Consider the following 144179-nt stretch of genomic DNA (forward strand, 5'->3'; position numbering starts at 1 on the left):
ATGGATGGAGGAGTTCAAGGTCCTCCTATGTCCATGACAAAAAAAAAAATAAAAGAGACTGTAAGCGTGAAAATGGTTAAACGATAGCACGTCATTGGGAAATTGTTATTAGTTATTAATAAGCATTCGAATGGGGTTGTCTATAGATGTTAAGCATGTGTACATATTTTTGATACTGACATTCTAGCCATAGCTTAGTAGATCCAGTTACCTGTATCCTACAGTACGAGAGTTTGTTGGTCTTTACGAACAGCACTTTCACAGCAAATCCCACATCCGATGCTGAGGTAGAGGATGATGTTTACATACAAAGTTATTCTGTATTTATTTGAACTGGAGCAGATGGAGGCAGAACACTGAAGATGAGATATGGAAATTACACTGTAACTCTCCTGGTGTTTGAGTCGCCCGAGAAGACGGGTAACTGACAGTGCATGTAAAAAAAAAAAAAAATTACCTTTATAGACATAAAATGTATTTAGTGCCAAGAGGGACTGCATTAGAAAGAACCAGCAAATAAAGCAAAGTCTTACCTGCAGCTCAATTCATGACAACACAGATGTTTTCTGACATGTTTTTCCTGCCAATGAAATTCTCCAGTTCTGTTTGGAGTGAAATGCTCGCTGCTAGTACAATAGTACTGTGTTTATGTGTCTCTGTAACGCATTAGAAGCTCTATTCTAACCCTGTGTGGAAGTTGATAAAAATCTGCAGGTCACCCCTTCGTCATTTGTATCTAGCATGTTGTAGACAGCATAATGTCAATGCTTTATGTTGGCTTTCTTACCAGTTCCACGTGCTCTCATTCGCATGTTCAGAAGGCGAAAATAAGCCATCACTATGGCACGGAGTCATAAAAAATATGCCCAGATTTACAGTCGCTGATTATTTATCAGGTCTTAGCATAAATAGTTCAACTGGAGGTGAATGTTATGGAACTGCATTATTGATAAATGTGTGTAAAATACATATATGTGTATATAATGCGTCTTTATAGGTCACATATACATTAGAGCACACTGAAATTGATTTCTTCACATACCCCAGCATGTCAGGAAGTTGGGGTCAGAGCACAGGGTCAGCTATGATACAGCACCCATGGAGCAGAGAGGGTTAAGGGCCTAACAGTGGAAGCTTGGCAGTGCTGGGGCTTGAACCTCCAACCTTCTGATCAGTAACCCAGAGCCTTAACTGTGAAGCCACTGACATCTGGTCAACTATCAACCAGAACTTTAGTTGACTTTTAAACAGGGAAACACTGATTAGCTTTTTTTTCAGTTAATTTAGGATAGTGAAATACAAAAGGAAGAAGATTTATGCTACAGTAGTGTGTGTATACCATGTCCAATGCAGTCAACATGCTAGCGGTTTATGACTGAGTTCGAATATTAATCCAAACACTTGTACCTGTACTAGCTTGGAAAGAAATACATTTTCATTCATTCATAAGCAAAAGTCAAAATTAGGCATCTTATAGTGGCGTGTTTGTGGTAAGTGTGAGAGTTAGTGGTTAGCACGTTCGCCTCACACCTCCAGGGCTGTGGGTTCGATTCCCACCGTGGCCCTGTGTGTGCGGAGTTTGCATGTTCTCATGTGGGGGTTTCCTCCGGGTACTCCGGTTTTGTTTCCCAGTCCAAAGACATGCATGGTAGACTGATTGGCATGTCCAAAGTGTCCGGAATGTGTATGTGATGGTGCCCTGTCCAGGGTGTACCCCGCCTTGTGCCCGATGCTTCCTGGGATAGGATCCAGGATTCCCACGTGACCCTGAAAAGGATAAAGCGGTATAGAAGATGGATGGATGGAAATAAATAAATAACGAGCGGAAGTGCATTTCGACATGTTATACCCTGATGAAATTGCACATGCATTTTCATGTGAATAATGTGTCATAAATAAAACCAGTGATCCCATATGTGGTTGTGAAAATTAAAAGTATGAGAGGGTCTTGTTGAAATAAAATGAATCATGGGTAAGAAATCAGATATAAATGGAAATAAATGAATCGTGTGTGTGTGTGGGGAAAACATCACGTGTAAATACGAATGAGTCGAGTGAAAACGAAAAAATGTGAAAATCAATCATCATGGGTTCATCATCAAAATATGTGAAATTAATGTGTAAAATTCACATGAAAATAATGCGGGGGAAATATGAAAAGAAATCAATTGTTGGTTTAAAAAAAAAAAAAAGAAGTGTAAATAAATGAATCGTAAAATTCACATGTGGAAAAAAAAACACACAAGCACTACGTGTGACACATAAAGTGCCTGAACTTGATTGTGAATCATTTGATTATTCAGATGTGAAGGTCGTGTAACTTTTCTGTAAGAACAAGGACCAGATTTGCACAGTAGGCACACGGAGGTAATAAACATCGGGTAGTAGAGTTAGTAAAGCTCTGTGTGCTTTAGATGCGCCCAGTGTGTTAAAGTGAGGACATGTGTGAGAAACCTGAGATGGACACTAAACAGGACCATAAGAAACAGACAACTGCTGGACATTTTGGCTAAGGGTGTTTTCACATATAGTTCATTTTAAAAGAACCAAACCCAGGCCACTTAAAGTGAACCAGAATGGGAACCAGCCGATAGTGAAATCAGTCCTTTTGGTGTGGACTCAAAAGAGAACCCGTTTTTTATTGGGGGTTTTTTTGGTCCTCTTCAGCAATGAAGTGATCTCACACCCTTTCTTGCTCACATCACAACTTCATAAGAACTCAGACCCCAGCTTGCACCCCAAATTTCATCCAAGTCTTCATAGAAGGGACAGGAATCCTTCATTTCAGTGGACTCACCACTTCGAAGCGTTTTGTCACAGGAGCTCATATACTTCTGTCGTAGTGGTTTTTTTTTTTTTTTTTTAACTTTTACCCGGCATTGTAGCACTGTCCTGTTATAGCCTCTTAGCTTCATTTTTTGAGAAAACAAAAGAAACACTTTTATGTTCTTTTACAGCTTTCCTCCTGAGACCACACGACCCCATGACCTGACATGCTGAAAAGATTTGTGTTGTTTTCAGCAGTGACGGAACACGGCTGCAGGTATGGGAAGCCTCCAGGTACACATGTCGAAACGAAATGCAAAGCGGACCCTGACCTCATCGCTTTCACATATCATGGAGAGTTCGAACCACAAACTCACCCACAAACCACCTCCAGAGGTGGTCTGAGTACAGTTCGCTTTTGAGTCCCTATAGGGGGGGTCTGAGATCACTTGGGTTGTTCACATAGACACGCTGAACTGCTCCGAGGGCTCAAACGAACTTGGTGTGAAAACACCCTAAAACACTCGAGGAAGGATTGGATTACTGGGATTACTGTAGTAAGTGTTAGGAAAATGTACTTCTTCTTTGGCTGTGTGATGTATGTAAGAAGAACAGGTTGGGTGGGAGAGTATGAAGACCACACATTTATCACTCAGTTATGCCCAATTAGCACAGAATACCGAACAGCTGAGTAAAGACTGCAAGTTAGGAGTGTATTCTGATTTACAGAGGTGGTAGGAGTCAGCTGGGGGAAGAAAGCAGGAATGTGAGTTATGAAGGATGTTTCTGACTCGAGGCATGGAACAGCTGTCATGTTAGATCAACACACACACACACACACACGATGTGAAAACACATTGTATCATTGCATTGCATTATTGCAGTATCATATTAAATAACCGCCTGCTTCAGATACACTGAGAAGAGCATATGCATCAACTTCACATTTATACACATAGCGCACAATCTTTTTACTTTGTTCTTGTAAACATGAACCAAAAAAAGAGTATGTATTTATAAGCTTTAGATATGTCTTTAAAAAACTGATCGGCTGAAATGCATTCAGACACTATAAATAATTCAAGTTCTGGATATAAACGCTGCTGGGGGAAAAAATTGCACCTGGTGTTGTTATGAAAGACATTGGCGTTTGGTTTTCAGAACAGTTTCAGAGAACTACATCATTAAACGACAATGAAACGGATAAAGCTGCAGAGACGTAGCAAATAAATTCAGCAAATCTCAAAACAGAGAGAAGTCAGGAAACTCATCATCCCTGGACAGGTGCGCCACACAAGGTTTTACAAAACGCTCTCAAACTAATGATAAAGAAGGAAAGATAGAACCCTGAAGTCACTTGAAAAGGGTTGCAGGAAGACCTGAAAGCAGCAGGAACAGCAGCTACACAAAGAACATTGAGCAACGAACTGCACTACAATCGTCAAACTCACATAAAGGGCTTCTGCTAAAAGAAAATAAGCACAGAGATGCACATATGATCCCAAGAACACCATACACACAGTGAAGTATAGACAGAGGTGAGAGCACCATATGGGGCTGCTTCTCTGCAAATAGTCCTTGGCATCCTTCCGTCTTCGGGAGACGATGGTGTAGCATCCGTTTCGGGTGAATTTATTTGCACCTTCTCGAGTGGCTGTACAAGCCAACCCGTGACTGGCAGTCCCGGTTGCAGTTGCCGCAGACAAATCGAGTCACACGCTGTGGCCGAAATTGCCGCGCCTTCGTCCTCTCTCTCTTCACAGCAAGGTGTTTAAACCCGTCCTTCTCCGCTTTCCGAGTGCCCCGTCTAACGGCAAAACGCCAGGCTGTACGGTCTTCAGCGCTGGATTCCCACGAACTAGGGTTGATGCCGCATAATCTCATGTCCTTCTTGCAGACATCTTTGTATCGCAGTCGGGGGTCTCCCGTTAGCCGTGAACCCTCAGCCAGCTCACCATGCAGAAGATCTTTGGGATTGCGACCTGGATCCATTCTTCTAACGTGGCCAGGCCAACGGAGACGCTTCTCACAGAAGATGGCAAACACGCTGCTCGTATTGGCGTTGGACGTGTTGGCCAACACCACTATCTGCAAATAGTACTGAGGAATTATACACCATTGAAGGAAATATGAAGAGCAATGTGCCAGGACATTTTAGAGGAGAATTTAATCTTAGCGACTGAAGAAACTAAATCTAGGGAGAAGATCGTTTCAAGTCAACAATTCCAAATATACGGCCAAAATACACTAAAATATCATCTCGCTTGAATCCCATTGAGAATGTATGAAGGATTTTAAAAATCGTGAGTCCATCAGAAGGGGCCCTCATAACCTTGGGGAATTGAAGATGATTTGCCAAAGAGGTATGGGCCAAAATCGAGCCACAATTTCCAAACCACAACCACAATTTGCACTGTAAACATATCTGTTAGTGCTTATGAATACATACTTTTCAGAAGTCAAAATATATCACCATCTACATGAAGATTTTTCTGAACATCGCGGTGCCGCAAGCGAGACCCTCATAAAAACATTATTTACGAATACGTGTAAACATGTCAAAATGTCACCCTTTGAAGGCTGCACTTGGAAATATTCTGAATGTGCAGTAGAAGTACGCCAAGGCAACTGGACTTGCTATATGATTTTCGAAAACATTTCACAACTCACCCAAGAGACTTCATCGGTTTTATTGAGTGGTGGAAAATTCTTCAGCATTTAAGTCTCTTTCTCTCTCTTACACACACCCAAAACACAGAAGATACACAGACATAAACATTTAAAAGACCAGACAAGGTAACACAAACACCCTACGAACAAAAATACACCAAATTACTCCATTGGTGGAGAAAAAAAACAACAAAAAACAAAAAGATTTATTTACGAGAAACCCTCTTTAGTCTACTATTTCAGATCAAGACAATACATGTAAGGACAAGGGGCACTTGTTTGAGGACAGATTTTAAACAGACAAAACACTTTATCTGAAAGAGGTGAAGTAAGCCACCCCTCAAGACCTGCCACACCAAAAAATCAGCTATGACAGTCATCTGAACTATTTTTACCAGTTCACCCCTCAAAATGAATGATTAATCATATGTGACCTGCTGAAAAAAAAAACAATAGAAACTATTATAGAAATTTTAATGGTTTCTGCTACTAATACCATTACAAACCATCAGCTAACCATAAAAAAACCATTACAGTTACCATTATTGGTTCTTAATGGTACCCATTAGACATAGCATGTAACCAAGAGAAGGCAACAAATTACCATTAGAGACCCATAGGGAGCATTACAGTTTCCACTAAAATCAATTCAATTCCCATTATTACCATTAAAACCATTACAAATTCTATGAGGGTTTCTATTGTTTGGTTTTTTTTTTCAGCAGGGAAGTTACATGACACTATACATACAGGGTCCATTGTCCATAGTCTGTATATACTGTAGTCCATGATGGACGGTTACTTTAGGATAGCTTACATCTGCTCACATCCTTAATGTTAAGCTCGACTATGTTAAGTATATAACATCTAACAGCTCCTTTATGACTGACTGAAACACAAACACTTGCCAGCTACTTTAATAGGAACACCAGTACCCATGCTTATTCGTGCGCTTGTCATCCAATCATGCAGCACCAGTGCAATGCATGAAATTATGAAGATACAGGTCAAGAACTTAAGTTAATGTTCACATAAACATCAGGTCAAACATCAGATTAGCGAAAACTGTTAGCACGGTGATTCTAACATTGGCATGGTTGTTGGTCCCAGTTGGTTCGAGTATTTCAGAAACTGTTGATCTCTTGGTATTTTCATGCATACATGACTCGGATGCACAGAACAGTGTGAAGAAAAAACAACAACCACCACCAGTCCTAGATGAAGAAATGCCTTGTTGATGAGAGATGTCAGAAGAGAACGGACAGATTGGTTGGAGTTCATGGGAAGTAACTCAAATAATCAGTCTTTACAGCTGTGGTGAGCACAGTTGAGGCGGATGAGCTACAACAGCACAACTGGGTTCCACTATATCAGCCATCCCAGCTGACAAAAAAAGGTCCCGTGGAGATCCCCTAAATGGCCTCTACGAACGTCCCACGTGTAGGGTCCCCTTGACGTCCTATGGACGTTCAAGGAGACGTTCAGCCATTCGTGACGCCTAGGGGACTTTCGCCGAAATGAACACATTCAGTCGTTATGAGTTGCGACGTCCTTGGAACGTCCGCCAGCGAAAGTCATAAACCGGACCAAATGCGGACCTAAGTGGACGTCCGTAACGTCCGGGGGACGTCCCCTGTTTGCTGGGATGAACCTGAATCGGAGGCTTCAGTGCGCACAGACTCATAGAAACTCGACAGTTGCAGATCCCAAACGAGAACACTTTAAGGAGGCTTTGTAAGTATACAAAGAACCTCTTAAAGAACCCTTGAAGAACCCTTTCCTAAGAGTATCAATAATGACCTGACTTCCCACTGATCTTATTATAATTTTTTTTAATAAAATATACTGTCAGTAAAGGAGAAAAGCAATGGCTTAATAGCCCAGCTAATATTTCCAGCATATTTATTTTCGTTTGGAAAACTAGCAGCAGATTTCAGACCATAGTGGTGAACTAAAGTCTGCAACAACATTTCTGGTTATTACATATAAGTTGGGGTGTAATGAGCAGGAGCACTTCACATTTAAGTACTCTCCATCTTGATCTTCGGGGACTCATCACAGCAAACAGTATTTTACCATGTGTCAAAATTACTTAACTGCTGGAGCCTACAAAAACAGAAGGCAAGCTGGTTCATCTGAGTGCAATGATTCAGCAATAGGTGCAGTAAATTCACACAAACGGTCACTGGATAGCAATTTAGAGCTTTATTAACTATGCCGTAACTGGTATATTCTTCTCAAGTGGAAAATGTGCTGGAAAAACATAAGGTGTGAAGATACTTTTGGGAAGTTTGGAAAAAGCCAAGCAATGCCAAGATTCCAAAACAAATAACCATTGTAAAATCAGATGGGTCAAATTACCTCGTTTGGAAGAACAAGTTTATCTGCTCTCTAGTATCCATGGCAGATCTTCAAACAAAGATTCAGTGATCTACACTTTATTTCTCTGAAATAACAGTATCAAACTGTACTTTTCTTTGTCCGTGGTATATCTTTTGTAACTTTAGTACAGTACAGTGGTGCAGCAGGTAGCGTTGCTTCCTCACAACTCCAGGGTCTTTGGTTGGATCCTGACCTAGGGTTACGCTCTGTGTCGAGTTTCTTCACATGTTCTCCCCATGCCTGCATGGGTTTCCTCTGGGTTCTCTGGTTTCCTCCCAAAAACATGCCAGGTGGTGAATTGGCTAAGATAAATTGCCCCTAGTCGTGTATGAATGTGTGTGCGAATGGTGATGGACTGGCTTGCCATCCAGGGTGTATTCCCACCTCATACCCAGTGTTCCAGGGATAGACTCCGGATTCACTGGGACTCTGAAAAAGCACGCACTGAATGTGAGTGAACGAGTATGCACCTTTCACCTTTAAGGTACCTGTAAGGAATACTCATGTACCTTTAAAGCCTTAATCTAAGAGCCAATTAAAAGGTACGCCACATGCACCTTCCCAAATTAAATATATATATACCAAAGATGCAAAAGATCTCAAGAATTTAATGATAAATGATGAAAATAACTGCCCAGCTGGAAAAGCTGATCAACCAGCTTGACCAGATCAGTCTGTATTTTGGAAGCTGGAAGCTAGCCAAATAAATCTGGAACTACCTGTCTCACACAAACCTTGGTAGGCATCCGAGTCCCTCTGCCCGTCCTGAAGGATGTGCCCTAAACAGATACCCACTTCAAAACAGTGTGTTCTAATTGGTTTACTTCCAAGTTCAAAAGAAGGATGGTGGTTTTCTTTTCATTCTAGGTATGAGAGGGTTGAAACAGTTTTTCTCCCTATGTTAAGGATGTCAGAGGCAGTAGAAGTACAGGTCTGGCTCACATCAGTAGCTCTGTGCCATTCTTATTTTCATGTCCCATCACCCCAGAAGAAAGATGCTTTTTAATGTTTGTCTTCCAAGGATAGGAATTCCAATTCCAGTTGCTCCCCTTCGTTCCCTCGCTAGTGTCACAGGTGTTTTGGCCTATTCTCCGTTGATGGCCAGTGACCTGAAGATACTGGCGTACGTGGACAACTACCTTCTATGTGTGCCATCAGGGACAAAAGACACTGTAGTGAGCTACATTACAGCCTCATGGGAATGTCAGAAAAGACCTTCCTAACATCCAAACAGGCCACACAATTTACTGCGTCTGATTTCCTAACTGGTGCAGCTTGATTGAGGACTGGTCTGTGTGCTGGTTGGACAAATAAGGAGGCATGGTTGGACTGACCAGTGTAGGGCTGTATAGGCCGCAGAATTTTGTATGCTCCGTGTATGCTGCTGTATGCTTTACATGGTCCAAACTCAGTACACCACATAGGTATCTCTCTGTGAACTCATAGGCTTATTATGGCCTTCCTGGAAGGGGCAAGGCACCTCCGTTTGCCATAATTCCCTAAGTAATATGAAACTAACCCATGTCTAGACTCACTTCTAGACTTACTCTGGCTGTTGTGTGCATGTAAAGAAGCTACTGAACTGATTAATGCAAAGTCATCAGTTAACTACACTTGTCATGCTCTGGGGTGACATGGTGGGGCAATGCGTAGTGATCTTGAACTCAGGTTACAGTCTTTGCAGAGTTTCTGTGCATGTTTTCCCAGTGCCCATGTGGGTTTCCTCCAGGTTGTCTGGTTATATCCAACCTCCCCAAATATTGGGTGAATTGGCTATACTAAATTTCCCCAGGGTGAAAATGAATGAATGTATGTGTGTGTGTCATGCGATGGCCTGGGGTCCCACTCGGGGTGTGTTCCTGGAACACCGTGTTCTTGAGGCGGACTCCGCATCCACCACCACCACCCTGACAAGGATAAAGTGGTTACTGATGAATGAATGATCATGTTTAAACACCACCGTTAAATAAAACAGTTTGTAAGCAGTCTAAATCTTTAAAAAAAAAAAAAAACTTAGAAGAAATAAAAGAAATATGTAACTTATTGCATATCTAGTCAGTCTCTTGCAGCAAGCCTACACAGTGAATTAAAACTTTCCTCTGAATGGTATTTGTACAAACTCAGTATGAGTCATACTTGTAGTTTGGGGTTCAGTTCTGAAAGGCCCAGGCAAATCACTCATGAATCATAGTAACAGAACCCTGAAGAAAGTGTGAGAGTTAGTGAGGATATATAGCAATAAAACGATGGCCAGTAATCCCTGGGGAAATGAATGACCTTTCAGTCCATAAACACTGAGTAAAATGAACCGAAGAAGGATCGAGTTATACTGCTCTAGTGATGTGTCATCGGTATTGCTTCCATGTCTCGCTGTTATACAGCCCTAAAACAACAGGGGTCCGGTCAGTGCGAACATTTGCGATTAGGTGTAAAACATATCAAGCTGTGTGCAAATCTTCGAGAATGTGATTAAGCAATCTTTTGGGCATATTTACATCTGCTTTAAGATTTTTACCATAAAGGTTCACAGACCTGTGACATGGACATGCATTATTTATAGATAACATTACTCTGGTAAGGGGCCAGATTTGTGGCTGTGTAGATGAGTCATTTCAGCTTCCTAACATTATTGCTACTGATGCAAGCATTACAATGCCAGCAGTGTCAAGCCGCGTCGCTCATCAAAACGATCAGCCAATGTTCTTTTGGAGAATGCGGAGTTGATTGCAGCTCGTGCAGTGATTGTTGATTAAATACTGGAGTATTGAGCTGCTGCCACCTTTATTTTACCCTGCATCAATGGAGTTCCAACTCAGATACACAGTGGGGAGACACAGTGGGTTGAACAAATATTCATCCCCCTGAAATATACACAGGTTTCTGTGTTACAACCTGGAACTCAAACGGATGTAATTGTAAATGTAAATCTACATTAAATAACAATCATATTGAAGCGTGTGCGCAAAATTAATTTTTTTGTTTGCAAAATTATTTACTAAAAATTGTTTTGTTTTTTTAAAAGAAGGGGTGATTGCATAAGTATTCAAGTATTGTTGCCTATAAGTGGTGAATTCGTATCCTCTAGACTAGAGGGTCAATGTGGACACAAAAGATGTAGGGGTGAAATGACTAAACTTGACAGACTTCAGGACTTAAAGTGTGCTGTAACACGGAAATGGATTCTAAACAAGAGCAATCAAACTTGGAAACGGGACCTAATCATGGAACAAAAGATCAATGTGTGAGAGCCAACGATTCGCTTCTCAGTGACATGTAAGTTCCAGGAAATGAAAGCCCGAACACTCATGCACACCTCCTAGCAGTTTGCATACTCTTTACTAACTTGGCACCTCCAGTGCTCCAGTAGTTTTCTCCATTCTAACTTTCCCACCTCGTCTCGTCCCCCCCCCCTCCCCCTCCCCTCCATGGAACCTTCCATGTTTTCCTTGGTAGTAGTGCTTGGATTGCTAATCCTAACTTTGCTAGTCGTTACCAAAATCCTTCAGGAGTGTGTGATTAAAAATATTTACTACCATAATAAATATTCTAAAAAATAAAAATCTAGAACTTTGACTTCCCAATAGAGAAAGCTCAGAAGCACTAAAAAGGTCTATAGAGACTTCCTTGTTTTCCTCCGACGAAGGTTCACGACCATTGATTCGTTTCAGTGTTAGCCCATGTTAGCAGTTAATTGCAGTAATTATGTGATGGAGTTTCACTTTGTTAAACTTGGCCGGGTTGTGTGGACTCACGCCATCCACGACTCTCGAGAACAGAACTGCATTCATCGAACTCTCAGTGGTCGCCCCCTGGTGAGCCGTTCAGAAACAAACACTTCAGTCTTCTTGTTACGGTTTGTCATAAGCTGAAAATTGCCAGCGATTTCGTTCCTCTTTTGCAGCACATCCTCAACCTTTTTAATCCTTGTAACTTTCGGCTAAAACTGAATTTTAAACCATACCGGCACCCTACCCCTAATGAGATAACAACATGTTGTCATGAGCTAGTAACCATATTAACCTTCGAATAAGCACAGAATAGCAGGAAAGCTGGCAGCAATACAAGCAAAAGGTTGTAAATAGAAGCAGGTTTGGCGGGTGTCCCCTGCCTCATAGAGAGGTATTTCTCAAGAGCAATCTAAGCAAGCACAGAAAACGTCTGCTAGAGTTTGTCCTGTAATTAAACTTTACCCCATGTGGCCTAACCATATGTTAACAACTTGACAGCTACTTGTGATTTTCACAGCTTATAAAGCACAGGAATAATTAGCAATAAGGAAGTTTATAATCCATTTTATTGAAGTAAAATATCGGTCCCGGTATGTGTTGAACCATACATTTCTTTCTTTTTTTTTTTTTCTTTCTTCCCTTCTCCAGGGTTACTGTGTAACAATGGAAACGCGATAAGATCTCAGACCGGTTTACAGATATATATTGCCGATAAGGTATGCATGAGAAAGACAATGAACCATGTTAAAATAGAAAGCATAAGATTACACTTGCAAGCACTACTGTATTGAGACAAAGCAAAAGGTCACTGGGAAATTTTGAGAATTTGATTTGAATACACCAATTCTGTATGATTCCATATTTACATCCAGGGAAGTTCATATTCTGTTTCTTGGATCAATCATTATTTCCTTAAACATTAAATGATTTTAGAAAATACTCAACATAAATTCAGTGTAATCAGCACTTTATCAAATATTTTGGCTTACTTTTCTCTATAGCTTGGACAGAACAATGGATTTCGTAAATAATTAAATAAACCGCTCCAAAATGACTACGTGGCTACATTAAACATATTCTTAAACTCAAAGCTGTTTAACCGTGGAATGCTTTTTGACATTATACACCATATCCTCTGCATAAATATCACGTTAACACATAATATAACCGTTATGTTACATGACACGCAAGCGACACTAAATGGACCAAATAGGACAGACTGAATCCCAAACAAATGTCCAAGTCTCCCAGTACAACCTGTACACAGCATAAACACAGGATATCTTGAGCCTCTGGACAGATGTTGGAGTGATGATGTTCGAGAACATGATTTGCTTTTTAAAAAAATAAAATAAAATAAAAAAAATTAATCGGTAAACAAAAGGGAGCAGGACGTCATGCATCGTTTACTCAAATTCCACCTGTGTGTGTGTGCGCGCCGAGTTACTCAGAGTAAATGCACGCACACACCTGCAGGAGTATTTTTATATTTTCTTTTTTTACTTCACAAAATGATTCATGATTTTAGACACATAGTTATTACACAGCGTTTAGTTATTACCATCTAGGGCTGTTTAGTTATAGCATTACAGCTCTGAAGTGAGAGGTCCCCTGCTCTTGATGTTCCTCATGACGGACTGTACCACCTCCGAGGTAGTGCCCTGCCCCCCGATGTCTGCGGTATGCAACTACAACACAGCAGGCAACACACACACACAGAAGAAAAAAAAACCCTTAACATTCTGTTAAGCGCCATCCCATTTCTCAAATACATATGCACAATATTGTACACTCTCCAGCCACTGTAACATCTGAATTGTTCCTATAACTGCTCATCCGTGCAATTATCCAATCAGCAGTGCCTAAAATCATGCAGATACAAGTCAAGAGCTTCAGTTCAATTTCACATCAAACTGGACCAAAATTAGACAGCTAACTACAGTACAAGTATGGAAAAAGACCAGGCAGCGTTTATCTAAATCCAATACGGTATACAAGATGCTTCAAAGATCATTTATTTGCTGCCTTGTAACTGTTTTCCCTATTTATTGTTGTCCATGTACTATGTTTTATTTATTCTACACCAATATCACCCTTATGTTACTTATACACGAGACATAAATATATACTTAAGTATTTCTTTAAATAGATGAACGCATACATATATGCACATTCACATAGTCACGCACATGCATACAGAGGCGTCTCAAAAAGTCCGAATATCGTGGAAAAGTTCATTTATTTTCCGTAATTGAATTGCATTATAAATTCTTTATTCTAATATTTTGAGATACTGGAGTTTTGCTTTCCGTGAGCTGTAAGCCATAATCATCGAGATTTTAAAAAAAAAAGGTTTGAAATATTTAATTTTATGTGTAATGAATCTAGAGTATATGAAACTTGAGAGAAAATCCCAGATCATCGGATTCTGAAATACTCAAACCCAACCATGCCGCTGTCAAAAATCAGCGAGATCACATTCCCCCCCATTCTAAAGTTTGATATAAACACTAACTCTATCTGCATGATTAAATGCACTACACTGCTGGCACATGATTGGCCAATTGGATAATTGCATAAATGACCAGGGAACAAGTGGCTGGTGAGCGTATATAGAGATGCATTCATTTGTATATTGTACCCGGGGTAAGGTTCTTAAGCCTCAACCGCTCAGCTTTATGCTTGGGCTGGATTTTGCCTCATTTGTAAGTCAATTTGCATAAAAATAAATTAATGTACACGTACAAATCGGTGAGATCTGAATGTGACCAAAAACTTAGCCAATATCTAAACAAACAGGTTTGTGTTCATGTTAAAGCAAAACTGAAAAGAGATGATCAGCATTCGTTTACACCCTTAAAACACAAGCATACTGTACAATAACTTGCTCATGGTCCTTTCAAACTTGATTCCTGACCCAGACAATTGTTTAGATTCGAATAGGGCATCATTTATCAAGCTGAATATGAACGTAAATCATTTGCAGGAGCATTTCCACAAAAAAATAAATAAATAAATAAATAAAAATTGGGGTATACATGAAAATAAATGAATAATTAGTTCAAAATAGTTATTTCCTTCAATCACACAGATTTCGTGAAAATGTGAAACTCAGTCACTTCATATTAATAAACTGAAAGGAAGTAATAATAATAATAATAAAAAAAAAAGTAAGACAAATAAGACCAGCCATTATATTAGGGCAAAAGAAACGGCGACCTATACAAGGAGGACGATTTAGAGTCTGGGGGAACGAGCTGCACTGGCTGAGCTGCATTACTGTTCACATTTACATTGTTCACCATGTAGTCATCGTTTTGAGGTTTTCAGCTCTCTGTGCGCTAAGCCTGTTATGGAGCTTTGTCACTGACACACCTGGTAATTTACAGGCGATTGGTATTAATCGGAAAGTGCATGTGAATACACACGTGAGCTGGTAAAATTGTACACAGCTTTATTTTAAAAAGGTGAACATCGTTAATCTTAATCGCTGTCTAAGGAGATAATGAGGGAGTTGAGCTACTGCAGTACAACAGTAATGAATTCCAAATGTGGTTAGAGAGGAATGCTGCACTTGGGCAGGTACCAGAGAGTTTCTTTCACAAGCTTCCACTGTAACGTATACAAGCCTGTCAAGCAACTACAGTACATATCTACCTGAAACTTGTTAAACAAATTGAGTCATCAAACAAAGCAATTAGGTGGAGCATTATCTCTGGGATCTGTTTCATAAGAATACAAGCTCATGAGATGAGCTGTCGGATTAATTGACCTTACCTGGGTTTCGTTCATAATGGTGAAAATAGCAGTACGGATCATGCTGGCATACTCGTGAAGTCTAAGGAAGAAAAGCGGAGAAAAGATTACACAGGTTAACATCGTTTATATTTTGTGGTAAGTAACAAAATTACTTCATTTTTAAGTGGAACAGATGAGGGGTAAGGGCCCAGAAATGATTTTACAAGTGCAGTCTAAACAAGTCAATTCTTGAGTGAAAAACAGACACAGACAGCATGGTTAAATTCAAAATTAGGCTTAATGTGTAGCTGTGTCTATGTAACCAGACCTTAATGTTATGAAATGATTTAATCATTAAAAAAAAACAAAAAAAAACAAGGGAAATAAATAAACAAATCAATAAGCAAAAAAAGACACAGTAGTATGAGTCAGGCCCCAAAATGTCTGGATCCAGCTTGTCCAGTGATTATAAGTGTTGAGAGAAATGACTAACGTCTCAAAAAGAACATTATGTCAAATCATCGAGTGTGTGATGACAGCTGAAAATAACAGACGGGGTCGGTGTGGCCGACTTGCTGGATTTACTTGAGGTGATCCAGCATAAGACAGCTGGCCAGTAGCATTGCAGTGGGATTGGCGATGTTCCGGCCGGCGATGCTCTTCCCAGTGTTCCGAGTGGCCTGTCAGTACAAAGAATCCACAAATCAATTCAACACATCAGCATTAAATGAATTATATAGCGCTTTTAACGGTGGACATTGACTACGTTTACATGGACAGCAGTAATGTAATTATTGAGCTTACTCTGAGTAAGATAATAATGTGATTAAGGTGTTTACACGAGTCGCTTTTAGAATACTCCTGTCGTGTTCATGTTTTACATGTTCAAGAACATAATTAGATTAACGGCACACGTCATTACGTCACCGCGCCACGCCACCCCGTCCCTCCAGTATTTCAGGTATCGACAGACAGTTGGTCTTCGTTATGGTTCCGTATACAGTTTTGGGTGTTTTTATTTTTTAAATTTTACGAACGCTTTAAGTGTAGTTAATTATCTGTCATGCTGTACGTGCTAATAGACGACTGATCGAAGCCGTGGGCTGCGTCTCAAACCGCGTACTTACCGTCTATATAGTAGCCGAGATGCATGTATTTCTCCTACTACAGGCCTATAGTAGGAAAGTACGCGGTTTGGGACGCAGCCGTGCTCTCTTGTTCGCCGTAAAATGTTGAGCACTGCCGTGTGTGATCGTGTCCTGTCGCAAAATGCGGTGAAAACTCTCACACGACGTTCATAATGTGATTAAGGTGTGTACATGTCTGTAATATTCCTCCATAATGCGACTAAAACAGGAGTACTCCACCTGTCTTAATTCGATTAGAGCTTACTTCGAGGATGACCTTAATCAGATTAAGGTAATTAAAAATTGCTGTTTAAATGGTAGTTTCTTAATCAAAGTCTCGTCTTAATCGGGTTAAGAGTGGATAATTGTTGTCCATGTAAACGCACTGAGTCTCGAAGCAGCTTTCCAGAAACATATAAACACAGGATAGAGATTTTAAGCGTGTGGATTTATCCCTATTGAGCGAGACGGTGGTGAGGAAAAAACTCCCTAAGATGATACGAGGAAGAAACCTCGAGAGGAACCGGACTCAGAAGGGAACCCGTCCTCACAGTGTGGATAGTGTGAAAGTAAAAGAAACTTCATTATGGTTTTTACATGAAGTCTGTTTGTTGAACTAGTCCACTGGATCAATAATATCAACCAAACCTATGTATGGAGTGACTGTTTATTTCCGCACCTTAACCCCCGACCCAAATCTCCACCCCTAACCCCCACACCCCACGCTTCCCAACCCGCCACAGGTAAACAAATGATTTTAAGCTTTTCATTAAAAAAATTAATATACCGTCTTCTCGACTAACGCGTACTCACTGTTTCAAAAACGGCATAATCATTCCCGTAGTTGGCTCCAGGCACCAGCCCGGGTCCGCCCACTAGCCCCGCACATACGTTGCTGACCACGTTACCATACAGATTAGGCATCAGCATGACATCAAACTGTTGGGGCTTGGAAACAAGCTGAGACAAAATACAATGCAAAAACAAAAACACAAAAATGAGACGGCAACACCAATGAGGCCAAGCATAAGTTCCATTTTTACCACTGTCTTTGTATCAGTATACTATAGATATATTATTTAAATATGCCACATAGCTTGAAAACACAGACAGGACATATAGATTTGTGAATTTTTTGAATTAGGACCTATTAGAATTATGCTCACCTGCATAGTGGTGTTGTCTACAATCATGCTGTCGAAGGCAATATCAGGGTATCCAGAGGCCACCTCCTTACAGCACTGGAGAAAGAGGCCATCGCCCAGTTTCCTGGTGAGACAAAAAGAGAGGGGGAAAGACAGACAGACAGACAGACAGTGAGGGAGAAAGAAAGAGAGCGAGAGAGCGATAGACCCAGGGAGAGAGAGAGAGAGAGACAAACAGATTCAGAAATCTGCTTACGGCGCATGTGTCAACGTAGCTTCATATCGATTCAGAAGACTAGCTATACTGTATAATGACTCCCAGCTGGACAATCAAAGCAACAGGAACATTTGTGCAGTTACTACTTTAAAAAAACAAACAAACAAAAAAAATCTTTCATTTTATCTTAATTTCTGAAACAATTTAGCATGAGATATACACAAAAACAGAAGAAATCTGGAAAAGACTTTTTCACAGCACTGTATAAACACGCAGAACAACTCACATGATGTTGGCCTTGTGCACGGCTGTGACCCTGCGTCGCCCTTTCTCTCGGGCCAACTTGAAGGCATACTCAGCAATACGCAGAGAGTTGTTCCGTGTGATGATCTTTAGGGATTCCACCACACCGGGTACACTCTAACACACACACACACACACACAGAGACGACCAGACGCTCTGATCACCTTTCTAATATAATGTGGACTAATTGTAGACAGGAAGGTGGCACAATGAAGAAGCCTGGCTTGTGTAGAATGAACAGGAAGGGATCAAAACTGCAGTTGAAACCAGTCGGGCGCTATTATTAAATGAAAAAGCTAAAGAAAGTGAAGGCACTGATGAATGGAGGGATAGCTAGTGTTTACCTCATGCTCCAGGCTGCTGTACTCGCCCTCAGTGTTCTCTCTAATGATGATGATGTCAATGTTCTTGTGACGGGTCTGGACCCCTGGCAAGGACTGGCAGTGCATCACATTAGCATACAGGTCCAGACTGGTGCTGAGAGAGACGTAAGGAAGGATGAATAGAAAAACACACACACACACACACACACACACACACACACAGAGAGTGAGAGAGAGAGAATTTAAACCAGACAACCGTGGAAGAGACCCAAATACCAAGTTAAAACATGCTGTTGATAATGAAGATCAGCTAACAAACAAAATCTGACAGTCTACTGCAGAGAGGGGAAAAAAAAATAAAAAAATCTCCTGTCCTTTTGGAAATGATGTACAGAAATACAGAAGCCTTACCGGAGAAGATTGTTCCTCGACTTGTGTGAAGGTGGCAGCGTGTGGTTTGTCTCAATGTTTCCTACAAAAAATAATAATAATAATAAAAAAAGAACTTATCAAAAGCACAAAACAGCATCAGTTCGCAGCATGCTTAAAGCTTCAGACTACATATTAACAAGATGAATTGCTTTCCCTCTTAGCACAACTATTCACAGGTATAATGCGGCGGCGTGATGGATTTGTAAACAAGGCAGTAGCATTTCATCAACTCCATTGACATTATTTTTTTTCTATAATGGAAATTTGAGCATTAGTGCGCTACATTAAACCTGCAAAAGATGATAGTTTTGATAATCGATGAATAGTATTTACGATTGATCAATCTGTTGGGTTGTATTTGAACATGATTTGGCACAGGGGCTTAGTGGTTAAGACGTTTGCCTCACACCTCCGGTGCTTTAAGGGTTTTCTCTGGGTACTCCAGTTTCCTCCCCCAGTCCCCATGGAATGTGTGTGTGATTGTACCCTGCGGTGGGTTGGCACACAGTCCAGATTGCCCCCTGCCTCCTGTGTTCCCTGGGATAGGCTCCCTGTGACCCTGTGTAGGATAAGCAGTTTGGATGGAGGGATGTTTGCATCAGGTGAATAATTTTCAGTGTGTGGAATCGACTTTAAAGCATTGGGGTTTACTCGCCTGGATTCAGTGAGTCAACTCCCTAGACTGACTTTAGGATCAACTCCCAGAACCACTGATGTGAACCCAACGCAGGATGGTGAACTGATACACAGCATACAGTGCTGTGAAAAAGTTTTTGCCCCTATCCTGATTTCTTCTGTTTGCGTGTGTTTGTGGCAAAATTCAGGTGAGCCTCAATGTTGTTCTGGGTTAGCAGTGGTTTTCACCTTATGATTCTTCCATGGACGCCATTTTTGCCCAGTGTCTTTCTGATAGTGGAGACATGAACAATGATTTTATTGATGCAAGAGAAGCCTGTAGGTCCTCTGATGTTGTCGCTGTGCTCTTGGAGGAATTGTGGAAGATCGGACACTTCTGCGAAGGTTCACTACTGTGCTGAGTTTTTCCATGTGGAGATAACGGCTCTCACTGTGGTTCTTTGGAGTCCCAGAGCCTTTAAAATAGCTTTGTAACCCTTCCCAGACTGATGTATTTCAATCACCTTCTTCCTCATCATTTCTGGAATTTCTTTCAACTTTGCCATAGTGTGTTACTGGGTAAGATCTTTTAACCACCTCCATGCTGTTGATAAAGTTCTATTTAAGTGTTGATGTGATTGAACAGGGTTTGTGATCAGATCTGGTTGTGTCTAGTCCAGCTGAACCCCTGCATTATTAATGCAGTTCCATAGATTTGGGGAATTAGTAACTACGGGGCAAATACATTTTCACACAGACCCAGTTGGTATTGGATAACTTGTTTGCTTCAATAAATAACATTATCATTTAAAAACTGTATTTTCTGTTTATTCAGGTTGCTTTTGTTTTATCTTAGATTTCGTTTGAAGATCTAAAACTACTTACAGTGAGGGAAAAAAGTATTCGATCCCCTGCTGATTTTGTACGTTTGCCCACTGACAAAGAAATGATCAGTCTATAATTTTAATGGTAGTTGTATTTGAACAATGAGAGACAGAATAACAACAAAAAAATCCAGAAAAACGCATGTCAAAAATTTTATAAATTAATTTGCATTTTAATGAGGGAAAAAAAAGTATTTGACCCCCTCTCAATCAGAAAGATTTCTGGCTCCCAGGTGTCTTTTATACAGGTAACGAGCTGAGATTAGGAACACACTCTTAAAGGGAGTGCTCCTGATATCAGTTTGTTACCTGTATAAAAGACACCTGTCCACAGAAGCAATCAATCAATCAGATTCCAAACTCTCCACCATGGCCAAGACCAAAGAGCTCTCCAAGGATGTCAGGGACAAGACTGTAGACCTACACAAGTCTGGAATGGGCTACAAGACCATTGCCAAGCAGCTTGGTGAGAAGGTGACAAAAGTTGGTGCGATTATTCGCAAATGGAAGAAACACAAATGAACTGTCGATCTCCCTCGGCCTGGGGCTCCATGCAAGATCTCACCTCCTGGAGTTGCATTGATCATGAGAACAGTGAGGAATCAGTCCAGAACTACACAGGAGGATCTTGTCAATGATCTCAAGGCAGCTGGGACCATAGTCACCAAGAAAACAATTGGTAACACACTACGCCGTGAAGGACTGAAATCCTGCAGCGCCCACAAGGTCCGCTGCTCAAGAAAGCACATATACATGCCCGTCTGAAGTTTGCCAATGAACATCTGAATGATTCAGAGGACAACTGGGTGAAAGTGTTGAGGTCAGATGAGACCAAAATGGAGCTCTTTGGCATCAACTCAACTCGCCGTGTTTGGAGGAGGAGGAATGCTGCCTATGACCCCTGGAACACCATCCCCACCGTCAAACATGGAGGTGGAAACATTATGCATAGGGGGTGTTTTTCTGCTAAGGGGACAGGACAACTTCACCGCATCAAAGGGACGATGGACGGGGCCATGTACCGTCAAATCTTGGGTGAAAACCTCCTTCCCTCAGCCAGCGCATTGAAAATGGGTCGTGGATGGATAGTCCAGCATGACAATGACCCAAAACACACGGCCAAGGCAACAAAGGAGTGGCTCAAGAAGAAGCTCATTAAGGTCCTGGAGTGGCCTAGCCAGTCTCCAGACTTTAATCCCATAGAAAATCTGTGGAGGGAGCTGAAGGTTCGAGTTGCCAAACGTCAGCCTCGAAACCGTAATGACTTGGAGAAGATCTGCAAAGAGGAGTGGGACAAAACCCCTCCTGAGATGTGTGCAAACCTGGTGGCCAACTACAAGAAACGTCTGACCTCTGTGATTGCCAACAAGGGTTTTTAAACCGAGTACTAAGTCATGTTTTGCAGAGGGGTCAAATACTTATTTCCCTCATTAAAATGCAAATCAATTTATAACATTTTTGACATGCGTTTTTCTGGATTTTTTTTGTTGTTATTCTGTCTCTCACTGTTCAAATAAATCTACCATTAAAGTTATAGACGGATCATTTCTTTGTCAGCGGGCAAATGTACAAAATCAACAGGGGATCAAATACTTTTTTCCCCTCACTGTAGTATATGAGACGTACACAAAAACAGACAAAATCAGGATGGGGTAAAAAAATAAATAAATAAAAAATAAAAAAACTTTCACCCTTGTAACACAACATTGCATTTCTACATGAACCATTAATTATCGCCTCAAGCCTGGTGTAATTTATACACAGGTATGTAGGTATGTAGGTATGTAGTCTTAGTACTGGTTCTGTATTTTGCAATCAATTGGCTAGGAAATAGAACCTCCTACTTCTGTAAAACACGTTCAAAATGAAAGAAAAGTTCAGTAAATACAGCGAATCTCTGATTCTGAAAATGCTAAGAATAAAAAAAAAATTACAATAAATTTGAAGACAACAACCGACCAGACAAAGTTTAAATGACATGAAATATTAAGAGGTAAAAAAAAAAAAAAGTGTGCAGAATAAATATAGTGCACTACAAATTTTAAAACCCTTAGATTAATCCTCACAAAAACATCTAATAGAACCAATGGCACAGCACTAACCCTTAAGAGCAACTCCATTACGGCGTACAGCCATGATGGCGTTGCTGATGTCGTCCTCGTTAGTTAGGGAAGAGTTGACATTGACCACCTCAAAGTCCACGGGAACGCAGCTGAACCTACAATGCGATAAAACACTTTTCGACTGCATATATATACACACACAATGATACCACAGCACTCCTTTAGAGGTCTTGTGGAGTCCATGGCTCGATGGGTCATAGCTGTTTTAGTGGCACAAGTAGGATAGACTACACAATTTTACACAGGACAGGTGGTTTGGCTGATCAGTGTACAGTCGGCTTCAGAATTTGTGGATGGGTTTTTTTTTTGTTTTTTTATAAAACCTCTGTGGTGGAACACTGAAAATATGAGAGAGTGTACTTGACTATGGAGATGCATACTGACATTATACTCCTCAGTGCCATTAACAGTGGAAGCCATTGTACATGTTACATTATGTCATATTATACTGACTGGGAAAAAAAGCACTCTCAAGACTGACCTGAAGAGTTCTCGCACGTGGTTCAGCAGCTCTGGGCCGATCCCGTCTCCTGGGATCAGTGCGACCGTGTGTCTGCCGCCATATCTGGCAGGGGGAGGCTGAGGACACCAACACATCGCTCAGACTTGCGCGTTTGTCATGATACGGCACTTACGAGTGTTCGAAAACAAAGTCGCATGATACTTACTATGCATTTTCCCTTAGAGGTGAAAACCGATGAGAGGAGAAAAGAGGAGGTTAGAAACAAATTGAAATCAGTACATGTCTATAACGGTTCTGGTCAGTACGATTATTCGGTGCTCAGCTTATTGAATGGAATGCGAGTCTGTCTTGGCAACTCCTTACTCTAGGAAAATCCACCCTGAACAACCTGCATATTAATCTTTAGAATTAACATGAATCTTTGTGTTTCTTTCTTTCTTCACCATGTTGGTCTACATTCACATTACCCACAATGCCTTTTGGCTACCTGCTGCACCAGTGTAAATTCATCTCTACATAAGGAGAGCGATGCAGCAGCACTTTAGTCCTTTAGTCTGTCTAGCTCTCAGTACACTCAAATACAATCACTGGAAAACAATGTCCTCCTGAGTCATCAGCCAACAAAATGAATACTCACTGTGTATGTAGATTTCTCCCTTTGGTTGAAGGGTGCTGTTCCAGATACCTAAAGGGAAAACAGTTAGGTACACAGTTAATTAAAGCCAGCACGATGAACATCAGGACAGTAAGTTTGGTAAATGTGGCATGTCATTGGGTTCACAGACATATAAATACATGTATGAGATGCCGGGTTAAACTAGTGTGCACATTTTCTTATCTTTCCTACCGGTTTTCCGACAAACCCCACCTCCGCTACTCTAATTGGCCGATAGTGTCCCATATGCCGTGCTCTGATTGGCCAGTTGCTTATACAGACAAGCGATGAGCTAATCCTAACGTGAGGTTTTAGATTTCTATGAGGAAATACAGGTACCAGCTAGTTTGCATGGCTAATGTTATAACTCACTGTAGCGCAACTGTTTTCTCTTATTTCCACAAGAACATCCGAATTTATTCTCTGTTTTTCCACAGGAGTTCATACGTCTCATTTCAGGATGTCTATGCCAAACATGCTAGGTCATTTATAAGCTAGCCGCACATTTTCTTGGCAAACTGCCATGCTGTAAAAATAAAAATAATAATAATACAATAATATATGTCATAACACTAGTTTGCCCAATAAATGTATAAATAAAAATAATAACTAATACATTACCTTAACCGTATTCCCCAGCCGTATTGGGTTTAAGGCTTTGGAGAAAGACAGCACTGCTCTGGAGGCCGCCATTTTAGAATTCAAGTTACTAAAGCCCGGTTGAATACCATATTCCTCTATGCCCCCTATACAAGTGCACTACATAGGGTTTACAATAGTGTTGTTTACACCCACTGTAGTGCCCTATGTTTTAATTAAAAAGCCATTTGGGATTTAACCAACTTTGTGTCGTGTTTCTGCATTTACTGGGACACAGATTGAAAACATTTTACAAATAAACTTTGTACTTTGAATTTATTCATTTATATTAGATGTAACTATGAACAATTAAAAACAGTTATGTCATTAATTATAGAATAAAAAAAATTGTTGGCTGTGGTATAAGAGGACATACAAACTCTATTCAAAATACTACATTTTAACCTATTAATTAAAGTGAGAAAACTATAAGAATCATTTTAGGGGAAAATATTATATATATATATATATATATATATATATATATATATATATATATATATATATATATATGTGTGTGTGTGTGTGTGTGTGTGTGTGTGTGTGTGTGTGTGTTTGGTTGTTGTTGTTTTTTTTGTTTTTTTTGTTTTTTACAATAACCTGGTTGCATAAGTGTGCACACCCTTTTATAATTGGGAATGTGGTAGTGTTCAGAATCAGCCAATCACATTCAAACTCATGTTAAATATTAATTAGTATACACATCCATCAGTGAAGTGATTACCCACAAATAAAGTGTAGCTGTCCCTATAAGATTTTCCTGACATCTTGGTAATATCTAACTGGAAAAAAAATCATGGGCCACAAAGAGCTTACAAAGCAGGCACTGGATCTCAGTGTTGGAAAATATAAATCAGGAGAGGATTAAAAAAAATTCAAGGTATTGGATATACCATGTAACATTGTAAAGACAATAATTAACAAGTGGAGAAAATATATGGCACAAGAGTTACATTACTAAGTACAGGACGTCCCTCTAAAATTGATGGGAAGCTCAAGAGAAAACTGGTTTGGCAGGCTGCAAAGAGGCCTACAGCTACATTAAAAGAATTGCAGCAATTTCTGGCAAGTACTGCACGTACCGCCACTTGGATATGGGGTAGGGTGGCAAGACAGAAGCCTTTTTAACGAGAAAAGAAATGAAAAATACATACAATCTCCAAAAACTACGTGGAATAATGTGTTATGGTCTGAAGAGATCAAAGTTGAACTTTTTTGGCCATAATACCAGAAGATGTGTTTGGCACAAAAGAAAACATAGCACATCACCAAAAGAACACCATCCCCACAGGGAAGCATGGTAGTGGTAGCATCATACTTTGGGACTTTTTTTCATCAGCTGGAACTGGGGCTTTAATCAGAGTGGGGGGAATAATGAATAACTCCAAATACTGTTCAATTTTGGTGCAAAACATGAGGGCTTCTGCTAAAACACTTCAAATGAAGAGGAATTTCATCTTTCAGCATGACAATGGGCCAAAGCAAACTTCCAGATCAACAAAGGCACGGCTTCGCCGAAACAACACCAGAGTCCAGGCCTAAATCCAATCGAAAATCTGTTGGGTGACTTGGAGATGACTGTGCAAAGGAAATGCCAAGCCAATTTGACAGAGTTGGAGTGCTTTTGTAAGGGAGAATCGCTAAATATTGCAAAGTCAAGATGTGCCAAACTGATTGTCTCTTGCCCCCCAAAAATTGAATGCTGTGATAAGTATATGCAACATGAAGTTGGTTAAAAGTTCTTACCCAGTAACACACTATGCCAAAGTTGAAAGAAATTCCAGAAATGATGAGGAAGAAGGTGATTGAAATACATCAGTCTGGGAAGGGTTACAACACTATTTCAAAGGCTCTGGGACTCCAAAGAACCACAATGAGAGCCATTGTCTCCAAGTGTAGTAGCAGAAGTGAACCTTCCCACAAGTGGCCGACCTTGCAAAATGCCTCCAAGAGCACAGCAATGACTCATCCAGGAAGTCACAAAAGAGCCAAGGACAACATCAAAGGAACTACAGGCCTCTCTTGCATCAAAATAAAGATCACCGTACATGAAATGGCATCCATGGAAGAATCACAAGTCGAAAATCAGTGCTAATCCAGAAAAACATTAATGCTTGCCTGAATTTTGCCGAAACACACCTTGATGATCCTGAAATCTTTTGGGAGAATGTTGTGATGATTCATGAATCGAAAGTGGAACTGTTTGGAAGACTGTTTGGAAGATGTCTGGTTTACATCTGGTGTGAAACCAGACACAGAATCCCACAAAAAGAACATCATACCTACGGTCAAGCGTAGTGGTGGCAGTGTGATGGTGTGGGGATGACTTCCTGCATCAGGGCCTGGGTAACTTGCAATAACTGAGGGAAACAGGAATTCTGCTCTTTATCAGAAAATCCTATATAATAATAAAAATATATCCGGTCTTCAGTCCGTACGTTGAAACTCAAGTGCAACTGGATTGTGGAGCAAGACAATGATCCAAAGCCTATGAGTAAGTTCACATATGAATGACTCAAAAATAGCTAAATTAAAGTTTTTGAGTGGCCCAGTCAAAGTCCTGACTTGACCCTGCTGTGGCAGGACCTTAAATGGGCAGTTAAAAAAAAAAAAAACTTCCTTGTGGCTGAACAAAATCAGTTCTGTAAAGAAGAGTGACCTAAAATTTTCACAGTGATGGGAAGGACTGATCTTCAGTTACCAGAAGTATTTGGTTGCAGTTATTACTGCTAAAGGTGGCACAACTGGATTATAACTTTAAGGGCGCAATTAGTTTTTCACATGGGTGACAGGTGTTGGATAACTTTTTTTGCTTCAATAAAAATAATAATAATAAAAACTGTAGTGTGTGTTTACTCAGGTTGCCTTTGTTTTATGTTGTATTTTGTTTGAAGATCTAAATATCTATTTAGCATGAGACACACAAAAACAGAAAAATTCAGGGTGGGGAAAATACTTTTCACAGCGCTGTGGGTGTGTGTGGGTGTGTGTGGGTGTGTATAGATACAATACTACATATCTGTGACATTCCTTTTTTTGAGGTCCTCAGAACACTCCTTCGCTCATGCCACAATACACTTCCACAAACATGTGTTGTGAAGATCAGGCTTTGATAGATCCCTATTCTTTAAATATAACAGGACGCTCACTCACACCTGATCTTGTGGTGAAACCCACTTTCATCACAGTGAGGCACTGTGTTTCGTCTTTGCCCTGCAGCGAGAATTTCGAAATACTTTTTCCTGTCAGGAACTGATGAAAGCTTTTCAATCATCTCTCACAAATAAAACAAATTAAACTAAACTTTTAGGGCTTGTGTGAAAATATGATCATGTTTTAGGTCATATTTATGCAGATATATAGAAGATTCACTCTGTGTGTGTGTGTGTGAGACAGAGAGAGAGAGAGAGAGAGAGAGAGAGAGAGAGAGAGACTTCCTTATGACATTTGTTAACACTAATAATCATAATACATTTTATTTGTTGGTGCCTTTCATTAACACTCAAGGACACCTTACAGTACCACAATAGTAACAGTACATAATCTGATGAAGATGCCAAAAATGAAACCTTATTTAGGTCTTTTTATGCTTGAAACACGTGGGGTTTTAGCCCCATTTTAGCCATTTATATAGCCTTTATATTTATATAGCCACTGATAAAAGGCTAGATCATACCGCTGCAATACAGCCACTATTAACCTTATCTACAAAGTATACTTATCTCTCTCTCTCTCTCGCTTACACTCTCTCTCTCTCTCACTCACACACACACACACACACACACACACACACACACACACACACACACACACACAAAATATCTGGGGGCGGGTAAATCAAAACAGGTATTTATGGGGCAGGCTTGTCACGTGTCTGTGACGTAATCCTCTAGCAACATAAACCGGAAAAAGACGCGCTTGCTCAGATTCGCTGGAGTATTTGCGTGGTTCTGTTTGCCCCCACTTTCGCGAGCTTATTTTAAACATTTTAGCGTTGGCTCGCAGTTCAGGAGGTTTGCTCTGTGGAGGGTTTAGGACATGTTTTGATGATGTCCGCTGCGGTGCGCGTTCGGCGCAGAGGAATCAGTCACGCGCGCATTTCTCTCTGTCATTGCTGCTTTCTGGAAACTTCCTGACTGAAAAAAAAACAACGAAGAAACTAACACATCGACGGTAACTCAACTTTCCTTGTTATTCAGCCAGTGACCTCTAGCTGATGGTTAGATAGGTTAGCTAGCAGGGAACCTGGCTATCTATATGGCGTTAGAAACGCGTGCACGTTCTAATTTGCGTCTCTATAAACCATCTCATCCCGGAAGTCATAGGTGTTTATGGTATATTGATCGCTGCAGGTACGTCGCTCGGATGCGTCTCTAGAGGCCGGGTGTTGTCTTACATCCTTTTCAGCGACCTGTATCTCAAATCGTGTGTTCCGTTGCTTGCATTTCTGTACTGGAAACGCATATTGTGTCCTAAACGTGGCTCTATTTCATTCAGGTTTGTGTTTGTGTTTTTTTTTTTTGTGTGTATGTGTATATATAATCATGTGTATTCTGTACCATCCAAAATGGAACCTTTTTATACACAAACCTGTTGCAGTGCATTGTGGGATTTTGATAGTCTTATGGACTGGGAGGGAGTGCTCCATCCATCCATCCATCCATCCATCCATCCATTTATTTATTTATTTATTTATTTATTTATTTATTTATTTATTTATGGAGATGACTACAAATCTCAAACCAGACTAAATTATGCACTAACTATGTAAAAAGCATGTTATTTCTAAACTTTCTGGTTTCCCAAACTGCGTCTCATATCTCCACACCTTAACTATGTGTTCAATGATCTTCATGGCTTGTGAGATAAGGAGGGGAAGGGACGGTACCCAGGACCCGTTTGGGGAAACGCCAGTGGATCAGAAAATCAGTCTGAGTAATGCTTTTCTTTCTCACAAACAGGAGGCTTCTATATCTTCTGCACTGTTCAGGATCTGCAGTCTGGATACCATGAGGTTGGCAGGTGCGTATACTTCTTGCTTGTGTGCTTGTATTTATAGAGTTCGGATACACCGCTTTGGGACGGAGAACACAACGACGTATATCTTTGTTGTGTATATGTAAGCTGGATTAGAAGTTGAAGTGAGGCAGCATAAGCATTGAGCCATTAAGTACTGTACTGTAGCTCCAAAGACAAACCAGCTGACCAGAATCAAGTTTACTCAAACTTTTTAGGCAAATGACCTCAAATGGACATTATGAATTTTCTGTCACCTCTAGAATTGACCATTCTTCCCCCCGACCCAAAGCCCCCCCGCCACCTCCCCCCGGGTTTATAATATAGGACTCCAGAAGATTTACAGGCAGTACACATTGGATAGATTTTCAGAGCCCAAACAAGTCTGTCAAGTTTTCATGCTGAACTGTAAAAGGTTTAGGTATTCTATAGGGATGTTAAACACAATGGCGAGTTCCCCCTCTCTCAAAACGTTCCGTTGGTGTCTGGATTATTGTCATGGTCTTCATCTCAAATCAAAAACCTTACATTCAAACATATTTACTAATCCAGAAGGCTGATGCACAAAACAGACCATTCGGTAGGTTTGAAGACGACACGAGGGGGACTTTAAAATCCAAACAGGAACTGTAATAATTAAAAAAAAAAAAAAAACGGTTAGGGTTAGTACTCAGTAACGGTCTAGAAACATACTTAAGTGTGTGATATTCATAGTCTTCGCAATTTTACATTGAGATTTGCAAACCATTTCATTCTGTTTTTATTTACATTTTACACCGCGTCCCAACGTTGTTGGAATGGGGGTTGCAATACTTCGTTTTAATACGTTACAAAAGCGACTTGTGTGGGTGAAGCTACAGGTAATATAAGACTAATGCTAGTATAATTAATAAGGGATTCAAATATTTATTTAAGGAGGTAAAATGTGTAACTGTAAATACGGTGAAGCTTTCTGTAAGGAGATGTTTGTTTAAAAGAGCAAAGGTGTGCGAGAGCGACTGTTCATCGTTGATAAATATACATAACATGTACTTACTTGTATTATTGACACACCAGGAAATGAAGATGAAAATCTATGATGTAATATAATTTAAAATTGCAGTAGAAGGCAAATTGCAGTGGTATAAGAGGAGTTAAGTTGGGGAGTCGGGGAACGAATCACATCACCCTGTAGTTGATTATTTTCCTATAACAGGATACCCCGTCATGTTTTATTCCTTACAATAGCATGACTATACTGCTCTGTAAAGAAATCTGCGTTGCAATATCATGATCCCTTGGCCTGAAAAGTTCAAATGAAAACTGTTGAAAGCTGCTGGAGAGTTCAAGGAACAGGTTATTAAAATAAATCAACACACTGTGGTGCAACAGAAGAGAACACACCTAGACAGACATGTTCAAAGTTCAATTGTTCTAGGAATGCTCTAGTCCTTTCTTGACTGTTGCGGTTTTATATAAACGAGTGTTCAAATAATAGTCACTGAACGTAGCTCAAGTGCATTATCCTGGTCAGTGTTGAGGTGGATCCGGAACCTATCCCAGGCTCAATAAACGAGGCTGGAATACTACCAGAATGGGATGCCAGACCACCACGCACACACATTCACACCTTCATTTACATCTAGGTGCAATTTAAAGCCAGACCAATCCAATCCACCAGCATGTTTTTTTGGGAGGTCGGAGGAAACTAAGCAAACTGAGCTCAGGGTTGCTGGAACTTTGAACTTTTTTAAAAGTTAAAAAAAAAAAAAAACTGTAAAGACAGATTTTTTTTCCTCCTTTTCAATACAAATTGCGCACTAAATACAGTTCCTGAAACTATTGGAATGGCGAGGCCAATTTATTTGTTTGTGCTATACACCAAGGCCAATTCATTTGGTCTGGTCCTTGACGTGGCCAGTCTAGATAAGCATTGTCTAGCTGCATGATAAAATTCCTCCCAATTAATTTGGATGCATTTCTCTGTAAACTGGTAGATAAAATGTTCCTGTAGACTTCTAAATTCATTCTCCTGGTACCATCATGAGTTCAATCATCAATAAAGTTTAAGAAGCAGAAGCAGCCACGCAAGCCCAAGAAACACCTGTGGGTCACGTGTTTTTTTTTTTTTTTATTCACATACATATTGGGTGGTCTGATACAAAATGTGCCGTGTTCTATGTTTGACACATCTACATATAAATACCAGGTAGTGAAATCTAGAATTCTGAACTCTCTTCTCATATTCAACTTTTGATCTCAAACCCAAATGTCTTCAGTCTACAGCAAAAACAAATGAATTGGCCTTGCCGTACCAATAGTTTTGGAGTCAGCCAACCAAATTGATGCGTTTTCAAAATGGGAAGACTAGAGCATGATGTGTCCATTTAATCTACTAATCGGCATTAATCTAATGGCCTCGGGCTCCATGATGTTTGCATGTCAGCATTTTCTGTAGTGTTTATGCAAACCTTCGACTAATTAAAACCTGCTGTTCTGTTGTGCCGAGGTTTGCAGAATTGCAGCAACCAGCACCACTACTCAAAACGACCCAAGTTCTCCAGGCTTCATTCCTTAGTTACATGATAATTTTTCCATATCAGTCACATTAGTCATCTTTTTTATGCATACAACATGACTACAGGAATGCAGCAATCCTGCTTGTTCTGGCTGCTTGTTTGGAAGCTCGCACAGATATCATTTCTGAGATGGAAATGAGTGTTAGGCTTCCATGCAAAAGAGATGCGACTCGTGTACCAAAACCTCATGCCTGATGCTTATTGTGTTCATTCTTAAATGTTGACTTTATCCCTCTGTATCTCACAGGACCACTGCGTGCAGTCGCCATCGTATTCCTTGTAGGCTTGACTTGGCTTCTGGCAAGTTCCATACTAGGAGGAGATGGAAGTTCGGTCATGAAAATGTTCTTTACTGGTGAGCAGAAGAAAAAATATAACTAGTTTTTATTCATTTGTCAACAACGTTGTCTCTCCGGCTCGTTGCCAATCACACTGCAGGACAGGACATGTACTTTGTTATTGCAGAAAAGCTCAAATCTAACCCTTAATGGTTTAACCCTGGGGCTGGTTGGGTTTTACTACTACTGCTGCTAATAATAATAATAATAATATTAATAATAATAATTCTTCTTCTACTACTTCTACTACTACTACTAATAATAATAATAATACTTATAATACTACTACTAATAATAATTTATCCTGGGCCACGTCCAGCAGTCCTTGAGGTCACCGTCTGAAGAGGAGTTCAAAGGGGGGTAAAGCCTGTGGAGACCTGGGGGTACTCCCGGACGGCGAAAAGCACGTAGGGCAGGAGGAGGTCCCAGTTTCTCCCTTCTTCATTCACCACCCTCTGTAGCATCTGCTTCAAGGTTTGATTGAACGTTTCAAAGAGCCCGTCGGTTTGGAGGTGGTAGACGGGCGCTTTTAGGTGTTTTACCTGCAACAGCCGACACAGATCAGACATTAGTTTGAAGACAAAAGGCGTACCTTGGTCGGTTCACATGTCCTTTTGGTATCCCCACACTGTTGAAGAGGAGCATCAGCTCTTTCGCAATATTATGGGAGGTGGCTTTGCAGAGGGGCACCGCCTCAGGGTATCGGGGGGGCGTAATCCAGGATGACGAGTATGGGCATTGTGAGCCCGGGCAGACTTGGGGAGTGGCCCCACGAGGTCCATGCCAACCTGCTCGAAGGGGACGCGTATGATGGGCAGAGGGATAAGGGGGGTCGGTGGGGGCCTCTGTGGGGCGGTGCGCTGGCACTAGGGGCATTGTCGGCAGAAGCCCCGGACTTCTGCGTCCATCCCCGGCTAGACAAAGCGATCCTTCAGCTTTTCCAGGGTGTTTCACGCTCCCAAGTGGCCACCGAGCGGATGGGTGTGGGCCAGGTGCATCAGTGTCTGGGTTTTGGTCTTGGGGACTACCAGGAGGTCCACCTGCTCCTCTCGGCGGCAGGCTCGTTGGTAAAGGAGACCACCCCGAACGAGGAAGTAGGACGAGGGGAGCCTTCGGTCAGGGTCGTGGTTGATCCCTTCTATCAGTCGCACCTGGATCCAGCAGTGCTTCAGGCAGTCGTCCTCCTTCTGCTCCCGCCCAAAATTTCCCTGCCGGTTCACCTGGTGAAACCCAGACGATATCGGGTTAGTGTGTGTATGCGGCTTACCTTCTGCTGTGGCACCCCCCTCGTCTTGCAACAAGTAGGCCTGCCGGGCTCGGGTCTCCTTCGTGCGCTGAGGCGACCTGCCAGATTTTGGAGCTGGGCTGGTCGGGAACTCTGGCCAGTCTCTTCCGAGGAGCAGGGGCACCGGGGGATTGGGGATAATGCCACCTAGGAGTGGCCAGGTGCCAGCTTTACCCCGGATCTGGACCTCGGTCGCTGGGACTTCCCTGGTATCCCCATGGACGCAGGTTACTGTGATGGTCCCACTCCGGCCGAGTTCAGTTATAATAATAATAATTATAATAATAATAATAATTATTATTATTATTATTATTATTATTATTATTTAACCCTGGTCAAACCATGATGGTGGTTGGATTCTCATAGTTATACTAGCCAATGCTGGGTTTCTATGCGGAAGATGGCGTGTATAGCTTTTCTCCGTGATGCAGCAGTCCGATAATGGTAGCTAAATAATATAATGACCCCGCAAGGACAGATTGAATAGCCCACGGGGCCAAGGGGGGAAAACTGTAAGGCTGGTGACAAGATGTCTGAATCTAGAGAGAACTACTCCTGATAAAATTGCTATCAAACATGGTAGTAAAAAAAAAAAGCCCTAAAAAAGTGTATTTTTGATAGTTTAGGCCGTTATTGTTCGACTGTAAATAACTTCATTCGTGTGCATATCTGCTTCCTTGTTCTACATGCGTGAATACCTTTTTTATGTGCTTGTAATTCACAGCATACTGCTCTCATTTTGTACGCACTCAGGTCGGCCGTGCTCAGGGCCTCGTCATTTCAGTTGTCTAAATGTTTTACCTTTTTTTACTATATTTATAATGAGATGTCCTCTTTCAGATTTTTATACAATTCTACTACTTTTACACTTATTGCATTTTGCAGTAGTTTTTATCACTGATCATTTGTGACTTATTTCTGATCCACAGGTGCACAAGACGAATCCACTACAGGTACAAACATTACTATTCGGGACCACTGCATTATATATTTGGTGTTAAAGTTTGGTTTAACAATGCTGTCTGTGTCTCTTCTCTTAGAACCATCACCACACAAGTACAAGTGTGGCCTCTCCGCCCCATGTCCTCCTAAACACCTTGCGTTCCGTTTGATTTCTGGAGCTGCGAATGTTATCGGACCGAAAATCTGTCTGGAAGATAAGATGTAAATATTTACTGTATCTGTATATATCTGTTTGCTTTTCCATCTTTCCATGCTCAGAGTGTGTTGTCTCTCACTTCCATCATTACTGGCTTCATAACTCCATTAGGTTCCAGTGCATGTCACTGTCTTAGCCTCCTTCCTACTACTTTATAACTATTAAAACGAGTGTAAGACTTGGCATGTATCCAATGAGTATGAGTTCGTGCTAGATTTCATTTTAACGGTCAAGGTAAGAGAGAAAACACTACAGGGCATGCTGCTGTAGGAGTTTAATCAACAGTGAGGTGGTGTGAATCTGCGTTCCTGTGGTTAAGTTCCCATAAATTCCTACCTTTAATCCGTTTATAGTTACATTTAATGTTACGGAACACTCACAACATTAAAAAAGTAAGCAATCACTAACATTGTAGCAGATAGAAACAGTCTTTTGTCCTGTCAGAAGACAAAATTTAGCTTGTGTTACCGAGAAACAGGAAATGGGGAAAATCTACTTGAAGGTAGAAAAGCTTTGCATCTGCTCTGACACTGGAGACTCCTTCCATAAGCGTTAACGTCTCCTTGCAGAAAACCTGTTGATTGATTGATTTATTTATTTTTTTTCCATACCCTTTTATATATTCTACAATTCCCTGTGAGCGAGCTGTTATTATAGAATTGACAACGTGTTAGAACTAGCGTTAATATAAACCTGCAGTTTGCCTTGCAGGAAATGTGATTTAAAACTGTTATTTGAGTATGTTTCTTATTTTAACTACAGCCATGGCAGGACCTTGATTTTGTGGTCAGTAAACCATTTTTGTGTTGATTTTGATGATGTTTCGGATCATTGTCCTGCTGGAAGATCCAACCACGGCCCATTTTAAGCTTTCTGGCAGAGGCAGTCAGGTTTTCATTTAATATCTGTTGATATTTGATCGAGTCCATGATGCCATGTATCCTAACAAAATGTGCAGGTCCTCTGGCAGAAAAACATCCCAAAACATTAAAGATCCACCTCCATATTTAACCGTGGGCATGAGGGACTTTTCCATACGGCTTCCTCTCTGTGTGCCAAAACCACCTCTGGTGTTTATTACCAAAAAGCTCTATGTTGTTTTCATCTGACCATAGAACCCGATCCCATTTGAAGTTCCAGTAGTGTCGGCACACTGAAGACGCTCGAGTTTGTTTTTGGATGAGAGTAGAGGCTTTTTTCTTGAAACCCTTCCAAACAACTTGTGGTGATGTAGGAGACTTCGGATTGTAGTTTTGGAGACTTTCTGACCCCAAGACTCAACTAACTTCTGCAGTTCTCCAGCTGTGATCCTTGCAGATTTTTCGTCCACTCGAACCGTCCTCTTCACAGTGTGTTGAGACGATATAGACACACGTCCAATTCCAGGTTGATTCATAACCTTTCCAGTCGACTGGAACGTCTTAATTATTGCCCTGATGGTGGAAATCTTCTTCTTGACACGTCCCATTTTGTGAAGCTCAACAACCTTTTGCCGCACATCACAGCTATATTCCTTGCTCTTACCCATTGTTATGAATGACTAAGGGAATTTGGCCTATGTGTTATCTCATATTTATACCCCTGTGAAACATGAAGTCATGGTTGAACAAGTTCCTGTTCCTAGTCACCCAGGTGTAATATAAAATATCAGTGGGAATATACTTCAAAAATATTTTTCCTCATATGAATTCATAGGGGTGCCAATAATTCTCACGCACTTACTTTACAAAGATTTTCTTTTTTTTTTTTTTTTTTTTTTTAAATAAACCTGTGTTGTGTTTGATATCCAAAAGAGCGGAGTATTTTTGTGAAATTTTTGAACAAAAGGTTAAACAATAATACAAATTTTCACAACCTTCTTTTCCTCATATTTACCAAGGGTGCCAATATTAGTTGTTTACACAACTAATATTATTATAAACAATATTAGTAGTTTACACAAAGCGAATGTGCCCGACTTCTAAGCCCTGAGCTCTCGCTCAGTTTAATCTCTGGTTGTAGACAATGCGACTGTTTTCTTTTCCGTACACAATCGGTTACTGCCCGCTTGAAGACGTTTCTCAGACAGACGTGTGCCTGCAATACGCTATGGCGCAAACACAATCTGATGACCTTCTCTGTTCTTTCAGTCTTATCAGCAGTGTGAAGAACAATGTTGGCAGAGGACTCAACGTCGCCTTGGTAAACGGTAAGCTAGCTGTAGCTGTACATATATAATAATGATGGAGAATATTCCGTCATATACTGTACATGGTGACGTTTTATGTCTAGAGAGTCATACATAACAATTGGACTATTCAAGCCTGCGGATGCTGCATTGCTCTAGAGCTAAACAAATGATCTGGTTTTGCCCATTTGCCTCAAGTACAAGACAAGCCACATCTATGTGCATGAACTTGTAAATGAGATGCGATCTTTTTTTTTATTTTTATTTTTTTATTTTTTATTCCAGCATCTAGAAAAGGATGCGCGTTAAAAGCCTTCTAGAGCAAATATAGTAATGGGACTCACTGCCTCTTAATGGCATTTCCATTTTAGTCCATATTAATGTCATATAAACTAAAGAAGGAATAAAACACAACAGGGTATGCTGTTAAAGGAAACTAATCTGTGACAAAGTGGAGTAATGCAATCCAATGACTGGTTAGTTCCTTCTTGCTTGAAGTTCATGAGAGGAAAAATGTAGTTTTTCATGTTCCCAGACCTGAGGGCACAAACGTTCTCTGTCCTGATGAATTTCCCTTGTCGGAAATTTTGGTTACAGCTTTACCTCCGACTGTTACAAAGCACTGACACCGGAGACGCCTCCTTATGAAAAGAAAAATGGCTCCCTACAGAAAACGTTACCATATTGACAATTGCACACTTTGTTGGGGGGATTGTTTTTGTTCATGTGAGCATCCACCGTACAAATTAGCGCAGCAATTAATTTATATTAATTTATATATATATATATATATATATATATATATATATATATATATATAAGGCACCACAACACTTTTACAGCATGATGATGATATTAATATTAATGCTTTGTTCGTTTTGTCAGGGGTCACCGGAGATCTGTTGGAAACCAACTCATTTGACATGTGGGAAGGAGGTTGGTTTCTTCAAGTCATAGCTGTTTTGTTTTCATCACAGTCTGAATGCTGGCATAACCGTCCTTCTTGTTTTCCACAGATGTGTCCAAGTTGCTGAAGTTTCTGCGCCCTCTCCATGAAGGAACCCTAGTGTTTGTGGCATCCTTTGACGATCCAGCCACCAAGTAAGAACGTGCACACCGTATCTCCTGCACACATCGTAAATCGTCACTCCCTCTCGTGACGACCGAATCGATAACAAAACCCGAGGCTACTCCAGAATCTCATAAACCCATCGCTATCATATCCCCATCTGGCTTTTAATAAGCACGTAATATCTCTGTGTTTCTCTGATGTCCTGGAGTTAGTGGTTAACTCATCTGCGGCTTTCAGGTTGAATGATGAGGCACGGCGGCTGTTCGAGGAGCTGGGCAGCACAGCAATAAAGGAGCTAGCATTCAGGGACAGCTGGGTGTTTGTGGGAGCCAAAGGAATACAAAACAAAAGCCCATTTGAGCAGGTAGGACCAACATTATAGTTAACAAAGAACAAAACAAAAATTGTTTTTGAATAGCATACAATTAAAGTACAGTACAACCAATAAAATAAAATACATAGAAACTGAAATAAATGATTTAAATTAAATTCCAAGACACATTTCTGATAAGTTTGTTTTGTTGAACTATACCATGAATATATTCATTCATTCATTCAGTTTTTGTAGTCCATTAATTACAAAAATGCTTGAATCTGATCAGTCAGAAACCTAGGTGTTGATTAGTTCCCTATAACAGCAGCTCTGATCGCATTTCCATCTGCAAAGCAAACCCCAGGTTTATAATTAACGCACTCGTTCTAATACGGTATCGTTTCTGTGGTAACGGAGGTTTGTAGGGTGGACACGCGCCGTAAATAGATCGAAAACGTTTGTACGTGTTGTTGAGCTGATGTTTATTTAACGTCGTTGAAGGAGTCTCCAGTGTCAGTAATTTCGTACCAGGTGTAAAGCTGTAACTAACATGAAGAGATGGGCGGGGGATGACCCCAAGCAGTGCAGCCTGGAGATCGCGGAGGATGGTGTCGCTTGAAGTAGCATGGAAATGGTTTTGGACTTCAATTCCACATGGACGTTCTCGCTGTGGTCGCTGGGACTACGGTCGCTGCGACGGCCTTGAGACTGCAATTACAACGTGCAGTTCTGCACTCAAGTCTCCTTCAGTGGACCAGTTCAACAAAACAGACCTCATAAAAAAATAAAAAACAACATAATGGACTTTCTTTTACTTTCACACTATCCGTCGTTACCCAGATGAGGACGGGTTCCCTTCTGAGTCTGGTTCCTCTCAACGTTTCTTCCTCTTAACATCTTGGGGAGTTTTTTCCTCACCACCGTCACCACCGTCTCGCTCAATAGGGATAAATTCACATGCTTAAAATCTCTATCCTGTGTTTTATATGTTTCTGGAAAGCTGCTTCGAGACGACGTCCGTTATTAAAAGCGCCGTATGGATTGAATTGAATTAAAGTGACCCCGTTTATGTTGAATCTGTATGACAAAACCCCCTCTCTCTTTTTCTTTTCTCAGCGATTGAAGAACAGCAAAAGTAGTAATAAATACGAGGGCTGGCCGGAGTCTTTGGAGATGGATGGCTGCATTCCTTTACGTGCCCCCTTAGAGAGCTAATCTCTCATTCGGACAAGCATCAAAGAAGGAAGTGCACTATACACCACCACTGACTACACCGGTTCAGACAGGGTGAACTCTTGGATCACACTACCTAAACGCTTTCTTACTGGTGGAAGGGGGAAAAAAAAAATTAAATAACAAATCCAGTTGGTAACAAAGTCTTTATTGTAAAAGTCAGCCTCAACACTTTTAGGACAGTACAAGATTTAAAATATGTTATGACTGTACCTATCTGTTGTATACTAGCCATAAGCACTCGCATTTTTATATGTAAAGCGTTAACTTAACATTATTAATCCATGCCTCCGTTGACCAAAAGTATGTTGTGCTTCATGGATAAACCTATAACTTCTAATATTTAGAAACATTCCTAGTAAATGGTGTTGGGGAGTTGGTAGTGTTACGCAATAAGGAATGTCTGTCTTTGTGTTTAAAAAATTTTTTAATACACTTTTGCCATAATTTAAATGAAATGTGACCCATAGTTGCTGTGAACGTCATGCCATCATTTTATAGTAAAAAAAAAAAAGTGTGCACTATATTTTAAGTAGAATTGATCAAATAAAATATTAATGTGATATTACATGGACTCGGCATGCTAATAATTTATTATTATTATTTTTTTGAACAGCATAGCTGGTGGAGTTAACAGACCGTGGCCACTAGAGGGTGACATAGATTCAAGAATTGTGTAAGAACCGTAACTATGCTGAGCAATGACGAGAAACTATAAACAGTATACAGGTGACCGAACTTATTTTATACACCTTCATTAGAAAACAATGGAGTGTGCAAGGTTTCCAGAGAATCAGGATGCTTCGGACAAGCCCATCATGTAGAGTTTTGGGCTGTGTGGTCCTTTGTGTTGTGTCTCTACAAGCATTGCACACCTGCATTTGGGCAGTTTCTCTCATTTTTTTTTCCTGGCAGATACTCTCAAGCTCAGGTAGGCTGGATGGGGAATATTTGTAAGTCTTTAGGTGTCTACACAGATGCTCTATGGGGCTCTGGGTTTTGACTGAGACATGCAAGGGGGTGAAAGCCATACTAGTATTGTCTTGGTTGTATGCTTTGGATCAGTGTAATGCTGAAAGCTGAAACTTCATCCTAGTATGAGGCGGTGTGTACTCTGGATCATGTTTTCTTCAAAGAATCATGTATTTGGCTGCATTTATACTAGTCTGCCCATCCCTGCCTCTTAGAAGCCATAGCATGATGCTGCCACCATAAGGATGGTATTGTATTATCAGTTCATGAGCAATGATTGGTTTTCACTAGACATAGTGCTTAGAGTTCAGCCCAAAAAGTGGAAGAAAAAAAAAAAGCCTCATCAGACCAGTCGACCATAAACGCCTGATTTTGATATTTCTGGGATGGTTGTCCATCCAGCAGGTTCTCCTGTCTCTGCAGTGGACATCTGAACCACTGTTTGAGTGGCCATTAGGTTCTTGGTCACCTCAATGATCAAGTCCCTTTTAGCCCAGTTACTAAGTTTGGCTGGATGGCCAGCTCTATGAATCCTGGTGGTTCCAAACTCCTTCCATTTCACAATGGTGGAGCCCGCCATGCTCTTTGGAACATTCAAAGCTTTAGAAATGTTTCTATACCCTTGCCTAGATCTATATCCCGACACAATTTAATCCTAGAGGTCTGTGGAGAATTCCGCCATCGCTTGGTTTTTGGTCTGGCTGGCGTGACCAGCCTTTCTAAATCATATCGTCAATTGAATTTGCCCCAGGTGGACTCCAGTCAAGTTCTAGAGACATCAAGATCATCAAAGCAAACATAAAATTTGGAGTGCTTTCGATTTCAGTTTTTGTTCAATTGCTAAAATCATGCTTTCACTTTGTCTTTATGGATTGTCTGTAGATGAATAGCCAAAATGTGAATTTAATTAATTTAAAATGAAATATAATACAATAAAGTGCAAGAAGTGAAGGGTTCTGTAATTGTCAAAGAATAATGATTTTATAATCCTATGATCTCATGTCACCAAGAAAAGGATGGGTTCCCCTTCAAGTCTGGTGCCTCTCAAGGTTTCCTCGTCATGTCCTCCTCCTCAGTTGAGGTCTCCCTCACCACTGTTGCCTCTGCTTTGCTCGTTATGGATAAGAAATGGATCATCTTAAAACCTAATTGAAACCATTTTTTTCATCATCTAGATTACAGGTCATGAGCTACTCTTTTAATGCTGTGGTTTTAATCCACTGACATAATTGTAAGGTTTTTCCTACGTATGGGATATACTACAACTCATGCTGTGCTCAAGAGGACTTTTAAAGAACGCAACGCAAGAAGAACCATTCCAACCACAAGACACGTTCCTAGTGATTTAGAACTGACAGCTATAGAGTGACCTGTGTGATCCAAAGGCCTTCGATTTATACTAAAGGGTCTATACCCAATGAATTCATTGATTTTAAGACCGTAAATTATTTTTTCATTTGAGGCTTCATGGTCACTTTATGTAATGAGAATGGCTAAAATACACGATCTAGACTTCCTCAATACAGACCTTGTAAATAAAACTCCACTAAATCAAACTGGACACCTTCAACGGGAGATATTCAAGCACTGGATTTATATACGTTTTTAGATTTATATAAAGAAAAATGGCACACGGTGGCTTAGTGGTTAGTACGTTCGCCTCACGCCTCCAGGGTTGGGTTTCGATTCCCACCGTGGCCCTGTGTGGGTGGAGTTTGCATGTTCTCCCCGTGCTGCGGGGGTTTCCTCCGGGTACTCCGGTTTCCTCCCCCAGTCCAAACACATGCATGGTAGGCTGATTGGCGTGTCTAAAGTGTCCGTAGTGTATGAATGTGAGTGTGTATGTGATTGTGCCCTGCGATGGATTGGCACCCTGTCCAGGGTGTACCCCGCCTCGTGCCCCATGCTTCCTGGGATAGGCTCCAACTTCCCCCGTGACCCTGAAGGAAGGATAAGCGGTATAGAAGATGGATGGATAAAGAAGAATGAGCAAAGTAAAGTAAGAAAAAAAAAAACATAAGCTGTAATCTACCAAGGCAGGAATCTGCAGCGCTGAAAGACAGCTGATGGAAGATGGAGCAGTTGTTGACTGGAGAAAAGCCATCTACATTAAAGAAGCAGAGAGAAAACTTTCTGATACCAGCTTTTATAGGCATATTGACAACCCTACCTCTCGGTACACGAATGCTCCATCCAGTTTACTATTACTAATGCTATTTCAGCAGGGCATCTGCTCACAGATCCTAATTGTAGCTCATCCTCAATATACATACACAAAACTGTCCTGGACATCTCAGCCTGCAATGTTAAGTCGAGTCGCAAGTCTTCTTTAATTTGATCAAAGTCGAGTCGCAAGTCTTCTTTAATGATGTCAAAGCCGAGGTGCAAGTCTTTAATTATGTCAAAGCCGAGGTGCAAGTCAGCAAATGTGTGACTCCAGTCCAAGTCATGTGACTCGGGTCCACAACACTGCATGAGCACGCGTGCCTTTGTATAAGCAGTCTGTAATTACCGCCATAAAGAGATCTTACTACATCCAGTCCGTGCACGCGTCTAATTATTATGCACGTGCAGTCCGTTAAACGTGTTACTTATTCGTACTGCTCTCTGCATAAACGATACCGCTGACCTGTCGCGAGCTTGTTTCCAGTGCGCGTTCCCGAGCAGGTGGCTAGACGCAGGAGCGCGCACCTTAAACCCTTCCCATCGCATCTCCCTCCTTTCTGTGCTGCTAGAAGAGACATCAACCACTTCAGGAGACTATCGAACTTCAGGGTGGTGACTTTGCAACCCTGCCCTGGATTGTTTTCCTATTACAGCACACCCCCCCGGTTGTGTTTTTTCATAGCTTCTCCACGCAAGCTACAAGTGAAATCACACAATGTGAAGTGAAACCCTTTCTACAGAACACTTCTGCTGCTTATACGCTCGCGCGCGTTCCCGAGACACACGAGCGCGCACATTCAGCCCTCCCCGTGCCGTCTATCTAAAGACTGAACAGACCGAGACATGAGGAGAGACGCGGTCCGTGACAGCACTGCTGACACACAGACACCACCACCGCTTTGTGAATGATGTAAAGAAAAAGAAAAAAGAAAAGAAATGATGGAATTATAAACATGTAGGCTTTATACACCTCGGCGTGAGAATCTCTCTCTGTGTGCGCGCGCGCGCGCTCGCTCGCTCGCTCGCGTGCGTTTACTGGCGCTCAAACAGGAGACGTAAAACGTTTATAGCCATGGAATACCCACCAATGATTCTGGGAGAATGTCTTTAATCCTTGCTTTCTGAATACGTCCTGGAAATGTTTCCGAAATCACGGAGCTGTTCCGTGTTGAGGAATAAACAGTAAGCAGCCCTGCTTTTGTTCCCAGCCGGCTGAATATAAACACACCACGGCGGAAGATGCTTCGTACCGGTGAGTCGCAAAGAACAGCGATTTCTGCAAGAAAACACCAATAAACATCAACTAGAGGACATGTCCGCTGTCAATGTATTGAACAGGACAAACACACAGCAGTGCCGAGCGTCGCACACGAATCTTTAACCGTGTAAATAATGTTAACGCGTTAAGGCTAACCGCTAATACTGACAAGGTGCGTTTTAAATGTGTTTTCAGCCGTTCTTCAGTGCTTTCTGGACGTGCTGGAACACACACACACACACACACACACACACACACGCATCTTTAAGGTTGGTGTAGTAACAGGTAGGTGCCATCTGTATTGACTAGTATCCCTGCTGCATCCTCAGGCTCATGTGTTAATGTTTAGGACCACTGGCGAAAAAAACAACAACAATAACAACAACAAAACCCTGTAACGTTATAGCGACGGTGTAAAACACCGAGGCGAAAACTTGTGATATGTTAAAACTAAAATATGTAGAACATGATGAACAAAAAATAGTTCTAAACAGTGACCTCGGGACAAAAGTATCAGGTGGCTGAGGAAACCTATTTGGGAAAACTAAGTTCCGGGCCGGAAGCCTTGTTTGTGTTTGGACACTCTACTCTAAGAGAAAAGGGGCGGGGCTTTGTGGACATGGTCGTGAAGTGGGAGGGGTCACTCAAAAGTAAAAAATTAACTCGCCTAATCTTGAAAAGGAAAAAACAAACAAACCCAAAACGCACTAATCTTACCTAATGCACCTTTTAACATGCAGTTGCGAGCACAACACAACACTCGGTGCGTTTACATGGACCGCAGTAATCTAATTATTGACCTTTTATTGTGTGCGCATATAAACGTCATAATCGGAATATAGACCTTGAATGAAATTTGATGTGCATGTAGATAAAGTCACTTGGTCTCTGATCTATCGAAGGTGGTATTGTGGCATATTCAAATAATGCACATAAGTGATAGGTGTTTAATTTCGTGATGGAGTTTTACTGATGGACAAGTCCTACGTTCGTTAGTCCAAGTACACGCTGAAACGTGCTGCCCGGGCCGACGTTTCAAATTTATGCAATAACGTACGCCAGGTTAACTAGTTAAGTTCAAGAACACAGACTGAGTAAGGAATGAGGATAGGAGTATTATTCTCTTTTAAGAAAGTTTTTGGCGGTGAGCCGTGGTGTTCTGTCTTTGCATTGTCCGGCGAAAGTCATTATTTTCTCTCGATATATTGGGATAGGATGCACGAGTCGTGCGAGTTATACGGCGACGTCGCGTCGAACTTTACATTGCTCGGTTTCTTCGGAATTTCACATACAAACAGGTCACGCCTCAGCCGGTGTCTTTAGTGCAGCGGGGGGGGGGGGGGGGGGGGGGGGGGTCGCTACAGCACTGAGGTGCATCTCGGTATTCACTGTCGCTATCCTATCTGCACGCACTGCGAACTGGCGGCGGATGTGGATCGAGTAGCAACATGCTGCCTGATCTGTACCAGGCATGCGTTAATGTTTTATGACTTGATTTCAATCAGTCATGTATGCATAAACATCACATGGTATCCAACTCACTTCAGTATCCATTAATATTCCGGTGTGGAAAAAAACAACCCTGCAATATGAGCTTGTGTTATAACATGAAACGCATAATGTTATTTTTAAAAAATAATAAAATAGATGGAAAGTGTGTTATGAATCTTATTGAGTAAATTTGATTAGTGTAGACAGACAAACTGCATCAGCAAGATTGGTGTTAACAATCTATTTTCCAAGAGGAAATATGAATAATAACTATTTTAACAACAAAGTTTTGTTGTTGTTGTTGTTGTTGTTTAAAACCCCAGTTCATTCACTTGCTGTTTGCTCTATCCCAGCTCGTCTGACTCCTCTGGGTACAGCAAAAATGTTTTTTTCATGACATGTTAAAATATTCTTGCCCCAGTGTCCTGACCCAACGAGATCAAAATCGACTGAAGCTTATTTTCTTTATCTTTTGTAATGCTGGGTTTTTTTTTTTTTTTTTTTTATGAATTCATCGATTGGACGACTAAGAAGTAACAGAATAAAATAATCTGAATGTCTTTTTCTGAGATTGGCATGGGAGTGCTAGCGAAGTAATAAAATATGTCCGAGTCGGAGTAGCTGTTTGATTTTTCAAACGAAAGTGGAATAAAATTTAGCGTTGACCAGCATTTATACTCGCAAAGACGAAAAAAAAACAACATTCTTAACATGTACTTAAATGCAGAAATGAAGCATTTCCTTTCCTCGTTGCCGTACACTCCTGGATCGTGAGTCATCATGCAAATGGAGACAAACTAGCGAATAACCTTTAGCATCATTTCAACTTGAGTATAAAAAGTTTTTAAGAAGTTGAGGGATAGTTTGACGGCTTGTGATCAAGACCTGCAGGCCGAGAGTTTGTCCTGATGATAAAGTTTTTTTTAGTAGCGCTGACAGGCCACTGTGAATAAGCATGTACTTGTCTTTGGAGCCTGGGTCATTGGTTCTCCAACCTTTTTGTACCCAGAGACCTCTTTAACTGTAAAATAAATTCCATGGAGACCCTCAGATTTTTTTTTTTAATGAGCATTTATTCAAACGTTTCAAATAATATATATTTTAATGTTAAGCCATAGAGATCTCTCTTTCTGACCTTTCCACCGATAGAGCACGTTAGACCTGAACTGACTTTGGTGCCTGGACATATCGTTGATAATGTGTGTAGTGATTTCCCCCACTGTAAGAAATTAAATAAACATGCCCTGGACCCCCTGGCTGTGCTGCACTTTGAAAGCCACTGAGCTGGGCTACTGATCTGTCCGTCCGTGTTCAGCACCGTCGATGAGAGTCCATCGCGTAGTTAAATGAATTGCTTTGGAAAGTCATTTAAAACGAATCGGGTTAGAAAATCATCTGTAAAATCCCGACGTGTTTAACCGTGTCATCGTAACGTGCCGCGTGGGATATAAAAAGCTGCTCGACGTGCTCCGTGTGAGGGTGTAAGACACCCCACTCTTGTGTTAAAGCATGACTTCCTTTTACTTTTCACAGATTGACTAATGTTGCTTTATTTAAATAGTACATTATGACACATGTAGGATGCGAATCCTGTCAGACATCTCTACAGAACCAAGTTGTAAATTGTTGTCTATATATAATATAATATTTATATATATTTTCTTTTCCTATTTTAATCTGCAGCCCTAAAAGGTCCGTGAAGTAATTTGGCCTATTACTAGTGTAGGTTTTCTGATTTTGAAGCGAGTCAGTGATAAAGGGAAAGGGAGTTTCTTGATGCTATGAGTAAATAAAAACAACACAGGTTATTAATAATTTCAGCTTCATGTCATATCCATGCTAACCTTCTTTGCTTTGCTTTCAGTATGTCCCAGTTGCGCCCCCCCATCTCTCTCTCCACCCATCGTCCCGTCTCGTCCCCTTTTTCATGAAGCTGCATCGTGTCTCACACCCCTCTCCTACCTCTCTTCCACCCTCCTGAAACACACACACATACACACCGTGTCCCCTCGCTGCCCCTTTTGTCTGCCTCAGTAAAACAGCAGAGCCTGCTCAGGCCCGGGGGATTAACGTGTGTATACCCGTGAAGTGAGCGATGATTTGGGGGGGGCGGGCGGAAGCAGTGAGGGCTCATCAATGCGCAGCTCCTATTGTGTTTGGTTTTTCAGAGCTCTGTGGGAGCGGGCGACTCCGGGTGTGAGAGAGATGATACGAACCACGCTGAGCACTCTGCTGTGCCAGGGAACATCACGAGCTGAGGAACGCCTCACCCGATGAACCGGCGCTCCAGAGACACCTGTGAGAGCCTCGTCTCTTGTAAAACCGAGTTAGGAAGCGTGTCAATCATGCCATACGGTTCTGGCTTGTATGAACCCATCCATTCCATTGTACTCTATTAATACAGAAGGGTTAGGGAGGGATGTGAATGTCATACTGATCATGTCCTGTAAGCAAGTCATGCATGTATGCACTTACAGGAGTGTTAAAAAAAAACACAACAAATTACATAAATCTCAGCGTTTTGATTGCAAATGTAAGAACCTGAACAAGTTTACCTTTATGATGAAGAGAGGGATTGATTTCGCAGATGTTTTTTTTTCTTTTCACTCATGTATAATTAAACAAATTCATGTTCAATTGTATTCCCAGCGAAGAACTTGAAACAGTCCCCACTCGTTCAGCTCATATTAAGATATTTGATGTGTTTTATACGTAGGCAAGGTTATGGAAGTGCGCATCAGACTGAAGGCGAGAGCCTCGATGTTCTGTACGAACGCTTTTCCGGTGGCTTTTAAGAAAACTCCTTGCCATTAAACAAATCGGCTCCTTTTTAAACACGAACCCCCACGGTCACGTGTCGTCGTTTGCCTCTTGCTCGTTTACATGCCGACACACGTGCTCCTTTCTAGCCTTTCATTTTCGCCCAGTATGTCCGATAGGGTTGTCAGAAAGGGATGGATATATAACTGGGTCGGATAGATTTATTATGAACTGTAATATCCCGAATCTGAGCGTCGCATCCATAATTATGTGCCTTTTTAATATTGCATAAAAGCAGCGGTAATGGCGTTGAACAGTACGTTCTCAAAGTTGACGTGTACAACTTTTACAAAGTAAACGGGCACGAGTGAAGATCTGTGCGACTTTGACGAGGGCCAGATTGTGACGGTTAGACGACTGGGTCCGAGCATCTCTAAAACAGCAGTTCTTGTGGGGTGTTCCCAGTATGCAGTGGTTAGTACCTACCAAACGTGGTCCAAGGAAAGACAACCGGTGGACCGTCGACTGGGTCATGGTCGCTCAAGGCTCATTGATCACTGTAGCATCCCGAGCCTCGAGTTACTGTCTATATAGAGTGTGTGCATGGGCTTCTTCTAGGTTTTCTGGTTTCATCCCACCTCCCAAAAGCATGCCAGTAGGTAGTTAGCCTCCAGGTGTAAATACGTGTGTGACCGTGTATGCGTAGTGTGCTGCCATGGACTGGGATCCCATTCAGAGTGTCTCTGCTCCTTTATTCCTTGATGTTCTCCGGACCGACCGCAACCCTGACCGTGATGAACTATAAGGCGAAAGAGGCAGTGCTATTTTTATTGATGTAATACTCCTTGGTACACATTAAATACGCATTAAAGTATTTCCCTGTGACACGTGCAGTAGTCAGTGGGAGTCTCACACTGCGCAAAAGAAAAAAAAAAAAAAAAAACTTTTACAGGCTAAATCAGGAAGGAAAGCCAACGTAGGGTTCGAATGCAAGCCAGAATAAATTACAGGTTGACAACTAGGTTACAAGAAACTTGAAGGGAAATATGAAACTGATTGGAAGGCAGTAAAGACTTGAGGAATTCTGTTTTGCTCAAGCCTGGTGTGAACAGCCGAGTACTGTTGGTTTCGGACATTTCACTCGAGCTGTAATTTAGTGTCCTTAATTACAGTCGGCGAAGAGCAGTTTGGGAACCGCTGGGCTATGGGTTTTGATTTCTCTCTATCTTCGGGTGCCTCTCGATCAGCTCTCTAGTTCAGTATTCAGGGCTAAATCAGGGAGTCGGCAATTTTAAATTCTTCCAGTGCACTGGAACGTTCTCTCCCTAAAAAAAAAGAAAAGAAAAAAAATCGCACAATGCACTGCGAAAAACCAGGGAGCATCGATGCGCACTTTGTTCCCTGACTGGAAATGACATCATAAATGAAATTCTAGCCTCTCAGGTAAAAAAAAAAAAAAAAATGGCAGACGAACTCCCTGCTAATTTCGTCTGCAAATGTAAGCTCGTTATCCTCGTCGTAGTTCTCAAATGATTACTTTTGTCAGCAAATTTGTACCTTTATTTGATGTTCTATATGTAGTTTGTTTGAGTCTAATGATTTTTAAAAGAACCGCTAGCTAGCCTACGATCCTGCTTGACGTGCCATGACCGAAACGCACGTGATTAAGCTGATAAGTTTATATGACTTAAATCTGAAATATTTGATATGTTTGGGTTTTAGAGTGAGTGATGGGGACGTTAGAAGGTTCACTGGAAACTGAGTCATCAGCGTCCCAATGTGTAGTGAGCCAGGGTCCTTACGAGTGCCCAAACTTGTGTACCTAGGGAGCCGATCGAGAAGAAACTATTTGGGATTTCGGTTATGACCCGACTTCAACATCGGAGTGCCATCTGCTCTGTAGGTGATGTCTGGATAAACCAGGGCTTAATGACTATTAGTAGAACCTGACTTGCCACATGTCCTTAAGGAACATGAAGGTCCAGAACAGTGAGAGTCGTGCTTGAGGAAGAGATAACATTGGGCCCTTGATGTCTGGTGTTTGCACAATAGAACACAATAGTAGTGAAAAAGAAGCTTTCGCATTGTGGTGAGTTTTTAATAAACAAACCCCAGACAGGCAGCATACAGCCCAGACTGGCTATAATCGTCTAATCATCGTCTAATCATCGTCCAATTGGAAACAGCATCTCGTTCAGGACGATGTCTCGGAAGATTCTTCTTTATTTGCTTCAGCTGTGGAATTTAGTCAAACGGATTAAACAGTTATGTACAGCGATGTGTCTTCTGCTTAATGTTAACATTTTAAACATCCATAGCTGTTAAGCTTGTCTGCGTTTTTATTTATTTCTTTTAAATATTGAATTGCCGGCACGTTCTTACTCTTAATGAGTTTTTTTCAGACCAAATGCCCCCATGATCCTCAGCCCACATCCTCATCATCTCATCACCATTGCCCTCCAGTCAAGCTCCTCCCCACTCAAAGTCACCTGATCATTTGCAACGCTCACCTGTTTGCAAAGACGTTACTCACTTCGAATAACCTGGGCGTCCTGTATTACCAGTGTTTGAACACAGTCTGCTTTACTGGTTTTGCCCAACTGCCTGTCTATTTGACTATCACTCATTTCCTGAGGATTGTCTGGCCCATTGGACTGTTTGCTGTAGCGGTGTTAATAAAACCATGAACCACTTGCCTGTAGACACGAGCAATGTTTCTCCCAGTGACGTCTTAGAAACCGTTCATGGTCAGGATTTGTTCTTGATAAAATCACTCCGAGTGCATTATTCAGTTCAGAGTGAAACCCCAAACACGTTTATTTATTCATCCATTTCCTGCATTTAGTTGTTTGCTCGGTAATAGAAAATTGAACACTGAGTACATACTATTAAATATTTGTTTACCTGGACTAGACAAATCAGTTTATTCCTTTTTCACTGCAAGTGGGCGTTTGGTTCATTTCACATATTAGAGTTAGGAGATTATTTCTCTCCTTTTCCTTCTGTAGATGGGCAACATGCCCGAGGTGCATAGTTGAGGTCACGTGTCCGTGGTTACTGATCCTATGGAAGCATGAGGGCCACTCGTGGCTCTGCGTTTATATTTTGCTAGCTGAATTGACTCTTTCAGTCAGATCGCGCCGAGCACCGAATCGAGATCACGAAAAAGTCATTTTTCGCCTACTACGAGCTGTGCTCGGTGGGGAAATTCCAACCTTTCAGGCGTGAAGGAGAGCGAGACCGGCGGAGTAGAAAACCGCAAGCTGTGTGAAAAGCTTTTTAATCAATAGCTTTTGTTTGTCACATTTTAATAATAATATGAAGTCAAATTGACCGGTTGCCCTGACCAAATGCCACTCGTATTATGCGCATTCCTGTATTTTTATTTATTTATTTATTTATTTTTACGGAGAAAACGCGAGCAGAACTCGTGCGCTGTGGAAACCCTGCGTATGTCACGATATCTCGTTATGGCGAAATCGCATCATCTTTAAAAGTTATAGGTTAAGATACGGCATAACGCACCGTTTTCGGATTTTACGAATCGGTAATGATGCTAACAATGAATGGTTTGTCAAGTAAAATCTAAACAAGCTAAATACTTTAAGTATGTTTTAAGCTATGTGCAAGCCTATCCATATACAGTTTAGCCTGCATAAAAGTCTACACACCCCTGTTCAAAAGGACCCTTTGCTTGTAATCGAGTCTTTTTGGGTAAGTGTCTATTCCAAAACGGTGGTGTTCTGAAACCATTCCTAAGTTGACATGGATTTGTGCTTCGGGTTGTTATCATTTGTCTAACAGAGGCCTGCAGTTTCCTTGTATGTTGACTAGAGCCCAAGTCTCAGCTGAAGAGAAGTAGCCTGACACCATGATGCTGCCACCACCATGCTTCACCGGGGGTGTTCTTTGGGTAATAGGGGTATTGTTATGCCCAAAAAAAGTTCTACTTTGCTCTCATCTCAGAATTTTCATAATCCATGGAGTGTCTCTTACTTCGGTTCCTTTTTCCTGCGAATAAAAAGGCAAGCAAAACTGAAAGATCTAGCTTCCAACGCATGTGTTGATGGTTACGTTTTTGTTAGGAGTGTTGCTTTAAGATGGACGATGGGAAACCCACACAGGCATGTTAAAACCTAGAAACGGAGGCACCGGCAGCAGGAGTGCCTGTTAGCTTGTTTTCGAAAAAACAGCATGGTTCCAGCCGCGAGGCAGTCCACTCGGTATATCGCATTTTTGTTTCTATAGCAACAAAACATTTACAGGGACATGTAACGTGGAAAGTCATGTAATTTAAGCCTAACAGGAAAAAAAAACCCATATTTAAAAAGGTTGTTATTATAATAAAAGTAACGAAATGAATATGATTGATCTGCTGAAACGTTCTGAAAGGAGCCCTTCATTTGATTCTGTTTTTATTCTATCCTGTGCGGAACATCGTAAACAGTTATGCTTATGTACAAATTTGCATATGATCTCATCCGGCAACTTTACGAGACCTTTGAGCATGCTTTGACTCATTGAAAATTGTCGGTGGTGTCGACACAGGCTGGGATAGCTTTTGTCTTATTAACAAGTCCCGTACTCACTGCTCATAAAAGCGTGATTGCTTTAATGATACAATTAGATTGGAAGCTTAGATGGATGGATAGACGATAAACGTATTCGATTTATCATGCCGATCTGGTCCTTAATGTTCTTGTGTATAGTTTAGCCGGTTCCATGTTCTAGTTGAGTATGAATGGTACAGGTGTCTGTTACTATAATTAGCCCCTTTGTTGAGCAGTCATGTGAGGTTGCACACAGGTCAGCCCGATGTGTGCTGTCAGTGTGGAGGGCAGAGGCGCGACTGCCTCCGACAGATGGACCGCGACAGGGGAGAGATTTCACCAGAGGGGAGAGAGAAAGAGACGCACACGGGGGTAAAACGGAAACACGTATCAGACTGTCGGAGGCAGACAGTAAAGCCTAAGTTGCCTTTATGTGGCTTTTTATGACTAGATTATTGCTGAATCAGGTTTTTTTTTTTGGTCTTTTTTTTTTTTTTTTTTTAAATGATGATTCAGTGGAAATAATCAGCAATACAGTAATTTTTTAATTTTTTAAAAAATTTTTATTGGACATGAAGAGCAGCACTGATAATGATGTGGAGCGTTTGAGGTCATAACAAGAGAGATGGATGCTAGACAGCAGCCACACTGTCTAGAGATAGATTTGCTCCGTGAATGAAACCCTTCGAATCGAAGAGAATTTAAGAGATGTAAATGTGAACGAGGAGGCTGCCATCATGTCTGACGTGGAACTGAAATACTGTTGATCCCCTTCCAAATGAATCCACGATGATTCGTTGCTTTTACTTCAGCTCAATTTGGCATTCCCTGTACTTATGAATTATTGACATCTTAAGGGCTTTAACCGCAGCATCAGTTTTAAATAATCATCATGGCATTCTCTTCCTTTATGTCATAGTAATGTACTTCACCTGCCTTTGTAGCGGCCTGAGGTCCAATTACTACCTGGAGTTTCTTTCTGTCTTGCTTGCTTGCTATTTCCCCCCCTTGGAAACTCTTGTTTGTTTGTTTTAAAGCTAAGTTTCTGACATTGATGACATGTGATTGCTCTTATTGTGTGCTCAGCCATGTAGAGGCTTTGGCATGCGCAAAGTCTTTCCGTACAGTTGTACATGTAGATGAACCTTTTTAAATACATTTTTTTTAAAAATTTTGACATAATTAAATTGTCAGAGTTGTCAGACTGTTTTAGTTGTGATTGTGAGCCATTAGGACGTGAAGGCCATGCGAAGGGAAGTGGAAGGCTGTCTTCTGCAGGTGCTCTAAGAGCAGCGAGGCCCTACCTCTTCACTCGCAGAACTAAATGTTCATGGGTGGGACTCAATTTCTGTCCGAGCAGGACGGGAGAGACACAGATGCACTTACGGTGATTTGTAATCTAAAGGCTTTTTGTGTTATATAGAGTGCTAAGATGGTGCTCATACAGTATACAGATCTGCTGAGTCATTACCGATGAGCCGGTCGGGGTGTGCGGACGAAGCGGAAATGATTGGACACTTTCGGTATTCGCTAAAGTCGCAGTCTTTCTTTATACCACAGCACTGCTCGATGCTCAATTCTGATCGAGCTGATGGCGTTTGTTCGTTTTCTCTAAAGGCGACCGTGACGCTAGCGCCATCTGCAAAGTTTATATCCACGCACACGCTCTAATCGGTTATGGTTTCTATAGGAGCAACTTCCGCAGAGGTGTCCGTTTGTATCGCAGACGTTCCTCGTGAACGGGCTGAAAATGCGTGCGAGCATTTATGTGACGTAGCTTTCAGTGAAGAGATGTTTATGTAGCATCTCCAGGGTCAGCACATTTGAAACAGTCTGAGGTAAATCTGTAACTTTATGTTTTCAGAATGGGGGAAGTCTTCAGGACAGAGGGCTTTGCGGTTACTCAATAACACAACATGCTGTGGTTTGTCTTATTAACTGGTGAAGAAAGGACTCTTTTTATGAGTTATGTAAGCGATAACAGGAATTAACTTGCTTTATGGATGTTCCACAACATTAAACCTAGCAATAAATGGATGAGAAGTATGACGTGGTGCTCTTTAATTAATAATAAATAACACAAAAAAAAAAAAGTCAAATTACTGTTGTGTAAAACAAAACATTACACGAGGAGGTTATCGGTAAGTAATCCACTTCGAGCTGGTAACACGCCGCTTTCCTCAAGCGGTAGACTTTCAGTTTGTAAATAGCGGGTTATATTTGGTGAACATGCACAGCTGAAATAAGCCATGGTCTTACAGTTAGGATGGGTTTTATTGACTATGTTGCGCAGTAATGACATTAGTGACGCATGTATATACATGACACCTACTAAATTTGAACGCTTTTTGTTTTTTTTTTAGGCTTTACCTGAAGCTGAGCAACATTATTTTGTTGGGATGGATAGAAGACGTGCACTGACTGAAAACTGACACACACTAGCAAGGGTGCTCTGAGTGTGTGAACCAGACCAAACCCAAAAAAAGAAACAGGAGGGAAGGAGTTTTTCTTATTTATTTAGTTTTTACTGTCATGGCGACCGACCCAGGAGAGCCCACCGGCACGGAGGAGTCATCCGGAGAGAAACCTGATGGAGAGAGGGAGGAAGAGAACGAGAGGACGGGGAACCAGTCAGCCAGCCGAAGGGAGAGCCGGACACCAGAGAGAGGGGCTGGACAAGAGGAAGCCTCGGGAGCAAGGGCAGAAGGAGAAATCGGTGAGGCACAAGAGCAAAGTTCTCATCCGAAGCGTGAGAACAAACGCTTCTTTCGGAAGAGCGTGGAACTCTGTGAGAAGGATGAGCTTGTCGAGGAGGACGAGGGCCTTCATAGCGTCCCTCATTCTGAGCTCCATGCCTCGGACTCTGTTTTCAGTGATGGAACTCTGCATGTACCCACTGATGGCACCCACGGTGGCGGCCTAGACCTGGAAAAGGGTGCCCCGTCAGTGGCCAGGCTAAAGGGAAAGGAGCGTGAGTCTGAGCAGGAGGAGGAGGCTGAGATGAAAGCTGTGGCCACATCACCCGGTGGCCGCTTCCTTAAATTCGACATTGAGCTTGGCCGAGGAGCTTTTAAGACTGTTTATAAAGGCCTGGACACGGAGACGTGGGTGGAAGTGGCCTGGTGTGAACTACAGGTAAGTCCTGCTCTGGAATCATTTCAATAACTTGATGCTAGCTTTGCTGTAACTTAATATTTGTGTTGTATCTCAAATTTCGCTCTTTCTGCCATTTCCCTTGGGATCAATATCTATCTATCTGTCTGTGTATCTATCAAGCAGGAGTTTTCAGGTGCTTTCTGTTTTTAATGCTGCTATGAAAAGTATATCTTTGTGCAGACTACATTGTACTGTGCCGTACATTTTTTTTGGAGTGAGCCTACCGGTGTTTTTGTTTTTATTCCTCTCATGTTGCCAATCTCATTCAGTTCTGTCTGTAAAAGAGAGAGAGAGAGAGTGCTGCTATCACATTCATGTTTCTATGAGTCATGTTCACATCTCGGTAAGGCTGCTTGTGATCTAGGCAACAAGCGAGCATGCCGATCCGTTTAAAACGGCCTCAACCGTGCCGGACCTGAAACCAGCTTTGCACACGGTACCGTGTGGTGCAGTAGTATCAGCGCTGCTGCCCCCAGTGGCTTCGCTGTGGTATTACCTTCTACCTAGGAATAGCGGGCTACAGTACGTGCGATTACACGTTTGTTATTGGTTAAGTATATAAAAGTCCATGTTGATACTTTTTCTGTAATCAACATTATTCAGGTTAATCGCTGCATAGTGTAATGACTACATTTGATTACACCGGTTTCGATTTTTTTTTGTTTGCATGTAAACTTTTAGCGACATATGTAATATCTAATATTTAAGTTTATCAGACACAAACCTTTCGAGGCACTCCCCCCTATTAGGAGGTTATGGTCCATGAAGACCAAAACCTCACGCCACAAAAACAGTTTCTTTCCATCCGCCACTTGGCTCATTAACAGTACTCAGGACCCACCATGATCTCGTATCCGCCTCCATGTACATTACACGTTACATTAACGAACAACCCCATGTTGTTGTTTCATATACGTTACATTGGCGCACACGACTCGGACTGCATGAGCGTTCGCACCGGGCCACTTTTGCACATCCGGCACTAATGTACGGTTAATGTCTTTTATTTTTATTTTCCTAAATCTTTACATTTTTATATTTATCCTCATAGTTTTCATAGCTTTATAGTTGTTGTTGTTGTTGTTGTTTTTTTAAAATGCTTCTCATTTTCATAACTTTCTCTCTTGTTTATCTTTTTTTTCTTTTCTTTTGTTTTCCTGTTATTGTTACGCACCAGTACACCAAGACAGATTCCCTGTACGTGTAAACCCACGGTACTCCGATTCAAGACCGATTTTTGATTTTTTTTACCTGATGAGGTTCGGTAATGAATTTGACTGGTCAGCTCAGATGAAAGGACGCATGTGTCTGATAGAAATCGCAAACGATGGCCCAGGTGTACATGCACGCATTATCCAACAAGCACAGCGTACGAGTCATAACAACACACTCTGTCATGCCTGTTAGTCATGATACCATTAGCTTGATTTGAACAGGATCTGTTCCTCCAGAAGCTCCGTGTTTGGCACCATTCTGACGATAATGATAAGGCAGCCTTGAACAGGCTGCAGGTAAACAGTAATATAATCGGTCATTTTTAGGCCGGTTTCAGCTGTATCATGTTTTTTTTTTTAGTCCTAAGTGCTCCGGTCCAGCTAGAATGAATCAGGATGCTGTTTCTTGGGACTCGTTCCGGGCCTTTTGGAGAAATCTTAGCCTCTTGTATTCTTGTTATTCTTTCGAAACTTTTTCACAGTGGGGTGCCCTGAGACGCAGAGAAAAGAGCTTCAGAGCTACAGTTGAATAGCTCCATAGTTTACGCATCGAAACCATCCGTGGGAGAGCAGAGCGGATCCCACTCGGCATGCATTGAAGTGCAGAAATTATGTGGTCAGCACAGTAGAGCTTCTGTCTTTAACGTAGACTTGTTTGTCTGTTGAATGCATTGCGGTCCACAATACACTGTGTTTTCTACGAAAGCTTTATTGTATAATCGTTTCAGAAGGCAGAAGCTGCGGTTACGGTCAATGAATGCGTGCGCACAGCTGGTCGCGTACTCATCTGCATCGCAGTAAGTTATCGGGCGTGGCGTGGTCGGAGGCGTTCGGAGATCACGTGAACCGAATGCCGTAGCGCTCTTAAAGCAGCACTTTTCTGACACGGAGAGTCTGTGAGGTTTTAGTGCTCGCTTATTATTTCGGGTCCCAAGGATACCGAGGCAGTACGTATAAACGTAGCAATAATAATGACCGTGTCGGCGTTTTTTTTTATTTTTTTATTCCGTCAGTCAGTTAAAAAGTAGGTAAAGTAACCATGAGACATTTACTCCCGCGCCAAGAAAAAGTTTATATTACGCGTTTGTGTACGACAGCAGAAACCTGCCGAAAGATCTCAACACTGTGTTTTACGAGTACGCGATTTAGAACCTCGAATAGAATATGAGCGACGCATTGATTGTGATGCTGTTCATTGATTATTGGATTGAAATATTTATGGATTGATCATTAAGAAAAAAAAAATCAGGCACCAACATGACGGTGGCTTTTTGGTACGTAGGAAGGAACAGTAAAATGCCGACTGAGGAACGGAGGCAAGCGGAGCATTTCCTATGGATTCTTTTCGGTTTCTCAGCATGTTTGCTGGCTTTGTGTGCAAGGCCCAGTCTGTCATGTGTTCAGAGCTAATTCCACACTGCGGACCTGGCTAATCTCTGCCTTTGAGTGCTGTGCCAGGCTCCATCATTTTTTATTTTTTTTTCCCCCCATTCAGCCTTGACATCCAGCTTAACCATTAAGTCATGAGGGAGGAAATTGGACTGCGGAGCTGTAACACTAACATCTATTAAACCTTGAAAGCCTGAAAGTGTTCATAATTCAGTTCTTCATAAATTTACTAACTACAGTATAGTGAAATTAATAGCAAAAGGAATACACTTACAAGAGAAGGGAATGTAAGGCTGTTACATTGAAGTGCCCCCTCTAGGAGTAATTCTCTGTGTCCACGTCAATTTGGATCGGTCACGTTCGTCCAAACTGATCTCAAATCCAACGTCTCTTGCACTGGCGCGAGAACCGCGGCTTCGTGTCGCACACTTCATTAGAAAACGGACAGTTTGCTAGTGTGAACGTTGTGTAAACACATTATTCTGCGCCGTGGGAATATTTCCCATTTTATAACTTCTCCATGGCATCCCAATGAAGTATAACGTCACAGACGAGACAGATCTACCCGATGTATGAATGTAGCACAGCCTCTAGCAGGAACAAGCTCAATATTATACCCTAAGGCAGGGGTTCCCAAACTTTTCCGGGGCAAGGATCCTCAAATGGCGTTAACATTTGACCGAGGCCCCCTTTTGCAAGATGTCTTTAAAACACATTAAAAATGCAGACTTCTGAATATATCCCCTTATTTTATTAATGATTACATCATTACATTACATTAGGAATTGATTGTGTGTGTGTGTGTGTGTGTGGTTGTCTGAGAGTGAGAAAGAGAAAATCGTGTATTTATTTATATTTCACACACAATTGTTGAGGCCCCCACTTTGAAAACCACTGCCCTGAGGCATCTGTTTTGAGTAGTAAAGGCCGGCTGCGTGTAAGAGATTAGCCGTGATTTTTCTTTCTTTCATTTTTAAAGTTCCATTCACTCCCACACCCTAACGCAACAAGTTTGACTAATAGCACCGTTTGTACCTTTTCCATAATATTTTCTGATGGAAAATGATGTTGGTTGCATTTGTCAGAGCATATACAAATTAGTCGTTTATTCTGAGCCGAATAAAGCATGGATGATGGATGAAGGAAATCCGTGAATTCATCATGCAGCACCGTGCAAGCACCTCGTACAGTGCTGTGAAAAAGGTCGCGTCTGTTTTTATCCATATCCCGTACTAAATAGTTTTAGATCTTCAAACGAAATGCATCATAAAAACAAAGGCAACCCGTAAACACACGCTGCAGTTTTTACTTATTGATTTTTTTTTTTTTTTATTATTATTATTATTGAAGCAAAAAATAAAAAGTTATCCAACACACCTATCACCAATGGGGAAAAACTAATTGCCTCTTTAACTTAAAATCTTTTTGTGCCACCTTTTACCAGCAATAACTGCAACACTTCCCATAACTGGAGATCAGTCTGTCACTTACTTCTAGGACTAGGACTTACTCCTAGGCCTTGCTGCGTAATCCAGTTGCGCTTGAGTTTTGTCTTACGGATTGAAGACCGGACATTCTCCTTTAGGATTTTCTGGTAGAGAGCAGAATTCATGATTCCCTCAATTACTGCACGTTTCCCAGGCCCTGAATCAGTAAAGCATCCCCACACCATCACACTTCCACCACCATGCTTGACCGTAGCCATGATGATCTTTTTGTGGAATTCAGTGTTTGGTTTACGGCAGATGTAACGGCACCGCCGTCTTGCAAACAGTTTCACTTTCGACTCATCAATCCACAGAACATTCTCCCAAAAGGTTTGAGGATCATCAAGGTGTGTGTTGGCAAAATTCAGACGAGTCTTAATGTTGTTCTGGGTTAGCAGTGGTTTTCACTTCGTCACACTTCCATGGACGCCATTTTTACCCAGTGTCTTTCTGATAGTGGAGTCATGAACAGTGACCTTTATTGATGCAAGAGAGGTCTGTAGTTCCTTTTGATGTTGTCCTTGGCTCTTTTCTGGCTTCCTGGATGAGTCGTCGCTGTGCTCTTGAAGGAATTGTGGAAGGTCGGCCACTTCTGCGAAGGTTCACTACTGTGCAGAGTTTCTCCATTTGGAGATAACGGCTCTCACTGTTGTTCTTTAGAGTCTCAGAGCCTTTGAAATAGCTTTGTAACCCTTCCCAGACTGATGCATTTCAATCACCGTCTTCCTCATCATTTCTGGAATTTCTTTCAACTTTGCCATAGTGTGTTACTCTGTAAGACCTTTTAACCAGCTTCATGCTGTTGATAAAGATCTATTTAAGTGTTGATGTGATTGAACAGGGTTTGCAGTGATCAGACCTGGTTGTGTCTAATCCAGCTGAATGCCATTATGAATGCAGTTTTATAAATTTGGGGAATTAGTAACTACGGGGGCAAATACATTTTCACACAGATCCAGTTGGTACTGGATAACGTTTTTGCCTCAATAAATAACGTCATCGTTTCAAAACAGTATTTTCTGTTTACTCGGGTTGCCCGTTCTTAGATTTTGTTTTGCAGAGTTGCAGAAGTGTGTGAACCTGTCATGAGCACCAGGGTGTGTGTGTGTGTGTGTGAGTGAGATGAGCCAAACAGAGGATTAACATGGCATCACTTACTGTGTGCTTAATTCTGAATTTCCACGAATAGTGTGTGACTCTTCGAGAGTAGAGTAGCTCAAGGTAGGTTTCCGATACTACAGTGTAGTACACAATTAGTGCTGAATACTTCAGACGGTGTATTTAAGTAGGCCAACAGTAATCTGACGCTGTGTTTTGCCTATAGGCAAATCAAATCGCCGTGCTCACATGACACGGATGGGCAAGAATTTCAGCCTAATATTTAAACAGTGTGTACTAACACCTTGTACTAAAATACACGCAGTGGGGTTTATTGTCCACATCCTGTTGAAGTGTAAAGCAGAGGCACAGATGTGGATCCTTATCAGCTCATTACAGTCTTTCAGTTGAGTCGTAAGTTCATTTGTGTGCAAGAAGCATGCAACACTGACCTGTATGCAGGCTTAGAAAGGCGGGCTGTTCAAATGCACTACAAGATCACTGCACGGTTTTTGATTCTGTCAGTACACGTTTAAACAGTGAAAACAACTGTATACGGCGCGGAGGAGAAACTTTGAACGGGTCATCTTAAACACCGGACGTCTCCTTGAGCTGTTTAAAGCCGTTCTGTGTCGTTTAATCCGACAAATAGTCCACGATTCTCTCTGAATGAGTAGCAATATCTCGAATTTAGGGCTTAATTTAGAAGTAGCTTAGACTAACGCGATCTACCGATATATATATACATGTTTTATATACAATCGAACCCCAGGGCTAGAATTACACTTGAATAATACACACACTGAAATTTCTGACCGGCTGTGTGTGTCGTAAATCAGCTGCAGATAATATGAGACGAGGACACAAGCCGGTATTGTAAATGTCACTAAGCAAGCCGACGAGGGAGATCAGACCCAGCGCTGTTTCTTCCTGGCTGTGTATGAATTCAGGAGCTGCTTTACTGCAGATAAATGCACAAGCGTACAGCCGTGTGACATAGTGTGTACTGAAAAGAGACTTCCACAGGCGGGGGATTAGCTGTAATAATTCAGCTTGAAATTCTCGGAAATGGAAGTTCCCAGTGGCCCGGCTCTCTCTCCTCTGTTAGCGTCCTCGGCTACACTTAGTCTGTCTCCTACGTGTCCTTGACGCTAGCACTGAAAGCACTTTTACTCTAAAGTAAAAACAGGTTCAGGTGGTGTGACTTGAATTGTCCCGGTAGTGCAGCTTATACAGAGGTATGATTTTAATGATGTGCTTTATGAGGCATTGTAACATTTAACATATTGAGTATTGCTTTGTGCATAAACACATGCATGTAAGTTGTACCCTTTGCCTGGGGGTCGGTTACTGTATTGCTCTGTTGTCATGTGTGGAATATTTCTGTGTGTGTGTGTGTGTGCTGTACAGTACAGGGGAGGTGTTAGTGAAGTTAATTACAGTGGGTGCTTGTCAGACCGGAACAAAAGGTCTGCATAGACAGCACAACCCATGCAGAAAGACAACTGGCTGAATGCATCCGACCTAGATCAGACTAGTCTGGCCCAGTTCATCCTCTGACACAACATATGCATTAAATAACGCCAACTCGGATCCGTTCTGTCGGTGCGAAGTTCTTGAATAAAAGACTCCAATAAATAGCGTGAATATCATTGGGTCATTGACGTATAAGGATATCGAAAGGGTGTCAAATATATGTGAATTTGGCACTTCTTTTTCATTAACGTCTATTGACTTAAGAATGATCATGTGGTGCAACCATGATGTACCTTCCACGTCATACATTTTCCTTAATATGCTTCAAATCGGGCAAAGTATTACAAGCCAAGTAAGATCTATAGAAAATATGCATGCACTATTTATGAATAAATGTCATGAATTTATATATATATATGTCCTCTAACTGCACTTTCTAATCACACACATTGTGCTGCCTTCCTTATCACACACACTACACCTTTTTTTTTTTTTTTTTTTAACCCCATAAACCGTTTTTTTTTTTAATGTAAAGATTAGCAGCCACTTGAGCATTTATTTCAGCCACAGAATGTGGATGATTTATTTTTAATTTTAATACAGTTATTGCCGTTATCAGTTATGCCACATGATGGATAGTCACACCAAATGACTAGTTTAATATCTTTTTTTTTTTTTTTAAGTGCATGGATGGAAGTGTAAGGTGAAGTGTCGTGTCATACACCGCATGCATATTAATCTTTATAATTAGCGTGACCTTCAATAACCCTTTTTTTTGTTGTTCGTTTGTTCAGACATCATCCAGCGACAAGTTGGCCTATTTTCACTGTAGCTGGTCGCTCGCATTTCCAACATAACCCACAACCCTCATCCGCTGATAGTGGTTCAGAGGGACACAAACAGATCAGCTTCCAACGCTTCAAGTTTCACGCTCATACCGCCATCAACACCATCACACTCAGCATCTCGTAGATTACCAAGTAACCCAGCCAAGGCAACCGTAGCCCTGCGCCAACTGCGTCATACAGCTGCGTTGCATTCTGGAACGTTGAGTCCAAAGTTTGCTACCTCAGCTGGTTCTACTCTGGATTTCTCAAAACGACACTGAATGTCACTGAAAAATGGCGAGTGAGAGAAGAACATCAGAAACATTTTAAATATGAATATTCTATGTCTACAGTGAGTAGTAACGAGGACATGGTGGCATGATGTTGGGGAAATAACGAACAACGGTTTTAGCAGGCATTCGATCGTCCGACTTATAGGGAGAGTCTCTCGTTTCTTTTTTTTTTTCTTTTTTTTTGATTTGTCAGCAATAACATGACCAATTCTAAACGATATCTAAAGAAAATAAATAAACCCAGAGATAAGATACAGCATAGCCTTTTTCAGCTTTCGCTCGTACCTTGTTTGTCTGATTGGTCGTAGATTACGGTAGTCTAATACTGGCAAACAAACCCACCCCACTACACACACACACACACACACACTTTCACTCTGGAGGCAAAGTGTAGAATTGCCCATAGTGGTTGATATTGTGTTGCCTTCACTACTGTAGCTCGGTGCATGTGGTTGTAATGTGAGCTCCGTTCACCCCTCCTTCTTCTTCTTTCTGAAAACCCCTGAAGACATATAGATATACAGTGATGAAAGGACACAATTAACTGCGTGATCCCGAAGGAGCCAGGCATTCCATTAAGCCCGTGTGTTTACTGTGGAAGGGAAGCTGCGAGATCGTATTTGAGTGAGAGGAGGAAGTGTGCTAAGCTGCTGACTGGACGCCACTCACATTTTCCTCCGGCTCTCCGGCGAGATCTCCTGAGCCAGCTCTTTTACACAGCACCTGACCATCACCACCAACCAAATGCCTTGCTAAACATGTCGAACGATGGCCTTTCATCATGTGCATACAGCTCGTCTCTGCAGCTACATCATATGCACAGTGACTAAGGACATGTATTTGATCATTTTTCAGAAATGCCAGTTGTTGGTGGTATGTAAAATGTGTTGTTTTTTTTTTTAGAATGCTTTCATGAGTTCGTCAGTCAATGGTACTTTTGTAAATTTAGTATTATGTAAGGAATAAAGACTAAAAAAAACAACAAAAACAGGATGTGTTGGTACAGAAAAATAATCAACAACCAGGTGCAGCCTGATGAAATTAGGAAATTCACCAGCGCTGTGCTAAAACCATCCTGAACCCTAGAGCACATGTTACGTTGTACGCCCTGAGGAAGGATCTGTTCCGAGAACAGTGTGAGCCTTGTCGCCTGGACCTGGTGTGATGTCCAGGGCCTGAAGTGCTAGTCTTTTTGCATGGGCTGTGGATAACACAGTGGATGGCACCTCACTGGGATCTCATAGTCTCACCACAGTGTTTCTGTAAGAAGCTAGGCACCTCCTTCTGCTACGCCTAAGAACTCTCTAAGAACCCATGAATGACGCTGATCTGAAATGGCATCATCGACGGTATCTCGCTGTGCATGCATTGGTGACCCGGGCTGACGTGGAGTAACTGTGGTTATTTCTCCCAAATGAATTAATCAACCAGCAACGTTGACCTTGTAATGTTCTACGAAGGTCGATCTGCAGAACATTCCCTACTGCGTCCAGTATGCACCTTTTTTATAGTACTGTTTGAATCACGCAGCAGCTATTCTTTCATCAGATTGGTTCTCCTTCTGTCTCAATACAGACACAGGATTCTCCCCGGTCTAAGCAGAGACGGGCCCGCTGGGTGAAAGAGGTCACCACCGCGGCCCACAAACGGGCAGCATGCTCAGCCTTTACCGTGACATTCGATTCCTCAAGGAGTGTTCCGTCTACGTGGGCTTTGCTGAGAGACATGCCGCCCCAGGAGATCTGTGTCACTATGTACCGTTCAAAATTCTATAAGTCCAACATCACCCTTCCTAGTGTCTGAGTGTGGCAATCGTCTCCAGACATTTCCCCCGAATGTACTGGGTAACCACCAGGTTTCCCTGTCATTCAGAACCGCATGACGTAACATGACGTATGCTATTTATAGTTCACTTCCAATTCAAAAGAGGACCTTTCGTGGCTTTGGTCTTGGAGTCTTTGTTCACTATGAACTATCTTCCTGGTCCCTCAGTTCTATAGTCGAGGAAAAAGTCCTAAAATGCTGCACATGAGAACGCTTAACGTGGCTTAATGTCCCAAAACAAGGACCAAATGACACCATATGGACATTACTTTTATATTTAGTTTATGAGGTCATTCTTTTGATAGTTATCACTAAAGTATGAGAGAAATTTGGTGTTTCTAGGATGTGGTTTCATCATATAATTTGACCATTTTATGATATAATCTAGCATTTATGTCAGAGATGTGGTGTCACATGGTCTTTCATGCCCCTACCCCCCCCCCCCCCCCCCCCATTAAGCCTTTTTTATGTCCCAGTGATTTTAATAAATTTGAGACTCGTTATACGAGTTTAAAATCATGCATCCATGTTAAACTAATAAGACTTATTTCACTGGGTCGTACTCTTGCTAGCACACGGATCATTCTGACAACGTTCGAAATTGTCCATTAAAGCCGTTAATTAGCGAAACCACCGTTAATCTACAAAACAATATAACTAGAAAAGACGAATACTGTTTTAAATAACTTGAGTAGTGAAAGTCAATGCTAAACATGCATGGTCGTGCTCGTCGTGTCACGACCAACATGGGAATCATTTTTATTAAAATAGACTTTGATGACCAGCTTGAGCCATAACAGAATTTGCAGAATACAGGTTTGCTAATATGAGCATGTTGTTTATCAAGCTGAACAATGTCCTGGTTAAATAACTCTGATAATACTATATTACCATTATCCACCCTGATGGAAAGCAACCTGATGCTAATTGGTTACAATCTATCAAGAAATGCATTTTGGAATCGGAATGATAATAGCTGAAATGTTATCCTCTTATTATTATGGATTACCACTAAAATACTGTATATATGGAATGCTATTTGGCTAAACAGACAAGCGTTTATACTAGAGAGAAATCGAAGGTGAAGAAGACTCTTGACGCGTACCACTTCCACCAAGTTCAAGATGTAACGTTTTACGGTAAAGGTACTGGGTACTGCTTCGCCAGATGCCATACACTCATCTGTTAGCTGAACAACGTTAGCTAGGTAAACTCCATTATCTGCAAGAGCGTTACCTAGCGATCTAGTGTTAGCTAGCTGGTTTGTTGATTTGTAGATTTTAGATGAGCTGCGTAGTTTTGTTAAAGCTATATACATGTCACTTTGCACAACCTTCAGATTGCTTTTCGGACACTTTTCCGACTCCGACACCCGGCAGCCCGACCTGACATTTTAGAAAACAGGTTCTGGCTTGCTCTTAAAAATTACCGTAGTCTCCCGCTTTGTTTTTGCGAGCAGGAGGTGCAGCTGACGGCAGCGTGACATGCATCATTCAGTAGGTCTACAGGCTTGTCATGTGCTACTCATGTGGTATACGTAGCTGCATTCTGTATGCACCCTGATTATATTTCCTAGTTATGCGTGGGGATGTGATTTGTGAGTTTTCTTCCGAATACCCACAGCTCCAGCACAAAAGGCCTCATCGGCATCCTTCCCTGTTCTCTCCCACTCCCTCAGCGCACCCTCTTTATCATTCTGTTTATCATTCTCAGGTTGGTCGGCTTAAAGGTTAGCCCTTCGTTTCTCTTCCACCGTCGTCTCTGCATCCATCCGTGCTTTCTGTGCACCAACACTTTTCAACCATTACACTAAGTGCATGATGTGTAATCTAATTAGAGGCCATTTTAAAGCAGAGGTCATAAGGATTAGTATAGATTTTAAAATGTCATCAGAAAGTGTCACTCGGATTCGTGAGCAAGCAGCGATCATCTCCAGGGATTAAGTTAATAGTGGTGACTAAGTGTCTAATGCTGTCGTGGGTGAATTAGTGTTTGCATGCATGTGTTTTGATATCATGTGGGAAATTAATTGAAAAAGATGAATAAACAGTACTGGCTCTGACTTGAATCAGGCGAGTGGTCACTGTTTCAGAAGACGGAGTGCCTGGACGAGACACGAGTAAGCAAAGGACAAGTGTCTGACTGACACACACACACGCACGTATATACGTGTGTATAGACACATGTACACAAACGTGGCGAGGAGTGTTCCTGGGAAACCACATGCAGACACTGACACCACATGGCACAAGGACAACCTTAACCTCAACACACACTCTTACTAATGCTGGGAGATCTAGGAAACATTGACTGACCTACCGGGAAACCTGGAGGCAATCGATGTCTCAGGATGCACCATTAAATAAAACACACGAAGGGTAGTGGAAACTTCTGTACGACTCACAAACACCGCCATGAAACACTGCAACACTTCCACACACGGACGTAAACCGAGATACTATAAACGGTGGTTTGTGTATGCTGGTGTTTCCGCAGAGGGTTTTGGAAGGCAGGAAAGGGATGCATCAGGAGTGTACAATTATATTTTAGTGGGGTTCGGTGGAGTCGGGTAATATAAGCGGAATAAGGGGCCGCGAAATATTTCATCTCCGGGACCAACGAGATGTTTTCAGGAGCACGGGTTCTCAAACCGTTTGCAGCCGTGTTCAACTTTAGGCTCGTCAGTCAAACGTGTATAATGATACGCTGCCTATTTATTGGAGATTTTTATTCCTGAACCGTCCACCTACAGAACACATTACGTCCAAGTCCTAATTAAACCCCTTCAATTCAAAGGACCAGTCAAGTCATGTAATAATTAAGAGAACTTTTATAATTGTACGCACTATAGTATCGTTGGTGATTTACAGTTTTTCCTGTACATCACCAGCGACAGGCGTTTGCAGTCTACGTTAATCCGGATCAATTTGAGAACGCATCTTTTTCTCCACAGCTTGGCCTTCCGTCCACACCGAGACGGCGTTACTGTCCGGCAAAAACGGAGCTTTCCGAAAATGCCGTTTTCGCGTTGTAGTGCGGACTAAGAAGACGGGGCTGTTCGAAAACAATGATGTACTTTTAGTCACGTGATGCAGTCATGTGACCCACGCGACTCAAAACAAACAAGATGACGGATGGTGCTGTACCGCAGTTGTTGTTCCCGCTATGCAGTTGGTTAGCTTTGTTAGATTAACGTCACTTTGTACAACCGTCAGGTCGCATTTTAAAATCGACGCCTGACGGAAATGCCCAGAGCTTCTTGTGTCTTTACGCAGGCGCAGTATAGGGATGCAAGTGTTTTTTTGTTTTTTTTTTCAAATGTTTCAGTAATTTTTGGAAAATGTTTGAAACCGTAAGACGGAGGGCTTTTTAAAAACGAAAATGCAGTTGTCAGATCTGTCCGGATTAACGTGAACGCAGCCTGAGAGAGAATGCTGATTAGGTTTCACAATCCTATTACACAGTGCAAGGGCTAAAAATGAAGTCATTTTATTCCCTCCTAGACCACAAGCAGAAACCAAACTAGTTTATGCATCCCGTCACTAAACCAGTTTGTTTATCTTTTTTTCTTTTTGTTGCACCGTACAGGGTAGTGGCGTGTTTCTCCTGCTTATTCTTCTCTGGTCAATAGTGTTGTTTTAGGGGGTTTTGCCATGGTTATTCGTTTCCTGACCTCTTCGTCCCTTTGGCCTTCAGAGGTCAGGCTCAACCAGTACCAGGCTCAAGTTATCGCAACACATCATGTGTTCCTTGTGTAATATACAGAGGTGCGGATAGAAGGCTATTCACATGAAATTTTCACCAGACATCAGTATTAACTAGAGAAATCCAGGAATATAAAGAATTCACAACATTTAAAGGGTAATAAAGTCCGATACCGATTTCCCCCACTGTAGCTAAATTTGCCAAATGTCCTCGAAACACCAACAGATGGTATGCTTGGTATGCTCCCGCTTTATAGTTGACTCATGTATATGTGATGGGTTTGTGCTCAGTGTTAATGCTGACACCGTTGTCTGGCACTTTCTGTACGTTTTGAGTATTTATTCTCTATTAGATGCGGGAGCTCTGCAGTCTCTAGGGAAGGAAGAGCAAGTTAAAGGGTTGGATCGGGAAAAAAAACGCAATTGATCTCCCTAATTATGTATTCCAAAAATCATTTTTCCATAGCATTTATCCCATCAATACGTTAACATTTCCATTTCAGGCAAATCGATGGACCGTTCTTGATGCTTGGATTTGTTTGAGTGTCTTCCCGATATATTGGCTGGTCAGTAAAACACGATGTTACGATTTTGCAGACGCTTCGTCCTTGGTGGAAATCACGTGATGAAGCAACGTCTCTGCACAGGCTAGTACGGGCTCTCATTTCCAAACGTCGGAAGTATGCAACTTCAGAAAACGTATGGACATTTTGCCGTCGGCGTAATTTTACCTAAAGACGCCGTCGACTGTCTTTTTAGACATTCCGTCATTTCCTGTGCGAACAGCCGACAGGAGTTCTAGAAATTAAACCCCAAATGTGTTGTCGGTAGACGTTACCATGATTTCTTTAGTTAGGTGACCAATCAGTTTCTGACCTCAGACCTAATTTCAGTATGTTAACGCATCAACCTCGAAAAACATCACATTTCATGCTTTTTCGTGATCCGTTTCACGGCCATACTCTGTCCGGATGGGAACGACAGGATTCCTTTCTCTGCCGTTAATTAGAAAAACGCTAGCCTATCATTTAGACTCTAGTTTTCTCACGAACAAATTCCAGGCGTGACCTGGATGCCCGAGGACAGCTCTCTGCCATATTGTTGTGTAATTTTACAAGTAAACATTGGATTTGATGTGAACGCTCTGAAAATCACTGTCATGGGTGCATGCCAATGTTACGGTCGATTTCGCACGTTGATATATATTTAGCTCGGACAAGTGAGAAGGTTTCAGGGTATATCCTCCATTCTGGGGGACACCAGCATATTTTACCTGCTACAGCTGGGTGTTGCCTCGCCACATGACTTCACACTACTGTACTCCATCTGCTGGCTAGTTGCGGTATTGAATATGGAGAAGAAATAAATCACTTCAGTGCAAACTGCAATGCCAATGATAAGCATGCACACTTCCAAGCCCTCTAAAATCACCCCCACCCACCCACTCCTGGCGACCAGCATAAGCGAGCATATTTTGGAGGGTTACATTCTTGCAGCACAAATGATTGGGTACAAAGCGTTCAACATTCCTCATGATTAGCACGTTTTTAAAAGGGCAATTCAAAATCACATGCTAGTCCTTGGCTTTGTTCTATGCCTTTTTCCATAATTACCCCAATTAGTTTAGCCATTTGTTTGTACTCTGCTGCAATTATTTCAATTATTCTGAGATTTAAAAAAAAATAACAAAATAAACTGATCTCATGACTGCATCATATTTTGATCTATTGTCTTTTATTTAATTAATATATCATCATTATAGTGTCTCGTACGGCATGACTCGGCCTGGCCCAATCTGAGCGTTATGTGTGTGTGTGTGTGTACGTGTGTGTGGCGTGTTCAGGATGGCAAGCTGACCAAGGCAGAGCAGCAGCGTTTCAAAGAGGAAGCCGAGATGCTAAAGGGCCTGCAGCACCCCAACATCGTGCGCTTCTACGACTTCTGGGAGTCGACTGTCCGGGGGAAGAAGTGCATCGTCCTCGTCACAGAGCTCATGACCTCGGGGACACTCAAAACGTCAGTACCCAAACGTTGGAACAAATCCGAGGCCCAGGATATTTATACTCCTAAGGCAATAGTGACAGAGTCAAGGACCGTGTCTTCGCCGAGTTTAGTTTCTATGGCGACATGCTTTAAGCCGTTCTATTACTGACCTGTTTTTAGTCGCATGATGCTAACTAACACTTGCCAGTTCATATTCATTATTAACACCAAGAATTGTTATTTAACGGAAATTGGATACAGTTGTGTTTGTTTTTTTTTCTCCGACTGAGGTATCGTTATTTTTTATTTTTTTTAACTTAATATTTAAGTTTAGTTTTACACGAATTGAAAAAGCAAATGGTTTTTAAACAGGACGCTGGACATTGTAACGTGTTATGAGTGCTTGCTCTGTTGGCTGTGTGCTTTTCAGATACCTTAAGCGCTTTAAGGTTATGAAGCCGAAGGTGTTGCGCAGCTGGTGCAGGCAAATCCTGAAGGGTCTGCATTTCCTTCACACGCGTACGCCGCCCATTGTGCACCGTGACTTAAAGTGCGACAACATCTTTATCACAGGCCCCACAGGCTCGGTGAAGATCGGAGACCTCGGCCTGGCCACGCTAATGAGGACGTCCTTCGCCAAGAGTGTGATCGGTGTGTTTACGGGCCCATATGTGTCATAGGTTTGCCGTCATCATTGCTGTCGTAGCAACTGTACAATTATAATCACTGTAGCTGCAACATTCTTAATCGTCGATGATTATGTGGTGGTTTTGCTGGCGATTTATGTTTTGCTCCAATGTCTTCCCTGTTTAGATCCAGAGTCCTCTCTTGTTGCTCATTGTTCAGCATTTATTTCAGCTCAACATTATTGATTGCAGTGTGCATGCACAGACCGCTGTATTGATTTTGGAGCTAATTGTTAGTGGTAGTCCAAATGTTCACGACAGAACACATATAATAAGTAATTGGGTGTAGATTGTCCACTTTCTAAAGTCATGCAAAAAATGTAACGTTACACACTGAGACAAAGTGAGCAGCATGTAATGATGTGATGTAAACAGATGGCTAATTAGATAATAACAAAGAAAACTATCTCAACTGATAGGACCAACAGTCCTTCTTTCCAGTCAGTATTAATCTGCCCCAGAAGCTGCTACTATTAATAAGATGATCCCAGTGAAAATACATTGACGGAGGCTTTAGGAAATTTGTTAATTAATCAAAGCAGAATGAACACATCATTAAATATGGATGAAAGAACTAATTAGTACTTTTCCAGTGGACACTTTCTTCAATCCTCCAAAAGCAGGTCTCTTATTAAAGCGTGAAGCTGTTACTAAACTAACACCACGAGAATGTTCGTATCGTTGTTATTCTAACTGTGGTGTCGTTGCACAGGTACCCCAGAGTTCATGGCTCCAGAGATGTACGAGGAACACTATGACGAATCCGTGGATGTCTACGCCTTTGGCATGTGCATGCTCGAGATGGCTACGTCCGAGTACCCTTATTCTGAGTGTCAGAATGCTGCCCAGATCTACCGCAAGGTCACCAGTGTAAGGCTCGGAGAAAGCGTTTGATTTGTGTTGTTGCTTTTACAGACGAATGGAAGGTTTTGATTCGGTTTGAAATGCGTCTCTATCCGTCGTGCCATCCCCAAGTCATCGACTTGACTACAAAGCGGGATCAGTGAACGATTGACTACATGTCTCTGTTTGCAGGGGATCAAGCCCGCCAGTTTTGATAAGGTGAACGATCCAGAAATTAAGGAGATCATTGAGGGCTGCATTCGGCAGAACCGAGGAGAACGGTAAGCGTGTGACCTTTTTTGTTCCTTTTATTATAGCATACCGAAATGTAATGCATTTTCAATATTGCCGTTTTCCACTTAGGCTTTCCATTAAGGACCTGCTGAACCATACCTTCTTTGGCGAGGACACAGGCGTGCGAGTGGAGTTGGCGGAAGAGGACGTGGGCAATCAGGACTGTCTGGCACTACGTATTTGGGTGGAGGAGCCTAAAAAACTGAAGGGCAAGCACAAGGACAATGAGGCCATTGAGTTCAGCTACAACCTGGAGAATGACAGCGCAGAGGAAGTGGCGTTGGAGATGGTGAGGGAGCCATGGAATAATCAGGATTGTTTTTATTGGCTAATAAGTTTCACTTATGAGGAGGTAGACTTGGCAGTTGCTGACATCAGCACAGACATTATAAAACACAAAACAAATGAGGGTTTAACTTAATTTGATGTTTTGTGATTAGTCTCCCCGAAGACGATGTTATCCCTTATAATGTTATGATGATCCTGAATCAGCAATTTAAGAGCAGCAGCAACTTTTGGAAAGGCTTAACATTTATTCTCTTGCCCTTTCTCTGTCTTTTTCAGTTTTGAATTTGTTTAGAAATACTTTTTTTTCTAAAACATCAGCCCTTATTTATCAAAGCTGCCGAGAAACAAGTGTAGATTCGAGTGTTCAGAATGACGTACCTACAACGGCCCGGTTTCCCCCCCATATACAGCTCATTTACAATGAACACTCTCTCTAATTTATGCGTAGTGAGCCGTTAAAAGGAAAGTATTTCACAAACGTCAGTCATTCAAGATCTGAGGAAAGAACTAAGTACGGAGGTGAGAAACAAAGTTTTAGTTAGGCTGCGGAGTTTTTATTTGAGCTTTCTAATGCCAAAATCGGGTAGATATTTTAACAAAAAGCTTTATTCCTAAGAATAGAAAAATCGACCTGGAATGTATTTCTATTACTATTTTTATTTATTTATTCTTCTCGTTTTCTTTCCTTTCCGCGCGTCCTAGGTCAAGTCTGGGTTTTTCCACGAGAGTGACGCGAAGGTTGTGGGAAAGTCTATTCGAGACAGGATAACTCAGATTAAGAAGTTCCGCGCAACACGACAACAGCGAGCCCTAGACGGGAGGCGAGACTCTAGCTTGGCTTCTGCTACCCCCTTCACCAGTTTTACTTCTTTCCCCTCTTCCCTGGGTCCTGGGGCTCCTGCTATTCCTACTGCTGCCTCTGTTGGGGTTACTGGGGGGCACAGGGAGGGAGAGGACCTGCAAGAGGTGGAGCAACACACTCGACAACAGATCCCCATCAGCAGTGCACAAGGCCACATCGGTAACATGTTCACTAGAGGTTTTATCTCTGACTTGTCTTATGAGACCTTGACTGTGCACATTTTTATGTGCATAATAATAAATAAAACATCATAATCGGCGTATATGACATAAAGTCGCTTAATTTAAGACAGTCTATCTTTAATGTGTCTATGCCTTTTGTCTTTTCACAATGGTCACCGAGTGTTTGTTTTCGTTGGATTTTTCAGAAACAGAGAACCTCTCTGCAATCAGTGGAGAATCATTTGCAGGTGCACAAAGCCTTCCCTATTCATCAGCAGGAGACTCTGGAATCTCTTTTGCCAACACTCAGACCAGCTTTCCCACTGGGACATCTGTACGTAAACCTCTTCAATAACTGCACGCTCAACCATCTCACAGTGGTGTGTGTGTGTGTGTGTGTGTGTGTGTGTGTGTGTGTGTGTGTGTGTGTGTGTGCGCGAGTGCTTTCTTACTTGATAAATTTTAAGAAACTACCACTCTCTCGGAATCAGTCAATTTTAAAGTGCACGATTGGCATCAAACACAAAAAAAAAGTTGTTTTTTAAGATCGAGAAGTAGTATTTGTTTTATCTATCAGGTAATAGAGCATGCAGCAGTTGCATCCTACTGTTTAGAGCAGAGGAGAACCAAATATGTCCAATGGCCTGAGCAGTGGAGCATCTGTGATGTCCACTAACCAAAGTGTTTGTGGGGCTCCTAGCAGTCCTGTTGCACAGGCTTTCTTTCAGCCAGTCATAACACAAGTCACATCTGGTATGATGCAGCAGTATTCTCAGGTGACTGACTCCCTTGTGTCCAGCTTCTCTTCTCACGCTTTAGTTTATTTCATTTGGATACAGCAACGTGCATTAGTTTATCTGTATTTGTATCCACTGTGTTTTGAGTGGTGCATTCAATGCTAGTAAAACACAGATGTTTACCATTGAATTTCCATATTGGTCTTTTGCATTTTGCAAAGAATTTGTTTCTTGCTTCTGTGCTGATGTTTATAGCACCAGTCTGGTCTGTTTTGCATGAGATTGTCATCTTGATAAAGCTGAATTCATTAAGCATTGCCAAGCTCCAGTTGTATAGATTGCTGTAAGTCACTGTATGTTTTGGGACTGTAAATCATGTGTGGCTAGTAGCCCTGTTTTTATTTAGCCCTAAATACATTTGTTAACGTTTGTTAAAAGGCAAGCTATTATTTGCATTTCCATTTGTTGATGCATACATAGTAGAGGTGTGACGATGCAAATCTGTGACGACTTTCATCGTTTAAATGTGCGATTCATTCTATTAATTATGCATATAATACAGTTTTACTGTTTGAACACCAGAGGTCTGCAATCTGCACAACCCATAGAATTAAAATATCTAAAGAGGTTGACCTAATAGCTTTGGATCATAACAACCACCATGCATTATCCTTTATAGGATAACAAACGCTGACTTAGAATAAAGAGAATATAGAAACCTTTTGGTAGCATGCACAGAACCTTAGGTTCTACATTGTCCTCTTACCCTTGGATGATTAATGATCCATACTAATCCTCATTCTTGCTTTCTTCCCCCTCATTTCTTTCCTTTCTACATGCTGTCTCCAATGATTGCTATATTCATACATGCCTGCAGTCACTGGCCCCATATCCCACAGACGTAACACAAACAGCACTCCCCCAGCCAGGAGAGGCAGTTTCTTCTCATGCTTCTCTTATACAGACACAGTCATACTTGACCCCCGTTTCACCCCAGGCCTCCATTAGTATTATTTCTGCAGAGTCCGTAGTACCATCTTTGAGCAATCTGATGCCACAAACTAAACAGAGCCAGCATAATGTTGCACCTCTGCCACAGACTGAAATTTTGCCTCAACAACCTGCAGTTCAGCCACAACAACAGGTAGTGTTAGATCTGCAGACTACATTGCTACAACAACCACCACCGTCACAACAACAACAGGCAGTTCCATTACAACAGATGGAGCAAATTCTAAAGCAGGGTATTTTAATGCAACAGCCTCCTACTTCAGCTGGTATACCACCCCCGCAGATAGAGAACCCACAGTTAGTTTTGCAGGAGCAGCAGCTGCATTCAAGTGTAGCACAGCAACAATATATACCACACCAACAGACTTTGGTGCACCCTCAGCAGGTAGACCCACAGCAACATATATATGCACAGCAACCTGTAGGAGTACCTAAAGCACAGCAATCTGTAATTCAACAGCAGGTCCAACAGACAGTATCTATCCAGCAACTATCAATGGAACAACAGCAGCAAGAACCACCATCGTTACTGCAGCAACACCATCAACAGTTATATGTGCCAAGTCAGGCAGAACCTCAAAAGTCAGCCATGATGCAATCAACTCCTCAGCAGTTACCACTTGCAGAGCAACAACAAGCAGTTCATGGTATGCAGCAATTGGAACAGCAGAAACAGCACAAAATTTATTCAGAGCAACAACAACAGATAGAGCAACAAGAAATACAAATTCAAATACAACAGCAAAATCCTGCAGTGACGCAGCAGATGGAGCAACAGAATCCACAGTTGCTGCAGCAAGTACAACAACAGCAGGCTATTTTACAACAGGCAGGTGAGCAGCAGCAGCGACAGGCACTATTGCAGCAGCCCTTGGAGCAACAAGAAGGTCTGTTGCTACAACAAATTCTTTTACACCAACAACAGTTTGACCGGCAGTCCTTATTACAGCAAACTCAACCACAGATAGAACAACAGAACATGCTAAGACCACAACAGACAGAGCAACAGCCACAACAGATCGAGCAAGAAGCTTTCTTGCAAAAGCATGCTATTTTACACCAACAGCAGCAACAAGTGCAACTCCTACAACAGCAACAGCAGTTAGAGCAAAAACAAGTTCTTTTGCAAAAGCAGCACCAAATGGATCATCAACAAGGTTTATTATGGCAGCAGCAGTCTTTACAACAGCAGCAGGCTGTACTGCAGCACATTTCACAGTCTCAGCTTGCACAATCACAAATACAGCAACAGTCAGAGCAACAAGCTTTTCAGCCACAGATTGACCAACAGCAGCAAATGTTAGTACAACAGCAGAGAGAACTACAAATGCAACATCAGGCTCTTGTACAACACCAACAACCAAATACGGAGTCACAGCAGGCACTACCCAAGCGACACCAGGAAAAGGAGCAGCTTCAACAGCAAGCTTTATTTTTACAAGAGCAACATTTGGACCAACAAGCTGTTACTCTTGAGTCTGTTCAACAGCAGCAGGATCAGCAGCAGTGTCAACAGCAAGCTGTATTTTTGCAACAGCAAAAACAGTTGAACCAACAAGTACCCCTTGGGCAACATCACAGTGGCCAACAGCAAACTGTTTCTTTTGAGTCTATTCAGAAGCAGCAGGGTCTGCTGAGTCAGCAACAGGATCAGCAACATCAACAGCAAGCTTTGTTCTTACAACAGTCAAACCAACAAGTAGCTCTTGGGCAAAATCACAGCGGACAACAGCAAGCTGTTAATCTTGAGATTGTTCAGCAGCAAGCCCTACTCAAGCAACAACAACTTTTACAGCAACAGTCAAACCAACATGTAGCCCCTGTGCAGCATTACAGTGGACAACAGCAGGCTGTTACGCTTGAGATTGTGCAACAGCAGAATCTACTCAAGCAACAGCAGGATCAACAGCATCTTCAACAGCAAGCTTTGTTTTTACAACAGAAACAACAGTTAGACCAACAAGTAGCCCCTGGGCAGCAGCACAGTAGGCAACAGCAAGCCGTAGGTCTTGAAACTGTTCCACAGCAGCAGGTTGTACTTCAGTATGAGCAGCAGCAAGCCTTGTTACTACAGCAGCCCCTTCAGTCGCACAAAAGTATTACTCAACACAAAGTAGAACAACACCAACAAGAATTTGTTCAGCAACAAACTTTTATCGCTGGGCAGCAAGATGGAAATTCTGCTGTGGAATCACAGGTAACGATTGTTGCTCAGTCAGCATCACAAATGGTTACCTCCCAAATTTCTAGTCAGTTACAAACACCTGTACACATGGACCAACATGCATCGTCTCTGTCAGCACCTCAAACTCAAGGGCCAATACAACAGAAACAAAGTGATATTACACAAATCCATGGTCAAATAGCTTTACAGACCCAAGGTCTCTCAGCAACACAATCACAAATTCCATCCCTAGCACAGCCTAGCTCCATCCAGTTGAAGAGTCCGCAAGCATTTCCAGCTCCAATGCAGAGGCAGGATTCAGCACAACCATTAGTACAGGCCCAGACATATGTCCCAAATGAGGCACAGGCTCAAATGATTATACAGGGACAGAATCTTCAAGCTCAAGTCATGCCACATCAAACCAGAACTCCTGTCCATTGTCAAGTTCCTGCAGTACCAGCGTCAACGCAATTATCAAGCCAAATTCAGTCTCAAGTTCAGGCCCCTTCTGCCTTGCACACAATGCAGTATTTTCAAGCCTCACAACTCAGTCAACACACCATTCAGCCAATGCAGGTTGACTTTACACAGGGTACACAACAGCAGTATCGACAAATGGTGATGTCTCCAGTAACAGTGGCAAGTACCACTGCTGTGTCCTCAGGTACTGTAGTTCCTGCTACAGTACCTACCACACAGCAATACTTGCAGCAGACAGGCCAGGCTCAAAATCAAATCCAAGCACAGACACAGCCTACTCTGCCGGGACAGCAACAGCCAGGTGGCATCACCATTCAGACTGCCATGCAGCCCATGCCCCTTGTGCAACCTCAAATTGCTCCACAGTATGAACAGCAAACACTGCAATTCCAACAGGTACAGCAGCAGCCAGTACAGCTGCAGGATCAGGCTCAGATTTTGTCATCTGTTCAGCAGCCTCCACCATCCCAGCAAACTGCTGTCGCACTAGATCTCAATCAGTGGTCATCTCCTCTCCCCTCTGCTTTGCACCCTGGGGTTCCATCACATGACTTACCAAGGCAACCCTGTCCGACACAAATTCAGACTGCTGCGCATTGCAGTCATGTTGTAGTAGGCCTACCACCTTCCCCACAACACCAGCCTCAATCAATCTTGCTTGCACATACTCACAGCCAGACACAAGCTCACTCACACACCGATATATACACTGAGACTGCAGGCACATCTGTGCAGCCACTATACCCCCAAGTTCCCCTGCAGCCCCTCCAGATACCCTCCAGTCCATCTCATACCTCCCTCATCACTACCAACTTATCAGGCTCCCAGCTTGCCCCCACTGCTTCAGAAGTCCCAGTACCAGCTGAGGCACAGCTAAGCCAGGCTGTGCTAACCGATATAGTTCTGACTTCCCTTCCTCCTATCAGTGCTTCACAGCTCCCTGGTTCTAATGGCACTGCCCTTCCCCCAAACTTGCTGGCAGACTGTGACCCTGCATTGCCGGGCATTGCACAGGTACAAATGCACACCCTTCTCAATATAACGTTTTTTTTTTTATATAGCTGTGCTTTAAGGCATCCTGTACCAGCAAAGATTTATAACAATCCCCATTAATTGACTTTATTAGACTATAATTTCTGTTTGGTACTATATGATTTGTTTTTATCTAAATACTTAACACTTACAAAATCAAATGTATACTTACAAAATCAAACTTCTGTTTCTCAAAGCTTTGTATATAGAGACATTTGTTTTGTTATTGTAATTGTATTTTTTTTTAATGTAATTTTATGTCAACAGTTTAGCTGATTTGTCTCTTTCTGTTGTTATTTTTTCTGCATATATGTTTGTTTGTCTCTTCAACTAAATGAATAGGGGAGCCCAAACCAATCTGCCAACCGACATTCGTTAGTAGGGTATGTTTCAGACACTTGCCTTCCTTCCTTTTAAACTTGTGGGTATGAAGTTTTGATTTGTTTTGTCTCTTTTTGCTCGTAGCTCTGCTCTAGTCAGTAGAGAGGAATCCCCGTTACCCTTGGTTAATGAAAAGCTGGAGAAAATAAAGACTCAGCGGAGATCTTCCTACCAACGGCCTGAGAGAACCGCTCACTTCCAGCTAAGCATGCTACAGGTAAACATATGTTATGTAAGGTTCTTGCAGCACCTATATTAAGCGATCACAACTGAACAGCTACAGCAGACAGGAAATATTTAAGTCAAAAGTAAAAATATTTATGCGTTTTTAGGTGTCAAACACTGGAGACAACATGGTGGAGTGCCAGCTCGAAACTCACAGTAACAAGATGGTCACGTTCAAGTTTGATATTGAGGAAGATGCACCTGAAGATATAGCCGATTACATGGTTAGAATTTCAGACTCATGAATTTAATTATTGAGCATTAAATTTTAAAAAAAAAAAAAAAAAAAAAAAAAAGATTAGTCTCCTTGCTTCTTAAAGCAAAACAAATTTACTGCTGCTCCCAAGTGGCACAACAGAAAAGATGTATGCTTTCCTTCCCATCCAGCCAATTTTGCATTCTTGGTTCACGGCCATCTGTGGTCAGGAGCCAAGGGAGCAAAATTGGCTAGGTTCTCACAGTGGGATGGATGGCAAACACTCTCTCCCCTGTCAGTCATGGCAACATTTAGCCAGTCATAGGGATTTGTTGCTCATGTATGTAGAAATGGTAGATGGCATGTTCCTCTCAGTGTGTTTTGCTGCCCTTGCATGATGCTGTGAATGTTTAGGATGTTCACTCTCACTGTGTAGGAGCTGTCATATGATAGGGGAGAGTTGGCTGATGGGAACAAATTGGCAGGTGTCCAAATTAGGGGAGAAAATGCTGGGGGGGGAATGTTTCACTAATGAAAATGTGTTGTCATCTTTTTCTTTTTTTTTTTCATAGGTGGAAGAGGATTTTGTCCTTGAATCAGAGAAAGAAAAATTTGTAGAGGATTTGAGGGCTATAGTGAAGAAAGCCCAGGAGATCCTTAGCACTCAGTCAAAGGTCTGGCTGCTCTTTATTATGCATGGAATCCACTCGTACTAAATATATTACAGTTACATACATACACATATATATATATATATATATATATATATATATATATATATATATATATATATATATAGCACTTTTCTAGACACTCAAAGTGCTTTACATAGTTGGGGGGAAGAGAAGAATCTCCTCAACCACCACTAGTGTGTAGCATCCACCTGGATGATGCGATGGCAGCTATAGTGCGCCAGAACGCCCACCACACACCAGCTATTAGTGGAGAGGAGAGAGTGATGAGATGGGGATTATTAGGAGGTACACAATGTATTTTCCAGCCAAGCTGTTACTTTACATCAGAAGTTATGTTTTGTAGTATAGTTAGTGCTATAGCAGGAGTGTCCAAACTATTTACACAGGACCATATGTAGAAAGGCAATTACATTTAATCAGGTTTGTTTAGGATAAATTCCAGATTCACTGCAAAACTCCTCCCCGTCTCTCTCTCTCTCTCTCTCTCTCTCTCTCTCTCTCTCTCTCTCTCTCTCTCTCAGACTGGATCCATGGAGCAGCTACATGTAACCACACCATCAAGTTCAACAGGTGAGTGTATTGAGAAGCTTTCATTTATATAAGGTGAATGTTACACCTTCTAACCTACATTAATTTAATTAACAATGGAGACAATGGTGTGGTCAGACTCTCATTCCTTACCCTACATAATTTCTTGTTTTGTTAAATTTTTTTTTATAACAATATAGTAGTTACTGAATAATATGTTTTAAGGTGAAAAACTGAATAATAAGCTGGTACATAAAGTCCTCTTTGGCACTCGGTGGCAGGTTATAATTTTAAAAAATTGCTGCGTTGTTTTTGCTGCTCCTATTTGCCGTTTTGTCCATCACTAGACTCTGCGCCTCAGTCTTCTCCAGTGGGTCGCTGGCGATTTTTTATCAACCAGACCATTCGTCATCGTGACTCTCAGTCCAACCGTGAAGCCTCCACGCCTTCACCAGCAGGGGAGAGCCAGGGCCAGATTGAGCGAGGTACTCTGTACCAGCAATATTCATTCTTGTACTGGCTTTGAGTTATTTTTATAGAGCAAGAATTAGAATTACAACTGGCATGTACAATTTCAAACATTTACTTAAGCCGGTTTTACAGTGTGCGATTCCAGTGGTCTTTTACAATCATTACTTGTCACACTGTTTGAGACATGCTTTAACAGATTGTGTGATAACATTCTTTATGTCAGATCAAAAGATAAAGTTAGTTATTACATTGTGCCATGCTGGGTGCACAGTGACGAATCACAGGTTTGTAGCTGGAAAGCATAAAAATACTTTCACGTTGTCATAATAGTGAAATAAATTCTATGATCAGAGCATTTGCATACTAATTAGCTAGCTACACACCTGAAAGCTGTAATTAAACCTCTATTTCTTTCCATGTGATGTCCCTTTTTGTCCTGTCATGGTGCTTTAAAGTTTTGAGTTTTCTATATAGCTGCATAAATATGACCTAAAACATCATCAGAAGTCCTAAAAGTAGACAAAGAGAACTCAATTAAACAAATAAGACAAAAATATTACACTTGGTCATTTATTTATTGAGGAAAATGATCCGATATTACATCTCTTTGAGAGGTAAAAGTATGTGAACCTCTAGGAGTAGCAGTTAATTTAAAGGTGAAGCTAAAGTCAGGTGATTTCAATCAATGGGATGATAATCAGGTGTGAGTGAGCGCTCTGTTCTAATTAAAGAACATCTATCAAAATCTGATCTTCACAACACTTGTGGTGGAAGTGTATCATGGCATGAACAAAGGAGATTTCTGAGGACCTCAGAAAAAGAGCTGTTGATGCTCATCAGGCTGGAAAAGTTTACAAAACCATCTCTAAAGAGTTTGGACTCCACCAATCCACAGTCAGACAGATTGTGTACAAATGGAGGAAATGCAAGACCATTGTTACCTTCCTCAGGAGTGGAGACCAGCAAAGATCACTCCAAGTGCAGGACGTGTAATATTCTGTGACGGCACAAAGGAACCAGGGTAACTTCTAAGCAACCAAAGACCTCGCTCACATTGGCTAATGTTAATGTTCATGAGTCCAGCATCAGGAGAACACTGGACAACAATGGTGTGCATGGCAGGGGTGCAAGGAGAAAGCCACTGCTCTCCAAACAGAACATCGCTGCCCGTCTGCAGTTTGCTAAAGATCACGTGGACAAGGCGGAAGGCTATTGGAAAAATGTTTTGTGGAGAGATGAGACCAAAATGGAACTTTGGGTTTAAATTGGAAGTGCTATATTTTGAGAAAGAAAAACACAGCATTCCAGCATAAGAACCTTATCCCATCTGTAATCCCATGCTGGTGGTAGTATCATGGTTTGGGCCAGTTTTACAGCGTCTGGGTCAGGACGACTCGCCATCATTGATGAAGCAATGAATTCTGAAGTATTCCAGCGAATACTAACGGAAAATGTCAGGACATCAGTCCATGAACTTAATCTGAAGAGAAAGTGGGTCATGCAGCAAGACATCGACCCCAAGCACACAAGTCGTTCTACCAAAGAACGGTTAAAGTAGAATAAAGTTAATGTTTTGGAATGGTCTGGACCCGTAATCCAATAGAAATGTTGTGGAAGAACCTGAAGCAAGCAGTTCATGTGAGGAAACCCACCAACATCCCAGAGTTGAAGCTGCTCTGTACTGAGGAACGGGCTGAAACTCCTACAAGCCGATGTGCAGGACTGATCAACAGTTACCAGAAACGTTTAGTTGCAATGATTGTTGCACAAGAGGGTTACACCAGACACTGAAAGCAAAGGTTCACATACATTGCCACTCACAGATATATAATATTGGCCCATTTTCCTCGATAAATAATTGACCAAGTATAATTTTTTTGTCTCATTTGTTTAACTGGGTTCTCTTTGTCTACGTTTGGGACTGTTTTAGGTCATATTTATGCAGGAATCTAGAAACTTCTAAAGGGTTCACACACTTTCAAGAACCACTGTAAGTGTGATGAGATATTCTATCTGCTGCTGCAATTCGCCAAACCGCTCTTCTTTTAAATCCCATATGCTTTGTGTACATTTTGCCTTTGCCATTACCATGTTTGTGGTTGTCCTGTGAGTTTTGTGTAATGATATGCCGTCCTCCTATTGATGGATTTGAGTGTCATAGCAACAGTCTCACACTGAGATTTTCAGCAAAATTTTCTGATTTTGCCAGAACTCTGCACTAAATGGCCTGACAGAAAGCATGTCACATTATACTTTCTAAAACCACCAATCTGAACTCCCAACCAAAGATTATCCTTTGCAATGCACAATCGTACCTGCAACAGCAAAATTGGGCCAAATATCATACAGTGTAAATCCGGCTTTAGCTTGGTGCTTTACTTCCAAGATTTTACTTACTGTAGCCAAGATATGTTTAATATTAATTGCCTTAATACTGTTTATGACCTTTTCTCCTCATTTGCCATAGCTTCAGACCATGAGGATTCACAGCAGTCAGACTCTCTGTCCGGACTACATTTTTCTCCATGTTCCTCACTTTCAGTGTCCTCTGTTCCTCCCTCCACTGTGTCTGTCAAAGACTCAAGCCCTGCTGTCCCTATTCCTGGTACCACCGCCTTGGACTCCACGAGCTCTCTTCCACCAGTACTTCACATGTCCACAGGAGATGCAGTCATTCAAGACGAAGCAGCTATTGCGCTGCCAGGTTCGGGGAAAGGGTTTGCAACTACTATTCAAGCCACAGTCCCCAACCAAACCTCTTCTATTCATGTTACAGCCTTTCCTGTGGCTGATCATGTCCATACCTTGGCATCTAGCAAGGATATGAGCATGGGTTCCAATTTTGGCCTTGGGTCCGAAGATGCTTCTACTTCTACTATAGTGCACAGCATGCCTGAAGATCAAATGTCACACTCTGGTAGTTTGGCTCAGAGCACCCTGTCATCTTGCATGTTAAATCATGGGGAACAAGTGCAGCAACTGCAGCAGTTACCCCAAGTGCCATCAATGCAGAAACCTGAGATACTCCAGCAAGGCAATCTGCAATCTCAATCTCTCACAGAAGCCTATTCAGTACAGACTAAGCCAATGGCGACAGTGTCCCAGTACATAGCCCATGACAAACTTTCTTCAGCTGCAGAGCAAGATGCACAGCCCTGTCAAGCTGAGCATCCAGCATCCCATTTCCATCCAATGCAACAGTCGATTCTACAGCAAATCCCATACCAACAGGGACAGTCGGAAATTCCACTGGAATCACTAGGCCAGCAGAGTGTCCATTTACAGTCACATGCCAGTCTGGATCAGATGCAGCTGCATGGTGTAGTGCAGAAGCAGGCAGTTCCGCCGCCGCAGTATGAACAACAAGACACCGTGCTGAACCCTAAAGCGCTGGCCATACAATCTCAGCAAAAATTAGAAACACACGAACCCTTACTGGCTCAGTCTTCAATCTCAAATCAGGTTCCTCCTGAGGAAACGCAACCCAAGCTAGAGCAGGTGCTTCAGCCTACATCCCTGCTTGTGCAGAAGCAGCTCTCTATCCAGCAGTTGGAATCAGAGTTCTCTACAGGACAGGTCACTGCCACAGATGACACTTTCAGCCAGTCTGCTCCTTTGCACGCATTGTCTGATGCCTCTCTCCCTCCTCTCTCACTCTCAGAGACAGCTCTGCCAGCTCTGGCTCACGTGCTCTCCCCTTCTCCCGCCCAGCCTTCTTCAGTAGCTGAGTCAGACAGTGAGGGCCCCCCAAAAATTGAGTTTGTTGACAACCGTATAAAAACACTCGATGAAAAGCTAAGGAATCTGCTTTATCAGGAGCACAGTGGCAGCGGGGCAGCCATCTCCACCCACACTCCTGACCTGACCTCCTCCTCCGCTACAGCTGCCACATCAGCCAGGGGAGAGGAGTCATCCGAGTCTCACACATTGCCACTCTCCACCTTCCCACTTCCTCCGGCCTGCTCTTCAGACACTTCTCCACATTCCTCCTCCTGCACCACTTCCTCCACCACCTCTCGTTCTTCCTCCACCTCATCAGACAGAGAAAGGGAGAGAACAGGAGAAGATTGCGTCACCCAGAGAGCTCCAACCCCCTCCACTGCTGTAGAGCACCAACCTGCCTCATCCTTCTCCTCCACTTCCCTACCCTGCTCCCTCCTTTCCCCTCCACAGGAGACTGTGCCTGGGCCTATATCTCCACCCAGTGAATCTACAGTCCTTGTAAGTCCGGTCTGGATTATAAAATAAATAAATAAACAGCCTGGCCTGGTTTTGGCTGCCAACTGATGTTAAACTAAATATAAACAACAAATGCCGTAATTGTTTTGTTGATTCATACCAGTGACTATATTATGGGTGGATGTCATAACAGGGGTGAAAAAGTGAAGCATACATGTGGTTGTAGTGCAGTTTTTAGTCCCACTCATTCACATGTAAGTGAATGGAGAAGGAGCCAAACTATGCACAAATTATTTTAGGAATAGTGTTCTACCATTTTAACAGTGTCAGTTGACTTTTCTTTTGGTCAGTTGATATTTCCCCTAATATTTTTACATGCAATAAGTGAGTTTTGTTTGATGACATGATTGACAGTTTTGGACATGACAGTTAAGCCTCAAACCTGAAGCTCTGGACAGTTTTGTAGCAAAACCATGCCTTTTTCTGTGCATGTGTATGATACTGAAGGAAATCGCAGATCCCTTTTGCTTTGATGCGCATTTTTATTGGCCACATCTGTAATTTGGGTTTCAAAACCACATAATGGTAGACGATAGAGCCACGTTGTCCACCCATATATATCATAGTCTGTATTATATGCATGTATACGTTCCAACATTGTATTTCTGACATCACCATGTCTCCCTCTTCTACGCCCATCCTGTATACCCAGGCTGTCCCCTCCCCCTCTGACAGTGCCGCCGTAGATGTCCTCCAGCCTTCCTTGTCCCAGCAGTCCCTTTCACCAGCAGCCGGACAGCAGCAGCAGCAGCAAAATGCAGGAGGTGGATATTTTGGCCTAAACCTGACTTGTCCTAGTATCAGAAATCCTGTTAGCAAGAAATCCTGGACTCGCAAATTCAAAAGCTGGGCGTGCAAACTGCGCCACTCCACCAGCTTGTTCAAGAAGCCCAGAGTCCAGAAAGGTAGCGTCTGTACAGAGTGCAAGTGAGAGCGAGTGAGGGGTGTGGGCGGGCTCCGACGTTAAATGAATGTGTAGATAACATAGCATATGATTCTTGACCCCTTACCTTGCTAGATAGGTATTGTCTTATAAAATAATTAATAATTATCCTAATAATCCTAATGACTGTCTAGGATGTGATGTGATTGTTGCTGTTCCTGGTCGCACTGATACCACTAAATTATTTTAATATCCACGACATGGTAAAGATGATGTGAAAGATTTTCAGCCTGTGGAGATACTGCCTTGTACCTTTTCAAATTTACCCTGCTACCAACACACCTAATCTGGCTTCTCAGCTAAATGTCAAGTTCTTCATGAGCTGGATCATGTCTTTGAATATGTACAGGGCAGTGGTTCCCCAGCCTATAGGTCCTAACTCCTCTTTTATAGAAGTAAGTTTTAGTTTTTTTTTGTTTTTTAATAGCTAGTTTTTAAGTTTGTGTATATTGAATTTATGTTGTAGCTTCTTTTAATTTGTTTGCATGGGTTACCCAGGGGTAAGAACAGTGGAGTTAAGGAAAGAAGGGAATGTAGGAGGTGGGAGAAGATCCAGATGGAGCCAGCCCTAAATGTGAGCATCTGGCCTAGTTTTTCTATTGCAGTAAAGCCAAGTTCAGCCCACCTGATCCTGCCCCTCACTTGCCTGCACAGTAAGGCTACCCATCTCACAGGTTCCACTATTGCCCTACATCTAAGCACACTTGCTGATCAGAACTGGGTGGGCCAGACATTTTAAAGTTTACATCTGCATATAAGTTTTGCTTTGCACTGTCCTTAACCAGTACCTAAGCAAAACCTTAACGCAACTGCAGCAGGTGCAAACTTTAGAAGTATAAGTATCATTGGCCCAGTAAGTGAAATCATTGTGGTACAAGTTGCATTTCATTCAAGTCCATTATGTAGCCAAGCATTGTTTAATCTATTCTGTGGTGTAAAGAAGAATTATATTAATAATTACATTGAAATTTTTATATTTGCTGTGGTTCACTTTCAGTAATTCAGTTTCCTTTAACACGGTTCTTTTGGGATACTTTGCCTTTGTGTGCCTGGTTTAAGACATGCCTGTAAGGTCAATAACACGTGGTGACATAGGGGATCACATCAGCTATATGCCCCTCTTACAGCTTGCCAGCTAGTCACTTTAATGCATTGTGTTTGTTTTTGTTTCGATAAGGCGGCTAGCTAATTACCCCACTTTTTGTGCCAAGTTTTTGCAAATCTTTCATGACTGTGGTATTGAGTCTCCTAGCTGCATTTAAAACTTTCTAATGGTAAATCTTGTATGAGCTTGTGGTTTAGTCTTCCAGTCCATTGGCAACAGGGCCCTGTTTTTTCTCTGCCTGAGACGGATCACAACGCCTGTCCATTTGTCTGAAGATGCTAGGAATGCAGCTTGATGAGGTTTTTTTTTTCCTCCTCAATTTGGTCACCTGCCATTTCCCACCTACGAGCCAGCTTTCCTGTATCATACACCAGCAACTGTCATGGAGAGCGAAGGCTAACACGTGTTTCTTTTTCAATGCCAACCATTAAAAAAAATTGCTGCCCATGCTGCATCACAGAGCACACACTCGGAGGAAAGCACTATCTGCCCTCTTCTGCCCATACATTAACTCACAAACACCTGGGTGTCTGTGAGTTAATTGGGTAGTGTCGCTGAGATTGACAGGGGAGAGAGAGCGTATACCATCCCTCCCACCCAGATAAAATAGCCGATTTTGCTTTCTTGGACTCCCAGCCACGCATGGCTGTGGCATCCTGCGGATTTGAACTCCAGACCTCCTGACGATAGAGTGAAAGTTTTTCTTTTGCGCCACTCAGGAACTGATACGTGCATTTTGCCAGTTCAGGTGGTCCACTCTCTAAAGTCATGTGGCATTTGTCAGAAAACTCATTAGATATGGAATAAGGTGTCATGGCAGAGGTTACGAAGCCAGCAGATGGATTAATCCTTTTCCCTCTAGGAGAGGAGCAAGCCAGCCAAGGTCCCACCTCTTCCTCCTCCTTTCTAAGAGGTTTGGCAAGGGGAACCACCCATTAAGGGCATTTGATGCTTACTGCATTATGTGAGCTCCACCTTAGGAGACAAAGTCCAGTATCTCCAAGTTCATCTCTCAGTGGCCACTCCAGAGTACCCTCCCCACAACTTTAACACACTGCTAGGACTGTACAGTACAAGACTGATGATTCCTTTTTCCATGCCATTTCATCCTGCAGCTAAATGGGCTGAATGTAATCTCCCATTTATTTGTTGTTGTGTTTTTTTTGTTTGTTTGTTTTTTTTTAAAAAGACCCCATCTGAGGCTTACTCTTTCCTCTTTACAGGGGCATTATTCTACCCCCTTAGCTATAGCTGTGGAAGACATGAATATATACGGTATGTCCCATATTACCTGTGTTAAAAGTAACCGCTTAAGGGGAGATGGTGTTTATGGAGGGTATATAGCTGAAAATGACCCCCTGCATCACTATGTGTGATGAGCCTTTACAGGTAGAAATAGGTGTCTTCAGCCAGATATGTGCAGATTTAATATCCCACACTTTGTGTTGTACCTTGTACCTCTCTTTCAAGCTACGGCGTTTATTTGCATACCCTGATGTTTCTTAGTTGCTGGTGCCTTAAATTCTATAATAAACCGATTCCCCAATTAAAGCAAAAGAGCATGTACACATTATACACTCAGTGGCCAGTTATTGGGTATACTTTAGATACAGCCATTGGCAATTTGAGCAAGTGCACCAACTATTAGTGGCAGTAGACCCTTTACTGATCTGCACAATGTGTCAGTCCCTGTCTCCTTGTCCATCAGAAGACCACTGCTGACCAGATATTATTTGTGTGGTTGGCCATTCTCAGCACAGCAGTGATACTGACACTGTGTGGTACTGGTATGAAACACTGTATACACTTACAGGCCACTCAATTAAACTTATCTACCTACCTATGCCTGACTTGATTATCCATCATATTGGTAGCGCTAGAGACTGCAGCTTTGTCTCCAAAGGATCCTTGTCCCCACAGATCCTCCTGTAGCTTATATTTATTTTGGTGGACTGTTCTCTAACCAGCAGTGTTTAAAAATCCCATCAACACCGCTGTACCTGACCATGCACGTACCACATACCAGCACCATACGCAATACCAGGTCTTTTTTTTTTTTTTTTTTAATTACTTAACTTGTTTTTATCCAGTCAGAGATTTTTTTTTTTTCCAAAAGTAGTCCCAAATAAACTGCTACAATTGTTATACCTAACAAAATGGCAACTGAGCCATAGTCTGTAGTTTGCTAAAAATGATTTAAGGCCTGTATTTTATTACTGATATTTTTGAATCATTATCAGAGCATCCTGTTCTTTGCTGCCTGGGTAGGCTTTTTTTTTTGTTTGGTTTTTTTTTTTTTTTTGTATACAGGTCCCTTACATACATATGAATATAATATAGGATAAACATTATTAGAGCTTTTTCTGTTGTGAATACTCCGTGTATTAATATGTCATATACGATGTGTTCAGAATATGTATGTGTGTATATGTGATACTGTGTCAAGTAAATAATTAAGGGGCAGTTCATGGACATAAATCAGTATGATGCGGAATATACACACAGCCAACATGCTATGGATCTGTACAGTTTATAGACATCACACAATACATCCAGTGCTATTTACAGCTGCTATATGTGTGTGTGTGTGTGTGTGTGTGTGTGTGTGTGGCTGGGATGGGAGGAGAACGGATGCATAGTTCTCTTGATGTTCATAACATACTGCTTAACAGGAATCTCATACACTGATTTCTATTTGAGCATTTTATCCTTCACAACGCACCCTCTCAGCATGACATACTGTATAAGGTCAATATTCATGTAGCAATGTACCGTATGTAAAGTACGATATAGTACAACCCCAATTCTGAAAAAGGTGGGACAGTATGGAAAATGCTGATGCTAAGCTCCGCCGACTTCTCTGGGCTCGGTCTCATCTGAGATGGACAGTAGCACAGTGGAATCGTGTTTTGTGGTCCGACGAGTCGACATTTAAAATAGTTTTTGGACAAAACAGCCGTCGTGTTCTCCGGGCCAAAGCAGAAAAGCTGTTCTCAGCATCAGGTCCAAAAGCCACTGTCTGTCATGGTATGTGGGTGTGTCGGTGACAATGGCATGGGTACGTTGCACACCTGTGAGGGCATCATTAATGCTACACACACATTTTGTAGCAACATATGCTGCCATCCAGAGCAGGACAACGCTAAACCACATTACAAGCGCATGGTCGTGTAAGCAGAGAGTGCAGGTGCGAGCATGGCCTGCTGCAGTCCTGACCTTTCTCCGATTGAGAATGTGTGGTTCATTTATGAAGCGTAAAATAAGGCAACGAAGACCCTGTACAGTTGCGCAGCTGAAGGAATGCATAATGGATGAATGGGGGAAAACTCCATTTGCTCCACTAAACTAAACCAATGGTGTCTTCACTCAAAGGTGATGTTACACAGTGGTAAATTAAACAAATAATGTGTTAATAATGTATTTTCAATATAGTACTGGGTGAACTGAATTTTCAAATGACTCTTTTTGGGGTTTTTTTTTTTGTTTGTTTGGTTGGTTGGTTGTTTGTGTTTTTGCATTTTCCATACTGTCCCAACTGTTTTGGAATTGGGGTTGTAATTTTCACTGAAAAAGATATGCAATGATGTAATGTAGGTTGCAATATTGTTGGCCATGCCTGAGCAATGCGTTTTATAGCTCAGACAAGCATGGTAGTGTGTTTTTTCCCAGGTCTCATGCTGAAAGTTTGTGTTAAAATTCCCTAATTATTTACATACATGTATATGTGTGTTGTGTTGTTTATGGGATTTTATGTATTTGTCCTGGTCAGTTGTTTTGTATGTGGCTTTTGTTTGTTTGTTTGTGTGTGAGAGAGAGAGATCTGTGGTTTTCCTGATTTTCTGTCATCTGTGAGAGTTTGTCTTATTCTTATCTTTTCATATTCTCTGTTTCTGTTCTGGGCAGATGAGAATTCTAGCAGTCAGGGAGTGAATGAAGACGGAGAGACTCCCACAAATTCCCAGCCATGTTTGCACAGAGGACGTTTCCAGGTGCAAACTCTCTGCTCGTTAATTTACACACAACTGAGAGCCACAATAGTCACATTAAGCCAACTCCTTTCCATTTTTATTGGTTTGCCAGAGAGAAATAACAAGTTGTCTTTTAAGCCTTTGTTTTGGTATCTCACTGCAGGATACACTTGGTACTGATAAGCTCTTATTTCAGTACGCCAAATCTCGTTGGCTGACATTCATGATGTATGCATATGCTCCTCAGCTTTACTAAAGGGCCAGTTCACCATCTCCATGTCATTCAAATACCTCATCTCATCTCAGAATGATCTAGCTTGACATATCCACTTTGGGGGCTTAGCTAAACAGTCCACAGTTTGACCCAACAACTTGACCACAAGTCACTAACCTACCTGGGTAATGCCAAGCCTCTTTCCACAGAAGCTGCTTCAACCTAGCCAGTTTTCAACAAGCTCTTAACCTCAGTTGCTAGTCCCCAAACTACCTAATAGAGAAGCCTTTCTTTCGAGTGTGCCCATATGACAGCAAGATTTCAGGCATGGACACTCACTGCAGATCACTGCTTTGGGCTGCAACATGTCCAGACTGCACTGGCCTTGCCAGAGTTGGGAAGTATCTATCCCTGATTAGCCTCATACAAGGATAAATTAATTTGTCCGACTAAGGTTTATCGTTGGGGATGCCAGGTTGTTTGGAAATGGGTGCGGAGGTTTAGAGACTACAGCCAGCACACCCTGGGGAGATCAGCACAAGGACGTGTTCAGCGAGGGCCTCGTAGTTATGGCGTGAATTTCCATGGAAGCAGAGGATGAGTCTGAATCTCTGTGAATCAAACACTCAGCATGGATCTGCAGAATGTGTGCTGCTAGACAGCTTTTGCCTAGCTTCCCAGAGAGCAAAGAGGAAATCATCCGGTTGTGGGTCTGGCCTTCCCCACAACACTCTCCGTTCCTGAGTCTGGAATGGTGTGTGGAACACCACACTGGAACACAACCCTGCAAAGAGAAAGGGAGTCTGTTCTGAGATCGATGATCTCTTCGAGCCACCTTTAAGTCTCAGCACAAGCGCACACCAGTGTTTTGTAAGAAATGTGTTCCCCCTAACGCGTCTTGATGAAGCGCTGAAGGCGCTGTTACTCAGTTTACACAGTGTTTACAACATTTGGAAAACATTACAAATACGATAAATTATGCTATTGGCCAGATAACAGGTTTGCACTGAGACCTTTTTTGTCAGGCATGTAAAGGTGCTGTTCACACATGAGCCAACAGATGGTGCTCACCTCTGACCACTGTCGTCTGTGTAGTGCCTCACAAAAGGAGAGAGGTATGGGGCATTGGCATGGCATCACAGTGGGTTTTGCAAACAATGGACAGGGGACTATCAAAGCCCCAATTCGGGGGAACATAGTTTTTTTTTTTTTTTTTTTTTTTTTAAACGTTAAGGGCAGGTCCTTCAGACTTCAAGTTTAGTTGCTTGTACATGAAGTTTCATGATTGTGGCCTCCCTCCGATTAGACCAGTTTTCTATCAATTGTATGTTGGCACAGCATCCTTGGAGACTGGCAGGCTTTTTTGATGGACACCATACTATGCAGGAAGGTTGTCAAATCAGATGTGTCTCTTGGGGTTGTGGAGACACTCATGAGGGCATGAAAGTAAATGGAGTATGGGACTCACACCTGTGGTCCAACTATATAAATTATTTAAAACGTCCGGTGGTTTTACTGGCCCTAAAATAGCTTCCCCTTCTTGTGGCTGCATTATGTTCTTATTCAGATGAAGAATACTAAAAGTGGTGGCCTATTTTAACCACTAAGGGGGAAATCGGTCCCATCGTTTGTACATTCTGGCACACAGTCCGACAGTGTGGGGCAGAGTGAACTTCCTGTCATTGAAAGTGACTTACATGCCTGGGATTCTAAGTCAGGCCTGTCATCATGGAGCGGTACCTATTACATGACATGAAAACAGCACAGAAAGGTGGTATATCCGATATGGGTTCACTTTGGGAAGGCCACCAAAGGATTTCCCTTAAAAAAGAATCAGGATGGACCAATGAGGGTGGATGCACTAGCTCCCCCCATGAGCAGGAGTTCTTCTGTACGTATTCCCACCACTTGATGTCATCTCTCAGACTTTGACCAGGGAGAGGAACGGATGTCTATCACTCATGCTAATTTTCCACAGAAGCTGTGCAGGTAGTTTTGGCCCCTCTGCCTGTTGAGAGATCTGTTGTCTCAGTGGAGACATTATACTGAGATTCAGAATGCCATGGCCTCATCAAGTCTCCACAATGAAGGTGTATTTGGCCACAGTCTCTGTTTGCCATGTGGGTTTCAGTGATTGGACAGTGGGTCCACCCCCTAGTATGCCACTTTATGAATAGAGTCTTCTTGTCCCCATCCTGTGTCCAAAATATGCCCACCTTTTGAACCCCTCTGGGAAGGAGATTTCAGAATACTGCCGCTAAAATCATTGCTGTTACTGACAGTGGCCTCAGCAAAAGTGACATTCACATGCTTTTGGTTCACCCAGCATGCACTCGGTTTCTACCAGGGTTACTGCTAAAACTTAGCCCAGTTTTTATTCCCAGGGTTTTTGAATAGCCTGTGCTGTGCTAGCATGCATCCTCTACCATTTGCTTCAGAGGAGCAGCAGTGTCTGCATATGCTATAGCCAGTATACATATTGTGCATCTACGGAGACAGGACGATTGGGTTTATGAAGGCTGATCAGCTGTTTGTATCTTGGGCAAAATCTTTCTTGGGTAAGCCTGTCTTAAAAATGTATGAGACAAGGCCCAACTCGAGTGCATCTACATGGACAGGACTGAGGGATTTAGGAAATCCAAACACCTGTTCATGTCATGGGCAAAACTTTTCTTGGGCAACTCTATAATAACTCAACATCTGTCCCAGTGATTCTTGGAGGCTCTTGTGTTGGATCATGCCTTGTATTTTGTAAGATTTTACTGACCGGATCCCACTTTGCGCTCACCTTGTGTTGATTGTAAGTGTGCCCAAATTATGCAGCCAGGTCAGGCCCTGAATTATGGATGTCCAGGAGTTTGGAAGGTTTGAATTGTAATTTAAATAAGAGCTTCTGAAGACTGCATAGGAAAGTGGATCCCATACTAAGATCCCTCAGTCATGCTATCAGAAAATTGGAGTTTTATCATTACTGCAGACACTGACTCCATCTTGGAGCTCACCTAAAGAAACATCAGAAAGTGCATGTTCTATTATCGGTATTCATGAGCAGTGTTATTGGATTTTCAAAGCTTTTAGACCTCCAATTTAGACCTTTTAGACCTCCCAAGTAAATTGCACAAAGGCAGCCCAAATGTAGACTTATACAGGATTAAAATACTGTGAACTGTAAAAATGACATGTTTAACCTTTCAGTTGGCAGAAAAAGTGCAGGATGTTTGTTCTTTTTCATCCAGGTGACCCCAGTCACCCAGCCCGAGGACCCAACGCCCACAGCAGAGGTAGCGCCGAACCATAGAAATGTTCCCAAGACTGTGGGCCGCTTTTCCATCATGAAGGCAGAGGAGAAAGAGGAGCAGCTCACCGACAGCTCGCCTGTCTCTCCAGACCTGGAGAAAGATCGGAGGAAGGCGAAAGCGAAGGAGGGAGAAAAGGAAGAAAGAGCAATCCCAGTGGGCTACCACCATCCACCACGTAGCCACACACACTCTCCAACAGGAAGCAGTGATGATGAGAGTGAGGTGGAGGACGAGGACCTGAGGAGGGAACTGCAGAAACTAAGAGAAAAGTAAAGCAGGAATTAAAACATATCCATATACAGACGTCACATTTCCAGATTAAACTAGAACTCAAGTCGATTATGCACAACAATTACAGACATAGAAATGAATATATATATATATATATATATATATATATATATATATATATATATATATATATATATATATATATATATATATATATATATATATATATATAATATAAAATTATTCATGTACATGAATCCATAGATCTTAATACTTAATATATTCATAACAATATTATATATTGCTTTCTTTTTTTCACCTCTGCCCTTTCTCTTTTCTTGATTCTCTCACCCTTCCACAGACATATCAAGGAGGTGGTGTCACTACAGGCACAGCAGAAGCAAGAACTACAGGAGCTCTACAGGCAACTGCGCAGTCTGAAAGATTGCTTTCAGCCCCCTTCGACCCCTGCAACATCACTGGCCATTTCTCCCCGCAGACCCCGTCCCTCCAAACCCAAACCCCGGCCTCGTCCTCATTCCCACACTGACAACAACGGAGTGACACACCAAGGTGCTGACCCTCTCTTTTTGAAAGGAAATGGTTCATGAGCAGCACACAGGCTTAAAATAATCCCACTTAGGTGGAGAAAATTCATAAGCAGTTTGTTGGATAAAGGAATTCTTTTGAGAAGTATATCGACTACTTGAGTTTTTTTTAGAACGTTTAAGTGAGGTATATGCCCCGATTAACCTAAAATGTGTATAAACTCTCAGGTTCTCTCCAGCAATCCAGCAGTTACTCCAGTGAAGAGCCAAACAGACTACAGTCTTACTGCAAACCTGAAAAAACAGCTTCACTGACTTCTAAGACAGGTATGAAACAAACAGAAATCAGTGTAACCCTAAAAGGATTCTTAGCTCAGTGCTTAGTAGAGGTAGCACGACTGCTATTTTTTACTAGTTGATCAATCATTTACAAAAATAGCCAACTAGAGTTCATTGTCACAGAGCATGGATTTTATTTCAATTTGATTCAGCATTACAAGACAACAAAATAACCACTGAAGGAACTCCTCCATGAGCGATTCTGTGTATGCCTCTCCACATGTTGTGGTTAATGGTTCGTTAAAGTAAAGAAAACAATTTAAAAAACATCAATAATATAACCCCAAAAAAGTTGGGACGCTGGGTAAACTGTAAACAAAAACAGAATGCAATGATTTGCAAATCTCAAACCCATATGATATTCACAATAGAACATAGAAAACTTATCAAATGTTTAAACTGAGGAAATGAACCATTTTAAGGGAAAAATAAGGTGAATTTGATGGCCGCAACACATCTCAAAAAAGTTGGGACGGGGCAACTAAAGGCCGGAAAGGTAAGTGTTACTAAAAATAAACAGCTGGAGGAACATTTAGTAATGAGGTTAATTGGCAGCAGGTCAGTAACATGATTGGGTATTAAAAGAGTATTTTAGGTAGGCAGAGTCTCTCAGAAGTGAAGATGGGATGGAATCTGGATGGAAGCAGATGTTACTCTAAAATCTGTGTATACTTTTCAGCATTGATGGTGTATTTCCAGATATGCAAGCTGCCCATTCCATAGGCACTAATGCACCTCCATACCATTAGACATGCAGGCTTTTGAACTGAGCGCTGATAAAAAGCCGACTGGTCCCTCTCCTCTTTAGTCCTCTTCAGTTTAGAGGATGCGGTGTCCATGGTTTCCAAAAAGAATTTCAAATTCCAATTCATCTGACCACAGAACAGTTTTCCACTTTGCCTCGGTCCATTTTAAATGAGCTTTGGCCCAGAGAAGACGGTGGCGTTTCTGGATCATGTTCACATATGGCTTCTTCTTTGCATGATAAAGCCTTATCCAGTATTTGTGGATGGCACGTTCTGAGTTCTGGAGGAGTTTCTGAGCCCATGCAGTGATTTCCATTACAGAATCAGGCCTGTCTTTAATGCAGTGCCGCCTGAGGATCCGAAGATCACGCTCATGCAATATTGATTTTCACCCTTGTCTCTTGTGCACAGAGGTTTCTCCCGATTCTCAGAATCTTTTGATGATATTATGTCCTGTAGATGATGAGATATTCATCGTCATCGCAATTTTACGTTGAGGAACATTATTCTGAAATTGTTCCACAAATTGTAGACGCAGTTTTGTGCAAATTTGCGAACCTCTGCCCATCTTTACTTCTGAAAGACTCTGCCTCTCTAAGATACTCCTTTTATACCCAGTCATGTTACTGACCTGTTCCCAATTAACCTCCAGCATTTTACACAACGTCCCAACTTTTTTGGAATTGGTGTTGTAATCATTTTTTTTTTTAAACACTTTTCCCAGTGTAGTCTTGTGCAGTTGACTCTAGAATTGGCTTCATCTAGTTTGAATTTAGTTTAGACTAACATAACATTACTTAAGTACATTTAGCTGTTTTTTTTCACCATACTGTCATGTGAAAAAATAAGTACACCCCATGGAAATTGTTGGCTTTTCTGTTGGCATTATCCTGTTAAATGATCCACTTTTGGTTCAACTTCAACTTTCAGACAGACGTCCTCACATTATCTTCAAGCAGTCTTTGATATGATGCAAAATTCAGAGTTGAATCAACGAATGCAAGCTCTCCAGTCCCTGAGGCAGCGAAGCAACCCCAAACCATAACACTTCCACCACTGTGCTTCACAGCTGGTTTGAGGTGTTTCTCCTAAAAATCTGTCTTTGGTCTGTGCCAAACATGTCTGCTGTTACTGTGGACAAACAACTCTATCTTTGACTTGTCAGTCCAGAGCACATTATTCCAAAAAGGCCTGGTCTTTGCCCATATGCTGATTGGTAAACTGTAGTCTTGCAGTGGCTTTTTCTTGTCGCACCTCCCATGCAGGTCAAATTTGTGCTGTAGAAGCATGCAAAAAAGTTGCGAGACTTTTTAGCGGATCCTGTGATTTAAATTTTGTGGTTCTGGGAGACTTCTTTTTGCATCAGTTGGTCTGCTCTTGGGCTGAATTCGCTGAGACGGTCGTTTGAAATCTGTGCCATTTGTAGATGATTCTCCTTACAGTAGAATGATGCATTTCAAATAATTTGGAGATCTTTTTAAATCCCTTGCCAGACCCGTAGGCATCCACAACCTTTTTTGTGAAGGCCTCGGAGAACTCTGTAGATCTTGTCATGATGACACCACACACCTCAATAGCAAAGGGAACACCAGACACTAGATATGAGAGATGAGAGGGGTGTAAATAAGACCGGTTCCACCTGCATTATCTATGCAGGTTCTTATCACCAGCACCCAATCTTGAACACCTGATTCTAATTTTATGGATCTGAAGTTGTGATCATTGTAGGGGTGTACTTACTTTTTCCATGATCTGTGACTGATCTGTTTTCTGTTGATTTTTTTAAATTGTGAAAATTACTACAAAATGTCAATTTGATAGTGTATCAGCTTCATTAAGAGTACTGTTTCAAAGAGGATCAAATGTTTGCTTGTCCAAATATGTAAAAAAAAAAATAAATAAATAAAAAAATAAAAAAACTAGTTGACATCTCACCACAGCAGTGATTTAGTGATTCAGTCGATTATCTATGCAACCGCTAGTGCTTTAGTATATCTTAGCAATGCCATGATGATGCAATGTCTGTCTACAATCCCTCAGCCCAAGGTGTATCCAATAAAGACACCACCTTCACAGACAAACTCCACAAACTTGTAGATGATTGGACAAAGGAGGCCATTGAACCTGCCATCTCCAAGCCTTCGCTCAATCAGCTCAAGCAGATTCAGCAAGCGCAGGATTTAGGTGGCTGGAACCAGCTCACTGAGGTAATGCATCGACCCAAATGCAACTATATGATCTGTCAGTGTATAATAGCAGTACTAGCCGTTATACACAGTAGCAATACTATTTGTTATGGATCTCTATTCTTTTTATATTTCTGTAGTCTACGTTGGGTTTTTTTTCCCCAGTTTAACCGCTTCCTGCTTTTAAAACATAAAATATAGCTTTTTAAAATATTACACTTAGCAGGTCAGATTCAGAGTTAGTGATGTTATGTCAGTATTTACACAGGGGGGGAAAAGAAAAAAATCAGGGATTGAAAATGCAGATAAGCAGCAGTCAAATGTAATAGGATGTAGCAAACGCAAGTGAAAACTAATATAATGATAGTAGATTAATGATATATTGCTGCATAAATAATCACATTTTTGTGTATTATATAATAAATAAATTGTCGTGTGCGAACAAAATTTTGTCTAATACTTTTCATTCAATTTTGGGAGTTAATTAATAAAATCGTGCCAATGTTTGTATTAACTCATTGTGCCCTCCTGTAAAATGTACCCACACTTTGAAGGATAAGCTGACCAAGCATTCAGCTGCTACACTTACAGCTCAAACGTTGTAACGTTGTACGGAGGATACACAAGTAAAATACGGGCTTTACCCCCCTTTTTAAGCTTTTATTTGATATGTACACGAAAGTAAAACCTTTCTACCATAAACTCTTCCAAAACCCAAAGTGTATTATACAAAAAAAAAAAAAAAAAGTCTAATCCAGTGAGCCCCTGCAACCGGTCGAGCTGCATAATCCTTGATGGAACGACAAAACATCATGGCGGAGGAGGTAAAGATGAGGATGAGCCAAGCCAAACAAGCTAGGTACTACAATTGCAGTAGAAAAAATGCGCAGTTTCAAACGGGTAACCTGGTTTAGATTAAAACCCATCCTCTCTCCAGTTCCTCTAGCAAGTTCTCGGGCAAGCTGGCACCCAAGTGGGAGGGGCCAGCTGAAATAAAAAGTAAGACGGGGCCAATAAATTACACTGTGTGTTGGAGCAACCCACCTAGAACCGATGTATTTAATGTGGTAAATCTGTGGAGGGGGGAATCTATGTAGCGTGGCCACATAAAGGGGAATATTAATCAAGCTGTTTATTGTCTAAATTACCAATATAATTCAGCTGTGATTTGTAGAATTATTTTCCCTATGGTTGTATTGCCCGGATATGTGATTGTGTTCCCGATTACTCTCGCGAGAGTTCGCCAGCCAACCATCAAGGGAATTCCCATGACGTCATTGGATCAGCTGAACGACTTTCCTTCCTATAAAGCAAACCGGCTTACCGGCGGGAAGGGGAGAAACGAAAAAAGCTCCAAATACTCCTTTTGGGGATTTTTCAGGCGATCACTTTTCCGCCGGTAACTCCTCTCTGAATACAGGACTTTTTCATTCGCACTGTCCGAATAAACTTCGAGTTCTGTTCGAGTTTTCCTGCATTTTAGACATATAATAAAGTGTCCATTCAAATTCTCTGCTTTTAACTGGGGCAGTTTGAAGGTGCGGTAGTCTGTTTTTTAAATCATTCCTTATTTGTAGAAATAACCTGGAAGATATGTGGAGCATGATTTTAAAAAAAAAACAACAACTGACTGTCATGGTATTACCCAACTAACTGTTAGAGACTTAATCCTGAAAAAAAAAAAAAATACTAATCTTACCTAATGCACCTTATCGTAAGTCTTAGACACATATTTCCTAATCCTTTTACTAAACCCTGTTCCTTGATGTAGAAAAGGCTGATTGTAAGCCTTTTTGAGTAGTAGCTGTATTTCAGGGAATGACGTACAATGCTTATAGTCTTTACTTCTGTGCCTTGTATTTAAAATATTATGATATTGATATATTTTGTTAACGTCTGTCGTCAGGCTTCACCTGCAGCGTGGTTCCCTACGACTTCCCTAAACCCCAGGACTGCTCACGTATCAGCCAGCAACAGCAACACAGGAGGCCACGCCCCTCCAGCCTGCACTCAGCCCTCCATCCCTCCTGTATCACAGCAGAGCCTCCAGTCCTTTCAGCCGCTTCAGTATGGCCAGCCCAGCATACCAGTCTCTAGTGTACCCACCTCTCTGACCGCCCACTCTACTACTTCTACATCCATGCCAGCCCCACCAACCACAACCGCCTCCACCTCCACAACCTCAGTCTACCCTTGCTCCTCCTCCTCCACAAATGCGTGATACTTCTTCTCCATTAGGACAGCAGTACGAAAGGATGAGCCAGGAGAGGAAATATTCCCACTTTGAGAATGTGAAAGCCAAACATGAATTCTTCTGGGTGTGCACATATATTTAAAAAAATAATAATAATAAATTAAGGAACTTTTGGACATTAGGTTATCTTCTTTTTTTCTTTTTCTTTTTTTTTTTTAACTTAACAACAATTCTAGTAAAAGGACTATTTGAAAAATTTTTTTTTTTTTTTTTTTTTTAAAGTGCAATTAGTAACCAAGATTTGAATTCATCCTTCTGCATCATCGTAACGTGTGTCTGTATAGCCTAACGAGATATTTTTTGAGACGGATACTAATCAGAAAGTTGCCATTTTAAGAGAGTAGAGCACAAGACGTCTTAATAAGCAGTGAGAGCAATCGCATGTTTCACAACAGAGCATGAAGACATTTACCTCGGAGCCATGGCTTCAGCCATGTGACCAACTTGAACACTGTTTTACGATCTAATGCACGGCATGTTCTTCATGTTTCCTCTATTTTGCACCGATTGATATTTGTATTAATAACATTTCGGTTAGTTAAGGGATTTCGGTAATAACATGAACAATCAGATTGAATAGTCAAAATTGATTTCAATCAAGTGTTCCGCAATGGATGCTGGAGAAGCTCTCCAGATTGTCCATTTCAGTAGAAATTTAAAGCAGCTGTGATTGCAGTATTTCCTATCTCTCATCAACAGACTCTTCTCTTCAGGTCGTTTTAGTAAGGATGGTTTCAGGATGCTGCAACTGAAGCGAGTTCTGTCCAGTCTTGTGCTAGTGTGTTTTGCACAGTTACCGACATCCCTCTGAGCTCATCAGTGAGCACTGTTTATCAGATTTAACCACTTGAGAGAAACTATAAACTGATGTACAGTGTATTCCTCATCAAACTTAATTTCATTTGCTCTCACGTTATATTTTAACGAGTGATGTATGTGAAGCTACCAAGAACAGAAGATTTGCACCTGACCGTATGTTTCCTTTCTGAGATTTTAAGGACAGCCTTAAACAGTAACTAATATAAAGTTAAATACTTTTTGCTTTTAAACTTAGGGTGGTGCTCGAAAGTTTGTCGACCCTTTTCTATATTTCCGCACAAATATGACCTAAAACGTCATCAGATTTCCACACCAGTCCTAACTGTAGATAAAGAGAACCCGATTAAACAAATGAGACAAAAATATTATACTTGATATTATTATTTTATTATAAATGATCAAATATTACATCTGTGGAGGCTTGGTGGCTTAGTGGTTAGCAACTTTGACTCGGACCTCCAGGGTGTGGGGTTTGATTCCTGCCTCCACCCGGCATGTGTAAAGTTTGCATGTTCTCCCTGTGCTTCGACTTGTGTGCTTGGGGTCGTTGTCTTGCTGCATGACCCACTTTCTCTTCAGATTAAGTTCATGGACTGATGTCCTGACATTTTCCGTTAGTATTCGCTGGAATACTTCAGAATTCATTGCTTCATCAATGATGGCGAGTCGTCCTGACCCAGACGCTGTAAAACTGGCCCAAACCATGATACTACCACCAGCATGGGATTACAGATGGGATAAGGTTCTTATGCTGGAATGCTGTGTTTTTCTTTCTCAAAATATAGCACTTCCAATTTAAACCCAAAGTTCCATTTTGGTCTCATCTCTCCACAAAACATCTTTCCAATAGCCTTCCGCCTTGTCCACGTGATCTTTAGCAAACTGCAGATGGGCAGCGATGTTCTTTTTGGAGAGCAGTGGCTTTCTCCTTGCACCCCTGCCATGCACACCATTGTTGTCCAGTGTTCTCCTGATGCTGGACTCATGAACATTAACATTAGCCAATGTGAGCGAGACCTTCAGCTACTTAGAAGTTACCCTGGTTCCTTTGTGCCCTCACAGAATATTACACGTCCTGCACTTGGAGTGATCTTTGTTGGTCTCCACTCCTGAGGAAGGTAACAATGGTCTTGCATTTCCTCCATTTGTACACAATCTGTCTGACTGTGGATTGGTGGAGTCCAAACTCTTTAGAGATGGTTTTGTAAACTTTTCCAGCCTATTGAGCATCAACAGCTCTTTTTCTGAGGTCCTCAGAAATCTCCTTTGTTCGTGCCATGACACACTTCCACAACAAGTGTTGTGAAGATCAGATTTTGATAGATGTTCTTTAATTAGAACAGGGCGCTCACTCACACCTGATTATCATCCCATTGGTTGAAATCACCTGACTTTAGCTTCACCTTTAAATTAACTGCTAATCCTAGAGGTTCACATACTTTTACCTCTCACAGATGTGTAATATCAGATCATTTTCCTCAATAAATAAATGACCGAGTATAATATTTTTGTCTCATTTGTTTAATTGGGTTCTCTTTGTCTACTTTTAGGACTCGTGATGGTATATTTATGCAGATATATAGAAGATTCTAAAACTTCTCAAACATTCAAGAACCTGTGTAGACAGAAAAATGACCAGCACCTTGTGAGTCAGTCATGTTGTTTAAAAATGTTTTTCCCATTGGAGGATTATTAGTTCGGCGCACAGTAAGATTTTGGTTTAAAATAAAAAAATTTATGTATCTTTCCCCAAATGGAAGTTGTTGTGTAATGTTCATAAAGACTGCAGGATGCAACAGAAAAGAAAAGTCATGAAAAGGACAGAAATATGTTTTGTAACGTTACTAACTGTTGACCTTGTGGATGTTGAGTTACCATAACTGTTGAACAAGATCATGGAGATTTGTGACGATAAAATTTCCAGTAAATCTGTGTTGGTTCTTTTGTTTTCTGTGGGTCAACCTACATATTTAACGGTGGTGAGTTTACGTGCTGTCAAGTCACTAGTATTTTCGTCTCATGCCATTGCTGTTTCTATCCTGAAATGTTACCAAAATGTAATCTAAAAGAAAGCATTATTTTTGTATTTTGAACTGGGCTTGTAAAAAAAAAAAAAATAATAATAACAAAAAAAAAAAAAACGTAAACTGATGTTCTGATTGGTGTTGCAGAAGCTGTGGTTGTATTATGATGGGTCACATTTCGTCTCAGCTCTGTTGATAGAGTTCCCCTGCTTCAGTTCTGAGATTTCTACGTGTCAAAGTTCACTTCTCTGGACGTTTCAGTAAGTTTTTGTTGCAATTCAATCGTATTTATATGGGGGGAAATAAATCAATCATTTTCATGCTCAAGTTTACCAGAGGACCCCAGATTAATGTAACTGAGCACCAACAACAAAGGTTTGTGATCTAGACTCAGATTAAACCTTTATTGCAGGTGATTTAGCTACTGTAAAACGATAACTAATGCAGCTGTTGATTTTCTTTGTTTTGTAACTAATCAGATTAAATGATGGTGTTAAACCCCAAAATGTGCTTCTCTTTCTATGTGACAAGTTCGAATGCAGTGTTGATACAAAGTTCTGCCAGCAGAGGTCTCCAAATTCACAGGAAAGTGACGCATTTATTCACTCTGAAGCAGAATACAATCCAAGTCTAGAGTCGAAAAGGGTCCAGGGTTTTTCTGAAGGGGTTTTTCTGTATATTCATTTGTATGCCAAAACATGATTGATTCGTGAGTATGTAATCACTCCGAATTAATACAGTTCGGACGTGGCACGAGTCATTAAATGTAATTATAGATGCAAAAAGATGACATGCAGGCAAAATTAACATCTGTGGTATTTTTGCTGCAATTTTCTGCACCTTGTAAATATATACATGCTTCTGTGAATGCATTATATTGCTACTCTATATAGCTATAGATCCTTTCAACTGCAAGTCTAGACTCATCTTATTCCTAGCTGTCGGAATATCGTTGTGAACACCTAAATACAAAAAGGAAAAGCAAAATAAGCAACCACAGTGATTATTCCTTGTCTGAAACAAAGGTCTTTTGAGAACATATCCCTTTCTGGGGATTCGTCTAAGGTGTCGAAGCTCAAAGCGTGCCATCTGCACCCAATTTTGTGGAAATAGAACATAACATAATGATGCCTAATTGTGAGTTGCTTGATGCAGAGTCTGTGATTTCAGAGTTGAGTAAGAGTGAAATGCGTGCTCAGAAATTTTTACAGTGGCCAGTTTGTTGGTTTCAGCCATGTTCTATCCTGGGTTCAGAAGTCAGCTCGGTTCTTGACAATGTGCCCATTGTGACTGACGGGTCTATATGCATCCATCAATGGGGGGATTTAGCAGTTAGACATGGCTGCAACACAATGATGCTCTTCACAGTGAACAAGAAAGCCATGCAGAAGCTCTGCAGCAAGCAGGGATTCACTGTACTCTCGATAAGGCGAGCTGCAAACAACCGTTTGCATCTCTGGGACGCTTCTGTTTGCCACTACAACTGGCTCCAGCTGTACCTATTCCTATAGCATTTCTAGTCTGTCTTTAGATTCGGTTTCCATTGAAAGCGTTTCAGTCTATTTCATGCACGTTTCCTATAGTGTCATTATATGCACAATAATGCTAATAATGTCTGCTTTCTGGGGCAATAATTCACATTATGCATTACCATTTCTTTAGTGCATACATAAACAGTTACAATGTTTCTAATAACCCTTTCTACTTCATGGTCACTGGGCATTTGTAATTATTAACGCAAAGTCAGAGGAAAGCAACATTACAGCTTTCACACACCTAGGAGGTCTATTCTATATCCTCCAGGTCCTGCACACTCTTAGCTTTTCCAGCATCTTCTGCATATTTGACCCCTTTCCGACAGCGGCTATATGATGTCGAGATCCGTCTTTTCACACTGAGGACGACCGAGGGACTCGTACACGACTATTACATAAGGTGTAAACATTCACTGATGCTCAAGAAGGCGACACGATACGTTAAGAGGCGGGGGGGTGTAAACTTTTGAACAGGATGATCGGTGTAACATGTTATTTTGTTTTCTGGGAGGCATGTAAATTCCTTATCTTCTGAAGAGTAGTACTAAATGAAGAAAAAAAAAAAAAGATCTACAATTTACACCGATCCCCATCCTGTTCAAAAGTTTACACCCCCCGGCTCTTAATGTATCGTGTCGCCTCCTTGAGCATCAGTGAATGTTTACACCTTATGTAATAGTCGTGTACGAGTCCCTCGGTCGTCCTCAGTGTGAAAAGACGGATCTGAACATCATATAGTCGCTGTCGGAAAGGGGTCAAATATGCAGAAGATGCTGGAAAAGTAAAGAGAGTGGAGGACCTGGAGGATTTTTCTGAAGAACAGTGGGGCGGTTTAACTGCTCAGGACGAACAAGGGACTCGTGAAGAACTCTCACAAAACATAAACACAGTCGCTGATCATCCAGGTAACGACACACGGGATTAATAATCAAGGGTGTGTAAACTTTTGAACTGGTTCATGTGTGTAAATTCAGTTATTATTGTGTCTTGTGGACTATATGTACACATCTGTTATGTGAAATAGTTTATTCAGGGCAAGACTAAATAAATAACAACATGGGGTTTTTATGATCCTCTTATTTTGATAAAAGTATTAAGATTTTCCAGATGCTGCAAGGCGTATGTAAACTTCCAACCGCAACTGCGTGTGCATATATATATATATATATATATATATATATATATATATATATATATATATATATATATATATATATATATATATATGAGATAGGAATTCTTTACAGTTTTCCATGGCGCTTGTTTTACTGTAAAACTGAACAAAGCAGTTGTAACTTCTTTTCAATTCAATGCCAGAATCAATGAACAGGCAATGAATACAGCTCAGCTTACTGAATAATATCCAATAAGCGAGCACGGGCACATGGGGGTAAAGACTGGTCTCTGTCAAGGCTGAAACAGGTTTACTTTGCATTGAGGCAGCAGTTGAATATGTACTTTATATCTTTATATAATATGTATGTGTTTGTGTGCAACGTAGCTCTGGGGCCCAGCATAGTCATTATTTCTGTGGTATGTATATGTATGTGTGTGTGTGTGTGTGTGTATATATATATATATATATATATATATATATATATATATATATATATATATATATATATATATATATATATATATATATATATATATATATATATATATATAATATGCTTCTGTAATGAAGCAGAATCCGAAAATCTATGAGGATCTACATTCAACGTATTATCTTTAAGCACAATCCAATAATGTATTAAAAAATGGGCAAAAGGTCATACACAATGGGCTGACAGTACTTCAGAGCAAACAGGTGCAGTCCAAAAAAAGTGCTCAAACAACAAAGAGCAAAGGGACGAACCACAGGCAAGACAAATCAGAAAAACATGGCTCAGAACACGCTCGACTAGGATACTATCTTAATGACATGAAGACATAATGCAGACTTAATAGTCTATGACCAGGAAGTCCAAATGGAATGAGAACAGGAAGTGACCTTAAAACTTTGAACTGTTGTGACAGTAAAATGATTACGGCCCTTTTAATTGGATGCCTTTGAAAACAACTTTCCTCAGTAATCAGTTTACCAACAGACTAAATATTTAAGAAGCAGGTTGGCCTCATTTTGGTGCACCCTGATGTGTTTACTTTGGGTGTAGTGTATCCGTTAGGAGTTAAACCCAAAGTGGGTGTGTTTATTATTAATAAGGAACCCTACTACTACATCTCCTGAAATACATAGGGGGGAAACTAAGAGGTAGAAATGGCAGCACTGTTCGGTGAATTCTGCTTCTGACAGTTCCTCAACCACAGCTAGTGATGTATATCTCAACTAGAGACTGTTTTTTTGTTTTTGTTTGTTTGTTTTTTTAGGTTTGTCCCTGCCTGCAGTCAATATTGGGGAGCAGCTAGATACAGTTAACTTAAGTACATCTCAGTAATATGTCAGTAGCTGAGCTATTTTCAAAACAATGACGTTTTTCCAATAATGAGCTACCTTTTCACCAAATAGTGTTGTAACCCGATAAAACACCTACACCGTCCCCCCCCCCCCCCTCTTTCCACATGTACAGTTCAATAGGGTTTTTTGACAAAGTGCAAACTACTGTTTACATCATGTTCCTTCTAATTAGTGTAGAACACCTGCAGGATGCAGCTCAGCTTACATGGAGCTGTGTGGAGAGTAACAGGATCACGCTACAGCTACTCAGGAGCATTCTACTACTGATGAAACCAGACTATCAAACACCCATGACCATATTTATCAATGTTTATTAGCAGGAAAAACTCACATGGCAGTGGATATGTGTTTGTTCGCTGTGCAAACAGGAACAGGAAATGACCATCCAAAACTTTGATTTAAGGATTATAAACATGGGTAGCTTGTTAGCTTTTCTTTTCTTTTCTTTTGTTATTGTTATTGTTGTTGACCTAGCTGTTAAGAGAGGAATCAGGAGTGATATTAGTCGAAGCAGTGAATTATTGTGATTCCCACCGTGGCCCTGTGTGTGTGGAGTTTGCATGTTCTCCCCGTGCTGTGGGGGTTTCCTCCGGGTACTCCGGTTTCCTCCCCCAGTCCAAAGACATGCATGGTAGGCTGATTGGCGTGTCTAAAGTGTCTGTAGTGTGTGAATCCATCCATCCGTCCATCCATCCATCTTCTACCGCTTACTCCTTTATTCAGGGTCGCGGGGGAACCTGGAGCCTATCCCAGGGAGCATCGGGCACAGGGCGGGGTACACCCTGGACAGGGTGCCAGTCCATCGGAGGGCACAATCTAGTGTGTGAATGTGCATGTGATTGTGCCTTAAAATGGAATAGTACCCCACCTTGTGCCCCATGCTCCCTGGGATAAGCTCCAGGTTCCCCATGACCCTGTAGGATAAGTGGTATAGAAAATGGATGGATGGATGATACATGTATTACTGTATACCCCCTAACATTAGCTAGCTAGCTAGATATTTCCCTTTTATTATTATTATTTTTAATTTTATTTAGCAGTTTTTTTCTTCTAAGAGTAAGTAAATAGAAACAAAAAGTCTTTATGACCTACCATGTACAAAGCATGAACAGTATATTTTTATTTTGTGCAATAAATTAGCTCCATATAAACTCAGTAAAAAAACAAAACAAAAAAAAAAGAAACGCCCCTTTTTCAGGAGACTGTATTTAAAAGATAATTTTGTAAAATCCTAATGAGCTTTACAGATCTTTACTGGAAAGGGCTTAAACGATGTTTTGTCACGCTTGTTCAATGGACCGTAAACAATTATCGTACACGCGCCTGTGGAACAGTCCTTAAGACGCGAACGGTTTACAGGCGGTTGGTGATTAAGGGCACAGTTACAGTAACTGTGGACACTAGAGAGACCTTTCGACTGACTCTGAAAAACACCAGAAGAAAGATGTCTAGGGTTCCTGCTCTCCTGTGTGAACATGCCATAGACCTGCTGCAGGGAGGCATGAGGACTGCGGATGTGTCCAGAGCAGTAAACTGCAATGTCTGTAATGTAAGACGTCTAAGACAGTGCTACAGGGAGACAGGAAGGACAGCTGATCGTCCTCGCAGTGGAAAATTACATGTGACCGTGTGTGTCCTCCAGACGTGATCAAGAACTTGCAGATGTCTTGGTGGAAGAGTGGAGGAACATCTCACAGCAAGAACTGACCAATCTGGTGCAGTCCATGAGGATGAAGTCACCAGATACTGATGGTTACTTTTAATATTGACCCCCCCTTTGTTCAGGGACTCGTTATTCCATTTCTGCCCGTCAAATGTCTGTGAAACTTCTTCAGTTTATGCCTCGGTTGTTGACTATTTTTCATACCTAATTTAAACCATCGTGACCCTCACCAGGCGGGTACTAAGGAGGCTTGAAACACGTCATGCAGCAACATAGGAGAATAATATACTCTTTCATGTCAGCGAACATGGTGTTTGTCCCATGCTTCATATCTGATGTTAACTGCTCTCGAAAGCTTAGAAAATTGTGCCTCCTATTCACATCCATATACGTTTTTTATGAATTGTATGAAAACACAATGCATGTTCTTTTGAAATCTTTTCTCAAATGTGCATTGTTCATTAAACACCAGATTAGATAAGATAGATAGATAGATTAATTGATCGATCGATTGATTGATTTTTAGATATACACTTTAGGTGCAAATGTTTGTGGACACCTGACCATCACACCCATATGTGGTTCTTCCCCACACTGTTGTCAAAAAGTTCTCGGCACACAATCGTGTAGGATGTCTTTGTATGCTGTAGCATTATAATATAACTGTAACTAAGAGACCCAAACCTGTTCCAGCAGGACAATGCCCCTGTGCACAAAATGAGCTCCATGAAGGCATGTTTTTCCAAGGTCAGAGCGGAAGATCTCTCAGAGCGTTGACCTCAACCCCACTGGAACTGGAACGCTGACTGCACCCCAGACCTCCACATCCGACATCAGCGCCTGACCTTCTTCACTAATGCTATTGTGAATATCTGAAATGAACCTGAATCCCTACAGCCACTTTCCAAAATCTACTGCGAAGCCTCCTCAGAAGACTGGAGGTTATTATTACAGCGAAGGGGGGGACTCGATCTGGAATAGGATGTGTTAATTAGGTTTCCACAAAGTTTTGGCATTACAGTGTACTTGTGTTTTTTGTTTCAACTGTCGGATGAATCTAGCACTTGGACAGCTAATCAGTAGTCGGTCGCGTGCACTCTGCTGTTTGGCAGAGTGAACACTTGGCAACTAGAGCGCGAGCGCTGTTCTGTGGTTGACATTTAGAGAGGGCGTGGTTACCGAGCGTCCCACTCAATCTGTCTCCGCTCCCAAATTCCCCAAACTGTCGCTGTCACTAAACCCTCACGGCGTTTCGTAAACTGGCTCTGAAGCGGGGAATAATAATAATAATAATAATAATAATAATAAAAAGCTAATTCGCTTGACGTTTTTCACGCCATGTCCAGCTCCTGCTGCCGGTCTCTCTGTAGAGTCGGAATCGAAAGGTAGCCTTTTTTAAAAACTAGGATTAAATCAGATTACTTGTTTCGGAGTTTTCTGGGAGGAAAGAATCAGTCAAATAACCCAGGATATAAAAACTTGTGGATATTGTTCTGCTTTTGTTGGATTTGGAACTTTCCTTCTGGATTCTTCTCAGCGTCTCCATCCGGAAGAAGGCGCGTGAAGCACCTGGATTGGAGAAGGGCGCGTGGTTGAGTGAGTGAGTGAAGTGAGCGCGCGCTCACGAGCACGAGATGCGGCTGCAGGTGCTCGCCGTTCTCCTCCTTTCCCTTCATGGAGCTGCTGCTCAAACTCAAGGAGGTATGCAGGAATACTGTACAATGCATTAAACAGCCTACTTTCAGACAGATGGCTCCTTATAACCAAATAGGCGATGCACTTAAAAACAATTACTCTGAGTCATCCGTTGCTGACCATGGAATATCTGTGTTTTGTAAATAATGTTCACTGGTAATTAATTTACAGCCGTTTTCTTGGGTGGTGGTGGTGGTGTTTTTTGTTTTTTTTTTAAATCAAAAACTAACCAGTTAAAAAGTTCAATAGGAGCCTTGTTTGAGTGTTCACTCTTGGCTGGATTAGAACTCATCACCTTGTGCACACTTCTAGCACATAAGTGTAAATATGAAGGTGTAGTTATATTCAAATACTGATGTTTAGGCAGTTTCTATCCAGGGTACAAATGAGAGTTTAGGGTTCTCGTATGAGCGGTTTTGCTCGACAGACCTGTAATATATGTTTGGCAATCTTGAGATTAGAACTCACAACATTCTGACGATTGGCATGCCAAGCCGTGTTTATGGGTGATGAAACGACTGATAGAAACTAGTGCAAGAGTCACGTATGCACACTCAGAGACACACAGGGTGTGAGTAAGCGCTTAAGGTTCTATACGATAATCACAGAGCAGTCAGGCTGTGAGTTAAAGCTTAAGGTCAGCTATAGCCTCTTCATAATTTATCCATAAAGTGTCTAAGATGTAATCATAGGTACAGTATATGAACTGCTGACCAGATCTCAGTCAAACGGGAGGTTTTTAACGTCACGACTTTCCATCAGATCCCCACCCCTTAGTGTTGTAGTGTTAGGGTCCGACAAGCTCCAAATCTCAGATTTTGATTCAGGTCTTTGGATGAACTTTAACCCGTTTTGTTTTTTTGTTTTGTTTTTTTCCTGCTTCACCTGAGTAGGTGTGCTGTGGTATTCTTAGCACTGACTCATGGTCCAGAGAACCTGCAGAACATTTCTTACATACCTTCGTTTAGTAAAATCTTGAGAAAAACAGGTTTCTATTTTCCTTTCAGGATTCAAGATAAGAACCTGGCGCTGGTCTTAAAATGTAATAATTAATCAAGTCACGTCGATTGGAGCGAAGTCGAACTGATTCAAGCAGAAGTCCGTCCAATAAATATATAATAATAGAGGACTCACTTGAAAGACGGTAGAAATAGATACACCAGGAAGAGAAAATACATACATAAAAAAAAAAAAAACGTGAAATACACAGTGAATTTTAAATCTAGAGCTCTTTGTAGTGTAGAACCATATAATATTGCCTTTTCATATCAGAGAAGGTTCCTAGTAGGACCCCTTTAGCAAACTAATGATCTTCGACTATCCGGAGAGCCATCCCGAAACATGCTGTTTTCTTACAGTGTAGGGTTTGAGTCATTTTATTCTGGAAATGAAACTCGAGATAACAGACTCCAGATCAGTTTAAACAAAGTGACTCAAGAGCGTACCGTCCTCGTCTCTATTTATTGAACATAATCAGACTGATACACCTATTTAGGAATCAACACCCAGCTTGCTTGAGGACTTTTCATTTGCGTCACTGGTGCGAACAGCGCGAGTAGACTAAGCTGTAGGGTTCATTAGTAGAACCGCCCAGGAATGAGTCACTTCTAGGGGATATATTGACAGCTTTGGAATGATTAACCAGGCCTCTCCTTAATTGTTCCTCTCCTTTTGCACACAAAACCTTCTTTTTTTTTTTTCCTTTCTTTCTTTAAAGAACTTTGCCTCTTAGAATCCTGCTGGGTATTAATGCGTCATAATCAGCGCTCCTGATTGTGCTAATATGTAACTTATTTCGCCAGTGGTTGCATCGTGTCAGCAGGGCTGTTGACTGGTTGAGTATCAGAGCTAGGTGTAAGAATGTATTGCCCCATCATAAAACCTTAACTAGCTGTCGCACTCAGGATTATGGCACTAAAGTTCATTATGTCCGTTTTATTGTAGTAAGGAAAGGCGGATAATGATAAGTCATTTCCAATCATTCAGAAGTGATGAAACCGCTAGGATGACTGGAGAACCGTTTTTCAACATTATAACACATGGGAGTCTAGTCCATCTTATAGCAGAATGTCAAGTTGGGTCTAGTAATAACGAGTTGGACTTTGTTTTGTAAACGTAAAGAACCTATAAGTGAAATTAAATGAGTGGCAAAACATCTAGGGCTGTGACTAGCGATTATTATTATTTTGATCATCGATTAATCTGTCGATCATTTCTTCGATTAATCGATTAGTTTGGATTAAATGTTTTTGTATTTTTCGGAGGGGGTGGGGGTGGGGGGGGTGTTATTTCACGTTCTGGCCAATGTCGTCCTTCGAACATTGTGCAAATTGAAGGCTATGTATCTGTGTAAAAAGGTAAATATGTGGGATATGCTATACATTATTAAAATATTCGCATAATATTTTGAAAACAAAACAAACCCAACTGTTTGTCCTCAAGCTTTAAATCAGAAGTTAAATCACTATATATATAATGCTAAAAAAAGAAAAGAGAAACAAAAGCACAGACTAAGTGTTAACTGGTAGGAGGTTGAATGTTCTGCAGTAACACACATTCACTCATCTGAACACGGTGACATGTTCCTTTATTCTGTAAATGTACGACACTGCTTACATTTCTATACAATGACCTGTTATAACCCCATTACAGTTACCGCTCTCATAAAAACACAATCGCTTTAGTTTCTAAATATCGCTACATATAGCATCAAACAACACATTTGATCAGAATGAATATTTTAGTCAGAGTTATTGGCGTTTCCCTTCTATTGCGCGGTGTTTGATTGACGCGTACGCGTGGACTCGCGCTCGTTCAGTGAAGTTTAACGGCGACTCGCTCGCCGTCAGGACGAGTCTTTATGTAAAATGGAAACCCTGGCGTGAATTTACTAAATCTAACATCTACAGATAAGGATATAAAGGTAGAAATGTCATTTCTGTGCTGAAGAAAACACGTCTGGAACACATTAGACAGCCCACGCGTCTGTCGGAGCGTCTGACTCGACGAGACACGTTAATACACTTACGAGTTTGTCTGAAGCGCTTAATATAGAACATTCTGATGTTTTGGACGACCTGGACCGTGTACTTTTCCCCCAGCGGCTCACTCCGTGACCACATCTGGAAAAACAGCGGAGTTTTATTCATAGAAATGCGTTTTTCACCATTGTGAAGACCCAACTAATCAATAACGAAATTCAGCGTAGATTATTTTATTTATCGATTTTATCGCTCGGTCGTCGCAGACCTAATCGCAGCACAACTCCAGCGGCCCCGACTGAACACCTTCATATATGTTCAAAGCTCAGCAGGAGAAATCCTAGGCTTGTTTACATTCAGGGAGTAGGTAGACGGCGTCATTCTCCACTCCTTATTGTCTCCACGCCTAAGTCCCAAGTTCCTACTCGAAATTTAATAGGCTATGTACTTCCAGTTACAGTGATTTTGATAAGCACTCTCTGAGGTTATTATATGTTCACGTGTGAAAGGGGTGGCTCAGCAGCAGGTGATGCAAGAAACAAACTTCCATGGTAAACGATTCTTATCTGGAAAAAAAAAAAACAATGCCTGTAATTACCTTTCTGTAGAATTTATACACGGTGTCCTCTAGAATTAGGGCATGCTGCATAAATGAAAAAAAGAAAAAGAAAAAAAAGAAACGTATTGCCCAATTGGGCTGGGTTTTTTTTTTTTTTTTTCTTTTCTTTGTCATTTTGCGATTGTGATACCAGTCGGACATCTTGAATTCAATAGAAATACCAAAAAAAAAAAAATCATTTTGATACCCAACATATATGTTCAAAATAACATGTTCAATCTAACATAATCATAAGTGAAATTGTCGTTTTTAATACAAATCCTTTGCAGTCAGTGACAGCATTCGGTCGGGGATTCATAGACATATAACCAGACACTTGATTTATTCCCTGGTGATGCTCAAATTGGTGCTCAAGTTCATCGTTGTCTTATCTGTCCGTAGGATGTTGTTCCAGATATTTATGCAATTTTTTTGTTGTTGTTTTTTGCCAAACTCTAAATTGGACTTCCTGATTTATTTATTTTTCTTTGTTTAGTTTTTGTTTTTTTACCTGTGCTTTACATCTTGTCGTAGGGAAAGAATTCTTCCGTCACCACAGTTTTACGGGCTTTCTGGTGGAGCTCGCCAATGTGTTCTTTCTCTTCAGGAACGTAACAAATGCTTGATTTGGCCACGCCTAACGTTTTCGCTATCTCCTGGATGGCACACGCCCTCCTGGATGGGTGTGTTTTTCAATTTTTAGCCCAATGAAGGTTTGTTTCCTTGACAGAGACGGCTCTTTGGAAAGTTAACGCCAACAATCTCTAGACCTTTTTTTCTATTTACTTCTAATCAACTCCAAAAGTAATTGACCTTTTTTATTTTTTATGTTTTAACCTTTACACTGTATCTCATTCACCCATTCACACACCAATGACAGCAGAGCTTCCATCTGGAGCAACTTGGGGTTCAGTGTCTTGCCCAAGAACACTTCGGCATGTGGAGTCATTCGGGCCGGGGATCACTCCGCCGACCCTACGATTAGTGGACGACCCGCTCTACCGTCTTAGCCACAGCCGCCCACAGATAATATCAGTCAAATACCTTGGTCATGTACACCATCAGCATATTTGTCAGCGAATAAAAGCACCAGACATGCCACTGTTGGATAAAATGGCTGATCAGGGATGCTTTGGGGGTGTTTTGTAAATGGTGGGCTGTGAAGTACCAGCATATCAGTAAAAAGTATCAGCCCAAAAACCTTGTTGCCTCGGCCAGGAGGCTCAGGCTTGGCCATAATTATAGCTTTAAAGAAGACGATGGGCCAAACATACTTCCAAATCAACAAAGTAATGGTTAAGGAAACACAAAATCTCAGTCTCTGGATTGAAACCCCAGAGAAAGCCTGTTGTCTGAGTCGAACAGGGAAGTCCACACGTACAAACAACAATATAAAGGAGCTTAAAATGTTCTGTATAGAGGCATGGAACCAGATCCCTCTACAACTGACTCCGACATTACAGGAAGTGGCTCTGCGCTTTCTTTTTCTCCAGGGCAAGCATCACAAAATCTCAAGGCTGGTGATTACACTGAAACCAGTATTTGGTGATAAAAATAGCACTGTTTTAAAATCCTTTTGTTTGGGGGGATAAAAAGCAGGTGTAATGTAAGTTTGTGTTTAAAAAAAAAAAAAAAAAAATCACTTCTTGCATGTGTTATTCTTTAGTTATTTTTAGCTTGTTTTCATGAATGGTAGCAATGAAAGGTAGGATAGGATCTGAGATACTAATGGTAAAATGGTTTACTTCAGAGGTGCAAAACTGTCCATGTGGCAACAGGAAATTAAGAAAGAACAGAAGTAAGCAAACAGGTACACAGACAATACCTGTGTAAATAGCTAATGTTTGCTATGCAAACCACTATCGCAGGTGATAATGTTTTGAGCAAGCAAACAATAGTGATAATTAAACTGATATGAAATTGTGTAGCCCTGTTACATGTCCCTACGGAATTCGAAAATTTCCCTCCTTCTTCCAAGCCTGATGTATTCGATGAACTATGTATAAACCTCGGGCGCACGGTGGCTTAGTGGTTTCCTCCGGGTACTCCGGTTTCCTCCCCCAGTCCAAAGACATGCATGGTAGACTGATTGGCGTGTCTAAAGTGTCCGTAGTGTATGAATGGGTGTGTGAGTGTGTATGTGATTGTGCCCTGCGATGGATTGGCACCCTGTCCAGGGTGTACCCCGCCTTGTGCCCCATGCTCCCTGGGATAGACTCCAGGTTCCCCGTGACCCTGAAAAAGGATAAGCGGTAGAAGATGGATGGATGGATGGATGTATAAACCTCTTTATACAGCCACAGGTACACAAGGACTGGATCTGAGAACCACTCTTGTATAAGAGTCACTCTTGACTCTTAACATGTTTAAAGTAAAGAGTTGTTCACTGAGGTCTCATTATCCCTTGTTCGCTTAGAACAACAGCTCAAACGTGCCAGTTGAAGCGAGACTACTGATTATCATGTCGTGACATGGAAGAAAAAAAAAAACACGTTGCTTTCAGATTCCTTAGGTTCAGACTAGATTCCTGCATCGGGCTTCATTCCAGTAATAGCTCCCCCGCAGAGTGATTCATGAGCCGGTGAATCATGGGCGTTGCAGACTTCAAGGCTTCCGTAAGTGAAATATTAGAGTAACCACTGCTATATGCATGGCTGGGAAGAAAGGCTGTAGTGTTGACTATGAGTAGTGGGAGCATGGAGAGAGTGGTCACTCATAGATCGTGTCCCTATCTCTTCCTGTCGCCCGGCCCTCCTCCCTCTGTTGATAGACTGCTCTGCTCACACTCGCCCTATTGTGCACTTCTATGATCTCAGCAGTGCTAATGCATTCACATGCACATGCATTCACATGCACATGCAGTCACACACACACACACACTAATACCAGTACACATGAACAGAGTTCACATTTATAGCTTTGTGACAATCCTGAGCTTTGTTTATTAAGAATGTCTGTCTGAGGGAGCTTGAGAGCGTCGCTCCTCCTCTTTACTCCTTCAAACAGCCATATCACCCCCTCGGATGTGTTTATGGGAAGTGTATATTTGATGGTCAATTTTATTTAAAAAAAAAACAAAAAAAAAAACATAAGGACAAATTTATTTGAATTGTTCAGTATGCCTGACACACAAAACTCACTTACGGTGAAAGAATAAGTGCAGTTTCCATCAAATTACCATTACACTCTCTATTAAATGGCTTAATAATAAATCTGTGCACTGGAGTAATGTAGTACATGGAATGATGATGATTACGTTCCCACAGCGTTTGCGGTAGCCGTGAACCGAGGAGGAATCCCTCGCTCTGAAGGTGTATATATACGGTCCCTCCAGAAATGAAGTCGTCTTGCAGTCTTTTTGAATTTGTTAATAAGTTTGGCGACAGCGTCGTGTGTGTGATGCGCTCGCCATGTTTCCTATTGAAGTCCATCGCAACCTTGCGACAGCTTCCCGATCCAGCCATGAGAAGGATTTCAATACGTTCTGCTTTTATCAAAGGAGTTCTTAAAGGCTATCTGGGAGAAGAAAAAAAAAAAAGTATATATAATATAATATGATATAATATAAACCAAGTATGAAAAATTTTGGAAGACATTTTGCTGTTTCCCCGTATGTATGAAGACCTCTGGGACACCCTGTATATAATTTGCATAGACTGTTATTGATTAATGTTCAGGTGAACAGGTTTTCTCTGCTTCCCTCACTGAAGGGAAATTCTCTTGGGCGGTAATCAATCCTTCATGACAGGTGCATTGGATAGAGATTAGGCTGGGAAAATGCTGGAGTATTCCTTTAAGGGCTGGGCTCGGAGCATGATTTGTGTTTCCTTTTATACTTGAAAGTTGTTAATCTACATAAGAGTTTACATGCAAATAACTATCCGGGATTATTTATAATCAGTCAGCACTACCTACTGTTATGAGTCTAGTACACTGGTTACTGATATCAGAAAAGTTCAATATTGTTGATTTATGGGTGAGTAGAAAGGGAAATATAGATCCTTTCATTTAATGCAGCCTTGCCATTGTTGGATTGATCGCTGTATTTGGGATTAGTTAGTTCAATCTAGGTAAATACTGTATAACAGTATACATTGCAGAACGTGTTTAATATAATATGATCTGGCGTTTTTTTTCCCCCCCCTCAACATCAATAAAGCTTACACCAGTAGAGCAGGAAGCGTTCTTCTTTGCGGCACCGTACCGCGTCCTACTCCTGTGCAGTTATCTTCTTGTTCCTCACTTCCTCGCTAATAAGCTCTGGACTGTCACATAGCTATTAACGTGCTAATGCGTGCTGCTAATGAGGTGTGTGCTTCTATGCCGTTCTATTGTAACGCCACACGGCACATCAGTAGAATGATACATAGTCATTAACACACAGTACACGCTCGCGAAGGTCGGTGTCACACGCCAACGCACCGTGGCATTCCCGAGAATTATGGTTGCCCGGCTGAGGCGTCTTTAAGTCGTCTAGTGCTCTGCCGAGATGCAGAGAAAGAGAGAGCTGGAGGGAAAGTGCGAGCGACAGCACGTCTGCTTGTATGGTTCTTTGGTTTCTGGGTTTCGAGGATGGCAAATTAGCGCTAATTCCACCCTCAAGCCAGTGACCCTGCTGTGCAATGGCAGATTGATGCTGTTTCTTACCCTCCCTCTTCAGTTGAATCCACGTCTGCGAGCACATTACAAGCCCTTGTACTACCAGCGTTAGCCTGTAGCGTTCCTGCGACCTCGTTCACCTTTGACCTCTCCTTCACCATGCCTCCGACCTTGTGTCTGAGTGTGTGCATGGATGTTCTTTTGCAGAGGCTTTAAAGTCCTTTGTGTTCATTGCTGTCTAGGCTTTTAAGACGCTGTTTCAGTAGAGGGGTTTACAATTGGCCCTGTATTTCTGCAGAACATGCTGGAGATTTATTATTTATAATCTCTTTATATATATTAAAGCGCATATATATATATATATATATATATATATATATATATATATATATATATATATATATATATATATATATATATATATATATATATAAGTAATAATATTTTGGGATTGGGATGCATGTGATGGCTAAAGCGATCATCACGATGATTTTGCTCAGTATTGAAATCATAATTCTATATTAATATTTGTTCAGCCAATTCATGAATAAGTGACAGAACGTGCTGTTGGAGGAAAACAGTTGACACGGTGGTGTGATGTACTCAAAGCCGAGGGCTGTTGATTCTTTTAGCCTAGCGGTACTTCTCAACATGCGTTATTCCTCTCTCGACTTAACAATTAGGCAATGATTACAATTTTCTATTTATGAAAGAACGGCGTCATACGTTTTGTCGGTTTACATCTGTTAAAATAAGTTAGTTCCTGTTACCATGCTATAGCAGCTATGAACAGTCTTTCTCTTACTTTATCTTGAACGTGATAAGACAAAAATTTAAATGTTATAAAACAGACTTATTGAAGGTTAGTGCATTAAAACAGCCTTTCCCTTTAAAAACGTCTTTGTACGTTATAAGTCTGTACTGCTTCTGATGCATAACTATTAATTGTTCTGTCTACACTGTATAGTAGCATATAGCGCACATCAATTGTTATAGCTTCTCGACCTAATTTCCTTCGAGGCTGATGTCATTATTAAAGTAGTCCTGCCCGCCAAAATCTATGATCATGAGCCACTGCTGGGAATACTTGAACTTGCTTCATGGCCTTTCCACAACATTAAATGTAACTATAAATGGATAAAAACCGTGATATGTTGTCGTTTAATAAATATACAGTTGTTAATATTGGCACTTGTTGGCAAAAAAAAAAAAAAGAGAGAGAGAGAAAAGAGTAACTGAAATTCATCAAATAACCCTAAGCTAACATGCTAATGTAGGTGTTTGGAGAGAGAGAAAAAATAGCTAGGTCGGTTAGCTAAAGATCCTTTGCATGTCTCCGCACAAGCTAATATGTGGTACCACTGTATGTTTTTAACTTTGGAAGCAAGCTAACTTCCACGGGACTTGCACGGCAGATACGTAATCTAAGACTAATAATAAACGTGTTGTATTACTTCTAACTGGTGAAGTTTTTTCTTAGGAGATCGTCATTTAGCAGTAACGCAGGTGGTAACAAGAACTGACTTTTGTCCACAACGTTAAATCTAATCGTTTGCAGATTGATGTGGTATAAGTGGAATACCACACCCCACCAGAATGCGCACTCATACGAAAAAATACACGCCAGTGTCTTTATACACGCCTAGGGGTCTTCATATAACAGCTCAGTCGGTCATGTTGTTATTCCTTATTTAATTGTGCACTCCAAAATGATATTGACACTTTTTTTTTTCCCTCTCTGCCAGTTTGCCCAGGGTCCAAGAATGGTCTCAGTTTTATAAACAGCCCTGCGCAGCATTACAATGTCTTGAAGGAACGCTACAGTGGCTGTGAGATCATCACTGGCAACTTGGAAATCACCCTGATGGAGCGTAACTTCAACTTCTCCTTCCTTGAAGTAAGTGAGCATAGATTTCCATGTGAAATTCCATTGCTTTGATTGCACAGATTGATGATCAAATTCTTAGCACAAGCTAAATCTTTCATGTTTGGATGATTTGAACTACCGTTACTGCACATTTACCTTCAGGCAAAGCAGTGATTAATGTTTAATAGAATCTTAGTTTTAATAGCTGCTACATTCCGTTTCATCATACCTCTTTTACTGTCTCGCCTCTGCCTGCAGACTGTTCGAGAAGTGACGGGCTATGTCCTCATCGCTACAAACCAGTTTCGCCGGCTTCCTTTGGAGCAGCTGCGAGTGATCCGTGGCAGCACGCTGTATGATAAGGAATGGGCCCTTTCTGTCTTCCTCAACTTCGATGGCCAGTATGGATTGGAGGACCTGGGTCTGACTCATCTCACAGGTTAGGACAGCTGGAAAGGGATAGACGGGATAATAGACGTACACTAATCGCCCACGTGTTCAGACAACACTGATGGATTGGACATAAAATGGATTATAAGGTTTTGCACAAACTTGTGGAGTCCACGCCAGCTCGAGTGGACATACTAAATGCCAAAAACGCTGACATCCATGTATTTATTTAAAAGCTTCTACCTTTCACTCAAGTTAATACTATCAAGTCAATAATATAATTTGTAAGACAAATCGTTGTATTACATTAGAAAATAACTTCCACTAATATTCTCAGACTTTTGGATGCCATCGTATTTAAAATGTCATCACATGGGCAGGTAAGACATGACAGCAGAACCGTGGGAAGACTCTGGAATCTAGAACGTTAGCATTGCAGAGTGTGTGGATGCTCTGGGTGTGTACGTGTGCATACATTTATACTCGTGCGTGTTTTAAAACACACCATTCTTACGGAGCTCTTGAGGCGTATTGCGTGTTGGGACTGGTCAGGACAGTTGCGTGGTAAAGAGATGTTAGTCTGTGACTTTTAAAACAACAACAAAAGTCTTTTGGACTCCAGTCATTTAAAAAAAAAAAAAAATCATGTTTATCGTTTCGCTTTCTCTCATTCGAACCGTGTTACTGTGAAACATAAATACCCTATAAACCCCACTGGAGAGATTACTAACTATAACTCGTATATAAGTCTCGGCCTGTCACTTCATTTCACAACTACTACTATACTGAAAAAAATACAGTCAGGATTGAATGTTTGTGAACCTTTAAAAGAACCTAATGATTTCTTTTGAATGAATATCCTGAATAAAGATTTCTGATATAAACGGTAATGTTTAAGTAATCACCAGATATTCTTGTGTGCAAAAGTAACTGAGCCCCTTTCAGTCAATAACATGTGGAACCTTTTAGCAGCAATAGCTTCACACAGTTTTCTGTGTCCTTGACATCTTGATTCAGGGGATTTTTCCTCACTCTTCTTTACAAAACTTCACCAGGTCACCTGCCAGAGCATCTCGATAGGATTCAGGTCTGGGCTTTAGATTGGCCATTCCATTACATGGATCCTCTTCTTAGTAAGCCATTTAATGGACTTACTTGATTGTTTAAGGTCGTTGAAACCATTTTGTGCCCAACTTGAGCTTGCAAGCTTGACATTAGCTGCGTTTACATGGTTAACAATAATCCACTCTTAACCCGATTAAGACGAGACTTTGATTAAGAAACTACCATTTAAACAGCAATTTTTAATTACCTTAATCTGATTAAGGTCATCCTCGAAGTAAGCACTAATCGAATTAAGACAGGTGGAGTACTCCTGTTTTAGTCGCATTATGGAGGAATATTACAGACATGTACACACCTTAATCACATTATGAACGTCGTGTGAGAGTTTCCACCGCATTTTGCGACAGGACACGATCACACATGGCAGTGCTAAACATTTTACGGCGAACAAGAGAGTTCGGCCGCGTCCCAAACCGCGTACTTGCCTACTATAGGCCTGTAGTAGGAGAAACACATGTATCTCGGCTACTATATAGACGGTAAGAACGCGGTTTGAGACGCAGCCCACGGCTTCGATCAGTCGTCTATTAGCACGTACAGCATGACAGATAATTAACTGCACTTAAAGCGTCCATAAAAAAAATTAAATAAAAACACCCAAAACTGTATACGGTACCATAACGAAGACCAACTGTATGTCGATACCTGAAATACTGGAGGGAGGTCGGACGGCGTGGCGCGGTGACGTAATGACGTGTGCCGATAATCTAATTATGTTCTATAACGTGTAAAACGGGAACACGACAGGAGTATTCTAAAAGCGGCTCATGTAAACACCTTAATCACATTATTATCTTACTCAGAGTAAGCTCAATAATTACATTACTGCTGTCCATGTAAACGTAGTCATTGATGGCTTGGCAAGAAATCCTGATATTTCTCAGAATTTGTGATTCATTCAGTTGCCCAGAATCAGAGTAAGAACAACAGCCCCTTAATATGCTTGACAGTAGGGATAAGGCTGTGTTGGCTCTTTGCCAAACATAGGCCTCCTGATGTACCTGAAGAGTTCAATCTTGGACTTATCTGTCCCGAGAACAGACTTCCAGAACTCTTCTGGCTTGTCCAGATAGTCTGTGGAAAACTTCAAACAAGCAGCTTTGTTCTTTTTTCTCTTTTTTTTTTTTTGACAGAAAAAAGGCTTCTTCATGGGGACCTTTGAATAGACCTTTGCAATTTCTGTTCAGGCTTGTACTTATTGTTGATCTACATTATATGTCCAAAAGTATGTGGCAGCTAACCATAACACTTATATGACGGTCTTCCCGAAACTTACGCCACATAATTGTCTAGAATGTCTTTGTATACTGTAGTATTAAGCTTTCCTTTCAGAAAACCTGTTCCCCGTGTGCACAGAGTGAGTTCCTTAAACATATGGTTTGGCTAAGGTTGATGTGGAAGAACTCGAGTGGCCTCAACACTAAATTCTCACCAGGCCATCCTTCCTGGACAGCAATACCCCACCTTTTGTACTTTTGTGGGCGAATGAGCAAAAGTCCCCACAGCCACTGTCCAAAATCTAGTGAAAAGTGCCTTCCAGAAGACTGGCGGTTGTTACAGCAGCAAGAGGGGGGACAACTCAATATTAATGGCCATGGTTTTGGAATGGGATGTTCAATACTCGGGTGTCCACATACTTTTGGTCATATAGTGTGTGCACAGTTTCTTCAGAGGGTTACTTGGTAGGGTTAATATTGTTTTAAATGCCTTCCACTTATATACTGTTTGTCTAATGGTGGATTTGTGAAGTCCAAAGGGTATTTCTTTTTCATAAATGCCTTTGTAACCTTGTCCCGACTGATAAACATCAACTCAGCTCCTCTGACATTTCCTTAGTACTTAGTGTTGCTAGAATCATAGGACTAGTAACTGACCTGCTTTCTTGAGATTAGTAATATTTATTCCTCCCTAACATATCAGCTCAGTTCTTTATTGGTTAGCTTGCTTAATTATTTAGCATGCACTCACTGACCCTTGACCTGCTCCTGTTTTACCTTGATGTAGCTAATAAAACTAATGGTGCATCTCAATCAACTCCCTAGCTCCCTAGGTCGTGAATCAATATATGGTGTACATGAGTTCGAGCACTGGTAAGGACCCTGGCTCGCTACACGTTGGGACACTGATGACTTAATTTCCGGTGACATGTCTACATACTTATAATTTCCTCATCGGTCACTGTAAAAACCCAAACATATAAAAGTTTTATATGTCCTATAAATATGTTAGCTCAATCACGCGTCAAGCAGGATCATAGGCTAGCTAGTGGATTTTTTTAAAACGCAGTAAACACTTAAAAGTCATTCGACTTAAACTGTAGGCTATATAGAATGTCGAATAAAGTTCAAAAGCGCTAAGGCAAGTAATCATTTAAGAGCTACAACAATAATAACAAGCTACTTCCGTTTGTGGACGAAGTTGGCTGAGCGTTCGTCCACCATTTATTTTTTTCGAGCTGAGAGATTTTAGAAAATATGACGTGATTTCCAGTAAGGGATCATAGTGAGTAAAAAAAAAGTCCAGTTATTATGCAGTGGGTTCACAAACCCCTCATGCTAGTACAAATAGGTCAGGGTCTTGACTAGAGCCGCAACAACTAATCGATAAAATGGATAATAATCGATTGTGAAAATCGTTGTCAACGAATCTCATTATCGATTAGTTGGTCTGCGAGCGGCACGGGGGAGATTTACTCATTACGTCACTTCTGTTCCAAAAACACGCTTCGGAGAGTAAATACTAAAGTTGTGTTCCAAATGAAGTACTGTACACTTACACTATGCACTACGTACTCTACTGTCTAGTGTGTGGATTTTAGAAAGGTAATATCGTCTCAAAAGGAACACGAGCGGTTTTTTAACTAGCCGGAAGTATACGCCGCTTCCTAGTCAACGGCGCATGACGTCATACGCACGTAACGTGACGCCGCTAGCCAGGATACCCAGAGTCAGCGACAGTGACTTTCTTCAGTTGACTGTTTATGTCAACGTTACCTTTTATACAAAAAGTAATGCATAAATACGATTATGTAATATAAAGTTATATATACGTTTATATTATATATAAGTATTTATGCTTTTTTTTTTTATGGATGCACAAAAAATATATATTCTGGTGTGTGTGTGTGTGTGTGTGTGTGTGTGTGTGTGTGTGTGTGTGTATTGGGTTCTTTTCGCTCTTATATAATTGGATAAAAATTTGTGTAAAGTTTTAGTCTGAAGTTTATATTTGTCACACTCAGTTTGTGGATTTTATTTTAAATAAACGGGGGGGTGGTACTGAAAGTTTGGCCCGCCCTCACCGCATCCGATTAATCGAAAAATTTATCATCCGACCAATCGATTATGAAAATAATCGTCAGTTGCAGCTCTAGTCTTAACATACCGTTAAGTTAAGATTCTGTTTTAGACGTGTTAGTACAACGATTTAATACAGCAACAACAAAATAAGTCAACTTTTTCAATCCTCCAAGACTCCTGATGACTAGAACAATTGCTGTCTCTTTCTCTCTGTATGTGTGCGCGCTACAGAGATCCTGGCTGGAGGAGTGCAGATTGTCAATAACAAGCACCTAAGCTACGCTCCCTGGATCCACTGGCAGGACATAGTGAGAAACAGCAGTGCTCTCATCCAGATCAGTGAGAATGGTCAAAAAGGTGGGTGTGTCTGAGAGTGACATCACCAGGGTTGTTATTCTTCTGTTTGAATGTTCGTCAATACATATTGAGGCTTTGTGCTTTTTGTCCTCAGCGCCGTGTCATCCTGACTGCGGTGGTTACTGCTGGGGTCCAACTAAGGATCAGTGTCAGATCTGTGAGTAGATTGGCAGTTAAACCAACCCAACTATAAATATTTCACAGTTCACACTACTAAAGCCACTACTACAGTGGGACATACTTCCTGTTGTAAGACATCCAGCATTCTGGAAAGAAATGCTGTTTGGCAATGATGACTTTGTAAAATAATTCAATTAAACAGTTCTACATTAAAAAAAAAAAAAACTCTATTAAGAGCAGTAAACAGTAATAAAAGTGATCTGTTACGTAATACTTTGCTTTCTTTACTGACATTCAAAATCTGCCATAATACAATGACGTGCAGTTTCTTACGCACTCTTAAATGAGATCTGGCTACAGTATAGTCGAGCTGTTGTTTACGTAGCTGAAATAAGTTTAAGCTAACGTGCTAATGTAGTTAGCTAACATAGCTTAGCGAAGGATCCTTTGCGTGTCAGTGCACATAATTACCATAAGTACCTTTTTACCATGTAAATTTTGAAGCAACAAAGTCGAACATTTTCTACGTAGACACTTATGCATGAACAATCTCGTTACAGCATTTAAGCAGGAAATGCTATCAAACTTAGCATTTCGTCAAATATGCTTTCTTGCTGTGCATGCCTGTTGAATAATGTAATCAGCTGTCCAGGTCTAGGTCAAGAGGTATGGATCTATGATACAGCAACCTCTTAACTTCTTCTTCTCTGTGTGTGCCAGTGACTAAGACGGTGTGCGCGCCGCAGTGTCATGGCCGCTGTTTCGGCTCCAGCCCGCAGCACTGTTGCAACACTGAATGCGCAGGAGGCTGTACAGGGCCTAAGGAAACCGACTGCTTTGTAAGTGCTGCCTTTTACTGCTTCCTCAGAATTTCTCCAAAAGACAGCGTAAAATTATAATACGCGCCACTACATAGGCACTGTTTGTGCACAAGAGCAAACCCTATATTTAAAGACAGATAGAGAGATTGGTAATTAACCGTGTTTTCATGTTTGTAGCATCGAATTTGTTTGATTCGCTCCGTTTTAGGGACGATCATTTGTGCAACAGCGATCGCACTCTGGTACGAACCAAGACAGTCGAGCCATGATCAAGTGGTCTCGGTGTACCTACGTGCAAACTCTAGCACGGTACAATTGCCGTGAGAAAGCGATCGACTCAGCTGCGGGAACCTAACATGCAGGGTATTTTGGAAGCCAAATGGCAGAGCTGTATTATTGTAGAAATGTGATGATTTCTATGCCTTATTTATTTGTTATTTTCAAGAATTTTCCGCATTTTTCAGACCTATACGCTCCTCAGCCAACGTTTGTTTTGAGCCCGCTTAATTATCTGCAAATCAAATAGCAGACGAAAGAAACGATCGGTTTTTGGATTAATAGGTGTGAAAGCAGTCTAAACATGAAAGATGTCGAAAATACTATCCATACAGACTGGCCTGAACTTACTTGTCTATTCTTTGCTGCAGGCATGCCTGCATGTGAGTCATAAGGGAGCGTGTGTGCCTCACTGTCCACAGTCGCACATCTACAACAAGCACACCTTCCAGCTGGAACCTAATCCCGACGCCATGTACCAGTACGGTTCAATCTGTTTGCACACATGCCCCGGTGAGTACAGAGACTAAAGTCACTTCACCAAAACTAGCGTTTTTTTTCACTGTGTGCCCTGAAACGTGCATTTTTTTAGTCTGCTATTACACTCTTGCAGTATAGAATGAGTCACTCGTTTAGGGAGAACGTTACCCAGAACCTCTAGTGTGGCATCTGTTAGGGCTGTTTCATTTGTCGTGCGTGACCTATTCTTATACATACAGCCGTCCAGCATTGTGCCAATCTGCTGTTTGCACATAGAGGAATTTATCAGACTAAATTAAATATTTAAACATTGAATGCATGGGGCAATAACTAAATAAAACTAAAATGCGACATTATTAATGTATTTCAGTAACGTTTCAATTATTTATTTTAATCGATAAATATTTGACTTGAATTTACCCGTTAAAGCACAAAGGGCTTAGTGATTGGTCCATTTTTAATTATTTATTTATTTATTTATTTTGATGAACACGAGCAGCACCGCCACCATTGCACACGTCTTCAGAGACATTTTCTCCGATGTTGGTTATACCATTGTTATCACCCGTTTTATTTGCTACGGTAAGCGTAATGAACATGCGAATGACTTTAGGTCAATGTCGGTGAGTCAGAGAGGCAACTGCAGCCCACCATCCCAGCGCTGATGGACGAAAGTGACAAATTCAGGTCGAAAAAACAACAAAATAAAGATCAAGTAGAATGAAGATATTAGAGAGAGATCATTTCTGTGCTTCAAGTCAAGACCTTCAATAATGATCTTTACATTAGATACAAGGCACGGTGGCTTGGTGGGTAGAATGTCTGCGTCGCACCTCCGGGGTTGGATTTTTGAATCCTGCCTCTGCCCAGTGTGTGTGGAGTTTCTTTACGGGTTTCCTCCCGCAGTCCAAAGACATGCGCTGTAGGCTGATTGGCATTTCCGTAGTCTGTCGTGTGTGAATGTGTGTTGTCTGGGTTGGCACCCTGTCCAGGGTGTCCCCCGAGTTCCCTGAGATAGACTCCCTGCGACACTGTGTACGATAAGTGTTATGGAAAATGGACAGATGGATGGATATTAGATACAGACTTTATTAGGTACAGATTTAAAATTTGCTTGATTTAAATTTGTTCTATAAATCTGTGTTTTGTTTTGTTTTTTATTTTATTGAAATTTATTTTGATCACACTCCCTGTTTCTCTCTCTCTCTCTGTGTCTCTCTGTCAATTTCTCATACACACAGTTCACTTTGTGGTGGATGGCAGTGCGTGTGTAAGTGCCTGCCCTCCTGATAAAATGGAAGTAGAGAAGAATGGTACGAAGCACTGTGAGCCATGCAATGGACTCTGCCCAAAAGGTGAAACGCACGTTATACACAGTTACAATATATAATTTACAACACAACTGTTAAGACGTATTCTTCAGCAGGCAAATGTCACGTACTGTATATACGCGATGCATTTTATTAACAATAATAAACACGTTCATATTAGAACAGTTGTTCACGTTGAACAGAAAGTGTCTAATTGAACTTCCTTCCTTTCTCTCTCTCCCTCTCGCTCGCTGTCTCTCTCTCTCTCTCTGCAGTGTGTGAGGGCACAGATTCCAGTACGAGCAACAGACAGACAGTGGACTCCAGCAACATTGACAGTTTCATCAACTGCACCAAGATCCAGGGCAGCCTCCATTTTCTTGGCCTGGGTATTAACGGGTGAGCCTATCTGCCTGTCTATACTTTTCTTCATGTTTATTATTTTTATTCATTTTTATATTATAAGACCTTTTGAATTATAAGATTTTATATAAGGCCATAAACATATGCACATAGATACATGGCACTGCATATATGTGAGATGATTTACACCGAAATAGTGTTTATGTTTACATCGTATTCGATTCATTTTTATTTTTTATTTTTTTTAAACCTTATTTATGACCTTATGGCTTAATTTAATTGCCAGACAGAAAACTTCTAATCTTCCAAATAGTTGAAAGTAATCCTAAACTTTAGTCGATCCTTCGGTAAGGAATTCATCTGAGTGTGAAAGTTGGCACTACGGTAGCGCTGCTGCATTCTTTTACGAAACCGACGAAGCTGAAATCTGAGTTACTACTGAAAACGTTACAGGCGAGTGGTATTGCATCGTTAAATATAAGAGCCAGTCTAGTTCTAGTATGCGGCTGGTTTACTAGAGGACGTGGGTGAGCATGTGAAGAATTGGTGGTTTCCATCGTACAGCTTTGTAGAAGGTGGGAGGGGAGTGGTATATAATATATGGTGTAAATGCGTCTGATTTTTTTCTGATGGGTTACAAAATCTGTTATAAAATCCTTGATAAAGCAGAGAACTGTTAATTATTCATAGTGCTTATTAATGGTCACACAGCTGTACATCTTTTACAGGGATGATTATAATAATATACCTCCTCTAGACCCAGAGAAACTCAGAGTCTTCAGCACTGTAAGAGAAATAACAGGTAATAACACTCTCTCTCTCTCTCTCTCTCTCTCTCTCTCTCTCTCTCTCTATATATATATATATATATATATATATATATATATATATATATATATATATATATCACACACACACACACACACACACACACACACATATATATATATATATATATATATATATATATATATATATATATATATATATATATATATATATAGTGCAGTGTATATAACTGAAATCAGTGTCTGATTTGACGTTTTTTTTATGAACGTTTCCTGTATTTTTACTTTTATATTGTAAGTAAAATTGTTTAGACTTTTCTCTTTTGACTTGTGTGAAGAATTTGAAGCTCTACCCCAACTTTTATTTATTTAGATGAATAATTAAAGTAAAGAATTCCAGTACTTTCAGATTTGATTGCATTGCGATAGGATGTATAATATTATATACGGTTTAAAATAATAATAATAATACTTTTTTTTAATGATTGTGTGTACTGTAGGAATTTTGAGCATTCAGTATTGGCCTGCAGAGCTGAAGGATTTGTCATTTTTCTCCAATCTTACCACGATACGAGGACGGTCGCTTCACGTGTAAGTGTGTAAATTTGTGTTTGCGTGTTTCTAGCATCAGCAGTTTTCGAATCTAACTGCCACCTGTGTGTCTGGCTGCGTGCTAATACTATTAAATTACATCCGTTTTATGCTAGCAGTGTATCACAGTCTGTGCATGCATCTCATCTTTTGCTCTTTATTTGTTTTTTATGTTTTTATTTGTTATTTGTTGTGTTTTTTTTGTTGTTGTTGTTGTGCATCCCTCCACCTCACCCCACCATACCCGCTTCCCCTAACTGTGTACCCGCAACAGCACAAAGAGGTATGTAAACCAAGCGAACTGCCCTAAACTCTCTAAACTGCATGGCTTAATAAGAAATCTCCCTCTTTCTTTATCACGTTCTCTGTATCTCCCATGCACACACCTTCACACGCTGGTGTCATTTTCCTCTTTGGGTGTCACATTATGACAGCAGTGTGAAAATGGAGCCAAATGGCTTTGATGGGCTGCAAAATATGACTGATAAAGATAAAGGTGCATGCTCAGGAAGACGTTTAGACTTGTAGGTTTGAACAGATTTCGCAGCTTTCAGAAGGCTTTCAGGAATGTGCATCTATGGTTGCGTTTCTCGCCAGCAGGTTTTTAAGAAACCTGGGCTTTTTCCGGTAATAATGTACTTTAAGAGCTCTACCGTAATGAAATATAAATGGAGTTGTTGGATCGTTACACGCGCTGGAGAAATGGACATAATGCTAAACAAGTTTGTAATCAGCTGTCAAAATATTTTCATCATCATAATTAGGGGCAATCCTAGTTTGTAGTGGAGGTCAGTGCACAAGTAGGCAGCGTCAAACCGGATAATCCATGATCATAAATCAGGAAAACGGTTGAGGGTCAAAACCAGTAAGTCTTGGTACTATGAAACAAGACACTGGGCGACAAAGCTCTGACTTAACGCTAGAAATGTCCAATTAAACTTTTGTCGTTGTCCTTGCCAGCTGTCGTTTAGTATTGGGAATTGCTGATAGATTCCAACTATTGCGCTGGCTTTCAATTGGAATGATTTAAATGTCTGTCGGAAAACAGACTGGAGTCTGCAGCTTTAAGAGCGACAAAAATAAAGTGCGTTGTATTTCATAATATGTGTTTCCTTTTCATCTATTGTGTATCCTAAACGAATGCCATAATAACTTGCTGTCTGATTTCGGCGCAGGGAAACAAAACACCTTCCTTTGACGCGTCTTAGCTTCCCTTGGTCCATCCTGCCAAACAAGATAAAGCCCTCGCATTTAAAAAGCAATTAAGAAGATGCCAAAATGTGTTGTTAATCAGGGCCACTTCACTATACGTGCGTGCTATTCACCACAGAGCACATACAGGTGTAGTTTGTAGAATTGTATTTAAATGTTACGATGACCTTCGTTACAGCTAATAAACGGTTCTGACCTTGTAAATGGGTAATAAAGCAATTGCAGCTACAATCAACTCGTAACCAGCTTCCAGATGGCCACGCCCCCTAATTCCGAGTGCAATTCAGGAAAGCTTGTCGTTGTCAGAACTTCATTTCGTATCATATTATATCAATTATAAATGTAAAAATTTTACCATTGTGTCAGCAATACTGTTGTAAATATATACAAAGTTTGTGTAAAGGTCATCTTACTTAAAGTTTTGCATGGTCATTATTGTTCTTCAAGAGAATATCCACTGCTCAGATTATCATTCAGACTGGCTTGGCATTATTTCATTATTTCAATCCAGGAGTGCATGTAAACATGTTTATACTGTTTAAGCCTCCATGTATACAGTCTGTAGCTACCGCTAAAATCAGTTTGTATCTCCTCTCCCTCATTTCCTCATGATTTTTGCTCCACCAGCTCCATCTCTTTACAAGCAGGGTTTTTTTTCTCTTTGTTTTCTGATCCACCTCTGCATCTGTCTTTCTCCGTTAGACCGTTCTCTCTGATGGTGATGAAGTTGGACTCTCTGACGTCTCTGGGTCTGCGCTCTCTGCGGGAGATCAGCGAGGGCAGCGTGTATATCAGCAATAACACGAACCTATGTTACCAGCATACCGTGAAGTGGCAGCAGATCTTCACTGGCACCCAGCCTAAGCGCAGACTCAAATTAAACGACATCAAGTTCAACAAGCCGGCGAGACTGTGTGGTAAAATGTCCATATTCCTTCTGCGCGGCCATATTATACTTTCACGGATTCATGCGATGTACTCAGCACTTCTTTCTGCCTCTGTGTGTGTGTGTGTGTGTGTGTGTGCTTACAGAGGCTGAGGGTCATGTATGTGATCCACTGTGTTCGAACTTAGGCTGTTGGGGCCCCGGACCTGAGCAGTGTCTTTCCTGCAGGAATCACAGTCGTCGTCATACCTGTGTAGCACAGTGTAACATCTTCTCTGGGTCAGTGCGTGTGTGAATGTATATATGTTTATAACAATTCCGATCTATAACAGAACATTCTGCGTTTTTGTATACAAATTGTCTTATTTACTGTATATGTGTTTGTAGGGAACCACGGGAGTTCTCAGGTCCAACTGGAGAGTGCCTTGCCTGTCATCCTGAGTGCCTACCACAGGAGGGGAGAGAGACCTGCAGAGGAGAGGTATGGAGGAATGGGGCAATCGTATTTACATTTACACCATTTGGCAGACCTTATCCAGAGAGACTTACAATTATCTCATTTTGCTCAGTTAAGGGTTAAGGGCTCAAGGGCAGTGGCAGCTTGGCGATGCTGCGATTTGAACTTCTGATCAGAAGTCCAATGTCTTAACCACTGAACTACCACTTCCCTTTCCCATTCAGGTTTTATGTAGACGCAGACAGGATTTGAGATACACCAAGGTTATATTAGAATTATATCAACACTACAATACCACATCCAAACCCAGACTGCCGTTTAAAGAAAGGTATTAACACGGTATAAACATCTCGATATCAACCCAGAGGACGCTATAGCCCGTTTTTCTTGTGCAAAAAAAAAAAGACATGTCTCCAGAGCATAGGCTGACAATAACAGTACATGAATGCATTAATACCTGAATTAATACTTAATTAAATATAACTAATGATGAGTTAAAGCTAATCATGAACTAATAACGAGCTGAACTTAACTGCGATGTGAGTCTTATGAACGCACGCGTGAATACCAGCCACCTTTAGTACGTGTTTGTCAGTTAACGTATTAATTAACACCTTTTGGTAAACTAAATCAAACCTGCTCTAAAGACTGTGAAGTAAAGCAGTCAACATAAACACAGCGCCATCTAAGACTAAAGCACCGGAAATTAATCTATTAGAAGACTGGTTTTAAATGTTAATAGATAATAAGGTCTGCTAAATGAATAAACGTTTCTGTATTCATTTCACCCTTGTGGGTAAAGGAGCAGTGGCCCGGGCCCTATCCTCCCAGAGTACGTACTAGCACTAAAATGGGATTTGAAGAGAAACGGATGGAAAATGACGCAAAACGAGTTGAGATGATATTATCGGTGTTTATTATTAGTGCGTCGTTCTACGTTCGATAAGGAGGATCGGTGCAAATTATGAACGTAATCCAGCGCCCTCCGTTGATGTTTGTGTACGCAGCTGCGTGAGGCAAATGATATAAACAATTTGAAATGATGCACATTTAATTCCTATTCTTTCTTATAGAGCGTGTTTGGTTTTCTTTACCACTACGTGTTAATTGATACTTTAACTGAACAAACATGTACTAGCATGTACTTTATTCACATATGAATTCATAAGACTTGAACGTTAAAGAGTTAAGATAAGGTAAGATTAGATAAGATCAACTTTATTGATCCCACACTGGGGAAATTCCCTCGTTACAGCAGCTTAATTACACAATAAAACAGATAGGAAAGAATACACGTTAAATAGGAATAGAATTGAAAAGAGAAAAAAATAAAAGTATCTAAAAAATTATATACAATAGGAATAGAAAAATAAGAGTAAAAGTAGTAAGAAAATGATAATAATGGTAATATGTACACTATGGAGACCTCAATGTATGTACAGATGAATACAAATTTGAACATATACTCATGAGTAACAACTTGTTTATATACATAAGTGGATAAATGGATTATTGAGCAGTTAACAATAGAGGGCTGAGCAACAAATATGTATAATAATGTGTGGGTTGATGAAGGTAAACAGCTAGCAGTGCTACATTATGTTGTTATTGCATTAAAGAGTCTGCTGTAGGGATGAAGGACCTGCAGTAGCACTCTTTCTTGCACTGAGGGTGCAGCAGTCTGCTGCTGAAGGAGCTGCTCAGGGACCCCAATGTCTCATACAGGGGGTGAGAGGAATTGCTCATGATGTACGCCAGCTTAGCTAACATCCTCCTCTCCTCCACTACATCTATGCTGTCCAGAGGACAGACCGGGACAGAGCTAGCCCTCTTAACCTCTTTGTGAGACGTTTCCTGTCCCTCTCGGTGTTCCCGACTCCCCAGGAAACTACTGCATAGAAGATAGCAGATGCTACCACAGTGTCATAGAAAGTTTTAAGCAGGGTCCTGCACATACCAAAACACCTCAGTCTCTTCAGCAGGTGGAGACGACTTTGTCCCTGTTTATACAGGAAAAAGGGAATTATGGTGAAAGGTTAGCTCTTCATTAGTTTGTGAGTAGAACACGCCTTAGCTCATCATTAGTTCATATTTAATAAAGTATTAATTCAGGTATTAGTGCATGATTATTCATGTACTGTTACTGTAAAGTGTATAAACTGACAGTGACGCTACAGCTATGAGTACCTAAGTTAATATTGATGATGTTCTCTGTAACTGCGTCTACCACCTCCGGTATCCCTGAACTGGCATTATATATAATTACCCTACCATTTAAAAGCTTTTCCACATTTTAGAATAATAACAAAGTCATCAAAACTCTGGAAGAACACAAATGGAACTATGGGAATTATGTTGTGATAACAAAATCCAAAATAAATCAAAGTAATTTTATATTTTAGCATCTTCAGAGTAGACGCCCTTTTTGCATAGAATTTCCGGAAATGAATAATATTTTTTTTGGTAGATAAAATGTTCGTTTTCTAATGAAAGAACTGAATACGTTGGTACAATTATTATATTTTTGTCTGCAACACCGATTTCAAACATTTCATCAAACACCTTCAGATCAAAAGCTTTTTAAGATCATGAGAAACATTTCAATCGAGTGTCCACAAATCTTTGACCGGTAGTGTATATCAGACATAATAATACCTTTCAAAAACTTTGACTGCCTAATCATTTCGTACCGTACTTTAAACACGTGCCTTGCCTTTTTAAATAAGATTATTCTGCTGCAGTATGTAAGGAATAAAACACAACCAAGCATGCATGTTTTATTCCTCTTATACTGTACCACAGCCAGTTTAATGTTAAGGACTTTCTACAAGTTGATCACCAGCCTCGATTATTTATTTATTTATTTATTTATTTTACCCCATCTTGAAGTTAACAAAAAAACAAAATAACAAAAAGACTCTCCCGTACCAGAAAACCTAAAGGAACGGCTTTACACGCTTTACCTTGAATAAAGGTTAGAAGGTTATAAAGTACCAACTCCGGAGACTGCTTCCAGACATGTTCCATGCCAACAGTTTTCCTTTTAATCTGTTTATATGGAGCATCCATACATACAGGGCCCTGTTTAAGTTGTTACTATGATGGACGTTGTTCTACTACGATAGAAATGATAAAGTATTAGAACAGTCGCGTTAATATAAACCCTGTAGCCTGCGCTACTGTCCGAGCCGTGAGGTTGTAGAAAGTGACCAATCAGAATTGATCATTCGAAAACACGTGTGGTAAACATTTAGATTAAACAATTTCAGACTTTTAGATTAAACAGATTCACACCTTATTTAGTTCAACACATCAAGGTCAACATCTCCCTCTCTCTCTCTCTCTCTCTCTCTCTCTCTCTCTCTCTCTCTCTCAATGCATTTTGACCTGCAGCATTGTTTATTCACCTTGGGTCTATTTTCCCTTTAACCACTCCACACGCATCATTTGCCAAATTCATTACTCTGTCCCCTTAACCAAATCATACATTTTCCTGACTGACTCAGAAGGCGACATTGGCGAGATTAAGCAGCTCAGTGTTTAATACATACCGGAGTGTATTTACTTTTTGTCCCCTTTTGTACATGATGAAATATGACCTCCGTTATTTTTGCCTTTGATGTGGCGGCCACAGTCCAGATTCTGTACACACCAAAGCCTGTGGATTTTCCACTGTTTAGATGAGCACTTTAATGTCAACACAGAAACACCCTGAAACACTCTCCCTCTGATTGCGCTTGTGTATGTCGGTTCTGTTGTGTTGTCGTTCTGTCGTGCTAGTACCTGTTTCGCTCGTTGCTCACGGTCGCATGTACAACTCGCACTGTATTGAAGAGAGAGAATATTTTGTGAAAAATGTGTTCATCATTATTTAATTAATGATTCGGGGACTTCCTCTAATGTTTCTGGTTAGATGGCGGATGAGCTTTGTGGCACTCGTATTTGTATTTGTATTGTATTCTACCTCATTTTGAAGTTGGTTTGAAAAAAGGCAGCCAAAGGATGAAATGTAAATGTGTATGTAAATGTCATGATGAGATAATTAATAGGAAAAATTCTAACAATATAATTTTAATAGTCCACCCACGCTCTGTGTGATGTCTTCAGCAAGCCCTAAAGACCTGCCAAACTGGCTTTGCTGCCTCTTGGCTTCATCCTGCTTATTGTGTAATAACGCATCACTAACACGCCAATAGGATTACGAATTCCAGTTTTAGTTGTTTACACTTGTACAGGTGCCGACAGATTGAGCTGCCATAAATCTTCCGTGAAATAATCATATTTTCCCCCCACTCTCTCTCTCTATCTCTCCATCTCTTTACGTGTGTGGCTGTAAGGGAGCAGATAAGTGTGAAGCATGTGCTAACCTAATGGATGGTCCTCATTGTGTGTCCTCCTGCCCTTATGGAGTGACTGGAGAGAGGGGACAGACTATCTTTAAGTACCCAGATAGTACAGGACACTGCCAGCCTTGTCACCTGAACTGCACAAGCGGGTAAGCTCACAGTACATCCATAATGCAGCTACACCATGGACAAATCGTAGAATATCAGCGGTTATATTCCTACACATTGTGAAATTGCTTCAAAATTATCGGTCCCTCCTTTCAATTCAGACCACGGGGGTTCAATAGGAGACCGAGGTGGCTGTCGGAAAACATTATTACTGTGGACCACGTAGATTGTGTGTTTTAGAGTCATTAATTTGTTCAAAGGTCCGTCTATGTCCAAGATTTATTCAGTTATTTGAACTTTTTTTAGCTTCTCCAGCTGTTTAATTGAGCATTGTGTGTGTTAATCTCTTGAAACTGTGTGAATATGAAAAGAATATGAGTTTTCTGATGCACCGACCCATCTGATTTTTTTTTCCAAGATGTACTGGTCCATCTTTGAGAGATTGCATGGATGCTCGTCTAACAGCGGACAGGTCAGTGGCTCCCTCTACTGGTGGCAAACTTCATGCATAGTATCTTTCCATCATGACTTCATTCTCTTTGCTTTCGCTTTGCACTCTTGAGTCCTTCGCGTCTGACCGGCTGACGTGCCTTTTCCCAGTCCTCACATTGCAGCTATAGTAAGCGGAGTGTTGGCTGGTCTCATCGTGTGTTTGGCAGTCGTGGTGATGGCGCTGCTGTACCGCCGTGGCCTGGCCATCCGCCGCAAGAGAGCACTCAGGAGATACCTGGCGAGCGGCGAGGTGACGACACACAACATGAGGAGATCTCTGACAAACAGCTTCATTCCTAATAAATATGAAGTAAAATATCAGACATGACAGGGACATTGTACACAAGATTACATAAACCGTATGAGCACAGTACAATGACAAGTGCAAAATACATAAATGCACAGAACATTATAAATATCGAACCACACAGTACTGGTTGGACAGTTCAGAGAGATACGTAGTTCTTCGTTTTGATCGAGAGTATTCTTCACTGTTAAAAAGGATGCATTTGGGAAATCCACAGCTCTTGCATTTGTGTGATGCAACTAATTTAAAGGCGCCGTCATCGATTTTTAAGCCGGAACACTATAATATTTGGCAGCGTCCCCAAATACATCACATTGTAACACGAGGTAAGCGGATGAGCCAAGACGCTAGTGATATGGGTAAAAATCAGGAAGTAAATCCACAGAAACACACGAAAACATTGCATCCTGAATAGAAAACATAAGAGTATATAAACACAACCTAATCAACAGGACACAGTCAGGAAACACACCAATGAGAGGACAGGGGAGAAGACAAGATGTAAAGAAAAAAGGGGGGAAAAAACTAAATATCAGGACAGTACTGAGACGAGGGATTGAGTAGAGGTGACACATTCTGACAGTTCAATAAATCAGCTCAGAGGAGACACTCTGGTCTCTAGCGCCCCAGGCTTTTAAAATGGGAGTATAAACAATTGATATGGAACATAACATCTAACATTCAGGACAAGGAGGCATCTGTACTTACAGTCAGGTCCATAAGTATTTTGGACAGTGACACAGTCTTCATCATTTTGATATATCAAGATGTATAGCTGAAAACCTGAACAGCTTGACGTTGTGTATTCCCTCTGTCTTACCCTCCTCTTCTCCTATAGAGCATCGAGCCGCTGGATCCAGGCGAGAAAGGGACAAAAGTTCACGCTCGCATCCTGAAAAGTTCAGAGCTACGCAAGAGCAAACTCCTGGGATCGGGAGTCTTTGGTACCGTACACAAGGTCCGAACACTCATCCGTTAATTCAGACCTTCTACCATATACACGTGTTCTGTATATGATTTGATCAGTGTTGCAAGTCCTGCTTAAGTATTAGACTCTGGACTTTGTTCTATCTTGGTCTAAAATGTATATATGGTCTGAAAAGTGTCCTTTACTTTGTCCTCAGGGTTTCTGGATACCTGAAGGGGACTCAGTGAAGATCCCTGTTGCTATAAAGACCATCCAAAACCACAGCGGGGGTCACGCTTTCGCTGAGATTACAGATGTGAGACACTTTTCCGTATATTCACAGGGTAAAATTGAGATGTGGGAGGTGGGGGAGCTCTACTTCTTTAACAGGTGCAAACAACTGACACACATACTGTATCTTGTCATAAATGTATTCATACCACAGCATTGGTGAATTCTTGAATCTGATTGGTCCGTTTCATTTTCTATAACAACAGATCTAGCAGACCTTTTTCCCAAAATTGTTAATATAAGATTTGCTACCTTAATATAATATAATATAATATAATATAATATATAATATAATATAATGTGTGTGTGCATAAATACTGCTAGCTGAGTATTTAGCTACCTTGATGCCCAGGTTGCCTTCTAACAGTGTTCTGGCAACTTTAACCACTTCCTTGTGTGCTGCAGTACCTTTTTTATTGCTCTCTTATATAAATGTCTCTGTGTACGCAGCACATGCTGTCTATCGGCAGTCTGGATCACCAATATATCGTGCGTTTGCTCGGAATCTGTCCTGGACAAAGCCTGCAGTTAGTCACCCAACTCAGCACTCACGGCTCCCTGCTGCAATATCTGCGGAAAAATGCGAACAACCTGGATCCCCAGCGCCTCCTCAACTGGTGTGTGCAGATAGCCAAGGTGAGACTCAGGAGCTCTGTTAAAACTGGGAACGTGGAAGTGCTAGAACATTTGGGTGTATATCTGTGAGTACATACAGTATGTTAAACTTTTTTCATCTGTGTCTGTGATTTAGGGCATGTACTACCTAGAGGAACACCGCATGGTCCACAGGAACCTTGCTGCTCGGAACGTGCTGCTGAAGAGTGACTACATCGTGCAGGTTTCTGATTTTGGCGTTGCAGACCTGCTCTATCCTGATGACAAGAAATATGTCTACAAGGTATTGATCAATTATCACCACTAATATGTTTCAGTTTGAGTGTATATGATATACAATATATTCCTGATTGGGGAATGACCCTTTAGTAAAACAAGCATATAACTTATTGATGCCAATAAGTGTATCTCATACTAAATTGTTTCAGAAATGAAAACAAAATCAACCTGAGGAAATTAAAACAAAGGTAAAAACAAACTGCAGTTTTTAAATGATAATGTTATTTATTGAAGGCAAAAAAAGTTCACACGACTGGACCCGTGTGAATATGTATTTGCCCCCGTAGTTACTAATTCGCCAAATCTATGAAACATTGATGATGGGGTTCAGCTGGACCAGACACAACCAGACCTGATTACAGCAAACCCTGTTCAATCACATCAACACTTAAATAGAACTTTATCAACAGCATGAAGTTGGTTAAAAGATCTTACCCAGTAACACACTATGCCAAAGTTGAAAGAAATTCCGGAAATGATGAGGAAGAAGGTCCATGGAAGAGAGGCGAGGTGAAAACCACTGCTAGCCGAGAAGAACATTAAGGCTCATCTGAATTTTGCCAAAATACAACTTGATGATCCTCAAACCTTTTGGGAGAATGTTCTGATGATTAATGAGTTGAAAGTGGGACTGTTTGGAAGACGGCGGTGCCGTTACATCTGCCATAAACCAAACACTGAATTCCACAAAAAGATCATCATGGCTACGGTGAAGCATGGTGGTGGAAGTGTGATGGTGTGGGGATGCTTTACTGATTCAGGGCCTGGGAAACGTGCAGTAATTGAGGAAGCATGAATTCTGCTCTCTACCAGAAAATCCTAAAGTAGAATGTCCGAAAATTGAAACTCAAGCGCAACTGGATTATGCAGCAAGACAATCATCCAAAGCATAGGAGTAAGTCCACCTCTGAATGGTTCAAAACAAGCTAAATGAAGGTTTTGAAGTGGCCTAGTCAAAGTCCTGACTTGAACCAATTGAGATGCAGTGTCAAGACCTTAAACGGACAGTTCACGCTCGAAAACCATCCAGTGTGGCTGAACTAAAGCAGTTCTGCAAAGAAGATTCCACCACAGCGCTGTGAAAGACTGATCTCCAGTTATCAGAAGCGTTTGGTTGCAGTTATTACTGCTAAAGCTGCCACAACCACATTTTAAGTTTAAGGCAATTAGTTTTTCACGTGTGATAGGTGTTGAATAACTTTTTTTTTTTTTTTTGCGTCCATAAAAAAATTAAGTTAAAAACTGTATCGTGTGTTTACTCAGGTTCTCTTTGTTTTATGTTGTGTTTCTTTTGAAGATCTAAATATCTGTTTAGTATGAGACATACATTCAGAAACAGAAGAAATCAGCTATACTTTTTCACAGCACTGCATATGGTGACCAGTGTTTCTTAGTTTTAGTTTTTATTTCGTGGTACAGTTTGATCAGGTGTGGCTATTTCTGTAATCGAAAAAGGAAAAGCATACTAATGGCACTTTAAGAAACACATCCGATCAAGTGTAAACCATTTACAAAGTGGTTTCATGTTCAAATACGTTGTAGACTATATTGATCATATATGGTGCATATAGTATAGTGAACATGAACATGGAGCACAGCTAATTTGGTACCTTTCACATGAGCAGTACTGTACGTTTACATATACATTGTATATTACATGCACGTTTTATATCACCTGCATTAGTGTGCCAGCGGAGAAGAAATAAAAAGAAACAAAAAAAAAATAGAGAAAATGGGGTCAATTGTTTATAGTTTCCCACTTATATTCCCACTAACAGTCTGCTTATTGTGTTTAGACTCCAATAAAATGGATGGCATTAGAGAGCATCTTGTTTAGGAGATATACTCACCAGAGCGACGTCTGGAGTTACGGTAAGACGTGATGCTTCGGGAATCGTGGTACACGCTGATAAAGCTCTACATCTGTGTGATCCATCCTGGATAAATGACCGGATATTTCCCCGCTGCTGCAGGTGTGACAGTGTGGGAGA

General features: G+C 41.2%; 4 protein-coding genes across 9 annotated transcripts in view; 3 read left to right on the plus strand and 1 right to left on the minus strand.

The window, feature by feature from the left end:
* Nucleotides 1-12094: 12094 nt before the first annotated feature.
* On the minus strand, nucleotides 12095-24335 carry idh3g (isocitrate dehydrogenase (NAD(+)) 3 non-catalytic subunit gamma). Of its 2 annotated transcripts, none has more exons than XM_017487524.2 (13): nucleotides 24194-24335; nucleotides 23555-23602; nucleotides 23123-23134; nucleotides 22936-23033; nucleotides 22434-22549; nucleotides 18812-18872; nucleotides 18422-18554; nucleotides 18060-18193; nucleotides 17578-17680; nucleotides 17225-17371; nucleotides 15870-15964; nucleotides 15324-15384; nucleotides 12095-13234 (listed from the first exon to the last, which is right to left on the minus strand). In XM_017487524.2, the coding sequence occupies exons 1-13, from the start codon at nucleotides 24263-24265 to the stop codon at nucleotides 13133-13135; spliced, it is 1182 nt and encodes a 393-aa protein (XP_017343013.1). In that variant the 5' UTR covers nucleotides 24266-24335; the 3' UTR covers nucleotides 12095-13132. The 2 variants fall into 2 exon arrangements, with proteins under 2 accessions (XP_017343013.1, XP_053542063.1); XM_053686088.1 differs by having other exon boundaries at nucleotides 23123-23147; nucleotides 23553-23602.
* Nucleotides 15301-39920, plus strand: fam3a (FAM3 metabolism regulating signaling molecule A). 3 transcript variants are annotated; one of them, XM_047160257.2, is made up of 11 exons: nucleotides 28096-28384; nucleotides 28564-28708; nucleotides 29173-29233; nucleotides 32033-32140; nucleotides 34338-34361; nucleotides 34449-34572; nucleotides 36697-36755; nucleotides 37620-37670; nucleotides 37751-37835; nucleotides 38044-38170; nucleotides 39236-39920. In XM_047160257.2, the coding sequence occupies exons 3-11, from the start codon at nucleotides 29221-29223 to the stop codon at nucleotides 39332-39334; spliced, it is 690 nt and encodes a 229-aa protein (XP_047016213.1). In that variant the 5' UTR covers nucleotides 28096-28384; nucleotides 28564-28708; nucleotides 29173-29220; the 3' UTR covers nucleotides 39335-39920. The 3 variants fall into 3 exon arrangements, with proteins under 3 accessions (XP_017343017.1, XP_017343014.1, XP_047016213.1); XM_017487528.3 differs by lacking the exons at nucleotides 28096-28384; nucleotides 28564-28708 and adding an exon at nucleotides 15301-15440; XM_017487525.1 differs by lacking the exon at nucleotides 28564-28708 and having other exon boundaries at nucleotides 28093-28384.
* A 2540-nt stretch (nucleotides 39921-42460) lies between these two features.
* si:dkey-151g10.3 (serine/threonine-protein kinase WNK3) lies at nucleotides 42461-105759 on the plus strand. Of its 3 annotated transcripts, none has more exons than XM_017488041.3 (24): nucleotides 42461-43742; nucleotides 54913-55684; nucleotides 70861-71033; nucleotides 71431-71651; nucleotides 72399-72556; nucleotides 72722-72810; nucleotides 72893-73112; nucleotides 73814-74132; nucleotides 74341-74468; nucleotides 75749-79543; nucleotides 79904-79944; nucleotides 80027-80159; nucleotides 80275-80391; nucleotides 80936-81037; nucleotides 81580-81628; nucleotides 81934-82071; nucleotides 84525-86278; nucleotides 86949-87201; nucleotides 92248-92333; nucleotides 95763-96094; nucleotides 96418-96629; nucleotides 96833-96931; nucleotides 99730-99896; nucleotides 101782-105759. In XM_017488041.3, exons 2-24 carry the CDS (start codon nucleotides 55082-55084, stop codon nucleotides 102094-102096), a joined length of 9504 nt encoding a protein of 3167 aa, XP_017343530.2. In that variant the 5' UTR covers nucleotides 42461-43742; nucleotides 54913-55081; the 3' UTR covers nucleotides 102097-105759. The 3 variants fall into 3 exon arrangements, with proteins under 3 accessions (XP_017343530.2, XP_017343531.2, XP_017343532.2); XM_017488042.3 differs by having other exon boundaries at nucleotides 86949-87060; XM_017488043.3 differs by lacking the exon at nucleotides 75749-79543 and having other exon boundaries at nucleotides 42464-43742; nucleotides 101782-105756.
* A 6082-nt stretch (nucleotides 105760-111841) lies between these two features.
* The window catches only part of erbb3b (erb-b2 receptor tyrosine kinase 3b), a 37337-nt gene continuing 4999 nt past the window's right edge, over nucleotides 111842-144179 (plus strand). The window contains exons 1-24 of the mRNA XM_053686259.1: nucleotides 111842-112013; nucleotides 112166-112329; nucleotides 122247-122398; nucleotides 122627-122807; nucleotides 127414-127539; nucleotides 127634-127696; nucleotides 128380-128498; nucleotides 129128-129269; nucleotides 130478-130591; nucleotides 130822-130945; nucleotides 131638-131711; nucleotides 132198-132288; nucleotides 134203-134417; nucleotides 134533-134665; nucleotides 134774-134867; nucleotides 139181-139338; nucleotides 139716-139769; nucleotides 139898-140039; nucleotides 140935-141054; nucleotides 141221-141319; nucleotides 141745-141930; nucleotides 142046-142192; nucleotides 143985-144060; nucleotides 144162-144179. The exon at nucleotides 144162-144179 is cut by the window's right edge and continues 129 nt beyond it. Coding sequence (XP_053542234.1) covers nucleotides 112263-112329; nucleotides 122247-122398; nucleotides 122627-122807; nucleotides 127414-127539; nucleotides 127634-127696; nucleotides 128380-128498; nucleotides 129128-129269; nucleotides 130478-130591; nucleotides 130822-130945; nucleotides 131638-131711; nucleotides 132198-132288; nucleotides 134203-134417; nucleotides 134533-134665; nucleotides 134774-134867; nucleotides 139181-139338; nucleotides 139716-139769; nucleotides 139898-140039; nucleotides 140935-141054; nucleotides 141221-141319; nucleotides 141745-141930; nucleotides 142046-142192; nucleotides 143985-144060; nucleotides 144162-144179 — 2695 coding nt within the window. The 5' untranslated portion in view covers nucleotides 111842-112013; nucleotides 112166-112262. The remainder of the gene's footprint in view (nucleotides 112014-112165; nucleotides 112330-122246; nucleotides 122399-122626; nucleotides 122808-127413; nucleotides 127540-127633; nucleotides 127697-128379; nucleotides 128499-129127; nucleotides 129270-130477; nucleotides 130592-130821; nucleotides 130946-131637; nucleotides 131712-132197; nucleotides 132289-134202; nucleotides 134418-134532; nucleotides 134666-134773; nucleotides 134868-139180; nucleotides 139339-139715; nucleotides 139770-139897; nucleotides 140040-140934; nucleotides 141055-141220; nucleotides 141320-141744; nucleotides 141931-142045; nucleotides 142193-143984; nucleotides 144061-144161) is intronic.

This window comes from Ictalurus punctatus, chromosome 15 (genome assembly GCF_001660625.3).
Source record: "Ictalurus punctatus breed USDA103 chromosome 15, Coco_2.0, whole genome shotgun sequence".
Taxonomy (NCBI): domain Eukaryota; kingdom Metazoa; phylum Chordata; class Actinopteri; order Siluriformes; family Ictaluridae; genus Ictalurus; species Ictalurus punctatus.

What these genes read in the sequence shown, in the direction of transcription:
- idh3g (XM_053686088.1), bottom strand. Translation starts at nt 24,265, where the DNA reads ATGGCGGCCTCCAGAGCAGTGCTGTCTTTCTCCAAAGCCTTAAACCCA. An exon ending in GGCTGGGGAATACGGTTAAG is followed by an intron (nt 23,603 to 24,193) that starts GTAATGTATTAG and finishes TTTTCCCTTTAG; the next exon opens with GTATCTGGAACAGCACCCTT. An exon ending in CCATTATGAACGAAACCCAG is followed by an intron (nt 13,235 to 15,323) that starts GTAAGGTCAATT and finishes GCTGTGTTGTAG; the next exon opens with TTGCATACCGCAGACATCGG.
- fam3a (XM_017487528.3), top strand. An exon ending in ATTTGACATGTGGGAAGGAG is followed by an intron (nt 37,671 to 37,750) that starts GTTGGTTTCTTC and finishes TGTTTTCCACAG; the next exon opens with ATGTGTCCAAGTTGCTGAAG. An exon ending in TTTGACGATCCAGCCACCAA is followed by an intron (nt 37,836 to 38,043) that starts GTAAGAACGTGC and finishes TGCGGCTTTCAG; the next exon opens with GTTGAATGATGAGGCACGGC.
- si:dkey-151g10.3 (XM_017488041.3), top strand. Translation starts at nt 55,082, where the DNA reads ATGGCGACCGACCCAGGAGAGCCCACCGGCACGGAGGAGTCATCCGGA. An exon ending in CCAGGGCCAGATTGAGCGAG is followed by an intron (nt 82,072 to 84,524) that starts GTACTCTGTACC and finishes CATTTGCCATAG; the next exon opens with CTTCAGACCATGAGGATTCA. An exon ending in CAACGGAGTGACACACCAAG is followed by an intron (nt 96,630 to 96,832) that starts GTGCTGACCCTC and finishes ATAAACTCTCAG; the next exon opens with GTTCTCTCCAGCAATCCAGC.